The sequence below is a fragment of the Hypomesus transpacificus genome, chromosome 11, assembly GCF_021917145.1.
Source record: "Hypomesus transpacificus isolate Combined female chromosome 11, fHypTra1, whole genome shotgun sequence".
In the NCBI taxonomy this organism is placed as follows: domain Eukaryota; kingdom Metazoa; phylum Chordata; class Actinopteri; order Osmeriformes; family Osmeridae; genus Hypomesus; species Hypomesus transpacificus.
In genome coordinates, this window is record NC_061070.1 from 7,453,212 (window position 1) to 7,561,695 (window position 108,484).

General features: G+C 41.9%; 4 protein-coding genes across 14 annotated transcripts; 3 read left to right on the forward strand and 1 right to left on the reverse strand.

Moving 5' to 3' along the window:
* Positions 1 to 600: 600 nt before the first annotated feature.
* washc2c (WASH complex subunit 2C) lies at positions 601 to 19,061 on the forward strand. Of its 8 annotated transcripts, none has more exons than XM_047028646.1 (31): positions 601 to 759; positions 1,100 to 1,243; positions 1,430 to 1,594; positions 1,670 to 1,738; positions 1,820 to 1,993; positions 2,291 to 2,384; positions 2,495 to 2,556; positions 2,648 to 2,701; positions 2,798 to 2,905; positions 3,036 to 3,120; positions 3,274 to 3,339; positions 7,871 to 8,001; positions 8,108 to 8,180; positions 11,964 to 12,020; positions 12,139 to 12,324; positions 12,417 to 12,577; positions 12,674 to 12,784; positions 12,893 to 12,985; positions 13,144 to 13,260; positions 13,339 to 13,440; positions 13,574 to 13,743; positions 13,855 to 13,978; positions 14,094 to 14,516; positions 14,640 to 14,768; positions 14,915 to 15,007; positions 15,140 to 15,223; positions 16,259 to 16,318; positions 16,788 to 17,042; positions 17,117 to 17,800; positions 17,897 to 18,071; positions 18,292 to 19,061. In XM_047028646.1, the coding sequence occupies exons 2-31, from the start codon at positions 1,100 to 1,102 to the stop codon at positions 18,438 to 18,440; spliced, it is 4,398 nt and encodes a 1,465-aa protein (XP_046884602.1). In that variant the 5' UTR covers positions 601 to 759; the 3' UTR covers positions 18,441 to 19,061. The 8 variants fall into 8 exon arrangements, with proteins under 8 accessions (XP_046884602.1, XP_046884603.1, XP_046884596.1 ...); XM_047028647.1 differs by having other exon boundaries at positions 618 to 759; positions 3,039 to 3,120; XM_047028640.1 differs by having other exon boundaries at positions 618 to 759; positions 1,430 to 1,738.
* A 350-nt stretch (positions 19,062 to 19,411) lies between these two features.
* On the forward strand, positions 19,412 to 29,396 carry zfand4 (zinc finger, AN1-type domain 4). Of its 2 annotated transcripts, none has more exons than XM_047029682.1 (10): positions 19,412 to 19,527; positions 20,901 to 21,226; positions 22,683 to 22,758; positions 23,287 to 23,354; positions 23,447 to 23,633; positions 23,954 to 24,101; positions 24,189 to 25,451; positions 25,539 to 25,593; positions 27,044 to 27,161; positions 28,060 to 29,396. In XM_047029682.1, exons 2-10 carry the CDS (start codon positions 21,043 to 21,045, stop codon positions 28,253 to 28,255), a joined length of 2,295 nt encoding a protein of 764 aa, XP_046885638.1. In that variant the 5' UTR covers positions 19,412 to 19,527; positions 20,901 to 21,042; the 3' UTR covers positions 28,256 to 29,396. The 2 variants fall into 2 exon arrangements, with proteins under 2 accessions (XP_046885638.1, XP_046885639.1); XM_047029683.1 differs by having other exon boundaries at positions 28,074 to 29,396.
* A 2,528-nt stretch (positions 29,397 to 31,924) lies between these two features.
* On the forward strand, positions 31,925 to 94,240 carry march8 (membrane-associated ring finger (C3HC4) 8). 2 transcript variants are annotated; one of them, XM_047030111.1, is made up of 9 exons: positions 31,925 to 32,043; positions 43,295 to 43,491; positions 72,704 to 72,754; positions 78,598 to 78,677; positions 79,237 to 80,187; positions 85,788 to 85,968; positions 87,993 to 88,128; positions 88,973 to 88,987; positions 90,403 to 94,240. In XM_047030111.1, exons 2-9 carry the CDS (start codon positions 43,396 to 43,398, stop codon positions 90,705 to 90,707), a joined length of 1,815 nt encoding a protein of 604 aa, XP_046886067.1. In that variant the 5' UTR covers positions 31,925 to 32,043; positions 43,295 to 43,395; the 3' UTR covers positions 90,708 to 94,240. The 2 variants fall into 2 exon arrangements, with proteins under 2 accessions (XP_046886067.1, XP_046886066.1); XM_047030110.1 differs by lacking the exons at positions 79,237 to 80,187; positions 88,973 to 88,987 and having other exon boundaries at positions 31,929 to 32,043.
* A 1-nt stretch (position 94,241) lies between these two features.
* Positions 94,242 to 105,901, reverse strand: alox5a (arachidonate 5-lipoxygenase a). Of its 2 annotated transcripts, none has more exons than XM_047030109.1 (14): positions 105,504 to 105,901; positions 104,595 to 104,793; positions 104,405 to 104,486; positions 104,171 to 104,293; positions 98,053 to 98,159; positions 97,124 to 97,296; positions 96,900 to 97,046; positions 96,522 to 96,725; positions 96,309 to 96,395; positions 96,005 to 96,183; positions 95,781 to 95,866; positions 95,370 to 95,470; positions 95,070 to 95,240; positions 94,242 to 94,948 (listed from the first exon to the last, which is right to left on the reverse strand). In XM_047030109.1, exons 1-14 carry the CDS (start codon positions 105,651 to 105,653, stop codon positions 94,769 to 94,771), a joined length of 1,989 nt encoding a protein of 662 aa, XP_046886065.1. In that variant the 5' UTR covers positions 105,654 to 105,901; the 3' UTR covers positions 94,242 to 94,768. The 2 variants fall into 2 exon arrangements, with proteins under 2 accessions (XP_046886065.1, XP_046886064.1); XM_047030108.1 differs by having other exon boundaries at positions 95,781 to 95,902; positions 105,504 to 105,894.
* Between the last annotated feature and the right edge of the window lie 2,583 nt (positions 105,902 to 108,484).

Consider the following 108,484-nt stretch of genomic DNA (forward strand, 5'->3'; position numbering starts at 1 on the left):
TCTAAACATTTAGTTCATAACAGAAGTCATTGCACAATGGTTAAGCCAGTAGTCAGAATTGTAGGCCTAATTCACCATACAGCGCTGGCTGTATTTGCAATGTGCAAGCAGTTTTGACATCAGTAAACAAATTAATTTATGCAGGCCCAACAAAATTCACTGATCTATTCTGAAAGTAGCCTACATCCACTTTATATTGTCGTCATGTTAGATAGCCGGCAAACCAATTTGAAAGCAGCTGATTATCGGTTGTAAAAGCAAATTTGCTTCTAAAAAACTACATAATTACAGTGCGTTCCAAAACTCCAGTGGGTTATAAGCGCTTAGCTTGATTTCATTCATTGACTTAATTCACTGAAGTTATCATACAAGGTTTAGATAGGGCAAGTAGTGTTTATCTAAGAATGCGTTTTTACTATACAAAACATGCGTGTCACAATATTTTATAATATTCTAACAAGAAAAATATAGGGATTACTCTATGTGTTAATATTGTAATTTCTTTTGCAATAGATAATCTTTCTGTCAGATTTGTGTATAGCAAACTTGATGATTGATAGAAATACGTTTTATATTTGTTACATTACTGCTTGGCACCGCATATCAGGTGACTATCATCAGCTGATTGCCTGCAGACAAAACATGGCCGACCTGTCAGAAAACCAATGAGGGAAACGCTCTATTTAGCATAATCGATTTCACTTTCTATCGTTTTTTGTCGCATACCCACCATAACTGTGAATACCTTATCTAGTCAAGGTAAGTTCAACATCGCTGGGTTAGAAAGAAAACTATGTTTTGCTAGTTAGAAACCTTGTTAGCTAGCTAGCTAACAGCTAGCAACGAACTATTCGATTTTAACTACAGACACGAACTTCCGTTGTTATGTCTGTTTGGGTGAACTAAGAAATCATGTAAAGAATCAGTTATCCGGTTGAGGCTGTGAAAATTAACTATTGTATTTGGCAGTATTATGATCAATATAGATCCGACTTCAGGTAGAGTTATACCTTGCCAGCTGTGTTGTTGATATCTTGCCAGGGCTAACTAAAATGAATTGTTCAACGAAATAGCTTAGCAACAGGTTGTGTAATTTCAGATGAGCGGGTTGCCCGACAGCAGTGCGTATGGCCCGAGTCAGAGCAACCCCAATGGGAAAGATGTGCAGATATGGGAGAGACCCTGGACACTTGACGAGATGCGACAAACCGGCGCAAATTGGTCACTTGCCGCCGATTCGGGGGTAAGTCACATATAAGATGTAGCAAGTTGCATATTTTCAATAGCCTAATCTTCATCTCTACCAAGTCAACACCACATTGTCACTAAGTGCATTGGTTACCTGTTTGGAAAATCAATGTGGTTTATTGGAAAGACATGGCCATGTCGCATTATTACAATGGATTTTAACTGTAGTTCCCCTTTACAGCTCTTCCTGTTCCTCCAAGAATTCTCTCAGAGAATGCTTTCAAAGACTCATGAAATAGAGAAACAGCTTGATGGACTTATCAGGGATACCAAGGCTACAGACTGCTGCCTGCACACTGTCTTCAACGATTTCCTTATGCTCTCCAATACACAGTTTATAGAGAATGTAGGTGATTTTGCACTGACATTTTCTGAAATACATCGTAACACAGAAAATAACCTGAGTTGTGTTTTTCTACAGAGGGTGTATGATGAGGAGGTGGAGGAGTCAGTCCTTAAGCCAGAGGTCCCAGAGAAGCAGCCTGAGCAGGTAAACATCCTTCTCAGTCCTCCCTTTTTCAATCTATTCATACAAAACACAGTCTTCACGGCAGATTTTTGTTTTACTCAGGAAAAGACTCGTGAGCAGAAAGAGGCAGAGCTGATTCCTAAGATGCAGGAAGCAGTGAACTATGGGCTTAAGGTTCTGGATTCAGCCTTTGAGCAGCTTGACATCAAGGCCGGAAATTCAGACTCTGAGGACGAGGAGGCTACAGACAGAGTGGAACCTATACTGGAGCCAAAGGTGGGCCCTGGTGTAGAACCTTGAAGCTAGCCCAGTGATGACAAAATACATCTTAAAAGGAGTGCTTGATCTCTGTCAGTCCAATTTTTGGTATCTCCACTGCCTCCTCATTTTTGTTGTTCTGAATACTTTTTCTGACTTCAAACATACAGTGTATAGTATTTTCACTTGAATTGTGTAGCATTTGGAAGTTGGGGCTGAGTCTTGTTAAGTTTGCGTACAGATCTCAACATAGGGTTTGAACAGGTATTGAGCTATGCTGTTCTGCCTCTCTCTTCTTTACTTTGTCTTCTTCAGGACCTGTATGTGGACAGGCCCTTGCCATATCTGATAGGCTCTCAGCCCTTCATGGAGCAAGAGGATGTTGGACTTGGTGACCTCTCAAGTGAAGGTCAAGTGTACCATTTATTGTTGTTTCAATCAGTTAAGTGTTTCTTTTGTGTTTTTTTTGTGTCAAGTTTTCAATTTGTAAAAACAATTAATATAATATTCTACCACTAGAAATGTCAATAGACAGTGATCGAGACAGTGTAATGGAAAGCGAGGATGGCAAAGAAGCCGATGTAAGTTTTCGTCATGGTGAAAGTATATTTTAGTAAATGTGAGTGTATAGGGGTGTATTATAAGTAATCCACATAACATTTATTGCAACAGCAATCAGATGAGGACTTTGATCAGGAGGATGAGGATCAGGGCAGCATTAAGAAGGTGAGGTTACTTGTTCAAACCTTTGGTCAAATATCTGTGGTTTGTGACTCTCAAACCCAACCTACACCCAAAACACATTTTGATGTTTTGCCACAGAAACCATCAATGATGAGCTTTGATGATGATGAAGAAGAGGATGAGGATGGTGATTCTGACATATTTGGAGACTCAGACAAAGATGATGACGATGACGAAGAAAGAAAGGTTCGTTTGTAATGCTTTGACCAAGTGTAACAATCACACACTGTATTTTAAGCATTTCATGGGACAGTTTTCTCTTTTAACCCAGAATAAAGTATTTGTATGGATTCACCAGTATATTCATTGCATTCAGAAGACAGGCTCATCGTCTTTCGCTGATGAGCTTGCTGCCCGAATCAAAGGGGAACCAGCCAGCAAGCCAGAAGGAGATCCTACATGTAAGTCCACTCATCAGTGTTGGCTATTATTTAGCTGTTTATCCTCAGTTTGCGTTTGTTATGATGAGATTCTGTGCTACAGTTTAGACCATAGCACGTCCCATCAATGCATGCACATGAATGTATTCTTTCTTCCATGTCATGGTTCTGAAGCTTTGTCATCTGCATCTAAGAAGAAGAGTAAAGGGAAGACTGAGACAAAACCAGCCAGAGTACCGGGTAGGACTAGAAGCATTTTTTTATATAATTAGGATTCCTCTGTCAGGAGGAACCCTACTGTAATTGTTGGTATTATTAGGATTCCTCCGGTAGGAGAACCCTATTGTTATTGGTGGTATTATTGGTGGCCAAGCAGCGAAGCTACTTCATTCGAGTTAGCTCGAATGAAGTATATATATTGTTCAGGTGGATCCCTTGCCTTTTGCGTAAATTTATTTCAATTACCTAAGCCAGGACAAATTGCCACTGATGTTAGGCATGATTTGAAATTCCCTTCCATGACAAGTTATGGCACCCCAAACAACCTTTTTAAAGCACTACAAGTATGCTATCCTTTACAGCAGCCACCCAGTCATCCCGTCGTCCCGTTTTGTCCCATATATAAATGGTATTGCTATCAGTTAAACGCGTTATTAACGGCGTTAATGCAAACCCATTTTAACGGCGTACATTTTTTATCGCAAGATTAATGTTCTTTTTGGCCAAGCAAATCTTGTAGTTTTTTTCACATGCTGTTGCAACAACTGACGTTACAAAAACTAACACACCGGATATAGCTATACCGGAAACAAAAAAACAGGCACGCCGCACACTTGTTTGGGCTTGTGAGCCAGCTAAAGAGTAGTCAGCTAACGTTACGTTTTGACAGGATGGCAAGCGCGATACGCCAAAATGGATGCCAATAAGATTCTGAATGGAAAGTTTACTTTAAAAAAGTTGCCAAATGGTTCCATTGACAAGACCAAAGTGATCTGTGTGTCTTGTTGTTGTGATGGCAAAGCACACAGCTGATGCGAATTGTCCGCCCCCTCGTCAAAGCCAGGCGATTGCAATGTTGTTTTCAATTAAAAAAAAAACATTTGCACTAAGCAATCCGATCCACTTTTCCATGTTGATAAGAGCATTAAAATGAGAAAAAATTATGGGACAAAAAGAAATCAAGGGACATTTAGAATAAATAAAAAACGCGATTCATTGCGATTAATCGCAAGTTAACAATGACATTAATGCGATTAATCGTGGTTAAATGTTTTAATCGTTTGACAGCACTAATAAACAGGACAAAATTACAGATGTTTGAACTTTAACCAAATCTGATAATGCTTGCCATTTGAAGAAACGTCTTATTTTCTGATACAAAAACGAAACTATTAAATGTCTAAGTATATAAAAATGGATTAGTAGGATGAGACTCAGTGCTGATATGTGAATGGTGGTGGATTCTAATCCAGTCAGAGGTAGAAAAATATTTATTTATTTATTCTGACATAAATTATTATTATTATTATTGAAAAGTTTCAAGTCTTCTGGGGGGTGTTCCATCAACGTCGCTAACGCAAGTCGTGCTATCACGAATAAGTCTCACTTGGGTAAACTCCAATTTAGACTTAAGCTTCAAGCCATTCCACTAACATTCCGTTCCACTAACAGGCAACGCTAATTGAAGCTAGACCTCAATAAGCTTTGACTGTGCAGCCCAGATCAGGCGATCGTCGAAAAAAGGAGTTATGTCGCAAAAAGCAGCAGAGGGGTGTTGTTTCAGCAGCGTAAATAGATTTTTCCAGACATCTCATCAAATGACGCTAATTATCAGTAGGCCTAAATGCATATTACTGATAATTAGCGTCATTTGATGAGCTGTCTGGAACCGTTCTGACAGTAGCCTAGCCTATGTCTGATATTCTCAACAGGAGATTGAGAATAATAGCCCAAAAAAGAACGTGGCAGCAATAGAAAATTGTAGGATAAAATTCAAAACACTGAAGTAGGCCATGATTAATTGCACTTAATGTTGGCTAAAAATGCTTTTGTATTCACATCTTGAACAAAATCAATAAATTACTTCAAAATAACTGCCACACGCATTTTATTAACTGATGGTCTAAATGCTGAGCTTTAAAATTAAAGGGAAAGATAACCATGAATAAAATAGGGATTCACTGAAATGACTAGTATTGCACAGATCCCAGTGTTTCCCACAGATTAGAAATCTATTTGTGGCGGGTGGGGGGGGGGGGGGCGAAATAATTACTTTGTTAATAATTGTTACACAGAACTTTATTATACTAAATATTAATCAAAAATTATTCACAAAATCAACAACGAAAAACAAATAATTTCTGCAAATGCTGGTAGCAACGCTAGTGCTAAATAACTATTTAACTGGTCGGCTCATGACGCCAGGTAAGTAGCTAGCTCCTCAGACTTCTCACCAAAAGGGGAACCTTCGACATGTTCGTAGGTACCTAGCGAAAAGTAGCGTCAACTTTCCTAGACCTTTAGCTAGGGCACTAATGCTGAAGGCTCGCTGATATAGCTGTCGTTCTTACTAGAACGGCGTAGGTACGTGTGCTGACGTAGTGACTGTGTGCGTACGTGAGAAAGACCCGTGAGCGCAGCTGAATGAATACGCTGCGTGTTTTAACCTAATATTGAAAAAATAAAACAAATATTACGAAAAGCAATATGTGGCGACCGGTGTTGATTCTGTGGCGCACCTCCACAAATTAGTCTATGTGTGGGAAACACTGGATCCAGCACTGACTTTTTAGATCAGAAGGTGACCCAAACTGCACACTTTGTTTGGCAGAACAGTCATTTAAAATTGCTCAACATGACTATCATTATTATATTAAGTATTTCCAATTAACAGTCTGCCTTCACAGATCCAGAGGGGGATTGGACAGTGACAGACTGTGGCTGTGCCAAGTGTTGTCACAGCCTCACTTTGGGAAAGCATGCCCTACTGGGAACATAAGGGGAGACAGTTGGGCACAGAATCTAATTGTCTTCTTTGGAAAGGGCAACATTTGTCATGCAGGGGCAGCATAAAAGGCACTTCATAACAGCACCCTTTTCCATTGAAAGTAAGGGCATGGAAACAGTCCAATTTAGGCCATTATAAGTGCACCTTATAGGGTACTGCATCACATTTTCTAAACTATAAAGGAACTCATTAAGACATGTTTTGACATTTATAGAGGGCACACTGTCATTTATTGCGTGGGGCATCCTGGGCACAATATAAGAATATTTCACAATGTAAATGGCAGACAGTAGGGCACTTGGTCTAATTTTTGCCGCTCAAGGGCATTTTAGAAACACTTTCAACCATGGGGGCACGAGGCAGTCACCCCCTGAGTCTTCCAATGGGCCTGGATACACCCATGGGGACAGTATATTGCACCCATAATATTGGGGAAGCCATAGCAGAGGTAATATAGAGGCTTGTCAACATATAGGCTACTTTAAACAATGAAAATACCTTATACAATTAAATAAAAGTTCTCCTTGATTCTTTGTGTTTCAAGATTACCTGGAAAAACTGATGATAATATTCAGGTACTGCTTTGGAGGAAGATATACCTTTCATATTTCCTGGCATAGTTCAAAAACGTCCCACATGCAAAGACATAGACAGATACAGACAGACTGAACAGTGTCAAGGCTTGGCTACAGTGGGTTTGCTTCCTTGTGTGTGATTCCAGCAGACTACATAGCCTAGGCCTACCTACATAGACTGCAGTCTACTACCCTCCCTTCTACTATAGTCTACTCTCCTTTCTATTACTTTCTACAAAGGATGGTAGGCTGCTCTTATGTGTTCATTGCCATCCTTAAGAGTTGCTAAAGTGTCATTTTATATATATATATATATATTTTTTAAGAATGACAATTAAATCTATCTAGATAAACTATTCTGGGCCTGCTGAACCTATACTTGTTCCATACTGGTCAGGGAAGCATTACTTCTGTCACTGAAGACCCTTGGGGCTGGTGGGATAAACGCTCTTTGTATAATCTGAGCACTTTCATCCACCACAGGCTTGTCAAAGAACGGATACGCCATAATTGATTGTAACTTGTCTTGACGCTCTGCTTAGTTTCTAAGGCCTTATTTTATGTCAATTAACCAATGGCTTTTGAAAACAGATAAAGTGACATTATTTCTTAACTTGTTAAATTCATATATTTTTGGGAGATAAAGTAGGCCTAAACACGTGAATCATTCAGGTCTGCACTTCAAAAAGTCTGAATTTACGTTTTCGAACACGGACTAAAGTGCTTTGCGCGCAGGAATTTACTCGACGGAACTGTCTTTTGAGATTCTGTTTCCCCCTGTTTGAAATTATTTGCAACACATTTTAATTTAGCTTGACTTTTAGCCTGACACGGCTAGTTCCGAACCTTGGATAGTAGCTAGAACTAGAATAATCCACCTTAATGGAACAGAACTCTCGCTAAAGTTAGTAAGACTTGGCGAAATAAGTCTTGCTTTCCCTTAATCGACGTTGATGGAACACCCCCCTGGTTAATCCCAGTGTAACTATCTATTATGTCAAATTTTCGAAATGTTGCCATTGCTGTTTGCATCCATATTTTCCCATTTATTGTTATTGGAAAATAACATAATAACTCATTGTTTCTCAGATTTGATCATGAATAATCTAGAAATGGGTGAGAAATTCCCTTTATAACTGTGTTTGCAGTTTTTTTTAACACCTCATCCTTTTGTCTGCCTTTTTTACAGCAGTTGACAATGACAGTAACCAGCTGTTCGAGCCGCCCAAGATGGAGGACGAGGACTTTTCTCCGTTTGGAGGGAAAAGTGGCCTTTTCAGTGGGGGGAAGGGGCTGTTTGATGATGATGATGATGAAGAGGTAGGTTGATCTTTTCATACTTCTCTCAAATAACACCTATTACATCTGAAAACAACCATTAGAAACTTAGTAAGTGTTTACATTGTTACATATTTTGTTTGTACAGGGTGATCTGTTCTCTGATGCACCAAAACATTCTGTAGCTGAGGAGAAGAAAAAGAGCACTGGCCAGACCTCAGGTAACAACCAGCATTGATCACATTTGAGTCAAGTGGAAAGTAAGGTGCTGGTGTCGTGAAAAATATTTAATGTTTTCATCCAATTCTCTAAGTTTGAAACAGCACTTGAACTCAGCAAAGTTTGAAAGTGTTTATTATAATTCTGAATGACAGAGACTCCAACAAATGTGAGCAAGATCCCAGGATCAGACTGGAATTTTTCTCCGGACATTTCTCTTGTAAATGTTCCCAATTATTTTATGATATTTTACAATTGGTACAATACTTGTTGGTCACAGAATGCATTATGCATTCTTACCCAGCTGATCCCTCGTCATAGGGGACTTAGATTACAGGTGCCTTTTGCACAAAAAAATCCTATTTTCTGGGCCTACGTTTGGCCTTGAAATCCAGCTGCACTGGGTTGCTGAGCGTAGGGTCGTAAATCTGTCCCATGATATCTGGGCCTTGTAGTCCATGATATCTGGGCCTTGTACTAGTTGTCTATGGAAGACGCATATACACACAGTCTTCTCTCACCCTCAGCCCCTAATCATCCAGATTTGCACTTTGGGCTTAATATCTTCTACATATTAGTGGCAATTAGTGGTGGGCATAGATACATTTTTTAAATCTAGATTAATCTCACTAATCTTGGCGTTAATCTAGATTAAAATGTCTCCTTTGAATTCCGCCGAAGGCATTCTGAATGTGTGCTACCCAAATAATGACTTAAAGGGGCGATTGACTGGGTTTTTGGGGTATTTCATACTGTTCCTTAAGGTCTCCGAATAGGGTATGTAACATTGGTTGGTTTGAAAATGGCCCGGGTGCTGTTCTATGCCCCCTGATAGATCCTCTGAAATGTTCCCGGGAAAAAACACTAGCTTTTCTCCTTTTATGGTTTGCTCATTAATATTTAGATAAGCTGCGCGCTGATTGGTTGGTTTTCAACGAGTGAAGCTGGGGAGCAAAACGCGACACGGCCAACAGCAGCACTCGCTGAAACACCGAAGTTGGAGACTTGAATTAAAAACGCGCAAATAAATCTATTGTGTCTACACAACACTGTTTTCAACAGATTGACTATGTCATTTGAAATGATAACATTACTTGTTTCCACTTCTGTTGTTGAAGCAAACTGGATTGACTTAGGTGGTTAGAACGTTAGGCTACAGCTTAGCAACCAAACCATATCGTGATTCTACTCGGCTTCAGTTAGCTAGCTCTAGATATCTTGCTGAAAAATAACATGACAAAGATCTGGACAAACATGCACCGTGAATTGTAAATTTACATTACACTGGTTATTTATTTGAATGAAACACAGTCAGGAACATGAATCAACGTTAGCCCCATTGCCAATAAACTAGGCTAAATTATCACACATTCTACCTATGCTCTTGCGTTAGCAAGCTAAACTTGTTTACATGCCTACAGTCTAGGTGTTACTAGTAACAGTTACTAGCAATGCTAACGTATCCTGTATCTAGCACCTGCCTTTCTCCAGTTCTTTCAAATAGATTATCCAGACAGGCGTTAGTAATAAGCCAGACTGCTATTCGTTTTCTGGCTATTTTTTTGGAAGCTTCCCTTCTAATGCCGACTAAAGCTAGTCTAGCTAGAGTCATTTGATGTGTGTAGAAACATATTTAGCATTCTACCGGGTATGCTATATACAGGAAACGTTAGCATTGCTAATAACTTGCGGTTGCAATGAGCACACGGTCGGAACAGCACCTCTTTCCAGGTTCAGCTTCCTAGCAAATCCTTCTTGAAATAGTCCAAGGTTGTCAAAACTGTCTTGAAATGTTCAGAGCAAATTAATGATTGAGTGTCGAACTTTGCCGGGATCTTCTCATAGACAACAGCAGCCATGCCTGTTGAATGTTTGGCTCCTTGGGAAGACTGTGAGTGTTGGCCTTCCCTGTACAGCCTGGAACACAGCATTTATGACCGTGGTCCATTTTCAATATCCTTGTTATAATTCAAAACGTTCTTCTTTGTAATTCCTTATAAGTTGCCTACACAGAGCAGCGCGCAGCTAAACTAGTATCGGAGATAGACGCTACCTCAGGTTGGTCTGGATGTATATTTTTGGGCATGACAAAGATACAGACCAGAGCCAAAAAGGGCGGTCCACCATCCTACGTCACACCGGTGGCTTTGTTGAAAAGCTAGCTTTTTATAGCCAATTGTTTTTCTTTTTGAGATTTGCATAGGAAAGAGGTGTCAATGGACTTGGATATTCACTGTATGTTCATTTTACCTACCGAACTGTCCTTATTCAACTAGGACAAGGTAAAATCGGTTTTGCAATCAATCGCCCCTTTAAAGTAAGTCTTTGAGAACGGGTTTTTCAAGCCAGGTGGCGCATTAGACCAGGGGCTCATCTCCTGTTTCCAAAATGCATCACAAACTGCTTGAGAAAGCTGTTCTACTATGATAATTGTTGATGAAAATAAATGATGTTCAATAAGATGTACTTGTGTTTATTAGATTAGTTAGCTTGGCTGATAGAGCTGTGCTGACGGGCTTGCCTCGGTTGCACTCAAACATAGTAGTTTGACGACGACTCTTCCCCAGCGCTCATAGAGTTAATATTACTAGTTATAACTAATATAACTACTTTTGTCTTCCAAGATGGCGTCCCCATTCATTTCTATGAAAAGTGCTCAGTGGCGCAGTGAGGCAAGCGAGAGCGCGAGACTGGACGCGGCCATCTTTCCACTTCCGTGTCTTCCTGTCTAGCTTTAAATAGTTTTTTCCCTAGCTCCGAGAGCTCATGTAAATCGGCTATCGGCCAATGTGAACTTTTGTGCTCGTGCCCTCTTAGTATCCGCAAGCACATTTGCAGGCAACTTTCATTGACTGAGCAAATAAATGGGTTGCTAGTTTACCCATTTCGGATTGGTAAAAATATTATATGAAAAAGCTAGTAGTATGAGCCAGGTTCGAGAATCAAACAAAAATTATTGGGGGAGATAGTTTTGTAAATGTTGAATGGAGTTAATAGAATAAAAACGACCGGAAGAGTCGGAAACCAAACCGTACATGCAATACCACCTACATCCACCGGGGCCGTTGCTTCAAGCCGAGGGGCGAGGGGTGGGGGCTTGCCTGCGCTACAACAGTGCTTGGCCTGGCATCTTCCGCATTAGCCAAGGGATGCTTTGCGTTTAGGTGGTGTTTGAGACTGGAAGAACTCCTACAGTAAACCAATTCCGCATAGCACAAGGTGCAAACAACCTTAGTCTTGTCGGGGTTTCCATTGGAAAGCTTCTGAAAATACATTTTCCCCTGAAGCAAACCAGGTGGCTTCATAGCTGCATCCATGTTAGCACGTCACGTGTGATGTGATAATTTCATACACAAGGCTTACACACAGGTTCAAAGACTTGTTCTCGCCCCTTACAGTGCAATTCGGCTAGGTATACATCCGCGCTAAAATGTCAAGGTGAAAGTCATCATAGCTTGCGTAGTATAGACCCAGCTCCTAACCCAACTTTGAGAATAGATTAACGGCGATATTTGTTTTATCGCCCGATAAGTCTCACGTTAACGCAGCACGTTAACGGCGATAACGGCCCACCACTATACTAGTCAACAGCTTTGCATCTGGTTTTCAGTAATATAGAATATGAAACTAAAAAAAAGTTGATTAAGAGGTCATTTTCAATCATATAATCCATAATCATTCTCCATCTTCATAATTACAACAGTGTGATGTTTTTTCTACAACACTATTGCATGTAGTTGGGTTGAACTCAAAATAAAAACGTTTTTAAAATGTTTGTTGGCCAGAACTTCCCACGCCTTTGAAGAATAAAGTGCCATCGGGTGCTGTTGCAATATTTCCAGGTACCAGAACATGCTGGAAGGACAGCAGAATAGCTAGATGATATACTGTATTAAATATAAGAATATTAAGAACAAATCCATACAGATGAGTCTTTCGTTCTGTTTACTTTCTTTATAGACAAGACCCTGTTTGGCTTGTGTAATGATGCTGATTCGGTAGGGAGCAAAGAGAATGGCAGTCCAGTGACATCCAAGACACAGACAGACCCCAAACAGGCCTCCACTGGGGTTGTGGGAGGGCTGTTTGACGATGATGAGGATGACGACTTCTTCAATAGTAAAAGCCTGAAAAGGTCCAGCTCTGGTAAGTATGTCGCTTCCTTCACTAGTCCCTCGTCACAGCAATGTAGGCTAAATCCAAACTTGGGATTTATGTGCCTCACTGTCTTCTCATAGCTGGACAGGAGAAAGCCAAAGTAAAGAAGACTGTGGATCTCTTTGGGGGAGATGATGAAGAGGGGGATATCTTTAGTGAGAGCTCCAGAGCCCCCCCACCCCTGCAAAGCAAGAAGGAGGTGGTTGATGAGCAAGTGAAACAAGCCGCTCCGGAGAAGAAGGTAACAAGGCTGCTACCATCTCTTGTGTGGCTACCTTGACCAAGTTGTAGTGATGAACGGATGCTGTTGCTGTTTCTTATTGTTTTTTGTGTTCAGATGCCAGCAGGGGCCATCTCCATGTTTGGCCCTGGCACAAAGAGTCTGCTCACTGAGGGTCTGAGGAAACGTTGTCCTTCCACCAGTGAGGACTCTGAGAAATCTGAAGAGGTTTGTTCGTATCTAGTTTGGTTTCTTGTCTCTTGGTTCTCTTGCTTCTCATTCTTTCACCTCTGACATGTTTTCCATTCATTACTGATTTTATTTTACTTGTTACAGAATGGTCCTTCTTCGGATATTAAGATAGCCCCTGCCAAACCAACTGAGAAACCCCAGACCAGGGGTCTCTTCTCTGATGACGAAGATGCACAGGTATGGTTTATCTGTTTCTGATAGAATGATGTCTCACAAGTTCTTAGAATATGTAGAAGGGGTCATACCCAAACCACCAATTAATGAATTAATAAGTCGCATGATGCGTATTTTCACTTAAGCAATGTTATTTTAATTTTATTTTTGCTGGTTTGTAGGTATTTCTCACCATCCCCAAGAGTCGGTCCAAGCCTGAAACTACATCCAAGATCAAAGCAAACAATGCCCCTCTGTCCCTATTCAACGATGAGGAGGAGGAGGAGGAGGAGGAAGAGGTCAGGAAATGTTCACAGAAAGCTGCTCTATACAGGCAGAGACACATCTTATATTACTATCTTTATTTCATCACACAGGATCTATTTGCATCTGCTGAAAAGTCTAAATCAAAGCAGGCCAAAGCCACCACATCCCAAGGCAAGAAGCCCCTTTCCAGCTCCCTCTTCAGTGACGACGAGGTAACTGTAATCCCTTGTGGCCATCTATCCATCTTAAACTGTACCATCCAATGGACCACTCAAACACGATTGCCAGGTGTGTGCTGTCACTTCACTGACGTGTGTGTGTGTGTGCGCTATTGCTTTGTGTCAGGACCAGTGGATGAGAGACAAAACCATTGTGGGTGCAACTGAGGCCAAACCTGGAGGGATGAAGCCTCGTGTTAGCGCCCCAGCCAGTCTCCCTGGTGTCAAAGGATCCCAGAAAAGCAGCCTCTTTGACGATGACAACGATGATCTTTTTGGTGCTGTTAAGGAGACAAGGTGCTTACTGTTCCATCAATATGTTATTGTCCAAAACGTGTGCAACTGTAACATCTAATGATAGCACACATCTGTTAAATGCTTAGTGTTTTGTCATAATTGTTTACACAGTCAAAAGAAGCCACAGAGAATATCTCTCCTATTCCAAGACGAGGATGAGGGTGTTGATGATAAAGGATCTCTATTTGGTTCCAGACCAGCTGTCAACAACAGCACTCCATCACCTGTTGATAAAGTACAACAGATTCTGTTCATTTGAGTTATGTGACCTAATTTTGAGTGTTTTTTATTATTTATATAATGATTTCAAACCTAACCTCACCACTCTTCTCTCTGTACCATGTGCTCAGCAGCAGGCCTCTGTTGTGGCTTCCGAGGTCCCCTCCCGCTTAGACTCAGAGAAAGTGACAACTCCACAGGAGGGGAGGTTTCCAGGGGAGAAGAGGGTAGCAACAAAGAAACCTGACGTGCAGTCCTCCTTGTTACCACCAGAGGCTAGTGAGGCTAAGAAGAAGCCTATAGGGGCTGTGAGTCTGTTTGGGGGGATTGATGTACTTGCCAAAAAAACGAGCAAGAGCCCATTGGATGAGCTTGATGGTGAGGATGATATCCTGTCTAAGGACAGCCGTGTTGAAAAGGAGAAGGGAGAAAAGGAGGAACAGGACATTAAAGTCAAAAACAAAACACTAAGTCTTTTTGATGAGGAAGATGATGATTGGACTGCCCCTATATCCATACCCAGTTCAAAAACAGATTCCCAAAACATACTAAAGGTTTGTGTTTTGTTATTCTAACATATATGTTCTTTTTTTACTCCTGCATCTCTTTCTTTTGTTATGTTAAGCTCATATGTGACTTCGAAGTGTGTGTAACTCCTGTTTGTGTACGTGTGTTAGGCTCCAGAAGAGCGAACTCACACCAAGAGCACAGGGGTGTTCCAGGATGAGGAGCTGCTGTTCAGTCAGACTCAACAGAAAGACAATGACCCTGATGTTGATCTGTTTGCAACACCGTCCAAAACTGTGGTGAGTCAAAATGATACAGGATGTACCAGGACTCTGTGCTTTTCTCACTTACAAACCAAAGTTTTAATAAACGGTTGTTTAACGGTTGTTAAACGGTTGTTAAAGTTAGTAGAGCATGGTGATGCTATATGTCTATTGTTTTCTAGAGTGCCAAACCCAGCTCTTCAAAGTCATCAGCACCCACGCTGTTTGTTGATGATGATGACGATGACCTCTTCAGCTCCAAAGCACCACCTCCGGTACAGAATCACACACGTACAAAAAATTTAGACATGTACAATTTGAATGGACTTGGTTGATGAAGAGACACCCTCACAGCAGCCATGTGCAACCAGTTTTGTGACCTTAATGTATTTAACTTTAATTCACAGAAGGTTTCAGATAAGCCTAGGAAACCCACACAAGAAGAGTCTCCTTCCAAACCTGTTGCCACAATAGCAGTGCCAGAGTCTGAGGTACTGCTCATTTACTGTATAACTTTTCTCACACAACAAAGACCACTAAGTAGCTTTTGAAGGTCCAAATAAAATGCTCTCTTACTTCAGAACTCAAATATGAGGATATACTTGGTGTTTGTCCATTTGCAATTGGTGTTACTCTAGTTATGTCTGTACACTTTTTACAATTCATATTAGGGCTGGTCAATTATGGGAAAAATCACATTCACGATTATTTTGGTCAATATTGAAATCATGATTATTCAAACGATTTATTTTTTGTTTGAAAACATGCATTTATTTTCTGAGAACTAAAAAGAATACCCAAAATGTTCAATTGAAAATAATGTACAAATATGTATATGCAATTTTTATAAAACATTTCATGAATAAAATAATATTTAGACAATCAAATATGATATAGAAAAACTTATAGCAGCATCGATCGTTGACAGCCAAATGCACGAACACATACTGACGAATGACCTGACTATCAAACTGTAACGTTACTGAAACTTTAATATTCAACACACGGTAGGTCTGCCACAAGGTCTTTAAACACTTGATATTTACTTATAGGTCTACATATTAGACTAATAACACGTCTGTTCCGCACGGCAGGTCTACTACAACTTTTATTAGCTTGTAGATAAATTACATTGTAACAATGAACTCGCTCGTTATTCGTTTGTGCTATTGGCTGTCAACGATCGATGCTGCTGATTGGCGGCTCACTGGCATGTCCCGCCTCCGGCCAATGGCATATACTTCCTGATGGCACATGCAGGTTAAAGATTGAACTCCTTCTGGCTGCGTTGAATGCTTTTGGGGGAAGGACTGAATTACGTGTGCGCGTTTCTTTTAGAAACTAAACTCTCTAGGCTTACTGTAAAAAGAAAAATGCCAAATTAATCGTTTGACCCAAAAATCGAAATTGCGATCAAAATTCAATTAATTGCACAGCCCTAATTCATATTCAGAGTTTCTGAACTGTAATGCCAAATGATTATGGCTGAGTATAGTTTCTGAACTTTTTGTCACCCAACCACACAGAAGCCTGCTACAAGCCCTGTAAAGGCTAAAGAACCTTCGTCACAAATTGGAAAAATTCAAGTAATTTTTCATATACTTGATGCTACACCTTCTTTACATCGTCAGAAAGGACTTTAATTGTCTCAATGTTTTCTCTGCAAGTACATGTCAAAAGATGTTGGCTTGCCTTTCTGTCCCCTTCAACTGCTGAATGCTACTTGAAAGCTGACATTTATTTTTTTGTTTTTCTTCTAAATGAAAGCGTCTGATAATCCTTTGTTCCAGCTGCACTGTGTGTTTTACGTTTCATCACTTTTCTGTATTCTTGGGTTCGCTTATATCTCTGGCATGTGCAAAAATCAGCTATTGATCATTTTTGTGTGTAGCAAGATTGTACTTGCTAGTTATTTGCCTCAGACAGCTTTCCTCCATTTTATCCATAGAAATGTATGATTAATAAGGAATTCATTAGTTGCTACCCCATCATCTGTTCTCCAGCTAGAGAGTGCAAATATGTGACCAAGACTGTCTATATTTATCATCCATACAGACCAACCTGCTCATCAATCCTGCAACACTCCTCCCTGGTGCTGTTCCCCTTATTTCTGGGGGGGTCAGTGTACTCCCCGGATTGGTGCCTGCTGCTTCTTTGGGAGGACTCAGCCACAGCCCTAGTCCCAGCCTGATCACCAGATCTAGTGTTAGCCCTATCCTCACTCCGGTGGGGGGGGCCCAGGCAGCCACTGGTGAAGGGGTGAACTTTGACAGCCCTGCCCAGGTCACCACATTGCAGAGTGCAAACAAGGTAGGTCATGGTTCAGTTTTACAGTTTTCTCATCTTAGAAAAGTCCTTGCTGTCTAACCAGTCTCTGTCTGTAGGGACGTACCAAAGGCTCCGTCCGCCGTCGACCCCAGTCCAGAGCAGCGAGGCAGCAGTCAGCTCAGAACTCCATAGATGAAGAGATCCAGGAAAGCTCTGGGCCAAACCCTGTCCATCCCAGGCCAGCTCTACCCAACTCATCCCGGCTAACGCCAGACCAGTCCAGTCCAACACTACCTAGTCCAACTAACACAGAGCCGACCACTGCCCTGCCCTTCCAACCCCCACTCACAGATGTTAGCACTAGACCCTCGGTCCTCACACTGCCTGTGTCTACTAACCCTCAGAAGATAGAATCTGCCAAGAGCATAAGCAAGCCTAAAGTGCTGCCCTCTCCAGATGAGAATGACCTTTTTGGCTCGGATGGCCTGTTTGGGTCAATACCAGCCCCTAAGTTAACCACCCCCTCCACAATATCTGAAACAACAACTACAGAGGATCTGGCCGGCAGCAGTGTGGCTGTAAGGAAGGGGAAAGAAAAGGATACAGCTCCCTCCATCTTTGACGATCACAGTGACAACCTATTTCAGAAGGTCAAGCCAAGGTCAGCTCAGAAAGCCACAGTTTCGTCGTTCCTTGAGAAAGATGATGATGAAGAGGATATCTTTGGGTTTGGGAAGGGCTCCACCCCCACAGCTGCCCTTAACTCAAGCGCAAACTTGACCAATAAGGACATTTTCCAGGTATGCTCATTAGTATTGTTCAATATTGTGTGTGTGTGTGTGTTTCATACTTCTTGTTTAAATATGTTTCTTTGGTTTGTCTTCTCTTTTTTCCAGGATCAAGTTAAGCCTTTACCCCAAACTAATAAGAAACACACTGAGAAATCTTTGGATGCCAGCTTGTTTGATGACAACATAGACATTTTTGCTGACTTGACTTTAACGTCGAAACCAAAAGAGAAGCCATCCAAAAAGAGAGTGGAAACAAAATCGCTATTTGGCGATGACATGGGTGAGTGTAACGGTATCAATCAAATGGGACCTATTTGACGACTTTGTTTTCTGAATTAAATTACATTTTATTTATTTAGCAGATGTTTGTATCCAAAATGACATACAAATACTGCACATAGAAAGTACAGCAGAAGATCATGGATCGTTCATTTATAAAAATATATTTATTTTTTTAATTATGGAATGTAACTGACTAATGTTTTGTGTATTTGGTAAAGATGACATCTTCTCATCGGGTCCCGCAAAACCAGTGGCAAAGACTTCAGTTAAACCTAAGAAAACCCCTCCTGCACTAGACGCCAGTGCAGCAGAGGATTCAACAGGCAACATATTTGACGATCCACTCAACGCCCTTGGTGGAACCTGAACTTTTTCAGTTTAACTTGTACAATTGTGCAGTAGATTTGATGTAAACATTTCTGAGGAAGGGTAGGTAATTCCATTTATAATCCACTGCTTATAGATCATAAAAAATCTGGTTCATACCCTTGGGAGTTCAAAGAATATATTTTGATCATTTTACAATGGCATTTCCAAACGTTTTTCTTAACAGATCAAGTAACAATGATGAAATGCCGTTTGTCTTAATTTTTACTTGGTAGGTCTTCACAAGCATATCCATAAAGTCTGCAGAAATGAATAGCCATCTAAAGGATTTAATTGTTGGAGCCCACATTTTAGCTTTGCCGTCTCAAGATTGTGTATTCCGTGCCATATCTCAATTGAGATCAATGTGTTTACTCTCTGTCCTAGTAAAGTTGCAACTGTTTTTGTTATTAATAATAAATGTTTCCATTTCTTAACTTTGCCTGTAAGTAATTACAATTTTTTTGATTTTTTTTTTACAAAAAATAGATATTTTATTTTAAAATAGATATAAAATGTACATGATTCTTTCCTTTTTCTTGACATTCAAGACAGTACACATTAGTGTTAGCACATGTGCTCTACGAATACTAATAAAAAAAGATTTGTCTCCTCTTTAAAACCTTGTGTGGTTAAATTATAGTACATTTCTTTAGAAGTGGGTTTTTTCCCCCATAGAGCTTTGTTGGACACATCAGTACATAAATGTAAACTATACTTGTACACTGAACTAAAACATGTATTGTGTGCAACAGTAATATGTAGGCCTACACCTGAAGTGAATGTGTTTTTTTTTTTTTTACTTAACTTGAAAAACCGATTTGTGTGTGTTAAAACCTAGGATCACGTCTATGTAGTTTACATCACACTTTCATAGCGAGAGAATAAAAAGGCATTGTGTCATCTACATATCGATGTGGTCCCGCCCAGTGTGTCTCTAGTGATACATTACGTCATTTTGTGGCTTAGTTGTCAATCAGGTGATGTCACAATGAGCTTGTTCTAGCCGCCTAGTATGTGTCAGGTGAGATGAGTTTCCGAAGACCTCAAAGGATTTTCCTCGCTTGGGTAGTTAGGCTGGTTACAAGGTAATAGTCATTATAAAAGCTGCTATATTTTGGCTTGTAATGAGATTGCTATCTTTTTATTGTCAACCTCAACAAAAGCTAAACCTGTGAACAGAGGAGCTAGCAGCTTGCTATAACGTTAGGCAACTTGCCAGCTGCATTGAGCCAAGGGTAGCCATTGTTTGAGTTGTAAAGCTAGCTACAGTATATCGTTGGCTAGCTCGCCAGTTAGGTTCTCGTTAGCTACTTAACGGTCTGGTTTGCATTTAAAGAAATTTTACAGTTAGCTGAGAATTGAACAGAAATACAACGATTCTCTTTTCTATCCACTGTAAGACCATTATTCGTCTGAATACTTCGGATTCGAATGACATTGGAGCGTGGGACGACTGCCAGCTCCATCCAATGTGACGTACTCGCCTCTTGCCAAACTCGTAGCAGTAGGACCTTCTTGGGATGCTGATACAATGAGTCCACGATGGCTTGCTAGTGTTTTTAGTGAGCACGCTAAATCAGTAAAAGGATGCTACCAATGGGTTGATAGTAGTCTTATTTGTTTTATGGTAGATGTTGGGAGGCTAGCTGACCAGCACTTCATTCCTTTTGAGTAACCTTGGTTGCTCTTGCTTCAGAATTGGTTAGTTAATATACTTGATAGTGCTAGCTACATAACAAGCTGATTTGAGGTACTCAGGGAGTTCACTGCAAAATACTTTGTTTGCTTCTCAAATTACAATCGGTTTATATCTATACATGTCACCGTGGCTTGCTAGCAAGATCATTTAGTTGTGCATGCTCGGCGCTGATAAATTGCATTGTAACATTCGAGGTTTAAGTGGACTAGTTTGATGCCATATACACCTTGTTTACCTAACAGCCCGTCAACTTCAGCTCTACTCCTTACAGCAGATTGGCATGTCTGGGCCTTTTCTCAGATACTCTAAATGTTGAATTAGTGCCTCTTGATGTGCTTCCTTTCCTGAAGGATTGTTGTACGTGGATAAAACGAAGAAAACGAATAATGAGATTTCATTACATATTTTATTTTACAGTAGGCCAAGTTGTAGGTGCTCCTGTTGATGTGCTTGTTTGTGTTGTCAAGGAAGTGCGGAGCTCCTTACTTACCAGCAACTGCCAGTCTTGTTCAATTACCCTTTTTCTTTCAAACATTGATCAGTCTGGATGAGTGTGTTGATGCACACCATTTGAACTTTGTGTACAGATTTTTTTTTTTTTGTGTGTTTTATTAGATTTTTAATATTTGAATAAAGTTGTAGCTACAGTACTATTTAGAATTTGGTGGTTGGTGAGAAGTTTGTGTTTCGGTGCAGGCTTTGCAGTTGACCTACCTTCAGTTATTTATGTGGCTACATTTTTTGTCTTTCTCTCCACAGCTGTGGTCATCTTGCATGATGTGTATCTGTGGTGACAGTGGCGAGCAGCACCTCTCCCTCTTACCCTCTTCCTGGGTCAGACCCCATCCTCCTCCCTCTCCCTAAAGCTTCCCCTGGACACTGGCCCTCCTAAGCCCCCAATATGGCTGACAGGAAGGAGCCACCATTCTACAATGATGACAATGTGGGATCCTTCCACTACAAGCTGCCCTTCTACGACACCATGGAGCTCTTTATAGAGACCCTGACAGGAACCTGCTTCGAACTGCGCGTCTCACCATTCGAAACCGTCATATCAGTCAAGGCCAAGATCCAAAGGCTGGAAGGTACTGTGGCATCTATTGCTGTCTCTACAGTAGGTAGTGGGGAACATTCAATGCCTACTATCTGTCAAAGAATGGCACACTGTTTATTTTTATTTTTTATCAGACCTTTCTATGTATTCACTTTGTAGCACTACTGATCTCATAAACACATTGAAGCATGTCAGGTTGTCGACTCGTTGGTACTCTGAAGGCCCAGTCTCCCAGACATGATGGATTAAGCCTAGTCCTAAAGTAGGAGAAAAATGTAATGAAGATCTCCATTGAAAAAGTTTTAAGTCTTAAGTTCATGCTGTAACAGCATCCCATATTCAATCCACAATTGCTTGGCCTCATCATTTATTAGGCCTCATCTCCCATTCACTTGTCATTGGGCCCATGGAGCACATCAGTGATCTAAAAAACTCCAAGGGCCTTCATCCATCTCCTCTTGTGTGGGTGGTTGTGAGTGTTTAGCTGTGATGTGGTGCTGGGTGGAGAATGGAGATACTGTGGAGTGGAACATCATCTGCAGAGTAATATCCGTTGTAAAACAGAGACTGCTACAGCTACGGCCCGTTCCATTGGTTGAGCATGGCAGCATCGGCGGTGGATAATTTTAGGCTGTCATGGCTATGATCACATTGCTATTTTAACATGTTAGGCTAGTTATTATGGTGCAAAAGAACTGTGTGTTTAGTCTTTGTCTCATCTAAGCAGTTATTAAGACATATTTCAGTAATAAATAATTTAATAAACCTTTTTTTTGCACCAGAGAAGTGTAAATAGTGTACATCTTCCTTGTCACAGATTGATTGACAGCCAACACACACAAATAGGCACGTTCATGTAAAGACTTGCTGTACTACAACCTAAAATTGTTAACATCTTCACACACAACTTACGTAGTGTAAGCATTGATCAGAATATAACTGATGATCTGTTAGTATATTTTGTTGTTGTTTCTACTCATGTCATATTGGTTGTGACCAGGCACCAGTCCATTTCCATGGCAGGCTTTCCAAGCATATTTTTGACTTTGCTCCATTCTTTTCTTGGGTCTTGCTGCATGCTTTATGGGAGTGTGTAAGGGGGATGCAGTCTAGCCATGGCTGCAGAAAGACATCTCTAGATGGTAGAGATACTCTGGGTTGTACTGGCCCTTATTCAACTCTGCAATTGCTAGTTCACCCAGCCAGCGTAATCAGATGAAGCACTCTGGTTGCAACTTATTCTCCTTCTGAGGTTTCTTTCTGAATTAAGATGTGATCTTTTGTGAATTGTAGACTAGTGTAGATTGTTTTACACATTCATAGCCTCCTTTGAGGAAGCAACATGACCCATTTCTTTTTGTCTCACTTTCTAATTGTATTTCCTGAGGGGGGCATATGTGAGCTATTTTTGAGGTGTTGTTACTGGTAGTAGTGGAAATGTATAGACCTAGTCTCTCTACTCCAATTGTTCTCCCTCCCTTTTGAAGGCATTCCTGTTGCCCAGCAACATCTGATCTGGAACAGTCTAGAGCTGGAGGATGAGTACTGTCTGCATGACTACAGGTGAGTTTCTACTAACTAATAGAGCTGAAAGGCTGACGTTTGAATTAGATTACAAAATCATATTGATTGCATTTTTTTTTTAGCTACACTTGGGTTTTGGTAGATGCAAACGTGGGCCTACTGTGCCTGAAGCCTTCAGATGGTGTTCAGATTTGTAATGAATGCCTGTCACTTCATTTTCTACATGAAAATGTCCCTGGTGAGGTTAAACTAGAGAACTGTATGCTACAACATGAAGTTCATTAAAAGGGAGGCGGAGTGGGGGGTTGGTGATAGACGTTTGTGTAGAGTGGATATCATGATGGGATTTTCAGGCAGTCAGAGGTTAACCTGAAAGCCATCCACAGGAATGCTGTTTATTTTTTAATAGGTCTGATTTGTTGTGTGGGCTTGAAGCAGCTCTAGAATTTAAACTCATCAACTGTGCATACACCCCACGAAATGTGACCCATCTACTGGATACAGAAATGCAAGGAGTTAGATTGGAGGCATGTATTGTGACAATGTTTTTTTGTTGTTTAATTGTAGCATTGCCGAAGGCTGTACTCTGAAGCTGGTCTTGGCCATGAGGGGAGGTCCCATCAACACTAGGAGAGGTAGGAGTTGGTTTAAATTGTGGCGTTGCTGCATTCCTACTGGCTACAAGTTGAAGGACTTAAAATGTTGAATCTTCCTCGGCCTCCCTCAGTGGCCATAGAGGACCCAAGGAAGGAGATGTCTGACCTGATGGATGGGTGCAGGGAGGAGGTCTGGGAGAAGAGCCTGCCCAACAAGCAGGTCACCTTCCTGGTCTACCGTGAGGGGGATCAGCTCAACTTTTTCCGCGTTGTGGACAGAGGGGATGGCACTCTGACCCCCGTCTCTGAATCACTCAGGTATTTATTTTATGTAGTTATTTACATTTAGTAATTTAACAGACGCTCTTATCCAGAGCGACTTACAGTAAGTACAGGGACATTCCTGCGAGGCAAGTAGGGTGAAGTGCCTTGCCCAAGGACACAATGTCATTTGGCACGACCGGGAATCGAACTGACGACCTTCAGATTACTGGCCCGATTCCCTAACCGCTCAGCCACCTGACTCCCAGTTATCATTTATTCAGTCTCTTCCCTAGTTTTCCTTTGTTTTTAATTCTCTAATATATGCAGTTCTGTATAGGCCATAATTGAGGCCAATGTGACTGTGTATTCCCTAGTGGTGGTTCTGTCTGTAATGTTTATGGTGAGGAGGAGGATGATGGGGAAGGCTCGCTGGCTGGTCAGCAGACCCTGGAGAACTCCATCACCATGAACAAAATGAAGCTGCTCAAAGCCAAGATGGAGGACATGAACCTCAACAAGAAGGTAAAACACCAGATATACAGTCGTTATTTACTGAAATCTCTGAGAAATGGTTGGTCTCATAACAGCCATCTTGCCTTCTTCCATCAGCCCAAGAAGTCTGCTAAATTGAAACCTCTGCCCCCCGTCGGTCCTCGGCCCTGTAGCGACTCCATCCCCCTGAACACAAGAAATCATCGACTCTTCCACGTTCTTCCCCAAATCAACCATTCTCATCACTCCAACATGCAGTTACCTCCAATCAGAGACCACGGATCCATAAGCCCCTCTCGTCTTGGTACTGCTGTCCCCTCTGCTCATTTGTCGATTACCAGACGTGCCCCGCCTACCTTCACCTCCTCGTCCTGTTACATGCTTCAGGAGGAGGAGCCATGGGATTCAGGTGCCGCCTTTGCTAAGATCCGTCCCCCACCTAAAGTTTCTCGGTTGGACATTGGCGGCACCAGGCTCATGAGGGATTGTGTGTATCCACAGTTGCCTGCCCTCTCTACCAGGGGCCAGGCTGACGGAGCTATGGAGAGCCATGACGCCATAGGGAATGCTCTAGCAGTGGGCTTTGCAGAGGATGTTGTTGGCCTGAAGGACCCCTTAGTGTCAGGGGACTTGTATGGCGACCTACTCACAGACCCTTTGAGTCTGGATGTGTCTACCCCAGAGAGAGGCCAGGGGAGTCTGGAGGGTTTAGGGCCCCTGGACAGAGGGGCTCCTCACCAGCTAGCTTCCACCCCCACGCTGCTTTCTCAGGCAGTGGGCTCTGGAAGTCTAGGTACCTTAGAGCTAGGACCTGCTGATGGTCTAGCCAGTAGAAGTGAGAGGACCCAGCTAGGCAACACCTTCCATATTAGCCCTGCCGCTCCACCCCTCTCCACCACCTCTCCAGCCGTTGCCACTAGACAGTTGCCTCAGCCCTTTGAGTTCACCACCTCCACGCTACTGTGCCCCAGCCCCCCAACACGGTCCAGCACTTGGCTGAAGCCTGACAGCACAACCCCACTCCCCTCCTCTCCTTCACGCACCTCTCATTTGCATGGCATCAAGGTGGACTCTCTGAGCAAATGTCCAGAGATGATCTCCAAGAGTGATGCTAGGGACATCACATTTATGGCCAACCAGGCCTCTAAAGAACCTCTGGGATCACTCCGAAAATCGGATCTGTTGGCTCTGGCATCCAGGACTGCGGACAACGGCAGGGAAGCCCTCAGTCAAAGCCTGGGGCTTGGGTTGGGGCTGCCTGCTGTCGGTGCTTCTGGACTGGGCCGATTGGGCTCCATGGTCCCCTCCAACATCCACCTCCTCCAGGATGATCTCATCAGACGTATGTCTCCCTTGCACAGAGCAGCAGCCTCTTACATGGTAAGCAAGGAAATATACATCGGCCTAATATCTACTGTGGTTGTTCTGTTGTCCTAAATACTTTTTCAACCTCCCCTCTATTTACAGTCCCCAGCTACTCTTGGATCAGCTGGTGGAGCTTCCTGCTCAATAAGGAAATTAGGTATAGTAATCTGGATGTGGACACACACAACACACACTCTAACATACACACAGGGGGTCAGATCCGTCCCCCATAGGGGGTCAGATGGCTGAGCGGTTAGGGAGTCAGGCTATTAATCAGAAGGTTGTCGGTTCGATTCCTGGCCGTGCGTAATGACATTGTGTCCGTGGGCAAGGCACTTCACCATACTCGCCTCGGGGAGAGTGTCCCTGTACTTACTGTAAGTCGCTCTGGATAAGAGCGTCTGCTAAATGACTAAATGTAAATCTACACTGTATACTAGAAAGTGACACTGTCTGAAAGCTAGTAATGTTGCTAGGGTTGTGCACAGCAGACTAGGGCCTGACCAGAAAGTTATGATTGTTGTGCACGTGTACAGTGGCCCAGTGCAGCATCTGTAATATGGTCTGACTACCGTCTTTGTGCCTGCTCTACAACGTGGTGTGAGAGGCCACCAACACACATCACGCTCAGAGAGAACAGTCCCTGACCCAGGTTTACTGCCAGACTGAGTGCCATACACACACACACACACACAGAACAATCCAAAGTCTGAACACTGTGGTGTGTTTTGTGAAAACAAGCACAAGGCATGCGGTATGAGTTCTGCAGTGTGGCACAGCAAGAGCATAAATATCTGTAGTGATACAGCTGCAAAATCTGCCATAGCTACAGGACAAGCATATAAATTCACACCTACAGCATAATGAGATTCTAAGGTTGGTTTTATGACCGTAAAATAACATGGGCCCCATACCACCCAACCCACTTAGATACAGCACCTGTGTACTGAGATTAAACATTCAGACTCATGACAATTGCTCTACCATATGATTTAGCCACATTTATTTGTTTTTTTTGTCAGTTCAGTGTGTATGAATCTTAAGGTCTATTGTTGTTCTTAGGGTAAATAGTGCAGTGAGGGGAGGAAGAGAGGTGAGAAGTGACACCTAGAGAGCACACCAACACAGATTGCAGTCTAGAACACTACTCAAAAAAACAATCTCATACCCCACTAGCCAACTATGACTGTTCCCCTTTGCTGTCGTATCACCAAGACGTATCTTTATCTGCTCCATGGCACTAGTTTCTGTGCACCTGTATCTTCATGCTTGTGAACGCTGTGTGTGGTCCCTGTCCACTGACCTTAACTGCCTTGAGTGGGGAGTGACATGCACCGTTGAGTTAACAAATCAGCAACAGACTTTTGCTTCTCACAGATTGTGAATGTGTGCTTATATATACAGAATATATCCCAGGACTATATGTGACGTATTGTAAAGTCAGGCCCAATCATTCTGCAGTACTTAGACATTGGACTTTCTGTTTTGTTTTTTGCAAGTTGCCCCACTAGTGTGAAGGAACTACAAGGGAGGATGTGCTGGATGAGTAGTGCTAGTTCTACTCATCCACTCTTTGGGCTCTCCTTACTCGCTTGTTCCTCCCCCAGGCACCCCATCCTATCACCTACCTACAGTGAAAGCTCCTTTAGGCGGTAAGAAGAAGAACTTCAAGCACTGCTTTCTCTGTGGGAAGAAGACTGGCCTGGCCAACAGCTACGAGTGCAGGTACCCGAAACGCTTATTTTCTCCACTCTCTGTATATCACCCCCTCCACATCTTTTAACTAACTTCTTCACTGGGTAGTGGAGCACAGTTTGCCACTTCCTCCATATGTTCATTCCTCCCTCCTTCCCTGCTGTCTCTCCATTGGTACTGTAGTTCTGCCACTCGTCAAGAGGGTCCCCTCTCTGCCCTTGCTGAGAGCAAGGAGCCTGATGCAACATTACGCAACTCTCATTGTAAAATCACAACACAAGCCGCCCTGAGGTTCTTGAACATAGTCAAGAGGTCTCTCAAAAACCAGCTTAGATCATAGGCAAGTCAAGGTGATGGAAAAACCAGCTTTGTGTGCGGGCAGCACATTGCTGGGTGGGACAGTTTGTCTGCTTGCGACCTATTGGGTTTGTCCACTTCATCTGGACTGATGAGAAAATAAATATCCACGTGGTTATCAACCAGCAAGCAGCAAAGGAAATGAGGACATAAATCTATGTTTGACTCATTGCACACCTCTTGAGAACAATAATCAGGCTCTTAGGGGTTGATGATGAAACATGGTGATGGGTTATTGAAAGACTCATCTTACTGTTGCCATATCCCATTATCATTATTAAGAAATGATTTAAGTTAGCAGTTGATAATGGACTTTCGTCTCCCATTTCAGTTCCTTAATGGTGAACTGGTGTTCAATGGCTCAGTGGCGACAATCTTTGATAAACGATCAATAACCGGTGGCTTGTATTAGTAATTTAATCAGATTACGGAAACTTCTGTATCATTTTCTTATGATGATTTGGGTGTAAATTCTCTAAGGATAAGATTATTTTATAATTTTTCATAAAAATCTGGCATTGCACATACTACCATAATATATTAATAGTAATATTATTATTTTAACATGCAGTGCTCCTCCTCCAGGTGTGGCAACAATTTCTGTGCCACCCACCGCTATGCAGAGACCCATGACTGCACCTATGACTACAAGAGCACTGGAAGACGGTTCCTTCAGGAGACAAACCCCATCATCAGCGCTCCTAAACTGCCCAAGATCTAACCCCTCACAAACAGGCCCCCTCACACTGCTTTGGAGGGAAGGATGAACTGAATTACAGATTTAGTGAATTAACAATAATAATAAAAAATAATAAAAGGAAATGAGCTTTTCACCACTGTGCTTTCTATCACCAAGTTTGCTGAAATCATGTCAACAAGCCAAGTTTGAATAGGACAGAACAGCACAGGCTAGTAGCTATTCCCTTTTGACAATGTGGTTGATCCGATTTTCCCTGTTAACTTTCTTACCCCATAACAACAACAAACAAGTGTGCATGTATATAGGTCTTTTTTTGTTACATCATATGCACGATATCAAGCATTTATCTATTTTTTATTCTGTTTTTTGGGTGTTTTGTTTTCTTAAAATAGGATTACATATCCATTCATGCGACAAGTCTTTGAGAGATGCACTTTAGAATTATTATATTTGTATATCAATGTTTGACTTTTTCTCATGTGGTCTAGGGTCTTGCATTACCGTGTTTGTCTTTGTATGAAGTGTTTTTACATTGTCAGTTATCTTTTATTTTATTGTATTGATGTTCAGAGCCACACTCCATCTCCCTGTTACTATGGGCACATACAAAATGGACATACACAGCCTTCACTGGAAAGAATTGTTTTTAATTTAAAATGGGGCAAATACTGTACACTCCTTTTTAGATGCTTTGAGACCAGGGTTTCCCGCAGCATTTTTCAGTTAAGGCGGCCGACCAAGCAACACACGCCTGCCGCCTTAACTACGTTTCCCCCCAAAAAATATACTGCAATATCTGCCGTGTTACTCAGTCCTGTTTTCTCCCTTCAATTCCAAAACGCCAGTGTCCCTTCTCTGCAGAACGCATTAGTGTAGCGCACAAACTAGCCCCCCCCCTCCTCCCCCCTGGTCTGACGGCAAACTCCACCCTACCACCTTAACTTAAACTTTTCTGCAGGAAACCCTGGAGACAGAGTAGTTCATGTTCAGTTTTGACATAAGTATGCAAGTGGTATAAGTATGTTGGCTGCATACTTTAAGGAGATGGAAGAAAGGGCTTCCTTTTTGTCAATATGAACTAAAGTGAATGCCATTAGAAGTGTTTTGTAAGATTGATTTTTCTTTGGTTAAAAGGAAACTGCACCGCTTTAAAGTGCTGTCACAGTGACAATTGGTGTTTGATTTAATAAATTAAGTTTGGATCCATACATATGTGCTTGTTTTAAACTTTCTAATCATATACAGTAATGGTGTTTCTTTAAGCATGCATTCATTGACTGCTACTAATGTGTAGTACATTATTTATTTATCAAACTTCTATTATTTAATTACATTTGTTTGTTGTGCTGCCTGTTCTCCACACCTGCATCCATTTCTCAGCAACACGCTAGGTATTATTAACCTCAGGAATATGCAATTTGCCGTCATAAGGTTGACGAGAGCATTCGTGTGGTAACAAAACACAATATACAGTATTTCTAACCAGGACAGGCTTTAATGGGGATATAGGTTGACCCGTCTAACATTCACTATTCAGAAGCCATTGAAGCAGTGAGATGGAATAAATAATACATTTAATGACTGGAATGCAGATGTCCATATTTTCCATATCAGTGAATACAATATCTCATGTATGGATTAAGTGGTCAGACCTTTGAACTGCCATTGTCTTGGAATGTCTGTGCATGTTTGAAGAAGTGGGAAACTGAGATGAGGTAAAGGGAATCTAGAGCCCATTTCCCAGATGCTGGACAAAACTACGTCCAGGGAGTCTTTTCTGATATTGTCTCCTAAAAATGTGAGGAATTAGCCTGAAGAGTGGAAAACAGCTGTAAAAAAATGGATTATCCTGCGAATCAAAGGGGAAGGTGGGTGGGTGTACTCATCGGTATTGTAACCAGATCTACCCTGTCAGGGTTTAACTGCTCAGTGTATTTGTGGATGCTCTACAAAATAAATCAGATTAAAGCTTCACATCTTGAATGTTGAAAATCAAAGACTCTTATTTGTCAAAATTAACCGACAGAAACAAATCACGTGTCTGAGAACATTCTGGTATCTTGTCGCAGTCAGGAGTGAGAGCACACAGCTAAAGCAGATGTGGGAAAGCATCTTCACATTACTGGAAAAAGTGTTCCTCTTCTGCAAGAATTATGTGAAGAGATGCATATCAGTGTTCCCTTTTTGTAGACATGAAACATCCTAGAAACGGGACTATCAATCAGTCAAAACCATTGTACTTAATGCGAATTCACATCTATGCCACAAAGAGAATACCAACTCAAATAATCTGAATTACAATTTTTTTTTATAGATAATCCTTAAAGAATGTGCAATAATTCCAACAGAGAAATTACTTTTTTGTTATTGTAAGATAAAATGTTTTCAATTTAATTTCTGTTTTGAAATTGTTCAACTTTATTCCAACATGAAACATCCTTGAAACAAATTTTGTGAGTGTATACTTGACTTGTAAAAACGAATAACTCTACAGCAAGTTTGCCTGACATAAAGGGATAGATGTGTGCCTGCATGTGGCATAATATGCAATGTCCAATGAGTCAAAATAAGGACAAGGACGATAGGAGGAGATGATAAAGCAGAACCTGTTTGACAGGTTTATCTCACAAGGAGTTATAAGTAAACGCATATAAACACAGACAGCATGTATAAGCTCTACACAATATCTTGTGACATTCAACATCCGTGATCCAACTCTTCCTACTGAAAGGCTGGAGTATCTTCATTAACACACAGGACAGCTCTCTCTCTCTTTTCTTGTTTCCCACTCACAGTTTTTTAAACACCTAGTGGGCAATCATCTAGCTTTGTGTCTGTCTGTACTCTTTCAAAGTATCTCTCCTCCCAGTTCTAATCAGTCACCTGCAGAATAGTGAAGTATGAATTGCTTGCAGTGCCTCCACACACTGACAGGCATGGCTCCAGACATAAAATGTATGCCTCAGTCAGTCTCTGAATGGACCAGATTCATATCCATACCAGTGCATGTGCTACTCAGATGTCAGCATTAAGACGGCAGAATGAGATTTGTGTGAGCTGGTTCTGGAACTGGACAGATTTACTAAGCTAGTCATAGACTACATGATCTGGATATAGTGAGTAGTTTCTTTGATTAAAAGGGAGAGAGGGTTAACATCTAGTTATAATGTCTGTATATGTACTGTATAATCCCTCATTTGGGAGACTATACAGACTATATCTGTTTCTCAGACATACACATCTCTTTTAGCATCCTCACTACATGCTCTCTGAGGTGCCTGCTCACTCCAGACAGAGCACAGAGGCCCTGTTGTCCTTCCCCAAGGAGGGAGGGACAGACTGTGAATTAGTAATAGGAGCAAACACAAAGACAGGTCTCAGATAGATAGAGCTGGACTTTGAGTCAACAGAGGATACATTTTCTTCTGTAGGCTACCCTTCACCTCTAAAAGTCTGCCAGTTAGTGAAGGATGGACACTTGATGTGGCATTCCATTGTTTGACGTTCGATGTTGTATTTCCACGGTTTATTCTAAACTATGCAGATGTAACCTAGTTTAGATGTCATATCATAAAAGAGGCAGTGTTTATTCGACATTATTTGCGTCAAAGAGGTTGATTAATTCAACATATTTTTCATTATTATGATCCTCATCATTTGCATCGCAGCAATAATCGAAACTGAAACATGTTTCTTAGTCTTTGACGCACCTGCCCTTTAAATCCTTTTTTTCAGCCCTTCCATTTTTTTCACTCCATTTTAACGCGGAAGTCGGTGCCGCAGCATAGACAGTTACTGTACATGCAGATTTGTGATTTAAACAAAACAACGTCATTTAGTTCTGAGGAAATACCGGTGAGTGGTGATCCTTTTTGTTTTAACTTTTCTTGATTAACTGGAGATGTTAGAAATAAATCTCCATGATAACAGCCTTCTTCAGATGTGATGTATTGTTGCTGCGCCTTTTATCAAATAACCGGACACGTCGAGGAGCGCGCGTCTGGACTAGGATTTGACTGAATTCATGGCACAGGCTACATGCCTTGCTATTTAATGAAATACGTTTTTACCTGACTGTCAACATTTAAACAACGTCCAGGCAAAGTAGCGTATTGATTGAAAAAGGTAGGCTACGTAACGCTACGAAGATTACGAAAGACGCAGCAGATGGATATTCCTGAGAATCCAAAAGGCATGCTGTCAGTGAAGGCTTATGGGCTACGCGTATGGAAATTGCTAGTTTCCTTCAATTAAGTGAATATTTCTATCTGATTTCACTACCGTGGACCTAGTCTACCGTTGATGTATTTTGAATGAAAAACGATTTCGCATTTCGTTTAATGTTGGCTACATTTCCCTTCTCATAAAAGCCTCAAAGCGACGTTTAAGATACCCTGCTGCACAAAGCGAGGTTTGAAACATAACGATTTTACATTGGCTTGTTATTTTTGAAGAACTGCTCAAATGTGCTAGGTTGTCGTGTTTATTACATATTGTCAGATGACAACTGTGGTCGGATGACGGTGACGTGAGATAAACTGCAATACCCTGCCAGCTGTCGTGCGCACGTTCAGGTCCTAAGGACCCAGTTGAATAAACATAAACACAGGTAGCGTTAGGCTACAGAGATTGTATACAGGCAGGCAGCAATAACGCTTCCAAGTAGCCTACCTTGAGTCAGTTTTCGCAGTGTGGTATGGATTGTAGCTTTCTCAAATTGAGAACAATGTGCCTAATTTTGTTTAATGATAGCCTAATAATAATAAAAAAAACGTAGAATTTTCCTTGCCCATTAAAACCAAATTTCTCTCATTATCTCAGAATTCCTGTTTTTAGTGGAGGCAGTGGTTCAGATCCACCCTGTTACATGATGTACCTTTTAATTGATTGTACATACCCCTTTATATCCTCTACAGTGCACCAAGGCCAAAAGGAACAGCCAATCTGTCTGTTACATCACAGCATGGCCTTGTTACTCCTCACTATTGTGAAATACTAAGGGCTTGCGGAGATAGGAGTTCTCATTGTCCTAATGGTATCATGCATGCATAAACTTGCACATAGACAGCACCATGCTGATTCTCCTGTGCAGTAGAGTTGAGCCTGTTGGTAATGTACCTCTCTCTCACTAAAGATCCTCTCAAACAATGTTTTCCAAGGCAGAGCTTCAAGCATAACATTTATACTTCCATGTCGTTGCTTTCTGGGGCCACAAATGGAAATGTACATACTTTTATATCACTATATGAGTTTGAAATATGTGACAAAATGACATCAAATGAAACACATCCCAGAGAGTGTTCTTGGCTTGCTATCTGTCATCTTAACCAGTCCTCCTGGCTTGGCCCAGACTGGTTTCCTTTTCTACACGTTTCTGTGTAGCCCAAATCTTGCAGCCACTGTATGAAATCTAATGTATTCTGGGCAGAGTAGTCTGTCAACAAGCTAAGGAATTGTCATACATTTAGTCGCGGCAGACTTCTTAGAAAAACGTAGAGAGGGAAGCAAGACAGGAAGCTCCTAATTATTAATCTGAACAGGCCTCTTCTGATGGGTATTTATCGGGTAAAACTGTCAGAGAGAAAAGGTGAAGTTCAAGTGATGTTATTGTGGTATTGTGTGCTAGCAAATTAACTCACAACTCCTTTTTCTTTAGAGACGGATTTTTAGGACAATCATTTGGAGAGAGGATTTGGACGCTGGAAAGCTTTTCTACAATTAACTGCCTTCATTGTAAGGCACAATATGCTTTTGATTGTTCAGCATTCATTATCTGTATCTTTAATGCTATATTTTAACATTCACTGAAGTCTCAAGAAGCACTAGTTTTGCCAGTCTCCATTGTTTAGCTGTATCTTAAATCACATTTATTTTATCTAAACTCATAGGTGCATTTTTGTTGAGCTACTGAACAAATACATTTCAGTATTGCTATTCGGTTTCAGTTGAATATTGTTGCAGTACATGCCGTGCAGTACAGCATTTGGTTTACCTATTTGGTTTACATCTACTTTTTGTAACCTATTCATCACCACCAGTATCAGTCTCACTATCATTTCCATCATCATTGTCAATGTCACATTTGAATACAAATGTGTTACAGAAAAGATAACCCTCTTCTGAGAATTTGTAAGAAGAGAACAGATTTAGCCTATGTCATAAAACACCCTGAGTGGGTTCACTGAGGCAGTAAAGTTAACGGCCCTTTATAGTCTAACTCTAATGTTCAATTGGTCTCTTTCTGCTTTTCTTACATTTACCTTGGTCACCAGTTGATAAAACCTTGTCATGTTTCCCAGTAAAGGCAGATTTGACAAGTAGCCTCAAAGCTATAAGCTCTACAATAGCTACACTATTTAACATGCTTTGAAATATGGAATTGCTATACATGCTAGAATCAAATCATTACAGACAGTACACACACACACATACAAATGCACACTCACTCACTAAGACACACACAAATCCTGTACGCAACCATTCATTTCCAGTACACATACACACACTCATCCTGCTTACTTCCTGAAATCAGCCAGTTGACTCTGCATTGACCTGAAAGGAAATACTGTAGCCTTTGAGATAATTGAACCCCTTACAATACAATACAACCATGGTTGGTCGAAATGACTGACAAAATTATTTATCTAGAAATATGAATTTTCCTTCTTGGAAGGGAGTTTTACCACAAATGAGTAAGACAGTATGTCATAGAGAGATGTACTGCCTGATAAAGCTTAAGTGCCTTACTTTACTGTAAAAACAGTATCTTAGTACCCTCAATGTCACATCTCATATTATCCCAAGATAAGTATGTTTCAGCTTTAAACAAAGTAATAATGCTGTTACTATCATTTTTGAATGAGATTATGTGATGTAAGGTGGTGACAGACAGTGTAGAAAATGGCACTAGTCTAGTCAGCGAAAAACCTGTACACATGTCCAGGGAAAGGTATTTTTCTTACTGGATGTGTGCGTGAAATAGTTAACAATGACCCAACTGAGATTTCAGTGCATTAGAAGAGACATGTGGAGCCATAGTGACATCTCCTTTGGTCTATCAGTCTCCCACCTCTGTCACAGACTGAGGCAGACTGCTTTCCTCCGTTAGAGGACTGTCGATTCATGATATGTCTAATCTCACACACCTCTCCCTCCCCACACCAGAGTTCTGAAATGCAATCAGGTATGATTCTGTGATCTTTGTCCAGCTCCCAGACTCCAACTCAATCTGGTCGTTCCCCTGCTCTGTGCTCTTTTGCGGCCTTCCTCTTCCATAGGGAAAGGAACTATTGATCCTATCAAATAGCTTGCTGCGTTCTCTCTATGGGTGACGTCATCATCATACCTCCCACTGCTACCCCCCTCCAAGCGAGGCTAGGCTGTCAGGGATGGCATTGCCTAGGGTGCAATGGCACCTAACTGGTTCTCAACCCATAGTCAGATCAATGGAAGCTGTTGCACAGATCCGTATTGTAGGAGGGCTGTCTCAGCTGAAGTGAATTGAGATAGGGTCCTCTTCTGCCTGTGACCCTGGCGATTGTCATGTATCACTAACCTACTTTGTTTGGCACCCCCCTGTCAAGGCAGGAGACTGAAGCATTCAGAGGTTTGTGCAATCATGTCAGGCTAGCGTCTTGTCAAATAGTTTCATTTCTCACCATGGGACAATGAGTTAATGTATTGCCCCCGTCATTTGGTTGCATGCCAGATGGGTGGGTTTTACATGGGCCATTTGTTCCATTTTGATGAAACAACCGCATACAGATAAGTTATTGAAAAACATTTAAGTGACCCAGTATTCTCACCCATGTCTGCTACTCTTCCAGGGCCCAGACACGAGTGTTAGGGGTTAAGGTAAGGCAGGGTTAGGGTTAGGGTAAGGGTTAGGCAGGGTTAGGGTTAGGCAGGTACAGGAAGACACACAGTGTGATATAATCATATTGTTCTTTGACAATGGCTTGGTGTTATCTAACTAAATATGTTCTGACCTGCACAGTGTGTCTTGCCGTTATTAACACTGCATGCTGAAGTGTTGGACTGATGGCACTGTTTACGTATGGGTACCCTTGCAGTGCCATCTATGGTAAACTCTAATTTAACATTAGTATCAGTATTAGCGTCAGTCTCATTGCTGTTTATTGCCCTGTCATTCTGACACACTTTCACAGACTAATTCTGTCATTGGGCTGTGTCTTTTATAGAAGTGTGAGTCATCATATCAGCCAGCCAATCAACCTGTCAAACTGCATCTCAGTGGCTCCTGACAAAACTTAAAAATGTGTGGCTATGGGACTGTGGTTCTGCTTTGTGGGGCTGTGGAACTGTGGGACTGTGGGGATAGGCTATTTACAGTACTTAATATGCAACAGTTATTTTCATTTAATAGAAAATCAAATTTCATAGTGTTCACAAATGTTTGCAGACACTCAAGTTCCTCTTTCCGCTTGATGGCTGAAGCAGAAAAATATTCGTGGCAGTCGCATGGCTCTTCATGGGTGAAGTGAAGTGAATGGCAAACCACTCACAGCAAACATGGTGTAGGTCTCCCAGACTACAAACTATCTACACCAAGAGCCTGCACCTCTACCTTAATTCTCTAAACTGAAGCAGTTTTGTTATCATCTATGTACAGTTCATAATGGCAGCCTACATAAACACTGCGCTGCAGCACACACGCATACATCACAGACACACCTATGACTAAAGTCTGTATGCCCTTCTGGCATTTAACGTACCCTAACTGTTAGGGGTGGGAATTTTTTAATACCTCAGGATTTGATTCGAATTGATCCTTGGGGTCATGAATCGATTACAAATTCACGATTTTTTGCAATTTCTAATCAAAAGTGTTTTTATAATAAAAAATAAAGAAAATTACTTTACGATTTTTTACATTTGTGAATCGATGTGAATCGCTACAAGACTGTATCGCGATTCAAATGTGAATCCATTTTTTTTCCCACCCCTACTATTACGTTACAACTCTACAGCCCGTCCCACTCATTCAATATTCTTGGCGGACTTGAGATGTCAGGGATTATGTCACAGAGAGTCCAACTTTCCATCTTCAGCAAATCATCCAGGTGTACTATGGCCTTTTGTTTCCTCTCCTACCACTCCCACTTCACGCACTGCTTTTTTCAAGTATCCAGAACTCAACAACACTGGTGAGATAAGATCCTTCAAAAGGAAATATTTACAGAAGGGTACTATCGTGTGTCACATTGTTGTTTAGTACGGTTACTAGTGTTGACTTAATGATAAGTCAAACAATCATGTGGAATTACGGTTGGATGTCAGTGATTTCAGGCCAGGTTGAAATATGGCAAAAGGAAAGTATAAAGAGAATTAATGATTGACTATGAACTTAAATCTAATAGCACAAAATTAAATTAGGTTGTGTCAAAGTCCATGCACATGTTTTTGCAAAGGTCAGCTGTCACTCTTTCTCTCTCTCTCTCTCTCTCTCTCTCTCTCTCTCTCTCTCTCTCTCTCTCTCTCTCTCTCTCTCTCTCTCTCTCCCGCTCTCTTTATCTGTCTCACACACAAACAAAAGACAAATATTGTTATTCAGAATCTTTTGTTAAACTAAGTGTTTCTGGGATTATGGCAAGTCCCCATGTACTTTGATTTCTTATGTTTCTTTATAATTATCCAATTCCTGGTAAATGTTTGTAAGTATCTCTGGATATCTCTGGTATCTCTGGATAAGAGCGTCTGCTAAATGACTAAATGTAAGTGAGTCCTTGCCTCCCTCTCTCAAACACTCCTTTGGGCTGTTGGGGTGTTTTTGACGTCAGCTCTTTTTTTTCTTCTTTTTATTTTATGTAGCGCCTCAAGCTAAATCTGGAATTCACCTTAAAACTTGTACCTTACTCTGACTCTTTCCATCTCTACTTCTCTTCACATTGTATGTCTCCCATTCTGCCCCTCTTTTAATCTTTCTTTCTCATTCTCTCTCACTCTTTCCTTCTTTATCTATGTTTTGGAATTGAGTCAGCAATGCGTTGATGTGGCGCACATAGTCTCTCTTATTCACATTTCCTACTGTCATGTTTGTGTTACTGGGGTGTTGACAGTAATCAGGAGTCTGGGTCAGACAGCTGCTGTATGGCTTTTCTAGGAAACGTTCCGCTTGGACTCTCTCTTGACAACACAAACTCGAGTTTTGGCTGGTCTTTTGTGTCAACACTGAAATATTAGCATAAGCCACATAGGCACAACGTAGTCAAAAAAATTGCGCACTGAGGTGTAGTTTATTAATTACAAAACGGTTTAACAAAAGTGTTCTTTAAACAAAATCAGGCTCTTAAGGGTCTTAGGCTCTCAAAGGGTATTGCTTGAGGTACTCTTACTCTCCATCTTGGTTGGCTGTGTTCTGCAACAGCTAGCAAAGCGAGGTCTAATCACACAGACAAATGTTGTAGTCAGCATCCGACGCTCACCTTCTCTCTCGGCACTCGATGACCTGGGTAGGTGGGCTGGCCCATTTTAATACTTCTGGTTTTCCAATAAGCTGTTTCACTGCGGCCGTGTCTCTGCCTTGCCATCTGGGACGTGGGAAAAAGAACAAACTCATGGTCTGTGACGTGTCCCAGCGGTATCCTGCATGGCTGTCCGTGGTGCTGACTCTTAATTATATAAGAACATGTAAGGAAGGTTGGATTGTTGCGAAACAATTAAAAAAAAAAAAATAGTCAGACAGTTAATTATTTTATAATATTGTTACCCTATTTCTCATTGTTGCTTTCTAAATTACTCTTTATTATAAAAGGTATAAACTTCGTTGATAATATTTTATGGCCATCCTCCAGCTGTAATTATAAGCCATCTCCCCTTCCCCGATACCAGGTCTGGTAAACGTAAAAAGTAAAAAAGCTTTTAGCCCGTTGAGTTTGTAGTTATTCTGGGCACTTACAGTACTGTGGATGAACGATTGTGTAGTTTGTTTTGCACAATAGATCCAGTCTGTCCTGCAGTAGCCAGGAAGTCACTGTATCCTCTGAACCTCATTGTGTAATTCGTACCCCTGAAGTTTAAGATTGTTTTTTTACTGTGTGTATGTGTGTGCGTGTTGCATGTGTGTGTGTATGTGTGTGTGGGAGTGTCTGTCCTTAAGGGATCTATGTAGCGGCATGTTGTCCTTCACACTGGCCTAGAAGGTGAAACATTAGTATGAGAAAGTCCCTGTGTTTCCTTCTCCTGGGCACCCTGAGGATGTCACAGGAGTGTGCTGAGTACTGTGTCCTAGAGTACACATCCCCAGCCAGCCTAGCTGTTTGTCTAGGAGCCCTGTTCCCTAAGCTCCTCTACAGACTTAATCACACCCTCAACAGAATGACATTAGCATATATTCTAATTAAATGACTGAAGTATTACAAATGCAGGGAATGAAAATGTCTGCTCTGTCCTCCATAACCAAAGCAACCTAAAGGAAAATTACATTTATGGAAACGTAATGATTATTTACACGCTGCGTGTAACAAATACATCAGTAAGAGTAATCCGGGTTTAGGTTTAGGTTAATCTATGCTGTTTAGTACAGTGTGTGTGTGGGTGTGTGTGAGACAGAGAGTGAGAGAGAGAGATAGAGAGAACAGGAAGAGAACAAGAACCTTTACAGGCTTTATCAGAGCCCCTTTACTTTTGTTTCTATCAATCTCTTTCCTTTTTCTCTTAATCTCTGTAGTCTCTTGAAGAACTGCATGCTCTGGCAAATTATTAAGACCATTCTAATTAGTGCTGTCAAACACACCCGTTCTTCAACTCAGTGGAAATGTAGCCCACCTATGTAAACCCAGTTTACATAAACTCCTCCATTTATGCTGCATAATTTCAATAGTATACGGAGGAGTATAACTTTTAGGCTCATTCAGAACAGGCAGTGAAAGTAAAGGCAAAGGTTGGACCGGCAATTTGATTCAGTGAACACACATCTCATTTTTATTGGTGTTGTGGTAATGCTGGAGTGGTGGTGGTATAAATTTGGCTTGGCTGTTCTGACCGGCAGCCCAGTGGTTTCCAGGGCGGGTCTACTCCAGATTATGCATTGGCCTGTAAGGTTGGGGACAAATAGATTTGCTCTTCCCAAACTGGAGGACTGTGTGATACGATGGCAGGGAGTCAACTCGTTAATAATATCGGACTCCTTCCAAACGTTGAAATGTGAATATACTGTTACCTGTATCTTCGAGAGCTAAACATTCAATGACACATCTCTGACCTAGGTCATCGTTTCTATGCTTGATCAGGGCACCGAACTTAATGTAAGTTTGATCACTAAACAGTTGTTCAACTAACACTAGTTTAACCACGAACAGAGTATACAAAACTGACCCCCAGAAACCACGGGACATGTCCGGAGCGTGGAAAGCCCTACTGAAATTGTGATTCAGAGGCCTAATTTTTGTCCCAGTTTAAATGCATACTTTATGAACTGTTATTAGCTGTATCATTCCGACCAGCTTAGTGCAACTCAAAGTGATTGGTTTGGCTTTTCTTTATACACAACCAGCCCTAATAAAAAAATGGGGAGACCGCCTATATGAAATAAAGAATGTCTAAAACATACAAATTCAAATTGAACCATCTCCAGTTTTCACTCAGGGATTGGAGGAGACCAAATGGGATGCTTTTAGAGGACATAGTAACATGTTAGGTCTGATACATGCACAACTGAAACTGGAAAACCTGCCAAATATAAATCCTACAACACACAAAAAATTACTCTCTGTCTCTGGTGTCCCAACTGATAGTATACCCCCCCCCCCCCCCCCCCCCCCCCCCCCCCCCCTCACACACACACACACACACACTTTGCCCCTCTAAGTGTGAGCACCAAGAATTTTGCGAAGCCCAATAAAGATAAGAGCTAAGATTCAGCTGTACCTGACAGAAAGATAAAGAGACAGAGTAAGAGGGAGTGAGAAAGACGGAGAGGGAGTGAGAGGAGCAACAGAAGTTGGACGTTTTTGAATGTACTGCGTTACATGAAAATGTTTACATTACATGGAAAGATCTAGAACCGTAAGACTTGTTTTATCTATTTCTACTGTGTCTTCTTCTAACCATAAAGCAGCATTTGGTTTTATTGTCAGTGAATATTGTAAGAGCACACAGCAACAGACAGCTGAAACTTAAAACAGATTCCAGGAAAGGTTTACTTAGAATCTGACACTTGTACATGTGTACTCTAGGGGCACTTACAAAATGCTTAATCACTTCCTTCCAACAGTAAATGTGTGTGTGTGTATCTGAGTGTGTGTATTTGTGTGTGTTTTGTTTTCTAAACAGTTTCTGAATTTCTTAACTGGTTATATTGGTCTCTAGTGTCATAATAATCGTTTGAAGCTACATGTGACCTTCAGACCGTCCTATTTATGACCATGTGATCGGGAGTCAGGTGGTTGAGCGGTTAGGGAATAGGGCTAGTAATCTGAAGGTCGCCAGTTCGAGTCAAATGACGTTGTGTCCTTGGGCAAGGCACTTCACCCAACATGCCTCGGGGGAATGTCCCTGTACTTACTGTAAGTCGCTCTGGATAAGAGCGTCTGCTAAATGACTAAATGTAATGTAATGTAATGTAATCATGTCCCCTTTACCAGAGAATCAACCATTGCTGCATGTTGTTGTTGTCTGCCTTGCCACTTCCAGAGATGGCATTGTAATATTACATCCATCTGTTTATGTCACTGTGCTGTTGTACACCCTGTCATGGAAAGCAAAAAGAACATTGTGTACCACACACACCTACTAGGCTTGTTGCAAGGATTCCTTGAATTAGGGTTAATGGCTGTTTATATTTCTTTGCATGTGTGTGTGTCAGACTCTTTTCACCCTATCCATACTGGATTCTCCCAGCATTACCAGTTCAGACAGTAGTCCTGTATATAACACCATCATATGTGTTATTCTGTATCCCATCCAGTACCTGCTCTCCTCACAGGTGTGTGGTCACAGTTCACAATCTTTGCCGACTTCTCGCTGGTACAAAACGGTTTGACAACAGGGCAGTTCAACAAATGCTCTGTGTGTGTGTGTGAGTGTGTGTATGTGTGCATCCATCTTTCTTCATCTCTCTCACACCCTCTCTCTCTCTCCCACCTTATGCGTTTCCCCCATTCTCTCACCGACCAGCGATCTGGCTGTTGGTATTTCACGGACCAAACACCTGCCTATCCCTCCATTTCCCAGCAGTTGAGCCCTAGCATTGGCAGACACATAAACACCCTCACAGCGAGTGAGAGAAAGGGGAGAGATTGAGCAAGAGGCATAGACAGAGACAAATCAAGAGAGAGAGAAAGAAAGAAAGATAGATAGAGAAAGCCGAGAGAAAGAGAGAGAGGGACGGAGAAGTTTAATTGCTCTGTGATGTCAATGGCAGTGCAGATGGCACATTAGCAGAAGATACAACTGTCTATTTATAAACAGTGTTTTATAACCTCCCATGGTGGCCTACATGGACACATTTTGCTTGTCATCATGATCCATTCAACAAGGCTGCTGTGAGGACAGAGAAGTTGTTATGGCCTGGAGACAGTCTCATGTGAACACAAGGCATGTGTGAATGTCAAATCATCTGTGTGCTGCTCAATGGATGTTGGCTTGATATTTTGCAGGACAGCACCGGTTGCAAAAAAAAAATTAAGGCCGGTCTGAAAGATCAATATAGGCTGCTCTTGTAATGCCAAATGACCTGAATTTCAGGAAACTGTTTTAGTCAAAGTCTGGGTACACTGTTTTCTGAGTACACAGTCTCCAGACTGCTTTAGTCTGGGGAGTTAGGTGGCTGAGTGGTTAGGGAATCAGGCTAGTAATCTCAAGGTTGCCAGTTCAATTCCCAGCCAAGCCAAAATGTATTTTTAGGTACCTTGTATCCTTGGGCAAGGCACTTCACCCTACTTGCCTTGGGGGAATGTCCCTGTACTTACTGTAAGTTTCTCTGGATAAGAGCATGTGCTAAATGACTAAATGTAATTGTAAATGTTGGTCTGTGTAATGTGTGCCCCTGTCCTTTCTAGCACAATATTATGTCTCTATTGTGAGTGTTATTTTTGTATGCTGTGTCTGTGCGACTTTAAGTTTATGAATTGTTTTTCCTACACAGGGTTGTACAGGCTGGGATCAGCAGTTCAGATCATCATGCCTGTTGCCGTGGCAGCAGGACAGGAAGTGTGCATGTGAGCGCACCTGGTCAGCTCCGCTGGGATGAACATGCCACTGCACCAGATCTCTGTCATCCCCCGTGATGTCACTTCCTCTCGGGTGTCTGGCAGTGGGAAGGCCAAGGACAAGGACAAGCAGGTAGGACTGGATGTGTGTGTATTTCTGTGTGTATTCAGTGTATGTGTGTTGTGCGGATCTGTGTGTGCAATCTTAAAACATTCATATAGCTACACAGGAACAATCAGACACTCATTGAGTCACAGTATCAAAAAGTCATACACCTACTAGCCCACAGCTTTGTTAGGTGTCCAGGAAAGAGGAACGAATAAATGGCTTAACCAGCAGTAATACTCCAAGCTGGGACAATAAATTGAAAAAAGTCTCAGATCCCTCAGTTTAGAGGGTTAATATAGTCCTCAGCTTTGTGAGTTGACTGAGGGAGATCCAGTCACAATTCAATGTGTGGATCACAAACCTGAATTAGCAGTTTGCTTTATGTAAGTATGTTTTGCATGTTTACCTGTGCTTCCATTGAGGGCAATATTTGAGACATATTTTAAACAGGAAGATTCTTAGTCAACGTTTTCTTCATGTTCCATAGATTTGTGTGCAAACTGCCATGATTCTGTTCCTACTCCTTTGCACTCCTGACATCTCCTTGTGCCATTTCTGGTCATGCGGCGTTGTTTACTGAAGCTGATTGGATGCTGACATTGGAATAGGTCTGCTGCTTCACGATGGAGGCGAAAACCAGCTATCAGCAGGCAGACAGGAAGTTAATACATTAGGCCTGTCAGCCGAAACTCCACATACTAGTAAAACTGCTTTTCTCTTGGCAGAGGAGCATGTTTGAAGTACATTCAAATGGTATTTACAAATAAAGTGGTTAGTGGTTTGCTATACTTATCTGCAACTACACCCAGCCGGCCATTCAGTCAGTGATTGATTAATTTATACCTGGCTCCTCATGGATAACTTCTCTTCCATGAGGCATTGCCCAGGAGGGCTCTTAGTGTCAGTTGGTTGCTGAGTGACAGAACAAAGGGAGGTGCTAAGCCAATGTGTCTGAGCGTGCTCAGGTTCGGGCCTCACTGTGTAGAGTCAGCAACACGCCAACACAGGTGTTCTTGAGAGGCCACTCAACACTGTACATATGGTGGAGTGGATTAAGAACCAGGCCATTAAACACACATACACACACAGACAAGATTATCTAAATCTCAGAACTCTTGCACAGAGGATAGATATAATTTTTTGGGGAAGATATTTTGGATGGTGGTTAGTTTACTGTGAGTAGTTCATGAGTGTTGCCTATTAGGTTGGTTCTATATTTGACAGGTATCTGCTAACAGTATCATGTCCTGCTCTGTTATCATTGGTGGTGAGGCTCATCTGTCTGAGAGGATGAGGCTGTAGAATGTAAGCCATGTAATTTGTCAGGGGTCTTTGGATAGAAAACCTAATCTTTCTCGGTTGTTACGCTGTACTTTAACACAGGTCTGCCCTCATCATCAGTCCTTCCCCTCACCTCCCTCAGACTGAGCTCCCTTGATTCCCCTCAGGAATGGTGGGAAAAAATGTCTTCCCTCCGGAGCTCTTGGAGTGGTGGAGGATGAAGGGATGGACAGAAGAAGAGAGAAACGCTAGTGCTCAACCGGAATGCTGATCAGCGGAGGGCTAGCAGAGGGCTTTGTGTTTGTGTGTGTCTGCAAGCTCACATGAGTGTTCATGTCTGTAATTTAGTCACACAGGGCAGCCCATCTGGTCCTCTAAGACAAAACAGTTTGTCTTTTTAGCGTGTCAGAGAACTAAAATAATTAAGTTTTAGTCAACCTCTTCCTCAAAAAGCGGCATTTCTCAAAAACATCATCACTGCTTTCTGATCCCCAAGCCTGAAGTTCTTATCTGGGAACAAAATCCTCTAGTCATGCTCTAACCTGTGTGGAACTGGGTCTGAAAACGAGATTTACAAAGAAAGTGGAAGGAATACAATGTCAGAGTTTCAGACCAAGGAGTTGTGCTATGGGAAAAAATGATTTTCTATGGAGGGTTTCCAATTTAGCATATAATACCCTGAGACTACCTTGTATCTGGCATGATAGATAAGCAACTCTCTGGGTGGATTATGTATGCACTGAGAATAAAGTCATTACTGGTACAGGTTTGAAAAAGTTGAAAGGTGAACATTGTCTTGTTACTTAAGACCTAAACGTATCCATATTCAGAGCTGTGTGTTACTAGCTTATCTAAATTGTCTTTTCGTTGCTGACTTTAACCATGCTAATGTTTTCAGTAACTTTGCACTGCTAAGTTGTGATCCCAGTGCTTATGGAGTTTTACATTTAGTATGGTGTTATCTTACATAACAGTGAGACACAGCCTCTCACCATCTGTGTGTTGCAATGTACTCACGCACATATTTCACCCCAAGAGGATAGGCTGTCTTCCACAAACAACTTTTAAACAATGTACAGCCGTGGCCAAAAGTATTGGGAGCAATATACATTTTGTGATTGCTAAGCTTGCTGGGCCTTGGCATAAAATGACTGCTAACATAATTTCAGTAAATCATATCATCAGCCAGGGGAAAGTGTGAAATAGTTCTAGCCAGGTGAAATCACTATCATTCTGATTGGATTTAAAGAGCAGATTGACTGCTGTAAAAAACTATTTGAATAAAAAATGTTTGCCCCAAAAAAGCATTATAAAATATGAAATGTATGTATTCCAGTATTCTATAGAAACATTAAAACATTTTCCTCAAATACTGAGCCAGCAAACTTTTCAAAATACATTTGTAATTGCCAAAACGTATGGCCATGACTGCACATGCAAACAAAATAGAGATGCATGATGTTCTGTATGCATTTTGGATAAGTAATTAAAACAAGCCAGTACCGTATTTTTTTTAAAATAAGCCGCATTTTCTATAAACCGCACCCAACCAGAATGGGAGCTTTGTGTTTGTAAATCTGAGTATAAACCGCACTGAAATGTTTGCACGTAAAAAATAAAATACGACCTCACGTTATGTAGGGTGACCAGACGTCTTCTTTTACCCGGACATGTCCTCTTTTCGAGACCTATAAAATGCGTCCGGCAGGGATTCCAAAATTGTCCGGGATTTTGTCTCGTCAGATATTTGTGTTTCTCTGTGTCTTTTACAGACAAGTTATTATGCCCTTACAAGTTTTGGAAAGGGTATCTCCCTTACGTTCCACCTTCTTGCACGAGCTCTGACTGTGGAGAGAACTGTCATTGGTCAACCGCCTTCTCAATGTTGCCAGATGCACAATAATGATCTTCTCAATACGATCATTTTGAGCGTTTGGTTTGATACTTCGCCATTTCCAATCTGGCAACACTGTGAGCACCTTGCCGCCTTTGTTATCATTATTGCTTCAATATATGAGGACTGAAAAGTGTCTTTATTTTCTAATTTAACATGTGGCCATATACTAAATGTATTATTTAATTATTTAAAATGTGTTATTTGTTATCATTATTGCTTTAATATATGAACAAGACACATTAAAGACATTAAACAACCACTGAAAGCCACATAAGCACTGGACTAAATGCAAAAAAAAAGGTTCAATAAATATATGATCATATCATTTGGCTATAAGACCCCCCCCTCCTTTCGTGACGAAGTGTCCTCTTTTTCACAAACTCAAATCTGGTCACCCTACGTTGTGTCAATCACGCTTACACACTTCCTCCGAAACTTTCGTCCGTCCAGAAAAAATCGGATCGGGTTCGATTTTCTGCATTTTTCGCATCCATAGCCAGCATTTTGGTAGCCTGGTCCTAACCAGACCCTCGTACATTTCATTTTTACAGAGGGATCGCTCCATTGACAAACGTTAACTTCCTTGAAGGCGGGTCCTCTGTTGAAGTTTAAAACTATTGGATCTGCCCAGAGACACTCTGATTTGCCATTACCAATTGCAAGCGTTCGCCTTAGCCAACTCCTTCACCGCTACTCTAACGGAGCTAGCTGCCGTAGCTGGAAAATCAAACTTTTCCCGAACCCCGTGGGGAGGGGGGCCACAACATCATGGCCACCAACAAAACTCAGCAAGGAATGTTCTTGCTCCGGCTTTAACCTATGGATATTCGGCAGTGTTGCCACAACCGCGGAATAGCTTCACTCGCATCTTTCTCCAACGCCATTACTGAACTACTCAAACTAGTGCACGACATTAACGTCATCGTTCTCAGCCACTCCCTCTGTTCGCTGATTGGACCTACAAAAAAATTGTTTCTCAAAACCGACTTCAAAGTCAAACTCCCAGACCTAGTACAGAAGCAAAATCCAAATTGAGCGGAAGTTTGTAGGAGGGCAGAGCCAGGCTAGCATTTTGGGTGGTTTTTGTCAATTCAGAGTCACTGAATTTTGAGGCTGACGATTACAAAAAAACCTAGACAAAAATGTCGCACTCAGTGTGCGTTAGACGCATGAGTTCTAAATATTTCCGACTGTCCCCAAGCGTAAGTTATTTTTCCGAAACTGTAGCTAGCTAGCTTTATTTAGCTTCTGGGCTAAGTTATCTAGCATAATACTTATAGCAATGCTACTACCATTCAAGTGTTACTTGTTAGCCTTCTCATTAGTACATTTTGAAGGCTTTGTTCTAAACGTTCTACAAGCCGCTTCGAAATATAAGCCTCTCACCACCCTAAGAAAAATTTAAAATCGGGTGAAAAACCGCGGCTTTATGTTCAAAAAACATGGTAGTGCTCCACCATCCCCAAAAATATTTTTTTCTCGACATCTTTGAAAATGCTCCATTCTCTTACTGGGAGTGATTGTCCATAATTTCATTTCACTCCTTTCAAACAACTCTCTAAGTCTGTCTATTTCCACTTTTACATAATTCCAAAAGTTTGTTTAAAAACTGTGTTCGCAACTGCCAAGGGGGCAAGAGAAACTTCAACCTACTGCTGTCTAAATCAGGCCATATCCAGATTGCTTTTCCCAGGGTAATGGAAATACCATGCAAATAACCCACAAAGCCTTTAGGCTGTTTGAGGAGTGCAGAGGGCCATCATAAGGAGAAGTGTGACCTGGGTAGACATGTTAACACCTGTTTAGTGCAGAGGTTCTATCAGTGGAAACCTGAAATAAGACTGGGTGATGGTGAAGCTCAGATTCAGGACAGTATTAACTTGTCTACTGTGAGAGTTTAGCATGATTAGTTAGTTTAATAGTAGTGATATGTCTTCAATGACTCATTCTTTAAGAGCATGAAGGCACAGACATAAGCAGAGCAGGTGGCCTGGCCTGTCTTTAAAGCAGGAGCTGGCAGAGGAAGATTATAACTTTAATTCATTCATTTTCGGCAAGAGCAATTTTGCTAGCATAGGATTTTGATGTGTCAGCAGTCTCTACAGTACATACCAAACTCTTCTGAACTCTAAGTTCAATCACACTCTGCATCCATCACAAGCTGCCTACTACTCCTTAGACTAAATGTTTTCAAAACGTATACAAATCACTGCTGAAACAGGATGCTTTAACGCTGCAGTTTGTGTTTTTATGTATCTCTGCTATTAAGTATAGGCCTGGTGGAAGTGTTTACAAGGTGGCATTGGAAGATTATTAGCTACCACGGTGCAGCTGGTCTCAATGGCTCTCCATTGAATCCCCTCTTGATCAGATGGTAGATGTGACTGGACTTCTACACTTCTACCCACACACACATGTGCACACACATTCTCTCTCTCTCTCACTCACTCACACACACACACACACACACACACACACACACACACACACACACACACACACACACACACACACACACACACACACACACACACACACAAGCATCTGGTGTTGTTCTATTCAGCCAGACTGTCTGAGTACTTGTTCTGTCTATCTAAGGACTGAGCTGTGTTCAAGCACTTGAGATTGAAGTGCTAAAAAAACTGATTACATTTGGAGGAGAATACAAATGCTCAGGTCTGCAGTCGCAAGGACCTTTGGTTGATGTCATTTTTTATACAAGTGGGACATTTTCTTAGAGGCAGAACCACAGTCCATGTGTCTCCTCAAATATATAATACATAATCATGGGAAGATCTGCTTAGAGACTTTCCCTGGCTGTAAGAGCGTTCTCTGTCCCGTGGATGTACTAGAATGGTTTCCTCATCCCTCACAGGTTTGGGTAGAGGAGCAATTGGCAGAGATGGCAAGCAGAGGAGCTGATAGCCAGTAATTAACTCAGCAACATCACTTCCTCTCACTACCAATAGCCATTAACACACTAGCACTTTGGAACATTGACTGTTTTCTATGCTGAAGGTTAGCTCTAGTGCCCCTGCCCCAGAATCTCCGTACTTGAAAGAGAGTTCTGAATACATTAGGTTGAAGAGGTTGTGTGTTTGTGTGAGGCGTAAGTGGGAGTTAGCCATGTTAGGGACATCTTGCTGTCTGTGAGTGTTTGTTTTCCCTTTTTCCCAAAGCCTGTTTCTTTTTTCTTTTTTGTTGTGAAGTTGCAAAAAGCATTATTGAGTGTAGCAGTGTTTCCCACACATAGACTAATTTGTGGCGGTGCGCCACAGAATCAACACCAGCCGCCACATATTGCGTTTCGTAAAACTTTTTTTTTTAATCGCTATTTAGGTTAAAACACGCAGCGTATTCGTTCAGCTGCATTTCCTTTCCCCTGCTCTCCCTCCGTCTCTCTGTCACTCATGCGTCTTTCTCACATATGCACACAGTCACAACGTCAGCACACGTTAGCAACAATGCATACATATGCCGTTCTAGTAAGACCGACAGCTATATCAGCGAGCCTTCAGCATTAGTGCCGTAGCTTAAAGTCGAGGAAAGTTGAGGCTACTTTTCGCTAGGTACCTTACTCACATTTACATTTAGTCATTTAGCAGACGCTCTTATCCAGAGCGACTTACAGTACTCGATGTTTCCCCTTCGTTCTTTTGGTGAGAAGTCTCAAGAGCTATAGCTACTTACCCGGCGTCATGGAGCCGACCAGTTAAATAGTTGTTTAGCACTAGCGTTGCTACATGCATAATGCAGAAATGATGTTAGTTGTTGTTAATTTTGTGAAGGTGTGAATCATTTTGGATTAATATTTAATGTAACTAATTATTAACAAATTAACTGTGTAACAAATTATTAACGAAGGAATTATTACGACCCCCCCCCCCCCCCCCCCCCCCCCCCCCCCCCCCCCCCCGGTCTGACAACCCCCACCCCTCCCCGCCACAATTAGATTTCTAATCTGTGGGAAACACTGGTGTAGTTTATTATTCATGTACAATACTGGAGGTTGTTTGCATCCAAGAGGCACTTTTAGTTTTATCTGAATAATTTCAATGTGAAAGTGTTTTGATTAAAGTAACAGACCTCACAAATGTCTAAGTCCCCACACAGGTTGCTTGCTAAAAATGGGTAGAAAGACCGACAGATGGACACTCGAATGAACTTCAACACTTGAAGTTCATTCTCCATGGGCACGGTTGACAAAACCGCTTAATGCTACTGGTACTGTATTCTGTCTTGGTGTCAGCCTACTGGGCTGCTAGAGTATGTAAGTCCAGAGCTTGTCTGGGATTTGCCCCACAGTTCAGGTGATCCACGGTCTCTCTTGATAAAATGTCTGCTTTCTGCCACCAAATGGCGGCTACATTGCTGCAAACTATATAGCATGTTGAGCAAGTTTTGCAGCAAGGCAACTTGTTGAGCTAGTTTGGAAGGCATGATTTAAATGTTATTGGTTCTCTAGATCCTAAATTCCCCCATGGGTTATTTAACAGTCAGTCCAGGTAGATAAGGAACCCAAATGAATACATGTAAATGTAACCCCACTGCGGTTGTTATTAGTTTAGTTTCAGTCCCTGATTGTATGGATGACCTATTCTCTCCTCTTCTCAATTTTTTTTATCCTGTAGAGCAGGGGTGTCGAAGTCCGGTCCTCGAGGGCCGCTGTCCTGCATGTTTTAGATGTTTCCCTGATCCAGCTCACCTGATTTGAATGAAGGGTCGTTATAACAAACCATTTAATTGAATCAGGTGTGTTGGAGCAGGGAAAAATCTAAAACATGCAGGACAGCGGCCCTCGAGGACCGGAGTTCGACACCCCTGCTGTAGAGAATGATCCTTTTATCCCTACATATAATTCATCACCATGCATTATGCTTCCTCAATAACAACATCCATAACCTATCTGCGTTGGATAGGTACAACCACCAATACAACTATGTCATGTCCGTGTCTGCACTCTGTCCTTGGACCATTTTAGTGATTACAGTTACAGTGTTCTGTTCCTTTTTTATAATTCTTTCCTTGATGTGAAAAAGATCTAGAAGAACTATTAGAACTCTCAGAGCTTCCTTTCATGCTTCCAGATGTTGCTGGGAAATTTCTATAGACTGGCTGCAGCCAAATGCACATCTTGGAACCTTGGAAAATAGATATTTGGCGGGCTTAAAGCCCAGAATCTCAAAACAAAGGTTCCATTTGATGGCCTCATGGTGAATAAAAGGAAATGAAACATTCAAAAGTTTTGCACAGGTGTATGCTCGGGCAAATTGTTTTTGTAAGAAAAGTAGATTATGATTGGTTTGGTCTGTTAGGATCAGATTATGACGATGTCATGTAGCATCTTCACACACTTTTATTAAAAAATGTTATACAACACATGTGAGCCCAGGAAATGTAGATTGTTGCTAACTGTTTGAATTTATCCAATGATTCACCACTTCTCTATGCAGCATTTGTTCCATACAGTCTTTTTTTATATTGTGTTTTGCTTTCTTACACGGGTCAGGCAAGATATACTGTGTGTGGCTTTGTGTGTAGCACAGTGAAACCATGGCTGCTAGTGTTGTGTATGTTATGTTGTCTTCTCTCACAGACACCACAGTTTTACAGCAATCTGAGGTTTAAACCCTGCCTTGACCCCTCCACTTTTACACAGAGAGATAGAGAGAGAGAGAAAGAGAGAGAGAGAGTGAGAGAGAGAGAGATAGAGAGAGAGAGTGAGAGTGAGAGTGAGAGAGAGAGAGAGAGAGAGAGAGAGAGAGAGAGAGAGAGAGAGAGAGAGAGAGAGAGAGAGGAGACTATAGTCTGATTTAACAGCATGAAGCGGATGTGGGTGACAGGGACTTGTGTGGTTGCCGTGGAAACAGTTGAAGATCGTAAATAAGATGGCCAACTGAAGCGGGTACAGGGATGGGAGCCCAGAATGCAATGGAATTCTACCTCAGCGTGAGTTTAGGTCTGTCAACTCAGTAGGAAGGCGAGTATGAAGAAGGTAACACCATCAGCAGTCTCTTCAGAAAGGATTATGGGAAGGAGAGAGAAGCCTTGTGCAATTTTTGTCACATTAAACCCTGACACACACACATATCACAGATTATATCTCTTTCCATCACTACTCTATTTAGGAGGTGAACTCCATCTGTAAGTGCATTTGGATTTCAAAAATAGCTGTCAACTCCAGTCAGTGTGAGTGGCATGTTTATTCAACCTTTAGGACTTCACAGGCAGGCATGCATACACACACACTACGACCTGACTCCCCTTCAAGACTGCTGATGAATATCCTTCGAGAGTTATGAATATAACAGGTTTCTTGGAAAAGTTGAGCCGGGGACAAAAAGACACAGATGTGGAGGAAGTGATGAGGAGAAGAGGGGAAAAGAAAGAGAGACAGGGAAGGAGATCACCATAGAAACCACATCCCAAGATCCATCATATCCATTTTCTTTTTTCACTGAATATCAATGACACAACAGTTTCTAAGCAGGTCCAATCTCCCTGTGTCCCACATACCTACAATATCTCTCTCTTTCTGTCTTTATTGGTAATGTTCCAATTTTCTACATTTGAGGAAGCCCCTCACCCCTGGAAAAAGCTTCCCTAACTGGATTAGTCCAGAAAATGAGACAGAGTTAGCGTGTGGTTTCTTCCTATCTTTGTTGTTGTATGGACAAGCATCAAGAACGCGCTACCCTGACACAGTGTATCTGTTTTCAGAGATGCATTCCCGTCCCTGTGTTGCATTCCGTTTGTGTTCAGTTGAAACAACAGGTGACAGCACCTTGTCAGCTGCCTTGATTTTGAAGACAGTGAGGTGACTCAGTCGACAATATCAGATTATATGTGTAGGCTGATTGTATATCTGTGTGTGTGTGTATGTGGAAATCTGTGTTTTTTTTCCTAAGAGAAGAGTGAAGTGAAAGGGTGTTTCTGTTCATGCGTGGAAAGCCCAGTACACACACTAGCAATCAGACTAATGCACACCTTGCCACACACATGAACACACTGTAGGACACACACTTACATACACACAATACCACAACATTGTACAAGGTTACACGAAAAGAGGAAGTGTGCCCATTTATAATGTAGGCTTATTATTTTATCTTGGTACCTAACCTGTTCAGCAACACACACGCACCGACACCACCGTCCCCCCGTAACCATACACACACTCATCAGCTGTCACAGAGAAGGAAGTGGATATCACTGTGTTGTGATGTTCAATGATCCATGGTGTAAAGAAGGTGAGACAGGGTAATATTATGGCTCTGTGTGTGTGTGTGTGTGTGTGTGTGTGTGTGTGTGTGAGGACAAGTACAAGCTGGTAGGACTAGAGGTGTGTATATCTGTCGGTGTGTGTGCAGGCGTTCGTGTGTTTGTGTGTGATATAGCCCACTGACCAGAGGGGACTGGGTTACTTTGTAGTGAATAACCAACTGAAACTTTATCTTTATGAGGGGGTGTAAGTGCCAGTAAGAGGATAGTCTTTTTACAGAATCTCCTGTACATTAGATACTACAATGTTTTTAAATGCACACAAATTTGGCAATTTTAAGATTTAAGTTTGAGGATTTTTAAGCCTGAATGAACAATTTCATTGTAACTGAAATGTTTTCTTATTTGTAATTCATGTACATTAAATTACTCTTTACAGACAATGTAGGATTGCACAAGGCATTGTTGTGTAACGTCTGTGTTTGTGCCTGTGTGTGGAGATACTGTCAGTTCCGACAAGTATCGGAAGGGAAATTGTATTATATCTGATATTTGTTCAATCTATCTGCATGGAGAGCCACCCACAGAGACGGACACACAAAAACGGTATGAAAAGAGATGTATAGAGAAAGGGAGAGAAGAAAAGAGCAAAGGGAAATGGAGAGAAAAAAGGAAGGAGAGCAGATTGTAAACAAGACATCAGTGTTAATTTCGTCGACGAAAACTATGACGAAAAATGTTCGTTAACGACCTTTTTCCCATGACTAAAACGAGACTAAGACGTGACGAAAACGGATCTTTGAAAATAAAAACTAAGACTAAATATATTATAACTTTCGTTAACGAGACGAGACGACACGAAAATGTTGGTGGTTGACGAAGTCACAATACTTTTTTTCCCCAAGAATTTTATATTTAGATAGATTCCTCCTCTCTGTTTACTAAGCGCGCTCTCATCTCTACTGCTGTAAGTGGCCGATTCTCGTCAAGTCTCTCGGCCAAGTTTCGCACGAGTTAGAGGCATGTTCGGGCGAGTGTTATCAACCCATGCAATTGGCAAGATATGTCGTGCTGGTGCTGCTATAACGAACACAGGCAGCACGGCTAATTTAGGTTGTCATCTGAAGAGGCTATGGTATTTGTGTGGAGACGTCTGCCCTCTCCCCCTCGGATTCAGCTATGGCTACAGTCGGTGGCTAGCTCCACCGGTACCTCTAGCAAGAATAGGAATTCTATATTATCCGAGAAACAAATCCCTGTTGTGTACGACAAAGTAAGACGAGAGATAGCTGAGTCATTAAGAAAAACCTTAAAGTAGGACATGAGTTCAATTTAGTGTGTGGTGTTAAATGAGTGTTTACAGCAACTTGTGACTGCCAGTAGCCTAATATAGTTTACAATTTTTTACTTTCAGAGAACACATAGCCTACAACAGGAAAAAAGGACTAGTTTAAGGCAAGGTCCAGGCCTGATGTTATGTCTTCAGAGACTTTGTTTAATATGTGAAGTAAAACTTTCACTTGTTAATTGATTATTTGCTATCTGACAGAGAAATACATCATTATGTAGGCTACCATATTAAATTGCATAGCATCATATTCTTTTGCATCGCATCTCATTGAATCACATCTTGTCAAATCGCACTGCATCGCAATAGGGGTGAATCGTATCGCATTAGTAGTTGCTTTTATGTATCTTTAATGTATCGGATCGTTGGCAGTGCATCGAGATGTGCATTTCATCGTCCTCAGTGATGGAGATGCACATCTCTACTGAGAAGGGAAAAAAAGGAGTCTAATATGGCTATTAAATGTGACTAAAACTAGACTAAAACTAGACTAAAAATGTAATTAGTTTTCGTCGACTAAAACTAGACTAAAACTAAGAAGGATTAAAATGACTAAATGTGACTAAAACTAATAAGCATTTTCGTCTAAAGACTAAGACTAAATCAAAAATGGCTGCCAAAATTAACACTGCAAGACAGCTTTGTTTCTTGCTTGTCACTAAATGCCTTTTTATATGAATTAATTTAGCTTACAGGACTCATTTGTCCTCCCCTAACCTTCACTAGACAGCATGGACAGTGTGAGAATTAGGATTCTTGATAGGTCAAATGGTGTGTACATGGCTCAGTCTTAGTAGATGGTGGCAGTCCTCCCCCCTCCCCTTCTCTCCATTAGAGGTTCTACCAAGAGGATATTGTGTGGAGTCTGGATAGAGTCCATGTGTGTCCATATGTGAGTCATCCATCAGTTATCTGTCAAGGTGTTTTTGATTGTATCTGCATCAAAATCAGGGGCAGGATGTGTAGACAGCAGGAAGGAGTAGATATTAGTTCCAGAGACAGTGGGCTGTGGAGGAGGAGAAAACAGAGTGGGAGAACGAGGACGAGAAGTCGAGATATTGCTCCTGGAATGAACACATGCAGTGGGAGAAGTGGAAGGGCTGCTGCTAGAGTGCTGTAGTTTTGAACCAAGACGGCAGAGGGCGGTGTAACAGGCTGGCTGAGCTGCTATTGCTGCTCTATGTGAGACACACATCAGTGTGCATTTTCAGGGGGGTGTTTACAGAGCAAGCTTTACAGTTGTAACCTTTTTACTTCTTAATTCCACAAGCCATAAGTTCTTGACGGAAGGTCCGAGGCGTTTTCGTGCTCACTGGACTAGTGAATTGTCTGTAATCTCACCAACTATTAGAGGGCCGTGTATATGAAACCCAGCATTCTAACTGTCTCCCTCCTTCCTGTTTTGAGTGACATTTTAAGCTTTTGATTTCCAGGCACTCAAAATGTAAATTGGCATGTCATTCAGTTGCACAGGCTTGTCAGGTGGTCGGCCTTTAAATGCAAATAGCTGTGACTGGTAGAGAATTGTTGTGTTACTGCTGTACGCCATGGATCCATCACACATTATAGGCTAGACCTATCCAGCTGATTGACCTCTGTCTCTCTCTGTATCTGTTTCCCTCCATTTTATTTCTCTCCATCTCTTTCCACCTCTCTTTTTTCCCCTCCCCGTTTCTGTCTCTACACTAGAACCATACACTCCGGTGGAGAAGATTTACCCAGTCTAAAGGATAGTGAATGTAGGTTTTGTTGATCAGCATCTCTGACACATTCCAGTGGTTACAAAGTGGGGGAATTCCTTTGTTGCATATTGTGTGCAAATGGGAGTGTCTATTTGAGTGTGTGTGTATGTACTCTCTGTACACAATTCTTTGGATGTGTGTCTGCTATGGTAAACGATGCCAGAAATCCAAACTGAGGACCAGATGGAGCTTGGCGAGGTTTCTAGTGTATGCATGTGTGTTTGTGTGTGTGTGTGTTTTCATCAGGGCTGGAGAGCAGACATCTGTTAGCTCAGTAATACCAGTGGAGTACATCTCAATACCCACAGGTGGCTACCTGTACCTAACCTATCAACCCTTCACCTGCGACAGTCTGACTGTCCAAGCTGGCGTCAAGTAAATATGGATTAGGATAGGAGCTGAAAGAGGAGGCTATGAGGATGTGGCACAGCTATAGTGAATCTGTGCCAGGAGCCCTGTTGAGTGCCTACAGGCACCGGTCTCCACAGTCTGCCCGCTATCCGCTCCTCATGTTCTGAGGTCAACTCTGTAGGGATGAGTGGTTCATGGTTGAGGATCATTACCGATAGTTGATCTGTGATTTTCTACCTGTGTGAATTACAGTACTACACATACAGATGACTTAATTACAGTCCTTTATTTACCCCACTGTGTCCCAATGGAATCCATGACCCCTAATTAGAGCACCAGTGTGGACAGGACCCAAAACCTCGACACACACACAAGTCTCACTCCGTCCACCTTGCTCTCTCTCCAGGGCCGGCCCAAGGCATAAGCGAACTAAGCGGCTGCTTAGGGCCCCTGTGGCTACCAGGGGTCCCCAAGAGCAAATTAAATTACAGTTTAATGTATTATCTGAAAATATATATTATTATTTTTTTCGGCAACGATAAGCGATGCCGAGGGGCCCCCAAATCAATTTTACTTAAGGCCCCATAAAGGTTTGGGCCGGCCCTGTCTCTCTCCATGCCAGAAGTAGACGCACTGTTTTATACATAGACAGCTTTCTCTCTGTCCCTGGACAACTTCCCAATGGAAGCATTTGGTCCACGTCCAAGATCTCAGCAGGTAAAGCATGAATGGGCATGAATGGTCAGGTTGATTTAAGATCTGTACCCAATATAAATACTTGATACTTGATACTAAAATGAGCAACGTTTGCACTCCATGTCTTAGGACAGTAGAGTGTGACCCTGGTTCGTCAACAGTTTCTGGCACAGTTTTATGCCTGTGTGTGTGTATGTATTTGTATGAATTACCCTGACCATATATTTTCAGTGGATTGAACCATCTGTCTGGGTTTAGTTGGGGGGGGGTTCCATCTGCTGACTGGTCGTTGATGATGTCATAGATAGTTGACTGTGGCCATGGTCATGGGATTGAAATGAGGAAACAGATGGTTTTGAACTAACTCACTGGTGGTCAAACACGTTTTCCATTGAGGATAGATTAAAGCCTTACAGTGTTGAGAGGAGCCTCCACTATCTTTGGTCTCACTTTAAAAGGCCTGTCTCTAACCCCCTGCCCCCCGCAGTGTTATTTCCTCCAAGCAGTTTCCCTGGCACCAGCTTTAAAATGTTTTACAGAAATTAAAACACTACACCCGTACAACAGTTGATGTTCTCCTAACTGGAGAGGGATGTGTTAGCATAGCGCTAATCTCTCTTAATTAACCCCTTCAAGCATTCAAACGCGTATGGGACATGCTGTTGCAGTTAGGCCACGCTGAGCAGCCCATTCATATTAGTTCAAAGGCATGCGTACAACAACTGTAATACACACTTCCATGAGCCTATTTAGAGTGCATGCATGTGTCCGGTCACAAAGTGCCAGTCTTCTTTCTCACTCCACATGGTTTGATATTGGCTGTTGATAAGACAGTAACGGTCAGTGACTGGCCATTACGTGGGTAAACCTGCCCTCGGGAAATCTAAAACAAATGCTTTTCTTTGTGGCTTTTCTTAGTTTTGGGATTACTTCCTTACATGCACACACACACACATACTTACACACAGAGACCTCTTGGCTAGGGTTCAGTAGCTTTACTATATGATAGTTGAAATACACTCTAATGTAGTTTGGCAGCACATCCTCTCCGGCTTCTTCTGCTTCAATCCTGCCATCAAAGATTGGGGATTGGGGGAGTTAAACTGTAACTGGGTGCTGTGATAGTACCTAAAATGCCTTGTTAAACTAGTGCATTACTTTTTAAAAGAGGTGCACAACATTGTAGTTCTTGTTGCTACTGAAGCATACTGCAGGTTCTTCACCAAGAGAGAGGAGGGAGGGTAGGGAATGTGAAGAAGGTGGTTAGGTCAAATGAGTTTCTCCTCTGTCATCATCCACATTGTGTTCTCTTTCAGCTCGGTATGTGACTGTGTTAGTTGCTGTTTGTAGTACATCATACAACAGTACTATACCATTACTAATGGCACAACTTTTCAAAGTATGTATCAAATAAATCAATGTATCAAAACTACTAAAACACTCAGACTGGTACCTCTTAAAAATATGGCTGATACATTGTTTGGTGTAACAGTCTCTTTGGTAGATGGCAATTCCAAGTCCGGTAGTTTCCTCCACAGAATACCTGATGTATGTGTGAACTGAACTGAAAGAGTGTAATTTCACTCTCTCTCTCTCGCTTTCTCTCTCATTTTCTCTCCTTACTTCTCTTTCTCAATCTGCCCTCCTACCATCTTTTTATCCTTCTCTTTTTTTTCTATATTATCTGCATCTTGGGCCCCTGGCTCCTGTGTGTGAAGCAATCATACAGACCAGTAAGCACCATTAGAAAAACTCCAAGTGACCTCGAGATGACCTCTCTGCACCTTGGGAAGTTGCAGAGACATCCCCTTAGTAACTCCAGAGGCCTCTGACATCAGTTTCTGTAAAATTGACAGTTTAGCTATCTTCTCACCTTATGTGATCTCCGCCTGTTCTCGTCAATGAATGACAACTTCAAGAACAACTTTTAGGTTTTTTAATTCAAATTTAAGTAATTTGCCATCAGTAAAAGAAGGACAAATACCAGCTTTGTTAGATGATAGGGAACTGGGAAGGTGAGCTGTTTATGCTTATGTTGGACTTGAACATCAAGATCAAGCTAATGGCCTACCTAGGGATAGATATAACCAAAGTTGCCGTTATCGAACTGTCGACCGTTTTATATTAACGTAAACAAATACCTCTCTGTTTATTAAGATGAGAGGCATTGAGTAAGAATAAAAGACAACCAAGTTCTTGTAAGGAGAACATCTTGCAGTCAGGACTGTTCCATAATACCATAAATATCAGCTGGGTATTCATTGGTTGTTGTGTTGACCAAAGTCCATGTGGGAAGGAGGGGGGGGGGGGGGTATTAACCAATAGAGCTACGTTTAGAAGCTTAAGCTGTTTAGCAGTGTTGCCCAGTGAAACTAGAAAGCGCTACTTAACTCATTATCCTAAAGAAACCCTGACCTGCCTACTGTACACAACCCCAACTTACAAACACAAGGACACACTCCACACGTGGACACAACGCACGCACTTTTATGTGCACGCACTCTCTAATGCATGCACACGGAAGACAAACACACAAACACACATGAAATTGGCTCAGGGTTAAGCCACCTTAGATTTTTGCTGGAGAATCAGCTGGCCACAAACCAACAGAAGCTCCTACAGGGTAAACAGACGCCACATGCTTGGTTGGCTACTGGTAAAACGCTATGTTATGTCTCTTGTTTCCTGTGAAGATTTGCCATGTGTTCAGAAGGAAAGGTACTCCAAGGTCACAGTAATTAGTAGTGAATGTGTATTTGTTATTTTATCGGACGTCTTAAATAAAGGTTAAGTGAACAAATACATATAAATAGATTAGTGACAAAGCTTGCAGTGCTTCTTTTGCTCTAATCTAAGAATTGAGAACACAATGATAACAATAACCATGCAGCTATATGAGCATAAATTGTGTATTATACAGTCTGGGGGATTTGTGTTCCACACAGCGAAGGATTCTTTCATTCTCCAGATTTGCCCTTGGATAGAGCTGTGTGAATGTCTCTAATAAATGACCCAGTATCACAATCCCACCTCTCCACCCCTCCCCCTGAGCCTTTTGGGGATTGGAGGTTGTGGCAGTAATGTTGATCCTTAATGGCTTTGTCTGAATCTGAGGTCATCAGTGTGTGTGTGCGGTTGTGCTTCTTATGATGACAAGTCATCGACATTGTACATGCCAAACAGGGTTAGGGGAGGGGCTTGTTAAGCTGAGTGAGCAACGGGATTTTATTTATGGGAATGTAACACCCCTCATGAATAATTGACTTACAAACTCCACCCCCTCTGACTGGGATCAGCTGAAAAAAAGGCAGAACCAATAAGAGTGCAGCAGTGCTGGCTAGGCTAAGGCTATGTGTGTGTGTGTCTGTGTGTGTGTCTGTATGTGTGTTTGTGCAGTAGCACAGAGAGAGCAAGCCCAGACAAGTAGCGGCAGCTCACAGCTCGCTCTCTCTCTGAGAAGGGAATGTAGGGCAGCCTCTATCCCTCCCACCCTCTCTCGCTCGATCCCTCTCCCATCTCTATATCTCTGCCTTTGTCTCTGGATGTGCTGTTGAAGCTGCAGTCGTCACCCAGTTAGCTGACATTGCTGCAATCCACTTCCGTGTTTACTATTGCGCCGTGCCTCGTCCCAGCTCCCCCCGGAGGATTTACAGAGGGGCATGTGAGCCCCCCGCGGACCCTTTGTCGGTGTGAGGGTGTGTGCGTAATTGTGTACGGTGTGTGTGTGTGTGTGTGTGTGTGTGTGTGTGGGGAGGGTGCTCCAGGATCCTGCCATGAATTCATGTTGGAAGATGAAGCTTCAGGTATGGCAAGCTCTTGCCCATCATTCATTGATGTTGTTGTCTCTGCCATTGCTGACGACGGCTTGGTTTGTCTGTTTGTTCATGTTCATTTGGGTATATTAAGGCCTGAGTCAGGCTTTGGTAAGCATACAAATAGTATTTATTAAAATGTTAATAAATGTTGTGTACATGCAGTGTGTGAGAGAGAGAAAGAGGGAGAGAAGGAGAAGGAGAAGGGGAGTATGAAAGAGCCCTTTCCGTTCAGTGGTTGTTATGGTGAGGCCTTCTGTTTCCGTGGTGATGGGAAAGTGCTCCTCTGCCTGCAGATTCTTTAAAGCAGAAGCTACATTACATAAAATACATGACTGTGTTGTGCGTGTGTGCATGTGGTTGAGTGACAGAATTATTTTTGAGATAAAGTGTATTTGCATTACATAGGATGGAAACTGAGTGATACTAGTATGTGATTGCAAAGACTGTGTACTGCATGTCTGTAAGGTTGTGTTTCGTATTTTGATGGTCTTCCTATACTTTCTTTGTGTTTGGGTGGAAAATTACTTTTGCATTATGTGCACCAAGTGTCTATGCGTGTTTCAGTGATTGTGTATTGTGCATGTGTATTTGGGAAGTGATGGAGAGACCCACTCCCTCTTTTGCCTGTGTGTGTGTGTGTGTATGTGTGTGTGTGTATGCTTTTGGGGGTCAAAGAAGCATCTGGCTTCATTGTATGAAAAAATGACCCACTTCCTCTTCTCCTCCTCTCTTCTTTCTCCATATGTACAGGGTGGGGGGATGGAGAAGGGGCGAGGCATCGTACTGTCTGGTCGATAATGAGGATGATGACATGCTCAGTGTATGTTTGTTCAGTATCGTTTTCTGTGTAATTGCTACATGTTACCAGAACTTCAGGGTGTGTGTGTGTGTGGGAGATTGGTCATCAACAAAGCCTGGCCAACTCACTAAGCCTTTCACTTCTCTCTCTTGTCTTTCTCCAATCTTACCTTTGAACTTCTGTAGTCATATTGCCATATTGTAGCCAAATTGTAGGGTGGGACATTTGGAATAAAAACATACCTGAGCAAGGTCCAGTGTAAGTCAGCAATTATATGTATATATAAGTGTGTTTGGATGGATTTTGAGTGTTTTGGGGTCAATGTTGAGGTCACTTACTTGCAGCCTCCGTAAAGTAAGACTTCATATAGTTGCGTATTTGTGCACATACTTACATCACATAAACACACACTGCTCTTTAGGAATACCTTTGATGTCATCATCCCAATGCAGGGTAATATGAATATTATATTTATTCCCAACATTGGAGTCAGTTAGTGTGTGTATGGCACTACATAAATACACACACACACTCTGTGGGGGAGAATCTGATATTTCTCATCTCAATCCACAGTTTAGCATATCACATCATTGACTGATGCACTAAATGACAGGGCTTTGTGTCAAATCCCTAAGCGGTGCATTGGTGTGGAGGACAGCATGGGTGGGGGTGAGAGTGTGTGTGTGTGTTTGTGTGTATGTGTGTTTGTGTGTGTGTGTGGATTAGCGGTCACATGTTGAGCCAGAGCTTAAAACCTTTTGGGAAGAGAGGAGGGGAACGAGGCTAGTAGAGTGTGTGTTTTATTGAGCTGGCTGTTTGTAATGTTTTCCCCATTAGTAATGTAGGCCTGGGCAGTGCAGTAGCCTGCATGTGTGACCTCTGTTTCCAGTGGGGTGTTTGCATGTGCTAGTGGTTGCGTGTCAATGTGAGTTTGTGTGAGTGCATTTATGTGTGTATGTGTGTATTTAGGGTTATATCACAGGGGAACTGAGGGCTCACACAGTCAACACAGTTAATTAGGAAGCACTGGGCCGAAAGACTGTAATTATCTATGGCTTCAGTTTTGGACTCACAATGCATAATGACTTTCAGAGACAAGAGAACAACTCAAGCTCTACATAATGAGGAAATAGTCCTCCTCTCTTCTCCCAGCGACACAGCATTTATCAGATTCTCACATCCTCTCACCCTTTCTCTGTTCACCTCTCAACCCTCTTTCACCCTCAGTCATTGAAATGAAACAATATTTGGAGCTATAAATCATTTTAATTCATTATTATCCTTTTCAGACATATGTTAATATACTGTAAGTGTCCATCTGTGTTGACTGCAGTCAGAATTCTTAACATTACTGTGACAGTACAGCTGAGGCCTGTCCACACCCTGGGCCAAGAGGATGAGGCTGCCAGGAAGTGCTGGTCAACTCCGCTCCCATATCCTGTTCAGACATACTGGGGCAATTATCCCTGAGAGATGAGGGGAGATGAGAGACAGATAAAGGAGGGGAGAGGGGGAGGAGAGGAGGGGGAGGAAACCACACACTCGCTTCCTGCTCATGAGAATACAGACACATAGGTCTGTAGCCCCACGCACACACAAAAGAATGTGCAGACACACACACACACTTTCCTGCCTTGCTACGTTTCACATACGGTCTCAGTGGTAACGTGTTTTTGCACATGCACACTTCCTCATACAACCACTAAAATGCACTCAAACAATGCAGACCTACTTTAGCATCTGACAGTATGGTTTTATTGAAGTAGTCTACTCAAGTCTTGTTAACTCTATCCTAGCAGAATATAGCCAAAGTATGCATTGCCGTTCTATGGTTGGACCCATCCCTCCCTCCCGAAAGCCCCAGATGGCTGAAGGTTAATGACTGTGGCATGCAAAACTACGATGTGTCTCAGTCTGCTTTTGCCATAGTTTGCGTTTCATGAAACTTGTCATTCAAGGAATTTGAAATATATAGCAATACACATATCATATCTATCGGTGGTGGCAGGCTGAAACTCATTGGTTTATACTTTGCTGAGGAATCTCAGATATCTTTGTGTTGTCAGGAATCCCTGTGTCAGCTTGTCTGTGTACGCATACGGCAAACATGATGGCCTCACCTCATATACACAAGCTGCTCTGACCGCATTATGTTGTTTGTGTGTGTGTGTATGTGTGTGTGTGTTTCCAAGAAAACTCTGCCCAGATGCACAAAGGCAGACAGACAATGTGAAGTAGAGAGTAGACCTTGTGTATGGAGGTGATATAACCAACATTGCTCTGCAGTTCAATTGTAATTACTCTGTTTTTAGAAATTCACCACATGATTAGAGCTCTAATCTATTTGTCTAGAGTCCCTGTAATCAGAGGGTGGACGCCGCTGTCTTCTTTTTTCTTTTTTTATACAACTGGTTATCCTGAAGTTCATGTCTATTAGATCTTTCATCAGTGCTAACACCGAAAGAAACACAAACATACAAACATGTGTTTGAGAAGCCAGGGCAGCCTGTGCAGGTACTCTAACTTCCAGGGGTCTCATTTATAAACGTTGCGTACGCACAAAACGGGGCTGAAAATTTGCGTACGCCACTTCCCACGCAAATGTTGTGATTTATAAAAAACAAACTTGACGGTAGAATGTGAGGTCTTCCACGCAAACTCTGACCCATCCGTAGGCCTACGCACATTTTGAAACGGTGGGAATTTGCGACGCAGATGACCGTACTGTTGTCAAACTGCAGAAAGTAAATGTGGAAAGAACGATTACTCGGAATATACTCAGAGTGTTTTTTTCACTCCATTTCATCATTATCATGAAGATTACATCCAGCAGTGTTATTTGCGCCTGTACTGAGTGATAATTGTTCCATAAACACCTTGTACAATCCAACTCAAATTTTAAATAAAAATTCATAGCTGTTTCACCATCAGATTGTCCACTACGGGAGTGCAGGAGGGGGAGATAGCCCGACTGCATGGAATACAGGATTACATCACGTATCCTACCTTAACATAACTTCAAAACACAGTGTAGCCTATAACTAAATATATTTCTTTAATACTGTGCATATATCATCATATGTCCAAAACTGGAAATTAAGCTCCCGTGCAATTGCTACACTAAGTCCTCGTTATCAGTCCAAACTTGAATATTGTTCATAACAAAACCGGCATGAATAAATGTGTTCACAGATATGCTTTTGGTTTCACATTGTTACCTCGCATAGCTTTTTTTGTGATCCCGCTGCTGTGGCCACCAAATAGGCCTAATGTGTTTTTTCATTCCTCTACCTCCCCTACAAGTATTTCAATGTCAGTGTCTGAGAAAGTTATACTGGCTCTGCCCTCCTATGTACTTCCGCTCAATTTTCATTGTGCTTCTGTACTGCGTCTGGGCTTACATTTACATTTTTTTTTAGCAGACGCTCTTATCCAGAGCGACTTACAGTAAGTACAGGGGAATAGTAAGTACAGGGACATTCCCCTGTACTTACTGACCGACCTCCTATGTATGCCCTCCTATGTACTTCCGCTCAATTTTCATTGTGCTTCTGTACTGCGTCTGGGCTTGAGGTCAGAGGTCAGATGTCTCCGGTAAACTTTTTACCGATCCTACCATGAACAGAGGGAGTGGCTGAGAACGACGTTGCTGTTGTGCGCTAGTTTGAGTTGTAGTTACGTAATGGCGGCGGTGAAAGATGCGAGCAAAGCCTTTCGGTCCATTGTGGCAACGCTGCCAAATATCCAGAAGTTAAAGCCGGAGCAAGAAAAATCTTTGATCCCCACGGGGTTCATTTGATTTTCCAGCTAGCTCCGTTAGTGGAGAAGGAGTTGGTTAAGACGAACGCTAGTGATTGGTTATGCCTGATCCAGAGTGGCTCTGGGCAGATCCAATAGTCAGAGTACCCGCCTTCAAGGAAGTTAACGCTTGTCAATGGATCGAGCCCAGACTCTATGTAGAAATACAATGTACGAGAGTCTGGTTAGGACCAGGCTATGAGAAGTTGCGCCTTTTTGTTATTTTCTCTCCTGACATGATTCAACGTAACGTAAGAACAATCACATGCCAGGTCCATTAATATACTGGATTAGCATTCATGAGGTGCTTTGCATTGACCATTTATGGTTAAAAACGTTCAGGGCGGGGTAAAATGCTGATTCACGAACGCACACTTGTGGGTAATCTGTGATTTATAAAGGGAACATTGCTTACAGGTGTGCGTACGCATAGTTTTATAAATCAAATTTTGGGGAGGGCATACGCCATTTTAGGCTTTTGGGGCGTACGTACACTTACGCACAGTTTTATAAATGAGACCCCAGATCTGTTCCAGTTGGGAAGTGACATCTCTCCTTCAGTAGAAGGATCAATGAACCGCAGTGGTCACTTTAACTCAGACCCTGCTCCTTGACTGTGTGTGTGTGTGTGTGCGCCAACTCAACTCTCTCCGTCTGTCTTTTAGAGTTGATGCTTTCTTTCCTGGGGATTTATTTCAATTTATTCTCCTTCCCACTCACCTCATTACTGTGGGGGTCTGATAATCTTTTTTCTCCCTTTCTGTCTCTCCATTTTACTCGCCTTCCTTCAAGCCAGCCCCCCCCCATCTCTCTCTCTCTCTCTCTCAATTTCTCTCTTTCTTTCTCTCCTCCTTCAGACAACCCCTTCTTTTTCTCTTTCTCTCTCGCTCTCTTTCTCACTCTCCCCATCCCCCTCTCTTTGTCACCGGCTTGGCAAACGTGTCTGGCTGGGAATTCAGTGTGTATGTTCTTGCACCTTTTCCTGTGGAGAGGAAAGCTGCTACATTAAAGGACTCGTTAGCCACTTACTGACACTGTCGGAGGATTGTCATGCTGCCACTCCCACTTCCCCATTCCCATCCCAGCGACGGGCAAGTTGGGCAATTTTGGAGTGCTCCACACTCCACAGTGCTGCTCACTCAAAATCTGAACTTCTGTTACATTATGAGGTATTATGAGGCATGCCCTCTCTACAGTATTAAAACAGCATCTTCACTCTCATGAAACAATTGGTATTGGGGGTGTAACAATATATTGTGGAACAATATATCGCAATACAAAATTGTTACAATGTGTATCGTAGAGTTATGGCAATATTTTTACAATACGACGTCTGTTTGATCCTATTGGTTGAGCTACCAGCACGCGACCTACTCTGCACCTGTGTCATGCGTGCATTCATTGCATTCACAGAAATTTTATGTACAACAAAGAAAATTATTGAAAATGTTTTGGAAATAAATCTGAAGTAAATTTCAGTTTAATTAAAAATGTTGTTCAAAATATCGTGAAACGTATTGTAAACCCAGTATCGTGATACGTATTGAATCGTGAGTTGAGTGTATTGTTACACCCCTACTCGGTAGCCTTCTAGACCCTACACACTTATGATGCCAGCTGTAGATTTGATTCTCATTAAAGTTGTCTCACAGTCAATCCACTAAATATCCACCAGCAATATTATTCCCAGTGTTAAACACAGATACAACTAGTAAATGTAAAGCGAAAGTACATAAGAAAAGGCATGATTGTGCTTCCACATCCTGTGGACATGATTTTCTTCTCTGTGCCACAGGAAGGGTTGTTAGTTAAGGGTACCCATTTTTTAAAGGAGCTTTGTTCCTCACTCATGCATGTTCGAACTCATTGGCCTCCTCTCCTCTCCCTCTCTCTCTCTCTCTCTCTCTCTCTCTCTCTCTCTCTCTCTCTCACTCTCTTTCTCAGCAGTGACCATGGTAGAAGCTCTTACATATCCTGCTCATTGTGCTGTCTGGTTTGGTGTTAGTTGACTGCTGTAGTCTCAGACTGAGTGATTGTATTAGTCTCCCCAGGAAACAAACTAGCCCTTTATAACTGTAGAAGTTGAAGGGGTGAGGGAACTAACCAGGTTTTGGAGGGCATCTATGATTGGTTAATTCAGTCTGTTATGTCTTGAGAGGAAAGACGTGGAAGAAGTGCTCTCTGTCTCCTACTCCTTCTCTCTTTCTCTCTCTTGCTCTCTCTCGCTATCTCTCACTAGCTCTCTGTTTCTCTCTGTCTTGTGTGTTAAAAGCTAAGACTTGTCCTATTACCACAAAACAAACAGCAAAGAAAAAGTGCTACTCTGACAGTTTCTGTTCTGGTTTGGGTACTTTTACTAGCAGAAACATTCTGACAGTATTTAAAAATGCTTGCTTTGAATGGTAAGCCTAGACTACAATGAAACTGAGGTCTGTACAAAAACGAACTGAAAGAATTCTACAGAATATCTAATCTCATTCTTAGTATCTGAAGTTATGTATGTCTTTCACACACTGTAAATGCTACACACACAACTCAAATGAACATATCATGTTAAACTCCATTTGAAATGTGGTCTCAACAGATCTATCACTCCCATAACTGTGAACTTGTGTTAAGATTTAAACTTCATGTTTAGATGAAGGTACGTAGTTGATTTTGTCAAGTGTATTTTCAGTTTCGGGCTGCATGTCAACAATTTTGATTGCTCAAGAAAGTCAGAAAAACTATGATGGAGATTTATTGTGCTAGGATTATCTTGGACATCGTCTATAGGTTTTTTAGATCAATCACTCAGAGCCAGTGTCAGCTGGTGTTGGTATAGACCTGCTTATGCCTATGAGGTTTGTTAATCGACTTGGGTTTGAACCTTTGAAAGGAAATACATTTCAAGATAAAAGTTAAATATTTTGCGGTTGAATATGTACACCCGAGAGCTGGGTATTCAGTGCCAACTGTCCTCATGGAGATGGTGCCAATACTGTATCTATACATTTAATATTGAGGCCAGTGAAGGATTGACTTGCATATACAGTACCAGTCCAAACTTTTGACTGGTACTGTATAGCCCTCGCTGCAGGAGCATGTCAGATGCACTCTTTGAAAAGGCTCATCCTAAAACAACTTTTGAGGAATTAAAGCATCTTAAACTTGTACTTGAGTTTTTGCAACTCAAAGTGAGAGTCACTCTATTCCAAAGAGGGAGCAGAGAAAGAGAGAGATTGAGGAGGAGAGTTATAGACAAGAGTAAATCAAGAGAGTAGAGAGACAATGAGAGAGAAAGATAGAGCGAAAGAGATTAAGGCGAAAAGATAGAGACGGAGCGTAAGAGTCAGATGGGGAGAGAGAGAGAATAAGAGAGAAATAGAATCTCAAATAGAGCCATTCCGGAATATCCCCTTTTTCACAGTGTTTCTTCAGATGCAGCTGGAGGTTGAAGGGGGCATGGGGCTCTAAGCAGGCCCTGAGAGAGAGCATTGTAGTAGTGTGAAACACTAGCCTGCTGGCCTGCCTCTCCCTTCCCACAATAAAGCATGACTCTGGAGAAGGCAGTCCATTTACAGATCTCCAACACTGAAAGTGTACATTATGATGGGGAGAGAAAGAGAGATAAAGTGAAACAAACGGATAGATAAATGGATAGATCGACGGTGGAGATGGTTTGAGAAATAAAGAGGGAGGGAGGTAGAGAGAGATTGAAAAAGTGAGGAAGGGAAAGAGAGAGCGTGGGGAATGATGAAGTGTGCAAAAGACAGAGGGAGAAAGGGACAGAAAGAGGTAGAGAGAAAGAGTGACAGAGAGAGAAACAAAGAGCAGAGAGATGGGCTACAGAGGGACATCAGTGGCATCTGAGTGTGGAGGGTGTTTATGCTCTATACGGCACTTTGCTCTCCCCTTCTCTCATCCATCTGTCCTCCGCTCTTCTATTCCAATCATCCCTGCCTTTTAAAGTCAAGGGCCTCGGATGTATTTGTGGCCTCGTTATTTTCCCAGTGAGTTCATGCCAATGATGACTCCTCGCTTGTTATACCATCTCTGGCTACGGAGAGACAGAGGATGGCTGTCAATCTTTGTATCAGCATGGTCTCTCCATTCTTATTTCTATTATGGGTATGTACAGTACCATGTTCCATGCTGATATAGCAGCAGTGTGTTGACACTGGAAAACAATACCCCCTACCCCCCCAACCTGTCATGTATCATCCATCTATCTGTACAGTGTCTCCAATATTTCACCTGCTCTCACACCTTCATTTGCCTGTGTGATTGGGAAGCCATGCTGACAGACTAAATATGTTTTTATAATGAGGTCAACAGCTGACGAGCAGAAGGTTCACCCGGACAATAATTGCCGAGGCACAATTTATATACTTATTACTCCTATGTGGATGTAATATGTGTGTGCATGCTTGTGAAGGTGAGAGCATTTGCATGGGAATGTCTTTGTTTACAATCTGCCAATGTGTGCAACGGTGTCCGTGTTTTTGTGTCGAATAGAATATGTCCGTGTGTCTATATGTGTGCTTGTGCGCGTATAGTAAGTAAAACAGCACCTATATATATATTACTAGGGTCGGGACAGCCTGGTGTGACACATTTGAACCATCTACTGATCTTCAGCATTGGTCGGAAGTGACAGTGTGTCAAACAGAGCCGACGGGACATCCATACACCACACCTGGATTATAGTGAGGAGCTGAACTCTTGACCGAACCTCCTGCAGCCTCGGGCACTATGCCCTCACCCACCAGACACCACGTCCTTCATATATTTTGGACTGAACTATATTGGCCTGTACTGTCTACACAGAATACTGTATATGAGGGCTCTGTCATAGTGTGCTCTCTGGTAAATTTTACAGATCTACCCAACAACACACAAAACAGACAAACGCATATTTAGGTTTTGTGTGTGTTATGTTTGTATTCTATTAGACAGGAGATTATTCACAGTGCCATTTTGCCCTCAGTGATGAGTAATAGTGTAATGATGGCATTTGACTGGGTCACTGGACAGCCATGAATCACACTGTGAGCGTGTGTGTATTTGTTTGTGTGTTTCTCTGTGAATGTTGTGTACGTGTAGGTTTGTGTGGGTGTCTGTGTGTGTACATTATGCACCCGTCTAATCTTATCAGTCACAGAGATATGGCCATGGAGTGATATGAGATATTATCTTCTCTGTATTGTAGGTGTGGGTTGGTTGTGCATGTCACTGTCAGCAATGATAGAGAAAAGGTATTGGTGTTCTATGTGTGTGTGTGTGTGTATTTGTGTGTATTTGTGAATAACAGAGTGTGAGTGACAGAGATAGTGTTCATGTGGTTCATGTGTTTATCTTAGCATTTTTTATGTGTTTGTTATATCTTTATTAAGGCAAACATTCTGCCAAAATGAGAGCGGGAGACGTCTAAAGAGAGATGGCAGTAAGAATGGAAACAGGGAGAGAGAATGATAGAGAGACGTAGTGCACAAGCCTCTTTCACGAACATTACCATGGCAACAGGGAAAGGCTAGAAACACAAGTGAAGTGGTGGAGTAATTTAAAATGAAAAGCATGTCCCTCCGTGTGTGTGGCTTGTCTGTAGCTTCATAGCTTGTGATTGAATATAGTGACGGGAATACTATGACTTGGCCGTAATATGTTGGACAGTTTTCAAAGGACATTCCGATTCATATTGTATTTGTGTGTGGGTGTACTTTGAACCTAAAATGAAATGGTCTTATCTGCATGGTACAGTACAGTATGTGTAGGCTTCATCATTGAAGTAGCCAACTGAACATGTTGTCACTATTCCACAAAGGCCTGTTCTCAGCCTAGTTCTGGGTGTATGGGCTTAGCAGAACTTCTGAAAGCCAATTCTTGGGTTTGGGAGAGGACACACATGAGACTAAAAACAAGATGCTTGAATGCTTAAACAACTTTGTGTGCTTATTTGGCTCAACTCTCTTTGTGTAGAGGCCAAAACACACACACAAACAGTCCCTAAGGTGTTGAACGGCCCCTTTGTGAGTTTACTGATTTAACCGTTATTGATTATGCATTAGGAGACCATATCTAGCCTCTAGCTATTCATATCATGTTATTCCTGTAGACAATATATTTGATATATATATAGTCAATGAAGTCATGTAGTACATGCCACACATTAAGGTCATTGCTTCCTTACCTTACTAATGCCTTTTAGATCTTAATGTCAGTGCCTTATTGTGTGTGTGTAGCAGTGCACATGCTCTGGAGTTCCGAACGTGAGCATATAAGTATTTAATTGGTCTTCTTCTCTTGCAGAATGAGAAGCCTCTCGGCCATTCTGCAAGCAGGTCCAGCAATATCTCAAAGGTAAGCACAACTGGGAAAATTGAAAATCCAATATGACACCATACAGACCTCCATTTTCTTCTCCCCATCTTTCTCCTTCACACTCGCTCATTTTTTCCCATCTGTTTCTTCCTCCCTCTTTCAGTCTTTTTCTGCCTGTTTTGTATCCATGACTCTTAGAGATAAATTTAATGTTCTCCCGAGCACCTGTGAGCTTCTTAGCGGATAAACTTTTTACTTGCGCTAATAGATGTCACGGTCACCTCGTCAGCACAGTAACACTCTGGTGGCCATGGTGGTTGAAGCTGTTATTGCTAGGTCCTTCAGCGTCAGTCATGGTGACTGTACAGCCTGATACCAAAGACATAAATTAAACACGGAGGGTGGCTTGTGCTAACAGTACTTTCCAGACTTCAGTTCACACAGAATGTGAAGTGTGACTGACTGAGTATATAGATTTGATAATTCAGTGCCATGACCATAATTCTAGATGCTGTAAATAGGAAACATATTATTTTGTATTCTGTTTGTATTGACTTTGAGCTGCCTAGGCAGCAGTATCTCACGCACAATAGCACACCAAAGGGTAATGGAGCAATCAGGTGTGTGTATGAACATGACTTGCAAGTGTGGCGGCCGGCTCTTAGTATTCATCACGTATCTGGAAGAGAGGTAGTGTCCTATCATCCCTCAAGCTCATTCAGCCAGGACAGGATGGGTTACAGACACACTTGTTATCCATTTAGTCTCAGCCTCCGTGCTTGCCTTCCAGTGGTGACACACAAACTCCCATACTCCCTCAGGCATGTACATGCACCACACACACAGTGGTTGTGGAGTTGTCAGCAGTACATTGGCAACAACAAAGACCTTAAACATTCCATATTTACTGCAGCTTGTCACTAAGAAACATGTAGAAAACACACAGTACATCTCAGTTTTGGGTATAAATAGCCTATTTCACAGCCAGGCCAGCTTTACATGGTCTCTCTTTTCTACTTCCTGGAACAAAACAAATAAGCAGATTAATTAACACAACAAAGCCTGTGCAGTCAGCCTCTCTCATCACCCATCAGCTTCAGAACATTAAGTACACACACTCACTGCAAGGACTCATATGCTCAACTCATATGAAGATACAGCTCAGAAATATGGATAGGATTAAATTGTACATGCATTATATCAGAGGGGGTCAGATGGCTGAGCGGTTAGGGAGTCGGGCTAGTAATCAGAAGGTTGCTGGTTCGAGTCTCGGCACTTCACCCTACTTGCCTCGGGGGTAATGTCCCTGTACTTACTGTAAGTCGCTCTGGATAAGAGCGTCTGCTAAATGACTAAATGTAAATATCCCGAGGAGAACGGAAATGTGGCATAATTATAAAAAATATTGTAGGATGAATGTTTTTTTGCAACGTTCTAAAAGGGTTCTTGGTTTGGCAGCGCTTAAGTTACCACTAGGTCATGGGGCTTAGCTCAGACGTGGCTGTGGCAGCTCCCCGCTTTAGCGGACGCGGTGTTGCCTCCCTCACCGATTTGGGAGGTATTAAAGTATTACATCTCTTATAAGCCCACAGTAGTGAACAGTGACCCACAGCTCAGCGAACCGCCCTTGGTCGACCGGCCAAACAGATGCAGGTGCTGCTGTGATGTCAGGAACTTTCAGTTTAGTGCCTAACAGGTCCTTTCGTAACGCTCCATTTCTGACAATAGTTCTGTATTATATTGGCCACCTGACCGTGCCATATGGCTCGGTGCAGCTCATGTTTGGTCAAATTGGTGCTAAGGCCCACAGAACGTCGTCTGTCATCTCTGACCAGCTTAAGCTCTTATAGGTTGTCGACGCTCACCAGGCTAACCTTTCTAACCACAAACCGGGGAGGGCGGGGGGAGACTTGACAGCCCTGTAAGAGTCATGCATAAGTTACGGCAAAAGTGGTTTAGCTGGATTTAAAGATCCGGTGTTCTACTTGGTGTGGAGATGACTCCTGCTGCAGACACACGTGCGCCACGAATGAGCAGACGGAGAGACATGATTTCAGATTAGCCTTTAGCGCAGGAGTGATGGGGTAATCAGTGCCTCCTCGGGATCTGCGGCTCCGCAACTGCTGTTAGCAAAGCCCCGTAATTACAGCCACAACGCCACAAAGTATTAGTTTTCTGACAACATTGTCCGCCTTATTTGACTTCATCTGAGGCTCTTATAAGCAAATACAGCATCTTGGGTGTGGCATTTCTTGTTGTTGATAAAGATTGTTTGATTGAAACCAGGCCAACTGCATTTGATCGGACCACTTAGACTCCCATTCAGTGACACTGTAGGCTATTGCATTCATGGTAGACTAGGGTTGACGGACCCCTTCTTATCCTCTTCTTCCTTGTGGTATTAGAGATGTCAGTCTTGTACTGTTGGGAATACTTAAATCCAAATATCAAAGACAGATCTAACTCATGAGAAAAAATTGCTCTACAAAAAAACGGAGAGAAAAAGGATCGAAATCGAGGGAGAGGGAGAAAAAGAGAGTTAGGCCTATATGAGAGTTAAAAAAGAGAGCTAAATGAAAGCCTTCATATTACAATAAGGATGTGCAGGAGGAAATAGGTGTATCATTCCTAGAAAGATTAACAAAACTGCCTGCCCTGACCTTGAATTTGGTCAGTATATTGTTGATTATCTGGAGGCTGGTGAGCTAGGCATATGCAAGCCTACTACTAATTTTTTCATATCTTACCCTCATCCGGCCCTGACTCGCCAAATGGTTTGCTACATATATCTATCTGGGAAGGTGTCTTTGGAAACTATTTGGAAAAGGGCAGGTATGTGGCAGGTGATTAGATGAACCATCTGTCTGTCACTATCTATCACAGGCTAACTTCAACCATGCCAGTAGCTGTCAGTAGTTTCTCATAGGATGCAGATTGTCCAAGCATTGTTGTTCAGGCACAAATGAATAATTTGAAGCTTGGCAAGATGGATTCTTGTGTAGTTGTGATCTCGCAAACTGTTTTGGAAGATTACCCCCATCCCACTGCCCAGTGCCGGTCCTAGCACATTTGGTGCCCTAGGCAAGGTTTACCCTCACCAACCCCCACCCCCCCCAAAAGGCGGGGCGCCAACCACAACACGGACATATGACATGCCGCGGTTGGCGCCCACTGCTGGTAATGATAAGCAATATTGCACTATTGTACTTCACTTGTCTTAGGTTAGCATAGGTTTATCAGGTTAGTATAGGTTATGATATGTATTATGTGCATTTACAGGTGCAGTACACTGTATTGAATATTGTATATTATTGTATATTAGGAGGTTTACTACATTTTTGCTTATCATAAATTTAATCTATGTTCTGTGAACTTATGTGTTATGTTATGCCAGGTTGCTTTGCGTTGTCTTGTCCTAAGAATTTCAGTGCCCAGTCTGACCCTGTGTTGTTCTGTGCGTCTGACAATAAAAGACTTGAACTTGAACTTGTGTGTTTGAAAGTCAAGGACACCGGGAGGGTTCATTTAAATGGATGCACTTGGGAAATTGCCGCCCCTCTCTTCCCCCTAGGTGGTTGCCTATGTCGTCTATAGGAAGGACCGACACTGCCACTTCCCACATGAATTCACACAAAAAGACCTAACTGAGAAGTGGAGGAGTCATGCTCTAAATAAAGTCCGAAAACACAGGTTCCCTGTCTTCATTGTCTCTAAAAGCTTGAGCTCAGACAGTGCATTAAAAAAAACTACAGTCACTGTATTTAGAGACTGTCACTGGCTAGCTGTTCTATTCCTGGCCGTGAGGGTCACTATCAAGCTGTAAATCTCATTTCGTCTTTCATCCGGCTCTGATTTAAAGCTACGGCTGCATCTATCAGCTGTCCTCAGAGAGGGAGGAAAGATGGAGGGATGAGAAGTGTAGGAGAGAAAGATTGTAAGGGTTGGTGAGTGGGGCAGGAGATTCATGGGATAAGAACTAGAGGAAGGAGACAGGTACGAGGATAGGGAAAGGGGAATGGGGGTCAGGACTGGTTAGGGAGAGTGTGAATAAATAGGGATGGACTACAGAGGTACAAGTCATGGGAATAAATAACTTGTCAATGATAAAAGGGAGGACAGAAGGAGGATTCAGATGATATTATAAATCATTACTTACCCACCATAGTAACAGCCTTTGTTAGTGTCCTGCACATCATCTCCCATTGTGTGCTATCTCAGGTCTGTCTTTACGGATTACAAAGTAAACGTTTAACTGATCATGTTAAAAAGTCAATACATACTTTACAGGACTTGACTGAACAGATTGCATGTGCTTTCATTTCAAATTGAACAAAAAATTACAATTGACTTTATTTGAATGCCTCCGTAAAGCGGTGTCAAAGTATTCAGCGAAAGCAAGCTAATATTTTGAGTGTATCTTGTTTAAGGATTTTGTATCTAGTTTGAAGTGATTTAGCTAACTATATCCCACCAAGTTTTTTGCCTGTACGTGTAAAGACACAGAATATTCTAGTTATACTTTTAAATAGTCTTGCTGCATAGCTGGTTTGCTCTCTTCTTCACACTCCCACACTGGAAAAGGTTTGAAATTAATTTCAGTCCTCTTCAGCTTGTGTTTCTACCCTGTCCCAACCTTGAAAACAAGCAGTCTCAAACATGAACAAGATGTGTGCATGCATGTGTTTAACTAGGTGGATCATCTTTTTCAGTCCAACCTTCACACAGTGTAAGAGAGAGAGAAAGAGAGAGACAAACAGGGAGTGTCGGGCAGACATGGTAATGGAATTCTCTATTGATCCCCTGAAGGCCCTGAGGTATAAATTCTCCCCTAGTACTACAGATTAAATCAATAGGTAATTAGTCTCCAACATAAATGAAGGCTAGATAGGCTCAGCCCAGTGGCCCCAGTATCCTGAAAATACCCTATTTTGGAAGAGGCGGTTACTTCTTGTACATCTTCCCAAACACATCTCCTCTTTCGTTCCCCAACCATTACCACCAAGTATTTACATTTACATTACATTTTATTTTTTAGCAGACGCTTTTATCCAAAGCCACTTTCAAGAGAGAGCTTTACAAAAGTGCATAGGTCAATGATCATAACACAGAGATATCCCCAAACATTGCGGGTAGCCAAACATGAAGCATACATTGTGAAAAGCCAAAAATATTAGTATTTGAAGAGTTCCACACCCAGAGCAGGTCCTTTGCATGCTAAGCCAGGTTGACAGGCAGGATTGGTGTCCTTACCGTTTCTCAAGTTTTTGTCTGGTTTGTATCTAGTTCGCGTTGCATTCTACATTTTTCTGGTGTTTTTGTTTGGATTTAATTTCGGGAAGCTCAACCCCCGTCCAATGCAGATTCCATCTGGCTTGGTCTGGCTCCACATGTTGCTGTGTGTGTATGTGTGTGTGTTCTGTCTGGACTCTGCAGACATGACACACCCACACAGCTTTTTGCATAAATCTCTGTTCATTTGATAGCTTAACTACCAGTGTGAATTTTATTTGTGTTTTTATAGATCTTATATAGCGCTTTCTACTACTCAGAGTACTCAAGGGTCGCTTTACAGAGTCCAGCATTCATTTAGACATAGTCAAACCAGTGGTGGTACAGAAGCGTGCCTGTCAATCAGCGCCTACGGCCCCTCTAACCACCACCAACATTCATTACCAACATTCATTGTTGGTAATGTGTTGTGGGTTGTGGAATGACTCATCATATTCACAAAAGAAACACACCTGTTTAGTTTACAGGACCAAGATATGGAGAAACATGCAACACAAATTAAACCCTAAAGATGAAGAAGCATGTGTATGTTTATCTATGGAGATAAAGACCAAAAAGAGGTTGTGAGTGACTGTGTGTGTGTTCTCTCTCAGGCCGGGAGCCCCACATCTGTGAACGCCCCATGCAGCTTCTCACGGACATCTGTCACCCCCTCCAACCAGGACATTTGCAGGTAAACATAATTCTTCCTTCCTCCTGCCTGTTTCCCAATCCACCTTTCCTCCCAGTATGGCCTGCAGAACATCTCCCACCAGAAAACTCAAGACCAGGGACAAATACACTGGATTCTGGGAATTGGAAAAGGCTGTATAGAACTGAATCAGTGGAGAGGACATCTGTACATATTACATTCAAGAGGTTTGGTTGTATATTTGGGCCATTAACCGAACAAACAAACTGTCTGCTAGATAACGACAAGTCATTTCATGAAGACATTTCATTCAGAAAAGGGTACACTGCTGTGTGTGGATGAACAGCCACAATTAGACCCCAGGGTTCTCTTCAGCCCCTGCCGTCTACCCTCTCCCTCTGCTATGTTTTTGTTTATGCTGTCTTCAAATGCATGCTCTCGTCTTGTTTCATTATTTTTCTTCTTTCTTCTTGTGTCAACTCCCCCTCCTGCTATACTCCTGTTCCCTCAATCCTCTGCTGTCTGTCTCACCTGACATACACATACACACGCATACACCTATGTGCACACATGCCTGCAAACACCCCTCCAACACATGCAGCCATAGCGCCACAAACCAGGACATGGAATCCCAAAAACCTTTGCACACAACTGTGGTGCTATTGAACTCAAACGGCAAAACATCTCAGGGTTCTGTGGGTGTGTCCATCACCACCCTCAGTCTGGACGCACCCCCTGCTCCCAAGGTCTCTAAACCCAGGGGCGGAGTCTCTTTTGGGGCCGACTGGCTCTCTTTGCTCCGCCCCTCAGTGGTGAACGTGGGGTCCAATGGGACTTTGAAGTTCTCCCGCTCTCTCAATGACGTGGGCCAGCGCATGGACAGCCTGTGTAGCGGCCTGCACTTCATAGACCGCACCTGCTCCGAGGGAGAGCTGGAGGTGAAGCCCGACCCAGTCCAGACCGCCAACACGGACCGCCGCACACAGACACTCAACAGCAAGCCCAGCCAGGCACCCACACAGCACACTGCACACGACCACCGCCACCTCGTCCCTTCCTTCACCAACAACTACAAATACATGGGAGGTCTCTCCCCTGACTACTGTTCCCCCCAACCAACCCCTGGAATCCCCCCTCCTCCTCCGCCTCCCAGCACCCACCTTCACCCCCCCAGCTCCAATCTGCTCCGTCTCTTCCTACCCTTTTCTCGCTCCTCCACCTCTGCCAGCCTGCAGTGCTCAGAGCTGGGCAGCTACACCTCTCGCCTACACATCCCCAAGTCCTCAAGCGCCTTCCTGGGGGGCAGCGAACTGGGGGTTGGAGTTGAAGACCTCATGGGGGATGACGAGGTGTTTGAGATGGAGCAGGAAAGAACCAGCCACATACTGCCGGAAAGGCCTGGGGCAGGCCTAGGGACTGGAGGCAGGGTAGCGAGTCTGCATGCTCCCCTTTGCTTTATGGATGAAGACAGTGATCTGGACCCGTGCTCATCTCCTGTCTCAGAGAAAAATGGGCCCCTCTCACCCTACTCTCTGTCCGGGGACTGCTGCAGGTGGGTGATTGTTTGGTCAGTACACCAACCCCTGTGCCCTGAAGTTGTAGAATCCGTCCAGTGCACCCCTGAGTAAATTGAACTGACCAGTATAGTCCTATAGGGAGCATTTTTGCTGGATTTACCCTCTCCTGTCCCAAAACGTGATAGGACCCTCTTTCCTTAACATGTTGATAGTTCGGTCCTGTGGAATGTCCCCCACCCACCTGAATCAACCACCTCCATCTCAGCTGTCTGGAGACTGGAGCTTCACTAAGGACACACACACCACGCAAATACACATTCACAGTGTCTGCTCTCATGTTGTTCCTTAACCCAAACAGTCCTGTGTCCTATCCTCCCTCCATTTACTGCAATAGCATGCAAATGAAATCATATCACTTCTATGGTATTTTGTCTGTGCCCTTTGTGCGTGTTTTCCCAATGTAGTGCGTGGAGTGTCTCCTTTCGGATCCATCTGTTGTTGACTATAATACCTGGGATTTAGAGAGGTTGAGAGAACTGGCTTTTCAAGCTCAGGGTAGAACTGCTTGGAACACTGTAGAACAGCTTCATTTCGTGTTGGAGTCTCTTTTGGAATTCCTCTATTTCTATCAGGCTTACAAGAGGAAGGAAGACAGCCGAGCAAGAAAGTTACAATGAAGAAGGGAGGGAGATAGAAGGGAGGGAGAAAAAAAGGGTCTGTGAGTTGAAACTTCCTATGAAGGCGGGACAGAAAAATGCTCTATGGTGCCATGCAGTCAGGCATTGCAAATTCCTTGCATAATTGTAAGATGGCTTGCCCATATTGTAATGTAAATGCACACTTTCTTACATACTTGTGTTCAGTATTAATTGGGCTGTGTATTCTCTGCATTATTCGGTTCCCAAAGCAGCTGAAGTCTGTCTGCATTCCTTCCACATCTGCCTGTTAGACAGAGACAATCTGGCCAGTCCATTTTTAAGGGAATGAGAGGTGTATGTAATGATCTGCTGTGGTTTGATGGCTCTCTCTACCTAGTCCTGTGAGGGTTACTCTTAGGGGATAGAACTCCCAGAGTGCCCATCAACTTACCAGATCACATAAAGCCAGTCATGTGAGGACTCTCTCTCATGCCAAAGGGTTTACCCTTATCTAACTATAATTCCAAGAATCTCTCTGTCTGTCTGTCTGTTTGTGTGTGTCTATGGCTCGATTATCTAATGAACTGGGCACTGTATGCATTTGAAAATCTTTCTTAGAACTCAAGGACATGCAGTGGGATGTTGTTTGATGAACTGAGAAGTAGGCCTATAAAGTTGCATGTGTTGCATCACGGGCACTTAATTGAGTGGAAATGGGAATATGCTGCCTGAACCAGTTGTCAATCAGTTTTTTATTCAGCGAATCATTCACAGTATTACAAGGGGGGAGGTACACAGACAACTCGCTCCATCTAGTCCTATTGTACATGGATTTGATTTCCATTGATTTGCTAGGCTTTTTCGAATGAGGACTTACTTGCTGGACAACATTTAAATTGGCAATTCAAAGATACGTTTTTGAGGAGACCTAGAAGCTAATTACAGCACAGATACAGCCAGATGAGTAGTGTTAAATGATAATTCAGTAGTTTGACAGAGCTTCTTTCAAAGGGTTTTCTTCATGGATGAAATTATGACGAGCTAACAGCAAGACAATATGAATTGGATACTTTATTTGCAGTATAGATCAGTGAACTTTGTTATGTTAATGAATTAACGCTTTAACTGATAGTCCATATTGATGCTCAGTATTAACTCTAATCAAACTGTGAAAAGGCTATACCTATACACACAGACTCCAATTAAGTTAACAGTGAACAAACTTGCCAAAATCTTAATCACCAGCTGCACCATTGACACTGCACTAGTTTTTTAATTTAAGGTTAACTAGAGAGAGGGAAACGTGAGCTGGGAAATAACAGGTCAGGGATCAGTAGGCAGATTATCGGCTTCAAATGGCCTCTTAAGGACAGATCACGCACACACACAGACACACGCTGACATTCCTGTGTTGTAGACTGTGGTCATGTGGCCTGAAGCGTGAGTCTAGGGTCAAGGCTGACGTGTGCATGTGCGTAATGACGTGTGAGTGAATATGTTTATTATTTTGTATTTATTTTTTAATATGAGTATTCCGTAGTCATATCTGTTTGGAAATAGCTATTGGAGAGGCAAGGAGAAGAGAGGTTGGATGGGATGATAAATACAAGACAAAAATAAAAGAAAAAAGACTGCCAGTGGTGTTACTAATTGGATTGTGTGATCTGTGTGATTTAAGGAGTAGGATGAGATTAAGATGTTCTGTCTGAAAACAGGATAAGAGGAGAGAACTAAACACATCTGATGGACCTGCGGTCATCACCTGCCTTCTGTGAATAAAAGAATAGGAAGATCTGTCAAGTGTAACTACAGTTATGTAGAGACACAGAAAAACAGAAGAATTGGAAGTGAAGTGCACTTTTTGTGTCTGTCATCCCTTCATCTTCAATTTCTGCTTTTACATTGTAATTTTATTTTGTATTTCCTGTTGCCATTTCCTTGCGGCATCCTTGCAGTCTTACAATAGACAGCTCAGCATTGTGTGTACTGGCCATGGAAGCAGTTGAAATGAAATCAAATGTTCCTTCAGTATACATCTACATTTTCAGCAGTTTACAATACAAGTGTCTAGACACAAATCAATTTGTCTTATTCTTCACAGCGAGACCATAAATATTTTCGCCGTGGGTGCAGTGTACAGTCTTGGGTCCATTATTGTATTTGTTCCGACATGTCATCTTTCCTCCTTCATTTTACGGTCCCAAGGGTCTAGTTGAATGTGGAGTCTGAATCTCTGCCCATCAAAGAGAAAAACCTCATGCAGGGATGTTAACTGTCCCACCCTCTCTAACTCTGTTAGATTGTGATGTGCTTTCATTATGTTACATATAATTCTGTGTTGTGTTTCTTGAATAAAGAGTATAGGAAAAATAATATCCCAAATAATATTATTTTGTGGACTTGGTGCTTATCATAAGGTCCCTCCTTGTTACACTCATACACTCTACATTCATTATCTGAACTGCTCTTTTTCTAAATTCCAGATATAATATACACAACATATGTGTTCATGACTATATTGTGTATTATATATAATATAACATACATAAATTAATACATATTTATATATATAATGAAATGCCAGATTCCATACCTGCCACCCTCCAATGCTTTCATTTTCCTTTGTTCACCTTGCCTATTAATCTTGTATTGCTTTGGCCGGATGAGTAGACTGGAAATAGTAATTATCCTGCTCGTTGACTCCCCCAACCTGTTACCTGTGTGTGTATCCATATAACCTCCTCATCCGGTCCTCAACTTGGGACAGTCTGCATCCATTTGTGCGACAATTGCATTTTTGAAGACTACAAAATGTTTAACATTTTTCCAGTCCTTGTCCTTGAAACAATTTCACAAGGAAAAAAACATTCAATTTGTTGTGGCAATTAAGGATGATGTTGCATATTTGAAATCCCTTCATGTGTATTCAAGGATACTTTATTTACATTTTATTCTATGATCTTGTTTCAAACTGTTATATCACTTGTAGAAAAGGTTTGAGTTGAGGAGCACCTCTCTTTCTCTACCCTTCCTGTCTCTCTTCATCCCTCCATTCCTCCCTTTTCTCCATCCATCCTAGCCTGCTACACTGTTAGCCACAGTGGCTCTGCTGGAGAATTAGCTGAACATTATCCAGCAGCTCACTTTCATGCAACATAATCCCATGGGCTTTTAAAACCACTCGCTAGTTGCAGCTTTCAAATCAGCCAGGTCTTTTTAGAGTAATCTGTTGTGGAGCTCAAAGGGGCTGGTAATAGGGAGCTCTTTGTTCATTCACTTTGAACAAACCAGCCAGCCAGCAACCTACCAGCCAACCTGAAAAAGATCACCACACCGGCATTGGAAATAAAAGTGCCATTTAAACTGGTCATGTCTTCACAGTGGCATCCTCTATTCTGTCTGACATGTTTGTGTGTGTGTGTGTGTGTGTGTGTGTGTGGTCGCATGCCAAAACTTTACTGGTTGTTGTGCATTTTCCCTCACTCTATTTTTTCATACGTCCCTATGGGTCTTATCTCACCCTAGTCACCTTCCCTGAACAGACACACACCCAAACACTCACACATGCACACACCCTGGGCAGTCTCACACATGATCACATCTACACAAATAGTGTAGACACACAATGTTCTCTCTCACACACACACACTTTATCTCACTATCACACCCCAATATTCCTCCAGAGTGGAGGTGACTAATAGGCCTTGGCCAGTCAGCAGCCTGTGGATGCCAGGCTATGAGAGAGGGGGAAGGAGAGGAGACTATTTGACCCAAGATTAAATATCTGATTGATACCTTTTGGAGAAATGCCATTCTATATACTGTATGTGCTCTGAAAGAGCCTGATTTAATGTCAGCAGTGTGTGTGTGTGTGTGTGTGTGTGTGTGTGTGTGTGTGTGTGTGTGTGTGTGTGTGTGTGTGTGTGTGTGTGTGTGTGTGTGTGTGTGTGTGTGCAATTCATCAGCCACATAAGCCTATGTCACCAAAACTCTGTATCAGATCTTCAACAACATCCGAGTGGATTCATGAATAGGATCGTCTTTTGATGACACAATGGTGTCATTGGTGGTCCAAATTGCATTGGTGTGATTTTGGAATTGGATTTGTTATTGTACAGAGCCTTTGTGTTGAGTACAGTGAGGCACTTGCTTTACTCTTCTTTATGGTCACAGTTCAGGAAACAGGACCCTTTATACAAACTTATCCCTGTTCTGTCTATCTCAAGCTGTCTGTTAGTGTCCAGTCCAGTAGTCATTGTGAGGTTTGGTCTGTTATCTGGGGTCTGTGTCTGGATCTTAAGTAGGGTGACCAGACGTCCTCTTTTACCCGGACATGTCCTCTTTTCAAGACCAAAAAAATTGGGATTTTGCCTCGTCGGATATTTGTGTTTCTGTGGGTCTTTCACAAATTAATTATTACGACCTTACAAGTTTTGGAAAGGGTATCTCCCTACGTTCCACCTTCTAGCGCAAGCTCTGACTGTAGAGAGAACTGTCATTGGTCGACCGCCTTCTCAGTGTTACCGGATGCACGATAATTATCCTCCAAATGTTTTGGAGCTATCTCGTTGTTATGATCAGTGACCTATGCACTTTTGTAAAGCTCTCTCTTGGAAGTTGCTTTGGATAAAAGCGTCTGCTAAATGAATAAATGTAAATACGATCACTTTGATACGATACTTCGCCATTTCTAATCTGGCAACACTGAGCATCTGCTGCCTCCACTAGTTGCATTGTTTACAACAGCACATGACATCAGCAGCCATGCCGAAACGTAAATGTAAGTTCACAGACGAATGACAAAAAATAATAATAATGTTTTCGCCTTGGCCGTGATGCATCGGAAGCTGAGTGCATGACATGAACTCTGCACCCCGCCCCCCTCCCCCGCCGCCGCAGCTCCTCTTTTTCACCAACTCAAATCTTTTCACCCTATCTTGTGGTACAGTATAGTCGGCACTGCACTGATGTTGTGTGTGGGCCCTTCATCCTTGTAGGATCTGCCACTGCGAGGGCGATGATGAGAGTCCTCTGATCACGCCGTGCCACTGCACGGGCAGCCTGCGGTTCGTCCACCAGGCCTGCCTGCAGCAATGGATCAAGAGCTCAGACACACGCTGCTGCGAGCTCTGCAAGTACGAGTTCATCATGGAGACCAAGCTGAAGCCCCTGCGCAAGGTGAGACCCTGTTGTGTGTGTGTGCATGTTTGTTTAACTATTTATGTCAGGTTTCAAAGTCCCCCCCAGAATAATAAAACAAGGAACGTTTGTGTGAAGACATTTTCTTGGTCTTTGCAAGTTCAAGCGCTATTTCTAGGGGGTTTTAGAGATTTTAAGGTTAAGATTAAAATTTGTGTTGGGGTTAGAATTAAGAATGAACCCAATCGTTTTAAGAGTTAAGGATAGTTCTAGGGTTAGGAGCTAGGGTTAAGATTAGGGTTCAGGTTAGGTTTAGCGTTCAGGTTAGGTTTTGGGGTTAAGGTTGGGATTAATTAGGGATAAGGGGAAACAGGGTTCTGAATGGAACTGAAGTTTCAGTCCCCACAGGAATAGCCAAGCAAACTTGTGTTTGTGCACGTGTATGTGACTGACAAACAGAAACATTCTGCTGGAGGACACTTAACCACAAAAACCTGATTTCTATTGCTCAAATAAGCAAAGAGTCACCTCAGATCACTTCAGATAATTTTCCAAAGTAAAGGGCCCTGACATTAGGGCTCTTCACTCTTGAAGATGATATGAGGGGACTTAAGGGAGAAATCTGAGGCACGGTACATATTCTTCAATGAATTTATCATTAACTTCATCGTCCCCCCGGCCCCCCAGATTGGACAGTTTAATTAAAATGACTCTTCTGGAGATAGGCTACATAAAAGGCCTTAAATAAAGCTTTTCTGTTAATAGCTTGTGAACTCCCATTGAGGACACAGACACACCAAGTGATCCCAAACTCCTAGTGTAGTATTTAGTCTGGTGTTTTACCTCTAAACTGACCCCTAGACAGGGGTGTGTGCAGTGTTAAGTGTGTGTTTTGCTGGTCTGTGTTTCTCTGTGGCCACTCTGCCGGAGTGCATCTATTAAAAAGGCAGAACCAGACAGGGTGTCAGGTGAACAGACTGGCCAGGCTAGGACAACTGGTGGAAAGGGAGATCTATACCCACTGTCTGCCAGAGATGCAGTGGTGTAGTCCATGCCCCCCCTCCCTCTCTTCCAGTGCTGGCCCCTACCCATGTATCACTGCTCATTGGTCATACAGTTTGTGAAATCCTCGTAGACATGTGGCGTCTATCTACCTGCGTGCTTTAAAGACTACTGGTGAGTGGATGAGCTTGCCAGGTTATTTCTCTCTCCCCTGACATTCTCTTTCTCCTCCTCCTTTTGTTACCTCCTCTTCCCCCTTCCAATATTTTCCTTGCTACAGTGCTACAGTAAATGCTAAATGATAGATTGCCTTTCAAGACTTGATTTAGTCTTGTTTATGTGCATTTGACCTGGAAAGCCCTGAATGACTGCTTTCAGAAGTGTCAGACCAATGACAATTAGTACACCAGCCATACTTTCTGACCATGCTGACTGAATGCTCGCCATCAAATATTTATGCCCCAATTCAGCAGTTGGAGGAGGTAGGTCAAGCATTGCGGTGGTGGCAGGCTGGAGAGTTAATGGCCTGTTGCTCATGGTGTTGTTGGTCTGACGTCCAGCCAATATAATATTGCTAGAGTGCCTTGCCCCGCACCAGTGTGTGACTTCCACAGACTACAGCACTTTGTGTGGCTTCCCAGTGGATCCAAATGATGTATTTGAAAAGTCTATCTGACTACCTGTCTGTCCTGGGAGTCAGGTGGCTGAGCGGTTAGGGAATGGGCTAATAATCAGAAGGTTGCTGATTCGATTCCCGTTGTGCTAAATGACGTTGTGTCCTTGGGCAAGGTATTTCACCCTACTTGACTCGGGGGAATGTCCCTGTACTTACTGTAAGTCGCTCTGGATAAGAGCGTCTGCTAAATGACTAAATGTAAAATGTAAATGTCAGTGTATGGATATCAACACTTTTTCTACTTCTTCCCCGCTCCTTCCTTCCTATTTCACCCACATTGCCCTTCCCTTCTTTTTCTCTCTCCCTTTTTCTCTCTCTCTCTCTCTCTCTCTCCCTTTCTTTCTTTCTTTCTTTCTCCCTTCCCTCTTCCCTTTGTCTCCATAAGTGGGAGAAGCTGCAGATGACGGCGAGCGAGAGGAGGAAGATCATGTGCTCAGTCACGTTTCACATCATCGCCATCACCTGCGTGGTGTGGTCTCTCTACGTCCTCATTGACAGGACTGCGGAGGAGATCAAACTAGGTCAGCCCAAAATCTCACTACACCGCCTACTGTAAAGCACAGTCAATCTCTTGCTGTCTACCATTTTGCAATGTCTGTTTATGCTTTATTTTTCTGCAATGATGATTTGACCTTCTGTACAGCACTTTGGTCAACAATGGTTGTTTTTAAACGTGCTCTATAAATAAATATTGATTGATGTCACATACACACAGATAACACTCACATAGTGTACACATTCTATAAACAAACATCTCATCTTCCTAGTTAAAGTCAGCCCCATGAACCCACCACTGGCTTCACGGCAGCCATGTTTGTGTGAAAGTTCATGGCAGCCACGTTTGTAGTCTTTTCAGTGTAAAACATGGCCAAGCCAAGTTGTGTACCATCTCCATTAATACACCACTGCTCATTGTTCCACTAGCCTCATCTGTACAGCATGTTAAGATGACCTTATGACATTTAATGTAAGTTATAAAGTTAGTCTGGGTTCAGACATTTTGCTGTGGGTTTGTTCAGGCTGTTATTCCAGTGATTGACAGGGAGGCCAGTGGGTGTGAATCAAGCACCTCTGACCGTTGGTTAAATTAATATCTCACTGGTTATCAAAGGTGAGGCAGGGGCCCGAGAGACTCTACAGAGTTGGCGTGGGAGATATTGGGATGTGAAAGTGATCGATGTCCGGTTTGAAATGTATTCTTTTGATGTTGTGATATATAATGAAAGTGTGAATGCTGAATCACATTCTGTGCAGTGTAAATGAGATCATTCATCTTCTATCTTTATTCTATCTTTATCTGTCTGCCTCTTTCTGCCTGTTTGTCTTTGGTAATACATGATAATGACACTCTCTTCACCCATGCAGCCGGAAGAATCCCAGGTAAACCTTTGACCTTTCCCCTTTGAAGTCCTTGACCTTTCACATACAATTTCCTGTGAAATCTAATTTAAGGTTAATCCCATTTCGACAGGCCTCTCCTCTTTTTAAGGATTACATTGTTTTATTGTCAGGTCTGCTTTGTCAGGTCTGAACAGACTGTCAGGTTTGAACCTTGAAATGACGACCATTGCACCATTTGCACCCAGGGTCCCAGGTGTTGTCGTAACTTTCAGCTCTTTTAAAAACAGTCGTGCTAGGCCGGGATTTATATAAAGTCATGATGCAACCTAACTAATCAACTAGTTTATGCTAGAAAGTGAGAATACAATCTGTCTACCTTGTATACAGGGTCGGACTGGCCGTCGGGAGAGTCGGGAGATTTCCCGAATGGCCGGTCAAACGGCCGCGGCATAATGCAAAAAATATATATGTATAATTATAATAATAATACACGGTCGTGGGCCAGTCTGCGTTTCAAAGTCCCGGGACGTTTTTCAGTCCCAGTCCAGACCTGCTTGTATACCTGTAACAATGGAGTTTGTGTATGGCTCTGAACCATGTTATAAGTAGAAGAACATATTGAATGCTCCTAGCCAATTCAGCAACTCTAAAAGATCCTGTCTTTTTGCTTTTTGCATGCTCTCCAGCGATCAAACATGATGAAAATGCAATGACATAGCATTAAACCTAGAGGTTTCTCATGGCAGAACGGCTAGAGTGATGACCGCTATCAAGCACAGATCCCTTGTTTATCATCTGCAGGCTGCCTTGCCACTTCTTATTCCTATTAAATGATACATTTTCCGGTTGCAATGATGCTGTTGCGGTGGGTTGGAAAAAGCTTCCCTTTTTATTTGAACCCCCTTGTTGTTAATCAAATGTAAATATGTAAATGATAAGTGTAATATGCTGAATATTGTGGAGCCCTACGGTAGCTCCCAGAATGACACATATAACAGGCATGTCGTATTTTTTGTAGAATTTGTAAATTGGTGTAAGGTGTCACTATGTCACAGGGAAGGCTAAGCCATGAAGCTGAAAAGTGAAACCCTGAAAAATGAAGGCCTCACACCAAGTGCAGAAGAATATCATTGTCTTACACTGATACAATGAATGTAGTAAATTTTATATGCAACGCATATGACACACTGTGTTTGATTCATCCATATTTATTTTTGAACTCTATAGAGGCTGCAATAAAGTTTGTGAACGTACGGATTGATAAAACAGTACACTTAAAAATGCAATATTTTATTTCTATGGTGTTTATCTAATATCAGTCATTGCGCAACTTTGTGTTTTACCCTTCAAAAGACTGTACGTTTTAAGTACAGTACGTAATGTATGTATAGTTTTTCCGTGGTGTGTTATAGAGTTTTAAAGGTGTGTTGCTGTCTCTTCTTTCCTCTCTGCAGGGATTCTAGAATGGCCTTTCTGGACCAAGCTGGTGGTGGTGGCCATTGGCTTCACAGGTGGACTGGTCTTCATGTATGTGCAGTGTAAAGTGTACATTCAGCTATGGAGGAGACTCAAAGCCTACAACCGGGTCATATACGTCCAGAACCGTCCAGAGACGTGTAAAAAGCTGGTGTTCGAGAAGCCCCCCCTTATGGAGCCTAGTCTGGAGAACAAGGAGGCACTGGTCCCCACTCAGTCAGACACAAACTCCTCCCAGTATACAGAGACAGAGGACTATAGCATGGAGGTGCTCCACGTCTGACCATACCCTGCTCTGCTCTGCTCCACCCCACAACTTGCCTGGACCTTTGCTCTCCCAACCACCCTGACCCCTTACTCCTCCCCACATACAGAGACAGGCAACAACATTGTAGAAAGGAAGTATTTGTCTATCTACTGTAGAATGATCACCCCCCCCAACACATACACACACACACTGAGGCAGGATGTCAGTGTGATACAGTGTGTAAGAACAACAAACCCAGGCTCCCTGAGGATGACCCAGTGTCACCATAAGTCCAAACCACTTTCCCAAGACAATGTTAATGGGACTTTTTCAAACTGATTGAGACTTATGTACTCCTCCACTCTCCTCCCCCCCCCCCCCCCCCCCCCCCCCTCCACACCTCTGGGAGAACAGGACTCTCACTCTGAGACCAATGGACTCATACTTTTCTCTGGAGGTTTCAATGTTTCTATTGCGTTGTTTGTTGGTTTGCTTGTTTGTTAGTTTGTATGACTTCCTGTGAGTCGTGAGCTTAACTACCATGGATCCATGGGGCGAATTGGTGGATCCGTAGAACATTCCAACTACTGCCATTGTACTGCTGTGGACCCAGAACCCATCCAGCCATTGCCCTGGGTCCGTCTGCACTGGCCTGGATATGAAACTGGTCAGACCCTGGTCCACACATCAAAGCACTTTTTAATTGCTAGTAACCCTCTCAGTTTATTTTTTATTAGGAACCAAGTCCTTTATAGTTTACATAGGAAGCAACATGTACTGTATAAACAAACAAACAAACAAAAAAAGTTATGTTTTTGACATCTCTGCCCCCAATTAAAAAACAGACAGTGCATACATAGACACAGACAGAGATCATTTAGATAGAAAATGACGTTGAGAAAAGCAATGTCTTCTGTCTCGATTAAATGATTGTCCCTATGTAGAAGGGAAAGTACTGTTCAATAGATGTTTTGCTGGGTATCCAGGTAACCCTGTGATCTGTAACCCTAACCTTAATTGAAGAAAACAAATTCTAACATGGCCTCTCACCCAACACCATCATGATTCATTTCCCAAGTCCGAACCATATGAACCTATGGACGCTTTCAGAATGTAAACTTTTTCAACCATTTTGTACCCGACACAGAAAAATTGCTAGATAATCTCTGTGTCAGTGTCATAATAAGACCATTTGGAACATGAAACAACTGTGTTTTTTCTATTGTGCGAATGATACATTACTTTTGGTATGGTATTACGTGTGCAGTTTTAATATCTGTTCATTTGTTTGCTTAATCACGGGATATGCCTGGAGAAACCCACAGCTCTCTATTCTTAGACAAGCTTTTCATCCCACTCCAGCTGTTGTAGAATGGTCTTAATGACTTCCCCTGCAGGTTAATTCTTATTCCAACTAGCAGAAGGTGGTCATTATGTACGCTATCTGCTTATTTATATGCTGAGATTTAGATTTAGATCAATTATATACATATACAGGACATTGTTTTCTTTTTTACAGTTTATTAAGTTATTCATTTAGCTGACACTTTTATCCAAAGCAACTTTGACCAGATTTGAACCAGAAGCCTCTTGATCTGCAGTCAAATGCTCTACTACCGAACAATACCATCCCCAATATTCAGTACACACATACAGTGTGTGTTATAATATTAGAGTTTGTTAAGGTACTTTATGTGATACATGTTTCTTTTGCCTGCTCCAATTGAGAGAGAAATAGAGTGGTTCAGATGTGAGGCTGACACCTGATACATAGAACTGATACCTCAACCCTGATACAGCATGCATATTTTAGTTGAGCAAAAGTCTCTGTTGCACTGAAAGGCTCCTCTTTCGTTTCCCTGATAGTCATTTGATTGGCTGTTTATTATTAGTCATTTTTATCTGGCTTAATATACTTTTTATTTGACACTTTTTGTTATTCATGTTTCATGTCCTAGTTGAGAGAAAATCAAACAGATTCTAAGGCCGAAGTCTAACCTAGGCTGCAGACATTTTAGAATTTTGTTTATGTATCATATTGTTCCTTCTCAGCGCCAAATATTTGTTGGTATCGGATCAGCATAATTTGACAAGCCAAATGTTGTCTCGCATTCATGCTGCACAGAGACAAAACATGTTTATTTTTCTAACCACTTTAGAATAAGGATACAGAACGGGAAAATGCTGTCTCTGGCTAGGTTTCAGATGTCAGAGCAATCTGGGTGATTAAAAGCTGTCTGGAGAGCCCTCTGCTGTTCAGTAAGTGAAAGTGCTTTCTGAGGGAAGGAGTTGTGGATTTCTCCAGGTTAAATGTTCTGGGCTTACAGTCTGTTGTAAGTGCTTTTGTAAATGTGGGAGCACAGCAATGCCAGGCACTTGTTGAGCCTCACAACCATTCCAGCAAAACAAGTTTTTAAAAGTGTATTTGATATCAGTGTACAATGTGAATTACAGTGATCCAATGGCAACATACCTGACACTTGTATTACAGCGATAACTTAATCATTTCTCAATATTGCTTTCTGTGTTTGTGTAACGTAAAGCCCCATGATGATCTTGTCTTGAGAGTTGTAGTTTTGAGAATCATGGGTGATCAAGACCTCTGAACTCGGACCTTCAAAACAAATGCTAGACAGATAAAGTGCAATTACTCTTTTGTTGACCTGTTCAATTCCATAGTAATTTACTGTTGGTGTTTATGCTCCAGAGCACTCTCTGGTTACATGATGATTAATTCCAAATTGATGTGTCATATTTATTTTACAAAGAAAAGTAAACACATGATTAGTTCACTTCAAACCCCCAAATCGTAATTTTATGCAACTAACGCTACAAACCTATTTCCACACATGAATTTCACTTTTGCACTTTTTTTCTCACCCTTTTCAGCAGATCTAGATGTGGGGCAATTTGTATTACAAAAGGAGACCGTAATACAGTAAGAATTAGATTGTACCTTACCTTGGCATTATATTGATGGCAGTTGCTGCTGTACTGTATGTGGACCCATCCTGTGTTTCCTGCATTTCCTTTTAGTTGGCGAGATTACTGCACATCCCCAAATTTTTCACTGAAAATTAGCCAGCCAGCCATGATTCAGCACTGCTTTTAGTTGACGCTATAAGTTCAGCACATGAGGGGATTCATTCATGTACTGTTGATTTGATTTAGTTTTTCATCAATAGGAGCTGGCATCTTCTATGGTCTTTTAGGTTTAAATTAATAACGTTTTACATCTTGACTGATCCTCTTAATTGTCCCGATACATTATTCTTGCTGTCTCAAGTCACAAACTGTCCCCTATCCTAACAACGTTTTTCATGTGTTATTTGCATAAAACTACAGTGCTTTACTACTGAATGGACTTGAACATATGACTGTTGGCCCTTCTTTATAATATCATTCCACACATTTGTCTGTGAATTTACTTTTAAATAGTAACTGTAAAACATTTGCCACTACTTATGTTTTTAAAATATTGATGTGTTTTGATTTGTTTCATTTCCCATGTTTGAACAAAGTATGTAGAATGAAAAACCAACCAAATAAAAATGAAGTAAACTTTTAAAGGGCTTTTGATTGTGACCTTTATTGTTATCACAGTGTAATAATTAATCTTAGAGCTGCATTCAAAGCAATAGTAATCCAACACCAATGTATCACTACCAACCTATACTCCACTTGTCGGCAGGCATGATCGCTAGTTGTATTGATGCAATTATTCTTTAAAAAACAAAATAGCAATAGAATATATGACCCAGTTATACATACAAAGGGATTTTCCATGTTGTCCTCCATGAAATCAGACATCTTACATAGTTGGTATTTTACTTTTTTTTGTATTGAGATGAACATTTAAGCATTTTTTTTTTTTTTAACAGATGCTGTAAATATATATATATATAAACTGAAAGAGCATGCAGAGGCTTCACTTTCTGTAAAAAAATATATATATTTTCACATTTTTAAGCATGAAAGCAAAACCATCAATAGAATTCTCTCCAAACAGTTTACAAGAAAAAAAAGAAAGAGATGTGATAGATGAGAATGAAAGGAGTGAAAAAAAGGAAATCTCTTCAGGCTCTCTCTCCTCTCTCTCAGACAGCGACACTGCAAGGAATTTTGTCAGGTGACAGGTAGTAGTAAGGCAGCTTCTTCCCCTCATTCCGCCTCTTGATGGTGCTGGTGATGTCTGCCAGCCTCTTTCTGAAGGCCTTCATGGCATCTTTTACAGGCTTCTCTATGAAGTGCTCGTCAGTGTACATGCCCAGGAATACCTGCAGGGGACAGCATACCCAAAGTCACATGGAGTTGGGAGATAGTACGAGAATAATGGCACACTATACACGCCTGGGCTGCCAATCCACCAACAGTGAGAGAGTGTTTATGTGTGTTTACCTCATTCTCCTGGAACTGACTGAGGGCCCAGACAGCCCCCAGGTGCCAGCAGGAACGCCCACGATCGGGAAGACTGTCGATGATCAGCTGCACGTCTGCCACGCCCTTCTTGGATGGTGGGGGCTTTCGCATGGTAGAGGGGGAGTTGGGGATCCAGGAACACCAGTCATACTGAAACACACAGGAGAAGGACATGAACACACACTACACAGTCATTGTGGTTGGTAAAAATCCAGTGTGAACAGTCACAGTCAAAAGATTCAATTTGAACAAGGCTGGTTGGTTTCAAGTCCATAATACCTGTCCAAAGTTGACAGCAGCATGCTGGGCCGAGGAAGTAAAGATGATGGCAGTCAGGTACTCTATTAGCTCTTTGCGAGTCTTCAGGGACTTTGGAAACTCTGCACACAAGGGATGGAAGCAGTCAGGTAGGACATAAACAACGAAAGTCGCCAAAAGAAAGACGTTCCACTGTGGCAATAACATCTGGCACCATGATATTACACAATCCATAGTGTACAACTGCATGTTAACCACTCTTGCAAGATGTTCTTGTGAGGTGTGTGAAACTTTTGGACTGATCTGCTCCAACACTCATTTGCTCCCACACCACAGCGTATAAAACTGATATACGAGGAGTCCATCGGAAATTGCAGAGACAAACATCGTCAGACAGTCTAACTCCTAGTCAACCTCAAAGCTAATACTTACCACAGCTGTCAAAATCCTGCATGCCGAAGCTACAAACGTCTTTGACAAAGGCCTGGATCTCCTCATCCTTCTGCACCTTCTCGTCACTGTCGTAGTAGATACCAACTACATCTGATACAAAACTGGGAAACATGTCTTTTTGTTGACATCTTAGTATTGATGACCCCACACATGCAAAGTCCTCCATGAGGGAATACTACACACATACACACGCACAAACATACCTCTTGATGGCCTCCCACACAGCGTTGCCATCATCTCGATAGAAGTAGAAGGGTAGTTCTTCCTGGCTCTCCACGCCCCTGGATTTGATTTCATCAGGGAAACACAGAGACTTATAGGTGAATGTCTTCATGGCCCTCTGGATCATTTCAACATGGCCGCCACCACCTGTTCCATTGGCCTGGAGCAGAGAGATAAACACATCATAATTACAAGACAATCAGAGTTCCACATCAGTCACAGACACATATATTGCCTCTTGGTTTAGCACAGTGCACAAAAACTCCAAACTCACTATTCCCTTACCTTGTCAAAGATGCCACTTTCACAAATGAGCTGCTCTCTAGCCTTGGTGTTGATGGCAATAGTAAATCTCACATGAGGAAGAATAAGCTGGAGGAATGACCACATTACATCTTCAGTTAATCAATTAACCAACAATGACAATGAAACAATACATCAACAATTATCACTTCAGAAAAAATAAATCAACTTAATAAAAGTGAGGAGTGTAGCTACCTTGTACACTGGGTGGACACAGGGGAGCTGTCGGAACATGGCGATGCCAAACACCTCGGAAATTAGGTGTGTCCTCAACAGGTGTGTGACTGTCTGGTGGGTGTGAAAGTCTGAGGAGCGTGCCCATATCTTAGCCAGCATCCAGTCATACTGGCCATCACTAGGGAGGAAGATGGGGTTGTCCTCTCCTGGGGTTTGACCCAGCTTGGAGAGGAAGAGGAAGACAAGGATTAAAAGAATGAAGAGAAGGAAGGGGAAGCGGATGATGAGCAGGACGAGACATGGTAAATTAAGATGAATGAGGAGTGAAAGCAAAAAAAAAAAACATTTAATGTACTGTGCATACAGAATTTTATTGTGCATACTATAGTACTGTACCTGTATGGCCAGTGGCATGACCTTGTTCTGCACGTTCTTATAGAGCAGAACAATTGAAGCTGCTATGTGCTGCGGAGTACAAGGATCTGTGCTGTTGGCAGTGATGCCCTCCAGGATTTCATAATCCGCTATGTAGATGTTGCCTGCCTGAAATAAAGACACCTATTCAAGAAACATCCCTCTGCATGTGTGCATGTGTGTGTGTGGCATGTGTTAGTATCTACCTGTATCTCCTGTTCTAAGGTAAGGTCTCTCTCTAGACAGTCTTCGACCATCTCGTGGGTGACAGGGAACTTCTCTGGCAGCTTGGAACATTTTCGGATTATCACAGGGTTGCAGCCATTCAAATACTGATAGCCAAACATAAAGTCCTCTTTCCAGTGCTGCATCACATACTCTGGAAATTAAAGGGACTTGGTTTGAGATTCAGAAGGAAAAACACCACGCCACAACTCCTCACATTTCTTAATTTACTTCTGTGTCAGTAACTAGTCGACCGGTCCTTTGTGTTGTCATGTTCTCACAAACCATGCCCTCCTCCCCTTTTTCTTTCCCAAATTCTATCTGGCAAACCCCAGGGATCAGCTCATTTCCAGTAGCCCGGCAGCAAGCCTGAGGACTCAGGCGATACCTTTAGAGTCCCATGCCTGGATTCACCTTTCATAAATATGTTGTGTTATCCATGTATTTATTTATTTATCTTTCATTCATGAATACTTTGACTCTGTAAATCTACTTTATATACTTGCAGTGGTCTTTGTCATCAGGGACCTAGAGACCTTTCTAGTGAGCAGTGAATGACAAGATTGCAAGCGTAACATACACTTGGAATGATCTGTCATTTATGATGAAAGTCTTAGATTGTGAGTGTTTAGACTAGGGGTCTAAGATCATCAGAGCTGATGTTATCAGGGGTCAAAGACAACGATGTTCACTGGTTCCAGCAAACCACCAGCTTCCTTTGGCAACAGTCACCATTATAGGATCTTATAGGATCTTCCTAAATGTGTGTTTGGGGTCCACCAAATTAAATGCTGGTCAACCAGAGAATTCTCCTTGATACATTTTGCACTTCAGGGGGTTGTGATTTTTGTAGAGGGTCATGTTATAAGGGGGTCAAAGAAGATGCCGTTGTAACGGAGCGGAGGCAGACCTGAGATAGTGTTTTTTATCCTCACGAAGATGGCCTCAAAATCACAAAGGTCCCTCCAGGAAGACTGGAACATGTGCATGAACTGGTTGACACACAGATTCTCTATCCTGCCAGAAGAGAAGAGAAGTCATGGTAAGTACTATCCTTTTTCAGTCCTTTCAGCACAAGATCCTTTTACATTACAATGAACACACTGAAGATAATCCTGTCGATTTACTCGGAGGCTGTGTTTTAAAGCTTTGCATGACATGTTGATAGCATGCTGAGTCACCAATTCATCTGCAACAAATCAAGCAACCTTAAACAGTTACTCATTTCTCAACCGTAGCTAGTGCAATCAAACCACATTTCCTCCAGTTCACTACCAGTCTGCTTCGCTGATGCTGTAAGGTATGACCTACCTCCTCTGCAATTGCAAAACTCTCTTTGCAAGATGATAGAGATGGCTGTCTTTGTTATGAGGTTTCATGATTTTGTGTTCTGTTTTTAGCAACAGTACCATATATTCAGATCATATCCCATTACAGATCCTGAAGGAATTCAATTTAATATAAGACTTAATTTACAAATTACAAATGACAAATTACATAATTCCCTTACAAAATAGAATTATATTTCAAGTTTATTTTGTAAGTATACTTAGTATAAAAAGTATACTTTTATCATGTTACTTAAAGTATACTAGCAGTGTACTTATTTATATACTTTTTTTTGTATTAAGTAAACTGAATTGGCCCACTTTTTAGGTCATTAAGTACACTTTAAAGTACACTTTTTAGGTCATTTAGTACACTTAAAAGTACACTTAGTGTATTTCAAGGTTTACTTTTGAATTCTGCAAAGTAGCCTGTGTAGTGCACTTTCAGTTCATCGAGTATACTTCCTCAAGTACTTCAAAGTATACTTTGGAATACTCTAAAGTAACCTGTGTAGTGCACTTTCAGTTCATCAAGTATACTTTGTAAAGTACTTCAAAGTATACCTTGGAATACTCTAAAGTAACCTGTGTAGTGCACTTTCATTTCATGAAGTATACTTCCTAAAGACCCTCAAAGTATACTTTGCAATACTTTCAAGCGCACTTTCATTTAATGTGAGTACTTCTAGAAGTAAACTTCTAAATTTAATTTTACTATTACTTACTAATATATTAAAATGTTTAGGGGCCCCTCAAACGACCTCAGATGTTTAGGTCTCTTGACAAGAACGGGCCCTCGGAACAATTCACTACTGATTCTCATCTGATAGAAGTTATTCACTGCATAGACATTACCATTGTGAGAATCCAGCTGTTCTTATGAAATGTCATTTAACTCATGGTTACAATGGTAAACCAGCACAACAATGACAATTACCACGCAACAAAACACTACATTCTAAGCAGACACATTAAAAAAACTAAATTCATGAAGTTACATTTGTATTTCGAACAAACGGCAAACTTATCAGCAAATTTTTACACTATTTACTGCCTTGCGTCATGGGAATTGACTAGCCAATGAGCCACACTATCTTCATTAATTCACGTCGTTATTTCGTTCTTCAGTCAGGTTGACAGTATAACCTTCAAATAAATAATGCAACCCTTCTGTCTGCTTCTTTCTCAAATAGCTTTTTCGTTTTTTTCCATTAATACTCCAATTGATAATTATTAGTAAAAGATTATAGGGCTTCAGAATGTTTTGGCAGTAATTAAGGTTACAGCTTCAATACCAAAAAAGATTCAATGTGCTATGCATAATAGATTTTCATAGACATTAATAATTAGAATGAGATAGATCTAAAAAATGTTACCTGTTAAAATTATTTGGACTCCTACTACAGAAGACATGTATACCAGTATCTAAGCATACTTCTTAGAAGTATATCAAAAGTGAACTATTGTCAAACCATACTTAAAAGAACATCAAAAGTGAACTATTTTTTAAGTATACTTCTTAAAAAAGTGAACTATTTTCAAAGCATACTTAAAAGTATATCAAAAGTGAATTATTTTCTAAGTATACTTCTTCAAAGTATATCAAAGTGAATTATTTTCTAAGCATACTTCTTAAAAGTATATCAAAAGTGAACTAGAAGTGTACTATCCATATTTTAGTATACTTATAGTATAATTTAATATACTTCTTTTTTGTAAGGGTAGTAATGTAACTCATTACTTTTTTCAATTAAATAACGCAGTTACATTACTGAAATTTAAATGGGCTCGTTACTCGTAACTTTTTTCTTGCATGAATTCCCCAATTTCCTGTTTTTAATCTAATTTAAACAAGTTTACGGCGACGCAGTGTATGAATGAATCAATCCGCATTTTAGACTATAGCCCACACAATGGCCGACAGTTCGGGCCGTGCAAGCTTTTTGTCATGGAAATATCTACATAATTTTTCCCTCGACTAGATCAAGGATAAAAATATACTGGTTAGTTGTAGTTTGTGTGCAGGTGCGAGAACTTTATCCACTGCGAAGAATAGTAATTATAATCTTCACAAGCACCTTGTAAAACAACACACTTCTACAAAGCTAATTGCGAAAGAACCCAGTGCTAGCTCCGTTGATCAAGCAGTCGGAGGCACTTCATCAAAACAGCTGAGGCGAGTATTTCCAGTCTCTAAGCCAGGCAGAACTAAACAGACTGATCCCCCAGGTATGTTGTCAAGACATGCGACCTATGTCAATAGTTGAGTCCGTTGGCTTCAGGCAACTAATTAGCAACATAGGCCTACAATGATATAACATTTTACAGTTGTCTTGTCCCACACTGTGCCACTGCAACACTAAAATATTATAACTATCTGTGTGCGTTAATTTGATAATAGAAGCAGGGAATTAGAAGTAACACAAACGTTACTTTCCCTTGTACCTAATTACTTTTCTAAGCAGTAACTAGTAAAGTAATGCAGTTACTTCTGAAATAAGTAACTAGTAACTTTAACTAATTACTAATTTTCGGCAACGTTACCAACACTGCTCATGTCATAGGACAGTGTCCTGAGTCTTTTCATTCGTTTCATGTCTGCACTTCGAGCACTCTAGCACCACCAATTGGTCATTTGCAATTAGCGTTTTGGCTATTAGCTGTTAATGTGTTTTCCTTGAAAAAGTAATTATTGTGTCTTATGATATCTTGTGAAATCCCAAGGTTGAGACAGTCAGGTTGAGACAGTTGAGGTACCTATCATTTTGGATTATGTTTTCATTATGTTCACAATTTTTCAATTTCAAATGTTGTCCAATGCTCACCAGATTTGGCACAGATGATCTTCAGATCTTCAGACCAAGCCCCACAAAGTTATCAGATTGGTAATCATTTGTCCGTCAACAGCCAATCAAAATCAGTGCTGAAGCCGCCAAAAAGGAAGTCTATCTCAGCAACAATTTGATGCATTGACACAAAACTTGATATGTAAACTTGTAAACCAATTCTGAGGATGTCCAAAAGTCATTTGACCTCTGGGTAGTACTGCAATGAGCAAATCCCTACACAGGAGGTTAGGGCTGTCTCCAACTAAGATCTTCTTTGGTTGACCAAGACTCGACTAAAACGTCTGAAAATCGACTAATCGAAATTTGAAACACTTTTTTTCACCCCCAAAAAAGGTACAAACATTTTCGCGATCTGACTCAATGGCTGCTGGACATTGCAGATTCAGCCGCTAATAGCCTACTAATAATAAGACTCGTATCACAGTCCTGTTGTAACCGAATGCCGATGGTATTTAGTATCTCTTACAATGTACTACAAATTAAAAATATTGTTGCTTTAACATGCAAATCATCAGAGCGCGCTTATCACTGACTGAAAACTTGCAGCATGCAAATTTACGTAGAACCTGAGTGGGGAACGGTGGCCTGACGTTGTCATACTCATAATTCTAGTCAGAATATGAGTCTGAGAACTCTCCGTTGGGCTTTGACTACAGGGCGTGTTTCAAACGAGCCTGGAAAACAAATGCCTCTTCGCTCAATTGGATAGATCTACAACCAATCAGAGCAACAGAGTATGTGACGTATGTTAAGCACCGCATAGTTGTTGTCAACAGAACTAAACTACAAGCAGACTTGAAGTATGCTTGAAGAATGAATACAAACGATTTTTGCCGGTGTTGTAAAATTAATTTAAGGGTAGGGTGAGTACTTGTTCACACGGTCAACATTTTTGAGCGAAACAATAAAGGGCAATGCATATACGAAGTTCTCCGTTTAGGATTACAACTCCATTGGGGCCAGCTGATAAATTAAACTTTTACCGAATCCCGTAGGAAGGACGGCAAAAACATATTTTCCATCTACAAATGCCTTGATTGCGTCTCTCTGTTCCTCTTTCAAAATTAATGCGCTGTCGATGTCTTCTAAAACAGACTCGATGGCAGTATCATAACATCCCAGATCTCCAGCGGTAGCCATGTTTGTTCAAAACGAATTCAACTTAAGCGCTCTTTTGTGACGTGGGTGATTACGTTACTGTTGATCATCTGTCCATCATCGTATAAAGCCCGCCCTGGCAATTTAATTGGTTCGCCCAGATTCTGGTTTTCTGTAGTTGGTCCCCAATACGAGACCCTCCAGACCCAACTTCCCGACCAAATTTTTTTGGGGGCGGGGAGAAGTTGGGCTGGCAGCCAGGCTAGGGGAACGGTGCAACAGAGAAATATTTTGTTGTCTAGGCCGGATAAGATAATGTCATGCGATTTGGATATGATTAATTATAATAATCATATTCATTTTTCAACCCAGCTCGTTTGCATTAGCAAAGTAGGGCCAACTTACGTTTTTCAGGTGGTAGGCTACATCATATTCAACGTCAAACTATGAAAAATAAACCGTTGTTTCCAGTTTGCATTCAACGTTTTTCGAGTGACCCAGTATTTTGTAAATGTACTCTAATGAAATGCTGCCATACCACAGATTTCTTTGCCATTTTGACTAATAGCACCGACAAAGTAGGCAATGGCAGAGTTTGTAGTTCAGCAGCCAATTGTGCTCGTGCCGTAGCCTGGCTGCCAGCCCAACTTCTCCCCGGCCCCAAAAAAATTTGGTCGGGAAGTTGGGTCTGGAGGGTCTCGTATTGGGGACCAACTACAGAAAACCAGAATCTGGGCGGACCAATGAAATTGCCAGGGCGGGCTTTATACGATGATGGACAGATGATCAACAGTAACGTAATCAACAACGTCATGAAAGAGCGCTTGGGTTGAATTTGTTTTCAACAAACAACATATTACGTTGCTCTGATTGGTTGTAGGTCTATCCAATTGAGCAAAGAGGCATTTGTTTTCCAGGCTCGTTTGAAACACGCCCCGAAGTCAAAGCCCAACGGAGAGTTCTCAGACTCATATTCTGACTAGAATTATGAGTATGACAACATCAGGCTACTCGTGCCGTGTGCAAATTACCAAAACAAAACAAAGCGCAGACTAACGAAAGGGAAAACAGTAACACCTTTTCTTTTAAATTATATATTTTTAGAGTTGCTTTATTTGTCTTAAATAATATATTCTACAATTTCTGTTAAATATTTAGTTAATTCAGCAATGATGACACAAGCGGGAATCAGATCTCACACTGCCAAAGGGCAGCTCAACTAAAAAAATCTTAGTCGACCAAGACCATATCGACCAGAAAATCGACTAGTCGACTAAGTGGGGACAGCCCTACAGGACGTGAGCTTAGTTAATGACACAAAACTTCCAATCAGAGCTTTCAGCCAAGCTTTAAACATGATCAGATCATGATGCCATGACGACTCTGCTCTGCTGGACTTCTTGGCTTGGACTTGGCTTGGACTTCATCGCTGCTGGCAACTATATTTTCCCATAATTTTCCCTGTCAAAGCATATCCTACTGTAGGGTGTGGGTTCTGTCATATTCAAAGTATCTGGACCACTGATGAAACGCCTTTGAGACAAAACGTGTTTGTATTTAGGCTTGAGTTTGCACAGAACACATGCAAATGATCCTCGTAAATAATACAATGACTTGTGTATTCCCCAGACCAAGATAGACTGTTGGAAACCGCGTATTAGCTTGACTTAAATCCAGGCACTGGCTTACACCAGACAGCCCATCTACTCAGTGTACTTTTAGTCTTCATTTTAAAAAGGGAGTTTGCACTTACGCCTTAGTGTAGTTGAGAACAAAGTCCACTCCCTTCTCGCTGTCAAACTGGACATCCCTGGGAAGCTCACTGTGCTTGTTAGCATCTATGCTCATAGGAATGCCTGGCTGCCACTCCTTCCATCTGGAAACAAACACTCAGTACCAGCACCATAGTCACACCACAGTTACAGTTCAACAGCAGGCAATGTGAAACTGGTTGAGAATACACAAGTTCAATAAACCAAATACTTGCCTGTAGATTTTCTGTCTGGTCTCAAGCTCTTTGCGTCGGTGTTGCTTTGCCATCCTGGTTTTGTCATCTTGGGGTAGGCGTGCTGAAAAAGATGTGACTGTCTAACTAACTGTGTCATGTTGGGGGATTAATTAAACCTTGCCTAGGGCACCAAATGTGCTAGGGCCAGCACTGACAGACAGACATGTACCTCGTCCATCTCTGAGCACCACCTCCTTGTCGTCCACCAGCCAGCGGAAGCAGGGGAACTCCACATAGTCTCCAGAGGGGGTTTTCACCGTCACGTACTTACAGTACCAGTCGTCCTGCACCCAGTACTTGTTCTTCTCGAGCTTCACCACCTCCAGTTCTCCCAGATCCTCACCGACGTTCACATCATAGGAGTCAACCTGCAAAGGATCCAGCATCACTTGCACTATGGGCTACAAACACAGTTTTATCACCTACAGTATATGCTTCAGAATTCCAGATATGGAGACGTGGTTGAAAATCGACTACTCTAAATCGTCTTTTTCTTTCTCCAACCCAGTATTTGAATTCTGCTCGAGGTCAAGGGAAGGGGGGCACTTAACATGCAGGAGTCCCAAGTTCCTTTGAACACTGGTCCACATGTCTAGATAAAGTTTTGTATTTTAAAAGTGTTGCGCAAGACTCTGGCAAACACAGGGATGGAGTGAGTAAAGGTGTTTTGTAGACGAAAGGGTGGAAGTATCATCGCATGATAACATTAAGCCTCAGAGGAACTGAACTTATGATCTACAGCTCACATTTAAAATTCACATCTCTAAAGCAAGGCATAAAATGTTTCATTATAGCTGTGGCTGGTGACTGCTCCAGATCACAGACCTCCAAAGCAACGTTTTCCTGTTGCTATTGTCCACCTTTTTTGATTCCCCGTATACTTTTCTGACTGTGTAGGACCTTGGTTTACATTTAGCATGATCCAACCCCTGGCTAAATGAGTAACCTTAGAGGTTCCTCTTTCTCTGGAAAAAAATGAATACTACTGAAAATGAACTATATTCTGCTGCTTGAATCGCTTCTTTATCCATTGGTCATATTATACATTTTTCCTAATTACAATCAATAGAGTACTTACAGCCCCTCTTTCGAAGTCATTGTAGAGGGGTTTGTCCAGTAAAGACCTCTCACTGCAGCCCTCTGTTCCCACCAAGGTAATGTATATGTAATCGTCGGTTCCTGCAAACCATTGGCTCCCTGTGGCAACGGTGACAGTGTAGGACGGCATCTTTGGTGTGTGTGTGTGTGCGAGTAAAGATGATCCAAAAGTTTAAGGGTTGGTGAACCATTAAGGTATGTGACCCTCCACTAGTCTGTCTTTCTCAAAATGCGAGCATCAACATAGATTTCCGCTTTGTTTGTTCCTCTCTCTTTCTCTCTCTCTCTCTCTCTTTCCTCTCTCTCTCTTTCTCTCTCGCTCTAATCTCTTTATCGATCTTTTTGGTCTCACCCCCTCTGTTTCTTTTTGATAGACACATACACTGGCTCCTACTCTTAATGACTCACTCCCTTATGGTTTTATGCCTTCTCATAAATACACACTCTAAATTCATAACAAGCAGCATCTAACAACAATGTGACTTGGTCATACATATATCAGCACTCCCTCTCGTGATATTTCTTTTGTACAACAGTTTTACACTCGCCATTTATTAGTTGGCAGTGATAAATAACGACATTTTGTTTATTTAATCATTTATTTGGCCTTATGACAGCTGTGGTAATATTCAGCAATAACGCACAAGCCTCTTATTGCTTAAATATAGACTTGTGGAAATGCTGCCTAGTGTAGAGGGTGGGCAGACATTATGGCTTGCTCCAATTCAAATAAGCCAGTGATATCAGACAACAGCAGGGACTGTTTCCTTGCATCAGCATAACAAATGCAAATTAATTCCCACTAGTGAGTAGGCCTACTGAGTAGACAAACAAGACATCACAAGTGTACGTTCACACTTTAGCATTGACTAAGATCCAAGATGAGGTCTCTGCTTTTTGGTTTTCTGCTTTTTGTAAATGATCACACACTAGCCGAAACAAAGGGAAATAGACCCTAGGGAAGGAGGAAACACAACAGCATCTGTTGACTGTGGCGCAACACACACACGCATGCACACACACACATACACACATACACACACACACATACACACACAAAAGGGAGTGTAGCTTCTTCTTTGACCACTTTTGCTGTTTAGGGAACCAACATGCAATTTGTAGGTCCGCTAGTCTTTACAATATTAGATTTGGAATTGGGTTTCAACACTGGGTTTGGAAAGAAGACCGGAGGCCTGTTCCATAAAGCAAATTTACCGAATAAGCCATATTTATGTCAGGGAAAGTAACTGACATAAGCCTGGTTCATTCAGTAAACTGCTTTATTGAACAGGCCCCAAAGTTATCAAAAACACTGATGCTGACCCTTGAGTTCTGGCATGAAATAATAACAAATTGTAACAATTCCAATCTGCCTAAGGTTACAGCATCAATAAGTATCTGTATCAAGATATGAACAAAGCCTAGTTCAGGCATGGCTCTCGGGCAGCGCCAGTAGCGGAACCAGACTTTAATGTATGGGGTGGCTAAGAGGTGGCCAAGGCTACTTCAGGGGGTCCAGAGACCAAGAGCCTGGCATCTAAGGAGTGTAAATAATTCATATTTGATTATTAGAAGTAGAAATTATAATTCACTTAAGCCTGAGTTCTTCAGTGTGGCCTATTGTGGTCCACTAGGGTTAATTTACTCAAATTCTACATTTACTATGAATAGACTGTATCTACATCTGAATTGCAACTAATTTATTTCTTACACACACTGTACTCACAAACTGGAGAGACTTTCACTGGTCATGAATATATATTCTGGGTCTAACCAGAGGTCTCTGTGTCATCCTTTGATCAATCTATTACATAACATTTTTCCTATGTGTGTATACTCACACAAAAAATGCCACAGCCATCAAAACAAGAACACTCATGAATCAACAACCAACATTTTAAAATGACTCTTAATCTGAAAAGAATCCCCTATAGTGACAAGCAGAAGCTAAACTTGGCATGCGACCAACTGCTTAGTATGCTCTGACCTGGTGCTGGTGAAGACTGACCACATTGACTCTGACTAGCCTCGGAGCGAGCTCTGTGGTCTTGGGTTGTTGCAAGGGCTGGAGTCTATTTGCGCATGAGCCTGTTTGCTCAGCTATATCACCCTTTATTTTCATGTTTGAAGTGAACCCTATGTAAAAAAAAAAAATGTATGTGTACCTACATATCCAATTACCGACATTTGAGTCCAATCTCAATCTTAGAACATATCACCATTATTATCTTCAATCAACTACCACCCTTTAAGTTATTAGATCATGGCTAGCCCTACTCTAAAATACGTATTTCAGAGTCTTTACAGGCTACTAACAGTCTTTACAAAAGCAAACAGGGAAGCTATCTAACTGCAGTGTTTATCTTTTGAGTAATGTTCATAGATTGATAAGGCATCTCATCGAGGCATATTAGCAGTTAAAGAACAAAAATAGATTTAAAATGGCTAAATGTTAACAATGATTGTTGTTGGCCTCAGGTCTCTCCACTGGGAAACAGAGGTAGGGGGAACGGGGTACTCTATCAAACAGCGCACCTCTAACTTTGTACAGTAATGCAATTAGCAAAATTGGACACACTACGGAATGCTACCAAATAAACCACAATTCGTTCATAATACTGTGAATATAGGCCTACAATTGTACGGAAATTTTGTTGAATATCTTTCTTTGTGAAAAATCGTTAAGAATAATCCCAAACCAGTCAGCACCAGGGGCTGACGTTAACTTTCGGGGTTTAGCCCAAACCTAACATCAGCCCTTGACTAGGGACCTCAGCTGGGGACGTCAACAGAGAAAAATACTTGCTTGAATTTTGCTGCCAAATACATTGTACAATTTCGCAGGGGCAGTCTGGCAGCCCATCTCTGGTCGGAGAAGGCAGTTGCATTAGTCTAGACAGGGAGAGGACTGTGGCCTGGACGTGGTGGAGTCTTGAACAGCTGGGTCCTCCTGATGTTGTG

Excerpts from the sequence above, each read along its gene's own strand:
- march8 (XM_047030111.1), top strand. The coding sequence starts at position 43,396 with ATGAACATGCCACTGCACCAGATCTCTGTCATCCCCCGTGATGTCACT. Across the intron at positions 78,678-79,236 it reads TCCAACCAGGACATTTGCAG|CCATAGCGCCACAAACCAGG; the intron begins GTAAACATAATT and ends CAACACATGCAG. Across the intron at positions 85,969-87,992 it reads AGCTGAAGCCCCTGCGCAAG|TGGGAGAAGCTGCAGATGAC; the intron begins GTGAGACCCTGT and ends TGTCTCCATAAG.
- alox5a (XM_047030108.1), bottom strand. The coding sequence starts at position 105,653 with ATGCCGTCCTACACTGTCACCGTTGCCACAGGGAGCCAATGGTTTGCA. Across the intron at positions 96,184-96,308 it reads AAAGTGGCATCTTTGACAAG|GCCAATGGAACAGGTGGTGG; the intron begins GTAAGGGAATAG and ends TCTCTGCTCCAG. Across the intron at positions 94,949-95,069 it reads GTCAGTTCCAGGAGAATGAG|GTATTCCTGGGCATGTACAC; the intron begins GTAAACACACAT and ends TGTCCCCTGCAG.
- zfand4 (XM_047029682.1), top strand. The coding sequence starts at position 21,043 with ATGGCTGACAGGAAGGAGCCACCATTCTACAATGATGACAATGTGGGA. Across the intron at positions 24,102-24,188 it reads ACATGAACCTCAACAAGAAG|CCCAAGAAGTCTGCTAAATT; the intron begins GTAAAACACCAG and ends TTCTTCCATCAG. Across the intron at positions 25,452-25,538 it reads GAGCAGCAGCCTCTTACATG|TCCCCAGCTACTCTTGGATC; the intron begins GTAAGCAAGGAA and ends CTCTATTTACAG.
- washc2c (XM_047028640.1), top strand. The coding sequence starts at position 1,100 with ATGAGCGGGTTGCCCGACAGCAGTGCGTATGGCCCGAGTCAGAGCAAC. Across the intron at positions 13,744-13,854 it reads GGTGCTGTTAAGGAGACAAG|TCAAAAGAAGCCACAGAGAA; the intron begins GTGCTTACTGTT and ends TTGTTTACACAG. Across the intron at positions 14,769-14,914 it reads CAACACCGTCCAAAACTGTG|AGTGCCAAACCCAGCTCTTC; the intron begins GTGAGTCAAAAT and ends ATTGTTTTCTAG.